This window comes from Falco peregrinus, chromosome 11 (assembly GCF_023634155.1).
Source record: "Falco peregrinus isolate bFalPer1 chromosome 11, bFalPer1.pri, whole genome shotgun sequence".
NCBI lineage: Eukaryota > Metazoa > Chordata > Aves > Falconiformes > Falconidae > Falco > Falco peregrinus.
The window spans coordinates 29790579-29934757 of NC_073731.1; the positions used below are offsets into that span (position 1 = coordinate 29790579).

The 144179-nt window shown below is 41.7% G+C and overlaps 2 protein-coding genes across 4 annotated transcripts; one reads left to right on the forward strand and one right to left on the reverse strand.

Annotated features, from left to right (window-relative positions):
• The first annotated feature begins 12973 nt into the window (after positions 1–12973).
• Positions 12974–27829, forward strand: MSH6 (mutS homolog 6). 2 transcript variants are annotated; one of them, XM_055816625.1, is made up of 10 exons: positions 12974–13226; positions 14336–14538; positions 17250–17425; positions 18918–21462; positions 22722–22987; positions 23609–23726; positions 25963–26052; positions 26686–26840; positions 27031–27230; positions 27660–27829. In XM_055816625.1, the coding sequence occupies exons 1-10, from the start codon at positions 13018–13020 to the stop codon at positions 27739–27741; spliced, it is 4044 nt and encodes a 1347-aa protein (XP_055672600.1). In that variant the 5' UTR covers positions 12974–13017; the 3' UTR covers positions 27742–27829. The 2 variants fall into 2 exon arrangements, with proteins under 2 accessions (XP_055672600.1, XP_055672602.1); XM_055816627.1 differs by having other exon boundaries at positions 18921–21462.
• FBXO11 (F-box protein 11) lies at positions 27796–106660 on the reverse strand. Of its 2 annotated transcripts, none has more exons than XM_055816629.1 (23): positions 106192–106660; positions 67683–67810; positions 67486–67567; positions 60700–60841; positions 59235–59364; positions 58076–58159; positions 57863–57995; positions 52730–52836; positions 52520–52631; positions 47369–47475; positions 47145–47282; positions 36133–36350; positions 35739–35824; positions 35563–35657; positions 34374–34496; positions 34189–34274; positions 33756–33832; positions 33501–33644; positions 32450–32560; positions 31183–31290; positions 29696–29804; positions 29234–29332; positions 27796–29154 (listed from the first exon to the last, which is right to left on the reverse strand). In XM_055816629.1, the coding sequence occupies exons 1-23, from the start codon at positions 106298–106300 to the stop codon at positions 29025–29027; spliced, it is 2658 nt and encodes an 885-aa protein (XP_055672604.1). In that variant the 5' UTR covers positions 106301–106660; the 3' UTR covers positions 27796–29024. The 2 variants fall into 2 exon arrangements, with proteins under 2 accessions (XP_055672604.1, XP_055672603.1); XM_055816628.1 differs by having other exon boundaries at positions 60700–60844.
• Between the last annotated feature and the right edge of the window lie 37519 nt (positions 106661–144179).

Sequence of the window (144179 nt, forward strand, 5' to 3'; positions counted from 1 at the left end):
CAGAGCTTGCAGCAGACAAGCTTATTTAGGTAAACACAACATTGCCTGAAACTAGTTGAAAACTGTATCTAACCTGTTAGCTGAGGCAATCACCTAACAGAATAAACTCTTTTTGGGTGAGGATCTGTGCACTGACTTTCCTCTTTGATTATGTTTCTGACTGGGAGAGCTCTGATTTTGTATTGGTTAAATAAATAGGTCCTTTGTAGTGATGGAGGAGGGCTGAGCATTCAGCACACATTTCATTTCTTTCTCTAGATGATCTTTTACCCAAACAAATGAGAGTTCACTTGGCTGACAAACATTCACCGAGAGAGGTAAGTGGAATGTACTTACATTATCGATTATGGATGGTGATGATGTGGCTCCATCTACTGCAGCATCATAGATGGTGTTGCTGGTCCCTGTCAGGGTTCTCTGGCTTAGCTATGAGAAAAAAAACAACCAACCAACCAGTCCTTTTAAATAAAAACAAACCAATCAACCCCAAAGACTACACGAATAAATTTGGCCCAGTAAGAAATAGTTCTGCAGAGTAAGTCATGAAGATATATTTCCTTTCAGATAGTAGAGCTGGCAGAAAGACACAGCACTCCACCAAAAGGCATTCAGGGGCAGCTGGAGCCTTGTAGCTCCTTTTAAAGCAGGGAGGTGCCTTAAGGTGGTGGGATGTTCTTCCAGAAGGGCTCCAGATACAGTCCCATATCTCTTAAGCTTCCTTTGCCCCCTGCTTCTATGGATTGCTAGTCTCCTTTTCCAGCTATGTCTCTTTTTCTCTCCTATGCACTGATCCTTGTTACCTCCTTTTGGTTTTTTCTCCCCTTATTGTTTTGGGCTTATTTTCCCTTTTTGAACTTTGTCTCACCACTTCTGTATAAGGCAAAATGCTTGAAAAGGAGTTGGTTTTTCTGACAATAGCATCAACCATGGTCACAAAATCCTTAAAGTGGAGAAAAATGCACTGGCAGCCCCAAAAGAAACTGGTTCAGTGTCCTGATGTTACAGCTATTACAGTGCACCAATACCGTGAAAACTAAGTGTTAACCACCTTCTGCCGCCCCCCCACCCATGAGAGGCAGTATGTTGGGGACCACGGGGCAGGTCTGTGCATCTGCGTGTGCCCCATCTCAGCGTGGTATGACATCAGTTTGTCCTGTCATCCCTGTGCTAGCTGGTCTACTCTCAGTTAATCAAGTAGAAACAAATTACTGAGGGCTGCATTTCGAACTGATGTGGAAAATGGTCGAATGGCAGTTTGCGCTTATTCTAAGTAGACCTATTTGAAATCAAGACGTATATTTACATCTACTTTGCAGACACCTGGAATGACAGTGGTGCTTGTGCAGGAGGGCACTACCTGGTCTCTCAGCAGCAAAGTAATACTGTGTGTTACTCCTGTCTATCCGTGCAGTATCAGTGAACATCTGTGATATGAGCTCATGTCTACCTTTGTAATTCTCAACACATGATACTGTTGTGAAAACCCAGTTTCCAAATCCCCAGGGCTGCATGAGAATTTAAGTTTTTATTTGAAAGGAAGGCAGGTTCTTACCTGTCATCCTTCCAGAGAAATATTTGAAAATTAGACCACTTGGAGCTTGAAAAATGACAAGGCAAATTTAAAAGTTCATTACATTTTAAAAACTTGTTATTTTTTAATGCCTGAAGCTGGCAATATAGCATAAGTCTGCTGTCAGCTCACAGATTTTACTTAAATTAGACACTAAAGGAGTTCAGCAGTCCTCACCAAAAAAATACGGGGCCATCTGTTTCCAAGAGTTTCTTCTAAAATTATGAATCCCTGTTGTGAGTGCTGCCCAGCTGTAATGGGCTGAGAGGTAAGTCAGCCACCACCGGAGGGGAGAGAAAAAGACAGTGGACAGAAACTTTATTCAGAAAATTAACAAACTATCCTTCAGCTATTTAGTCATTTTTCCAATACAAAAGTGTTTCAAACTAATGAAGTGCATTCTCCACTCACAGAAAAATAAATGTGTTTAAAAAGTACACCAATTCAATGAGCTAATTTATCTATAAGCAGGGTTTTCTTTAAGAGACCCTGTGTTAAGATTTAAGGAAGAATGTGGGAGGAGATAGCAGATGCTCTGAGACAAGTGAAAATTATTTAGGTATACTTCAATTAGTACAAAAGCTGCACTGTATTATTACCATAAACAGGATATTTCAGACACACGGTAATAGACAAGTCAAGCAATGAAGTGGAAGTCTTCTTGCTGAAGACACCTTCCTGAAACCATGAAGAAAAGAGCATGTGTCAAACAGAAGACCATTAAATGTGAAACAAAAAACCCAGTAAAATGTGTAAAATGAGATCTTGTCTCCCGGTAACCCTGTGGAAAAGTCAAATTTAGTGATAGAGATTATACCTTAAATTATGCGTGAATGAATGTCATTCAAGCTTTGACTTCTGAAGTTCAGGCAGCACCGATAGCAGACTTGCCACACAACTAGTCTAACCTCTCAACTGCTCAGTGTCAAATTTGTGAAAATGCCAGTGCAGAATGAGCAATATAGATATTTTCTGTCTGGTACAGGCACATGAACTCACATTTCTGATGAAAATTGCAGTACACGGGTTATAGAGTCACAAAGGTGAGATACTTATCATTCATGGCTACAGCAGTTCTGTTCAAAGACAGGTAATTATCCCACTACAGTCTGGCAAAAACCTCTGAAACCATGCACTTTTCCAGTGTCCTTTTAAAGTCAGAACTATTTACTTTATATGTTTTTGACACTTGTTTCCCATAAAATGAATATAGGTGGTGCCCATCATTTTTTCACACCCTTCCATGTTCCAGCATAAGGGGGAGTTGGACTTGGCTCTGCAGAGCAATGTAGGAAGCCTGTAGGCAATTTAGGAAGCCCTTGGATAAGGAAGAGTACCACTGGGATCATCCAGTATTTGAGGAGGGGGACCAGCTACTGCCAGCCCGCATGTTCTTTGGATCACACAAAGAGGGTAACAGAATGTCAGTCTCATGACGAGCACGCGAGGGCTGGCTGCGCATCCTTTCCATAACTCCATGTAGTTACTACCTGCTCTGTCCTGGCAAAAAGCCTTATGCAAGTCTCTTCCAAATTCTTCACAGGAAATCGGAAGAAAATACTGCAGTGATCCTAAAATTGAAGCTTCAAATAACATTCTTGCTCAGTGCAGACCACCAGGATTGCATTAAGTCCCACTGCGATCAGCAGTGCAGGGCTGCGTGGTTCCATGGCATGCAGCTGTCACCGGATCATGACTGAATTGTTGGCTTTAGCAGGCAATTAAAGGAAGGGGTGGAGAAGGACATCTTTATATAGTAGCCTATTTTAGATAGCAATAAATCTTAGGGGTTTAAAATTAAAATAGAAACTTGCTTGAGAAAGGAAATAATTTTCAGAGCCTGATCCAGGGAAAGAATTAGTGTATTTGGCACTGTCTGTAATTTCTGAAGATATACCTTTGTCCTTACCTGAAATGCATTTCATTTTAAATCCCTTGCCTCTCCAAGGCGCAGATGCCAGCTGCAGAAATATATCTAATAATTCTGTACTGTAGGCAAATTGCCCCTGTATCACTCCTTGCCTCACTGGTTCCCCAGCCTGCTTAACTGCCATATCGTGTCATGAAATAGCATGCCATCCAGATACATTTAATACATTTTTATTTTCTTTTAACAACTGCAATAGGGGATTACTAAACTGATTGCAGGTTACAATATAACTTACCAGCAAATAAACTGTCTACCAAAACAATTACACTAGCAAATGATTTCAGTGATAACTATTAGGTGCCCATTAGAAGACCAGTACTGGTTGTACTATTTGATGATTTGATAATATTTTACCCTAAATTCAAAGTAGTATCAAAAAATAATGAACTGGACTTTATAACCAAATGCAGTGGTATGTCTGCAGGGTTTTCTGCTGTTTCTGTTCAGTTATGGTGGTCAAAACTTTGTAAAAACTAGGAGGGGAATGAGGACAGATTGATAACCGCCTACAGATTGACACCTTACAGCATAGCATTGCCCTTATGTATGTCAGTTTTGAACAGCAGCTTGGTGGAGCATATAATATTAGCACTCTGCATGGCTTCCTTCTCAAAGAGAAAGAAAAGAAAAACAGCACCAAGTGGAGCTCTTGGCAGGGACTGGAGATGCCTGTAGAGAAAAGAAAGGCTTACAGAAAAATAAGGAAGAAAGGGAAACCTTGTTTCCCCAGCATGTGAAGAGAGATACGGTGTACGCAGCAAAAAAAGGAGGTACCCACAGAGAGGGACCCGAGCTTGTGAGGGATGGCAAAAATGGTATGGAGAGGAGCACAATGGGAACCCTGGTAACTGCTCTATTGTGAGCTTTCAACTTCCATGTTTCCCCATGTTTGTATTCTACTGCCCATACCAGGGACTGATCCCTGCACTGCCTTGGGCCAAGCATGAGTTGTTTCTCTGAGCTGAAGCAGAGCTCGTTACTGCCATCTCAGAGATCTCAAACCCTGTCTCCCTGGAAGCTTCATGTTATGAGGCTCCCAAGTCTGGCTGCTGAAATATAAAGTGATAGTGGAAAACCAAGCTACTTTAAAAAAGCAGTGATCTAAAACTGAAGCATCTCACAGCATCAACTACTAGGTTAGAGAAACGTATATTGAACCAGCTCTCTAGTGCAGCCACAAGCATACAGGCATACAAGTGATTTTCGTGGAAATAAACTCCTGTTAAACATTTGAATTCATGTTCTGAGTGCCTCAGACCTTTTGCCCTGTGTGCTTCTTTACAAGCACTAACCTGGCAGTTACGGGGAAAATAAATTTCTAGACTTGCTTCAATCAATGAACTGTTGACTGTCACAAACTCAGTGTATGCACACTTTAAAAATAAATCCATTAAATATAAAGCTGCTAACAAAACAGAAACTCCATGGAAGAGACCTCGCAGAGCATCTGCATGAAGAAGTCTGCAAAAATGGGCTCAGAGCACTAGTTCCAATAAGCTATTAATTCCCATTAAGCTTAGTGGTTATTTCCTAATAAAAGCATACTCATTCAGCAAACGTTCATAGTTAAACTACATCTCTCTTGCTAGGAAAACCAGTTGTCAGCTAAGGTCCAAGGCGAGGGATGGATCCAGCATGGGCAGGGCTCGGTGGGCACAACAGTCCTCCAAGCATGAAACTCAGAGAATCGTGTCATAGCAGAACAGACCACCTCAGCCATGGCATCTCATCCTTGTCTCCATCCCCACCTTCATCAGCAACACAACTTTTGGAAGACATTTCCCAGATTTAGTGCCAAAGTCACTTAGCTGTAGATTAGCTCTCCATAAGGAACAAAGTTATAGATTTAAGCAGGAAATCAAGAAGCCTTTTCTTTTTTCCCCTCACATTTTAATTAGTAGGAACCAATCTTCCTTTGGCTCTCCAAGCAGTATCTGGCAGGGATACAGAACCAAAACACTGGAGAATTCTCCAGGCAGTGACTGTACTTGTTCTTCGGCACCAGGCTGCTTTCCCTTTGCCTCTCTCACCCATCATCAATGCTGACAGGTGACATCTCTGAAGTAAGAGAACATCAGTCATACAAAATACAAATACTTCCTTTTTGCAACACTGATTTGCTAATTCAGTGCTGGGGGGAAAAAAAGAACTTGTTTAACCCTATCCATCCAGCTCAAATTTATGTTCCCTGCCTTGACAGCTGCAAATATCTCAGGGTACTTAATTAACAGGCCATTGTCATGATCTGTCTTTGCAAACCTTTAAATCAAAACTGTTTGATTTCCACAAGAGATTATCTGATTTTAATAGGGATTGATTCAAGGACATCCAATGCCCTGTGCTATGCAGGTCAGACTGTTTGATTACCGTTGTTTTTTTCTGGATTTATGAGTTATTTTTTCTTTGCAAATTGAAATTATTAAACTGTATCATTGAAAAAGCCACAGGGGTTCATACTATTAATAGAAGCACAATAAAACAGAAGGCAGGAAGCAGGGTAACTGTGGGTGGCTACTACACTTTCAAAAAGCAGGAGCATCTTGAACCCAACAAAACCAGCAGATGAATGTTCCTGCTCTGTGGGAGCAGGATGGAACCATGGAGAAGAGCTTGATCATCTTCAGCCCCGACCCATTTTTCTGTTATTTCCTGCTTTTTTTTTTTCCTATTTTTTAGGACATTCTATTACTATGCATGGATCTACACTGTATCACATGAGAAACACCTGAATTGGAGATGTAGTCTGTCTGCAGTTTCGGTTGTGAATCACTTTCATGGGTTATGTTTAGACTTTTGTTGATTTTTGAACTCTCTGTTTCTGTTAGGTCTGCTACATGCCATTCCAGCAGCTCTCATCTTGCTTCACACCTGTATCTAAAAAAAGGCATACTGTAAATGAAACATTCTCAAATATTATTTATTCAGAAATCTTACAGTTTAATCTCTTCCTTTTGCTGCCTTGTCATGTAAGAAAAAAACGTAAAATAAATATGCATTTCTTGCTGCTATACAAGCTTCTCTAAAAGTGGTACAAGGAAGCTGCACGTCTGCAGACATGCAAAAAGCAAACTGTTACTAAAATAAAGGTGGTTTCTCAACCCAATTACAGAACAATAAGCTACTGAATAAACAGTCTCTGACTTATTTTCATGCTCATGCTTAGCCCTTTAAGTATGCCGCATGCTGAGGAAGAAACCGAGTAGTAGTAAACTTAGCATTTACATTATAATAAATATAATTTGTTAGCATTTAAAGGGGGAAAATGCCCTTTAAACATATTTTTACAACATCTTTACATATTCATTTTTCCAAGCCTGCATAAAACTAGTATATCAAGGATATTTGATTCTTACCAGCCTAGCAGATCAATTATATTTAGGTCAGAATGACATCAGAACACACTAAAATTTTGTCATGGTCATATTTTTCTTAAAACTTCACTTTTCACTGGTTACCTTATTTACAGTGTACATCTCATGCTTAAACTCTCCTTTGGGGCAATTTCTGTGAAAGGTCAACATTGTCTTCAGTCCTGTCTATATGAGCATGATGTAAATATTTCTGTAAATTGTTCCACCTCACAATCTAAGATCAGTCTGGCACCCTTTGCCACCAAGGTAAGGCCCATAAAGCATTTAGCAGTGCTTTAAGGTTGCTTCTGATTATCTCACATCTATGGGTATAAAAGCAGCTCAAGTCAACCTCAGAGAAAAGACACATATTAATCAAATGAAGCAGTGGAATCTTCCTTCCACTCCCCATTAAGCTATTTGCATCCCAGAGTTATTTCATTTGGTTTTGATAGAGTTACTGGGTATTTGCGGCAGCCCTATAAAAAAACAGTTAAGACTCACAATCTTCCTCCATCATCCTGTCTTGTGCCAAAAAATGAAAATAAAAGATATGACAATTTTTCAGAAAATGTGTTTATACTAAAGGGGAAAAGTGAAAAGTGTTACATTTGTCCCGGTGGGATAACTGTAGAATATTGGAATACGAAAAACTTACCGTTTTGTTCAAAATGAAAAAATCCTATCTATAATAGCCAGGGTTCTTTTTTCTCACTTTAAGAGCTTTCTGTTAGCTCTGGAAGACAAATTTGTTACTTTGCTCAGCAGATACATAAAGAGAGGCAGTGCACATATCTTGTACTTCAAACCAAAGTGAAATTTCCTAGACCACTCTTGACGTTAACTATCATAGATATAGCTCTTTTGTTAATGGTTTAGCAATTTTTGCCTGAAGAGCTTTCAAAAGTTTATCAACAATTTGTTTGCCCTGGGCGTCCAGCCCCTGCTTGAGCGATGCTCGCTGCAGTTGTGCTTGCCCGCAGCCCTGCCTCCTGGATGGACCCTGGATCTGATCCATCCCTTCGCCTGTCTGGGGATGTTGTGGTTATCGGTACCCTGCTCTGCCCACAAGACTCAACGTCCAAGTGGAAACCAGCAATGAGCAGTATCCTGCAAGAGTTTGAACTGGGACCAATAGTATTTAATATCTTAATGACGTGGGATGGATTGCACCCTCAGCAAACTGGCAGGCAACACCAAGCAGAGTGGTGCTGTTGACATGCCTGAAGTATGCGATGCCACCTGGAGAGACCTTGACAGGCTTGGGGAGTGGGTCCATGTGAACTTTAGGAAGTTCAACAATGCCAAGTGCAAGGTCCAGCACCTGGGTTGGGGCAACCCCCAGTATCAATACAGGCTGGAGGATGCAGGGATTGAGAGCAGCCCTGAGGAGAAAGGACACTGGTGGACAAAAAAGGGGACGTGAACCAGCGATGTGCATTTGCAGCCCAGAAAGCCCGTTGTATCCTGGGCTGCAGAAAAAGAAGCATGGCCAGCAGGTCGAGGTGATTTTCCCCCTCTACGCTGCTCTGGTGAGACCCCCCCCTGCAGTGCTGCATCCAGCTCTGGGGCCCTCAGCACAGGAAAGACACGGACCTGTTGGAGCGGGTCCAGAGGAGAGCCATGAAAATGGTCAGAGGGCTGGAACCCTCTCCTCTGAAGAAAGGCTGAGAGAGCTGGGGTTGTGCAGCTTGGAGAAGGCTCCAGGGAGAATTTACTGTGGCCTTTCAATATATAAAGGGGGCTTATAATATGGAGAGAGACTTTTTACCAGGGCCTGTAGTGACAGGACAAGAGGCAAAAATTTTAAAGTGAAAGAGGGCACGTTTAGATTGGATATAAGGAAGAAACTTTTTACTGTGATGGTGGTGAGACACTGGAACAGATTGCCCTGAGAAGTTGAAGATGCTCCATCATTAGAAGCGTGCAAGGTTAAGACAAGGCTTTAAGCAACCTGATCTAGTTGAAGATGGGGTTGGACTGCATGATTTTTAAAGGTCCCTTCCAATGCAAAGCATTCTGTGATTCTAGGATTCTATGATTCAGATGCTGTGGGTCTGCATCATGGTCAGTGCGGGCACTGCCTGTGCCATGAGAACCATTGCTCCTGCTGTTCCCTAAGCCTCACCAGTTTGCTCTTGGCTGTACCTGGCAATTTCAAGAACAAGATCCCTTACCTGAGGAATGACTCTTCCTTCCTGTCTTAGGTTTCTGCCAAAGAATATCAGAGATAGCAAACACTACAGAAGATAAACAACCAGGCACCTGGCCTCAAATGTACTTTGCTTTTCTGTTGTGGTTATTGTTCTAGGCATCCTTCTTGATTTACATTATTTCATTTTTCCAGAAAGACCTCAAAATTACCTGGCTAGCATTTTCCTTATTCCAGTATCCAACAAGATAGAAATGATTAATTCCAAACTCCAGAGAAAAGTCTAGGTATAGCAGAAAGTCACTGCATTGCAAGCTAGCTCTTGGATCCTGCTCCACCGTTAACGAGCTCTTCATCCTTTTCTGTTATCAGCTGTAGAGAGATACTGTATGGTCTAGTAAAACAAGGTATTTCCGAAGTTGTTTCAGCTTCAAAAATTTTGAGATATTACCTTGAAAAAAGACAAATCCTTGCCATTTCCAATGTTCCTAGAATAGAAATTGTTCAGAACCACTTAGGGAGCTAAAAAGCACAGTTGAAGGCTGTGTGGGAGTATTTGCGTATGCATTGGCAGGGGGAGAGAGAGGAAAAGAACTGAGATGAATACAGCACTTTTCGGTGTTCAGCGGAGCTTTGTGTATAATCTGCACTACAGCAACTTAACAATTCCCTATGGTTTTCTCTTCAAAAGAGGATATTAAAAAGAAGGGGAAGGACAGAGTTGTTTAAAATGTTTTCAGTAATGTCACCTTTCATAGCCTCCTATCAAACAACTTCAAAGACTTTCATGTTTTAATTATTCCATAACCTACCCTGCTGAGACTGGTAGAAAATCAAGTCAAATTCTATATTTTACTAGAGATAAATGGAAGACTGTGCCATAAAAGCCCCCTCTGCGTGAGTTTGCGTAAATGGCTCTACAGGCATGTGTGTGCATGGAGAAACAGGTACGAGAAAACAGCAGGATGAAGAGAGGGGAAACACGTGCCAAGCGGTAGCATGCGAAAGTCTGCCAAGAACTGATAAGCTCTAGAGACTAGCATTGACGCTGAATTCACAAAAAACTCTGATAAACTCTGAACACTGAGACTGTGCTGAATCTGTCCAAATCCACTAGCATCGATCATGGGCCATACAACCCAGGCTATATCCAAGGCAGCTGCTATATGCAAAACTACAAAATTATCCATCCATCTATGCATATAAATATGTAAAATACACATGGAGATATACATATATAAGATGAAACAATTTATCTGGAGGGGCTTCCTGAACACCCACCTTAAAGCCTCTGGTACATCAATACATGCCTCTGCTTTCAAGTAAAAAGCTGGGGTTGGTATCCCAACCCTTGCCCCACCTGGGTACCTGTTAGTGCGCATGTTTATGAACTATATATATATATATATCTGAATATGAGGGAGTAAGTGAATGCAGTGTGCGATGAGTCCCTTGCTATTAATATCAGAATAATAGAAGGTTATCTAACAAATACTGGTGTGATCTGTGTTTCCCCCAGCCTGATCCCACAAGAGAAAAGGGGATGTACAATGATAAAGTATCATAAAGTTTAACTCCTACATTTTTGTGGATATGAATGTGCGGTGCTACCCCACCTTGGGGAGGGCACCTGACACTGGATCCAGACTTTCTAAAATACAGACTTAGGTATGTTTCCAGTGTGGCATTTCTTAAGTGGCTGCCACCATAAATCGAGGAATGCCCAGAATCAGACAGGGGGACACCACAGACCTGGAGAACTGGTATCATTGGATGGGACAAATTAAAAAGCCGCAAAACAAAGTATTAATCTTCTCAAAAGTGCATACTCCAGGTCCATCACTCAAGCTTCTGGACCATGTGGTCGATCAATTCTAAAGACCACAGACTCTTCTCAAGACTTCCACAGCTGTGCCAAATCAGTAATGTGGCCTTCTTCCAGCAGACTGACTCTCATGCTCCTGTCAGCCCTGGAGGAATCCCAGGGCTCCCAAAACCAACTCCAACACCGGTGACTTCTGTGGTTCTTATACCATGTTGGCTCAGGACACCACCAAATTCAGATCACCCTTCGTGTTTTTCTATCATCTCCATTCCTTATAAAAGGGGCCTACAAGAAAACTGGAGAGGGACTTTTTACAAAGGCATGTAGTGATAGGACAAGGGGGAAAAATAAACCGAAAGAGGGGAGATTTAGATTAGTTACAAGGAAGAAATTCTTCCCTATGAGGGCGGTGAGACACCAGCCCAGGCTGCCCAGAGCAGCTGTGGATGCCCCATCCCTGGCAGTGCCCAAGGCCAGGCTGGACGGGGCTTTGGGCAACCTGGGCTGGTGGGAGGGGTCCCTGCCCATGGCAGGGCGTTGGAACTAGGTGACCTTTAAGGCCCCTTCCAACCCAAACCATTCTATGATTCTGTATGAACTGACAATAGTCTTCTCCAGAGAGAAGAGACCAGGATCTATCAGGAGTCTGCTCAAAACGGGCATCATCTTTAAAGACTGGGCCTGCTTTCAGCATTCTCCTAGGTTTTTCCCCTCCCTGCCACAGCCCATCTCCCTGCTTCTACCTGCCAGACGGATGATCAGGGTGTAGTTTTCCAGACAGTTACAAATTTAAATAGGGTTGCCTATTTCCTGCAAACAATCGACAAAAAACGTGCTACCCAAACATTTGTACAGGTATCATTCCTGGTGAGTGTTTTTGATAGGAACAGCGATACCTGCCGAGGTGGTTATGGAGCAGCTCATCGCACTTTCAAGCACTTTACACAGTCCAGGTGCTTTGAAATCCCCATGGACTAAAAAATGCAGCTATTTTGCTAGTTCACTTTGAGGTGTGTGTAGCTGAGGACACATCAGATTGTTTCTGAAAGCAACAGATGACAGGTTAAACGGAAATTACACTTTGAAATTAAACTGAAATAACTTTTAGGAGGAGCACGCTTTTAAAATCCTTCAGTATCGTTTGGGTTTGCGTGACCTCTTGCGGTCACATCCCTGCCTTGCAGTTCCACTTAGCTGGGGTGACAAAAACGTCTGTGACATTTTTGGCTACAGTTTGTGCTGAACGGTGGGAGAGGTTTTAGCTTGTGATATGAAACGGCCATTTTAGTGGACGAAAAAGCTCTGCTATCAGATAGCTAGTGATTGTAAATAATTTTTCTCCGAATTTATGCTGATAAAAGTAAGTTCTTGTTCTTGCTTTGTAATGGTGTTGCTGAAGCGCAACAGAGCCGTGAAATGGATTGTATTATGATGCGTCAGAAAATGGCTTTGAAAGGACATAGCCTCACCTACGAATATGAAAAAAAAACCCCACATGTAGGAAGGGGAAATTTATTTTAGCTGCCATTTCTTAGCTTTACTGTGCACTTGCCAGTAAGGCTGGCTGAGAAGTACCATCTTTGCAGGCCGGCAGCAGGGCCAGCAGCTGCCCAAGCTGCTTCTCGGCCCAGCACACCGCTGCCCTCGCCCCCGGCTGCAGGGGCGGAAAGCAGGTGCCACAGCTTCTGCTGCCCTGGGGGTGACCCCGTGGGAAGGCCCCAGCCTACCCCACCTCAGCAGCACCCACCACCGCCGCGGCGGCCTCGCAGCGGCCAAGCAGCAGGGCTGGCAGGGCAGTAGTTCGTAAGGGCAGACCTTGCCGGGAGCTGCCGGACCCGGGGAACGGCCGCCCGGGCCACCGCCGCGCGGCAGGCCGGGACGCTGCCACACGGTAGGCCCGGGGGCGCTCCGGGCCCGCCTGCCGCCACACACGGGAGGGCAAACGCGGGGGTCGCGTCTGGGAGGGCCTGAGGAGCCCCCCGGGGCCGGCGGGGCGGGGGGGGGGGGGCGGGGCGGGGGGGGGGGGCGGGGCGGGGGGGGGGGGCGGGGCGGACCCTGCCTCACGGCCCCACAGCGCTTCCCGCCAGCGGCGGGGGGGGGGGGGGGGGGGGGGAGCGGGAGCGGCCACGCCCCGGGGCGGGGCGTGCGGGGCGGTTTTGGCGCGCTGGGCGGTGGGCCGCGCTTCCCGCCATGGCCATGTCTCGCCAGAGCACCCTGCTCCGCTTCTTCCCCAAGGCCTCCCCGGCGCCTCCTCCGCAGCCCGGCCCGGGGACCCGCTGCCGCGCTCCGGGGGAGCGGAATGGCCGTGAGGCCGCTACCAGCCCCGCCGGCGCGGCGAGCAATGGGGCCCGGCGCAAGGAGGCGGGGGAGAAGAACGGCGCGGCCGCCAAGGCGCCCAGGTGAGCGGCGCGGCGAGAGGCGGCGGCAGCGCCACCTGCCTGAGGGGGGGCGGGAGCCGGCGGCGGCCGGAGCGGGACCCTCGGGGCGCGGGGGCACCGCGTGCGTGTCCGTGCCCCCGTTCGCGGTCGGTTCCCCCGCTGCCTGGGCCCGCCGGGGCCTTCCCGGCGCGGGGGGCGGCGTGCAGCGAGCCCCGCGCCTCAGGCGCCTCAGCCGCGGCCGGGGCGGGACTCGGGCCCTGCGGGGGGGGCGGGGGCGCCGCGCGTGCGGTCACCCCCGCCCGGAGGCCCGCGGGGCGTGTGGCGGGGCCGGTGGCGGCCTTCCCGGCGGGCCGGGGCCGGGGCTGCCGGCGGGGCGGTGTTTGGGGTGGCTCCTGGGTTGAGATGCGTGTTTCCTGCCGTGCCCCGTGTCCCTCCCGCGCCGTGCGGTGTCTCGGTGCCGGCTGCCTCCAGGCCGCAGCTCCCGCGGCCGGCAGGAGTGCCCCGCCATAGCGCTGCGGCGCCTGGGCCGGAATCTCGGGGAGAGAGAGCGAGCAGATAAAGCTGCGTCAGGTGCTTTGCAATGGAGACAAGAGCTTTTATGTATTCATTGCTTTTTTTAGCTGGAGGGTGTTTTGAAACCTTACTCACTTCCTTGAGGTGCCCTGTTGAGAATTGCTCTCTACAGGAGAACTCGCCTTAGTTATGTAGGTTGGCAATTCACAACGCGTAGTCTGCAGTCTTTTCCTTTTAGTTAATCTCTGGTTGGACCCAGTTTCTCTTCCTCCACAAGTCCGCTGGGACTCTGGGTGGCCCTGCTTGAGCAGGGGGGGTGGACAAGATGACCTCCAGAGGTCCCTTCCCATCTCAGCCCGTCTTCTGTGACTATAAAGCTCTATCTCAGTGAGGATCCACTAGAACTTCGAGGAGCAAATGCAAAAAAATCATTTAAGAAGCATATTGGTGGTGATACAGGACTGTATAATCCAGGCTGCACCACCGAGACCTTCAGAGGGCAGCCTTCCGAGACCTTCAGAGGGCAGGCTGCTCAGCAGCAGTGTGCAGTTACGTTTATGAAGAGAGCTGCTTTGAATGTTTATGTTTCTTAAATTACACAGCTGTTGTCTTTGCAGTGTCTCCTGTGAGTATTCACCTGGTGACTTGGTCTGGGCCAAGATGGAAGGTTATCCTTGGTGGCCCTGTCTCATATACAACCATCCGACTGAAAGAACAATAGTCAGAGGAAAAGGGAAATCCACTCGTGTCCACGTACAGTTTTTTGATGACAGCCCTACAAGGGGCTGGGTCAGCATTAAATATCTGAGGCCATATAAAGGTAAGAGATATAAATAAAACTTTTTAAAATGGAAACATGCCACTTTTTTTTGAAAAACAGAAGTGGAGTATAGCATAAAATGCTCTTCAGAGAGAGAGAGAGCAGCAAAACCAAGATTAGTATCGAGTGGGAAAGCGTGTTTTGTACTTTCTAAGTTAGAGAAAGCAAGTTTTTGAGGGTTACAGGTGTGTTTATGGTTATACTTCTGTATATTCTTTAAACATAAAACACTGAAGTACTTTTATTTATTAGATTGGGACACAAACTTAAAGCTTACTTGTGTTTTAAAGTAGGTGGGTTTTTTTTCCTTTATTTCTCCCATCAATATAAAAAAATCTGTAAGATGAATCCACTATTTCAGTTTTTAGCCCTGAAATCCTTAATATCAAACCCAGTTTTTAAACAGGTGTTTGGGAACTGCAGCTTGTCCAGAATCATAAGACTAGACACCAGGATGTCGGGTAACTAAAATTAATTCTACCATTGTATTATTTCTTTTAAGCAGCGCAGTACAGTTTTGTTCATAAAATACATTGCTTGAGGCTTCAGAGCATTTGCTAGGGTACTGCTTGTTGTTACAGAGCAGAGTTGGTTTGTCATATTGAAGAAATGACTTAGCTAACTAATGAAAATCAAATGTAATCAAGAATTAAAACTTTGCAGAATAAATCTCACTTTATCACTAATCATGATTTGTTTTCCCCTTGTTTTATAATTTCACCATTGCTGAAAACTAAATTATTGGCTGCAAACTGTCGTGTAAATCATGTCGGTGTAAACTCTTGTTAGTCAAACAAGCACTTTCGGTGCAAAGTATGTTAGGTGTGCGGTAGGATTTGCTTATGGTGTCAGTGAAACAACTGAATTTAAACAGTTTTTTCCTTTTTACAAGTCAGAGTTCTGTCTGGGGATCATGTAGTCATTTTTTTTGGCTTGTTTATACTTAAATGTACTGCACTCCAGCTGTAGTTAGTTTTAAATTAAAATGGTAACATCATTACTGTGTTAGCATAATTTAATGCAAGTCCATAGTTTATGTGTGTCTTTCCAGAAGGTATTTTAAAAGAATGAAATATATTTTAATAGCTTGCAGTCGCACTTAGAAGCGAATACGGGTAAGGGCACTTGATCTGTTTACCAAAAGAAGATTGCAGAAAAGTAGGTGCTAAAAAAGTTTAAGCACAGAAACACTGGTCTATTCACAAGAAAAGTGGTTAATGCAGAACAGAATAAAAATACTTAAAATACAAGCTTTGCTTTTAATTTTGGACAAAAAGCTTCTTTGTATGTAGAGTGTTAGAGGCCTTTGGGTAAGAAAACGGGGAAATTTCTTGTGGTGTTGATAACTGAATAAATACAGACAGCACAGGGCTAGACTTCTGACAGTTGGGCATGCAAGACGTGGAGTTACATATGAGTTGATTAAGTGAATATGCAGGTGTTGCACACTTGAGTGTGCAGTTAAATGATGGGATTTTCTTGCTGCCATTGTTAAAATGTCAATGTTAAAATATTTTTGGATTGTCTCACTGCATTTGCAAAACTGAAAGGAGATCTGGTTTGTTATCGTGTTGCATTTGTGCTGTAGAAGCAGCTACTTGTAACTCCATGATTTGCTACTGTGAGCTCAAAGCAATGTGTGTGAGAGAATTCTTTTGAGCTTATTTCTGAGATGGTTTGCCCTCCTACATACAAGTCAGCTGCCTGTTGTCTAACACTGACAAGCTGGAGTTTCAGTTAGTAGCGGCGTATGAAGGGATTAACAAGAGCAGGTGTAAGGACCTGGTCAAGCAGATCCTGCTGTTGTGTACAGCCAGCTAAACTCGGAAGAGCAAAAAAGGCATCACCCTTCCCCATCTATAGTGTGCTCTTATGTCCCCCTTCTTTCTTTCCCCAAGTTGAATATATAATATGTTATATATACCATCCATTTCTTGAGCATGGCATTAAGATGAATCTCAGTGTCTTTGGGGACCCTTTCTAGAAATCGGTCTGTGAGTTGTTTGGCTTTATGTTTGTGTTTATTTACAGGTAGTGGAAGGAGGAACTATGGTGCTCAAGGGATAAGAAAGAGGGCGAGGGAATGGTGCGGTTACTAATAGTAGGCTTTGCTTGATACCTTGCAGTGTCAGGGTGAATTGCCAGTGTGATTGATGATCAGCTAATCTGGTTAACAGGTTGGTGTTGGGTCTGGATGCCTTGCTGCACTTACAGTAGCAGTTTGAATGGCCAGCAGAGCTTTAGCCAGGAGATCTAGGTCATAGATGATCAATGCCCGTAACTTGAAGATAACTTTACGATTGAACTTATCTGTCATTGCTAAAATAGCCATGAGGTTTCAGTCAGGTCTGCTAGTATAAAGTGTTACTTTTCAGTAGCAACCCTAGTTAGAGGGTGTTCAGAGCTGAGCTTAGCTTAGAAGTATTGGGATGTGGTAATGAGTTACAGAAATAGCAGTTCGTTAAGTGTTCACGTATTAGGTAGGCATTCCATTTGCGAGTATTTATACTTTCTCTAGAGGTGGTTTATCAGGCTGAATGAGTGGTGGGTTGCTATGTTTAAGAAGTGGTGAGAATGACTGGTAACAACACAGAACCTTTGATAATTATACTAGTTGTCTGAATACATTTAAAAGCGAAGTCTGAACGCTAAAGGACTGGCTAAATGCTAGACTAGCTTCAGTTTCTGACAAATTATTTGTGGCTTTACAGGTTCATCAGATGGCGAGACGCTGAAGGGAGGAATGTTTTATAGTGCAAAGCCCGAAGTTAAAAGAGCAATGGTGCTAGCGGATGATGCAATGAGTAAAGATAAAACTAAGCGACTTGAACTGGCAGTATGCAGTGAACCTTCAGACACAGAGGAGGAGGAAGAGGAGGAAATGGAGGTAAAATCTTTCTTGCTTGCAGTCACTTTCAGAAATAGTGTTAGAACTTAGAAGCTGTCTTTTGGAACCAAGTGTTGGAATATCCTCAGTTCCCTGGTACAGTAATCATAGCTTCTCTTTAATCATGCATCCGTATGTATCTATATGTCTTTTCTTTTTTTGTACTGTTTCTGTGTTGTCAGGTCATATGCTGGCCTCTTGCCTTTTCTAGTTGGAAAGACAAGTCTAACATCTCTTTGGTGTTCTGTATGGTAGGGACTGGCCTCAGAAGTTACTTAACTTCTCTAACTCTCTGAAAGAGTGATCTTCCGTTGATCACTCCCTGGGTAAGCCAGGTGACCCACTTTCTCACTCAGAAAGTACTTTTTTTCCTGGTGCATCTTTTAATCTTCTCTATATGCTATTAATATTCCAAATTCCCCTGAGTTCGATCTGAAGTTTTAATTTGTCATAATACAGAAATTTCTAACTTTTTGAGTATTCATCTTCAGGTGTTAAATTGGATTTTTGGAGGCTGCCCTCATTTTATAGAGTAGCACTAAAATACAAATTCTTGTACTGTTAACACCAGTCTGTTGGTGGTGGGGTAACTAAAAAGTTGTTTGGTTTTTTTTTTTAAATTGTATTGTGTTCACATTGTAATGCGAATGATTCAAATGTTATTTCAGTACCACCGTATGCGTTGGAATAGAGTTCTTTGGAAAAGAATGGTATGAGAAAACTGCCAGTGGGATGGTGGTTTTCCTTACCTCCTCTGTCAGCGTGGCCCATCAACTCTTTCTCCAGTGTGACATTGCCCTGAGGGACAGGTGCCGCTCCAGGCATTGTGTTATGTTCGTGACAACAGTGCAGTGGGCACTGGCACACTTAGTATTTGTAACAGCCCCTCTTCTGCTGTTTTTCTCTAGCACCGGCGCTGGCGTTCTTAAAGCTTCAGGCTGAAAAGGCAAATAATGGCGTTTCTTCTCTTTCTCCTAGATGTGCATGATCTTCTTGAAGGTCACTGTGAGGTAGTATGCTTGTAGGTGGAAATAGGTAGTTAACTCAAACCCCCCACAAATCACGAGTACTCACACAGGCTGGCACTGAGAGGCTGCAAAACCCAGTCACATATCTGATGTAGGTTGGTAGGAAAAAATCGCAGCACAGTTAGCTTATGGAGGCATTTCTCTTTTATGCTGAATTTCATATACCATATGTCTTTTGTCCAGTTTGTTTTGTTCATCAGCATCACTTCTGCAAGGTAATGAATGAGACTGTAAAGAATACAAAGAGGAGTAATTATGCCACTGGCCGGCAGCAGTTTGTTACCCAGAAAAAAAGTTAATTATGTGAAGGCAAATGGAATTGGCTGTGGCTCTGCTGTCTCTTGCTTGGAGTATCATAGCTTACTGCATTACTGCACGTTTTTGTGCTTCTTTCTGCTTTTGCAGCAGTGATGCTTTACTTTGTAGCCAGAATTTTCTGTAGGTAAAATAATTTATTTTCCCAGCAGATGAGTGAAAGCGCATCAGGCAATAGTGATGACGGCAATAGTGAGGAGGACGTGAAGAGTAATAAGCGAGTAATGAGCAGGGAAAGTGCCGTAAAAACCAAAAGAAGAAGAGTGTTGGATTCCGACAGTGATCACGATGGCTCCGATGCAGAGTTCAAGCCTGATGTGAAAGAAGTGGCGAGCAGCGAGGAAGCTAGTAGTGGGGTGGATGAAAATGAATCTGACACAGAGACAGACTCGGAGAGTGTTGCAGAAAGTCCCATAAAAGTCCCTTCTAAACGAAAGAAAAGAGAGATAAACAAGCCTGCTAAAAGGAGTAGCTTAGAAAATGAACGTTCTGAAACGCCCAAAAGAGCAGCAACAGTTTCTTTAGAAGCCAAGTCTAAGCTGACATCATTTGCAGCACCTGAAAGCTTTGAATCTCAAGCAAATGCTTGCAGCGGAGGAGGCATCGGTGGCTTTGCAGCGTGGGAACATGAAAAGCTGGATTGGCTGCAGGAAGGGAAAAAGAAAGATGCGCATAGGAGACGGCAGAGTGACCCTGATTATGACCCATGTACTCTGTATGTACCTGAGGATTATCTCAACAAGTGCACGCCAGGAATGCGGAGGTGGTGGCAGCTGAAAAGTCAAAACTTTGATGCTGTGATTTTCTACAAAGTTGGTAAATTCTATGAGTTGTATCATATGGATGCAGTCACTGGCGTAAACGAGTTGGGCCTCATCTTTATGAAGGGTACTTGGGCCCATTCGGGTTTCCCCGAAACTGTGTTTGGCAGATTCTCAGATGTTCTTGTGCAGAAAGGCTACAAGGTAGCCCGTGTTGAGCAGACAGAAACTCCCGAAATGATGGAAATGCGCTACAAGTCAATGGCCCACCCAACAAAATTTGACAAGGTTGTACGCAGAGAAATATGCAGAATCATCACCAAGGGAACTCAGACTTACAGTGTGCTGGATTGTGATCCCTCTGAGAACCACAGCAAATACCTTCTGTGCGTTAAGGAAAAAGAAGAGTCCTCTGGACAACGTGTTTATGGGGTCTGCTTTGTTGACACATCGGTGGGGAAGTTTTACATAGGTCAGTTCTCAGATGACCGGCACTGTTCGAGGTTTAGGACTTTAGTAGCGCATTACACTCCTGTGCAGGTGCTGTATGAGAAGGGGAACCTGTCAGTGGACACACAGAAGATACTGAAGGGCTCTCTTGTTTCTTGCATTCAGGAAGGGCTGATCGCTGGTTCCCAGTTCTGGAATGCGTCTAAAACACTAAAAGTCCTTCTTGAAGAAGGCTATTTCAAGGAGAAACAGAACTCTGAAAATGGATGTTCTCTGCCCTCTGTAATCAAATCTCTGACTTCAGAGAGTGACTCGCTGGGATTGACTCCTGGTGAAAACAGTGAGTTAGCTTTGTCAGCTCTTGGGGGATGTGTCTTCTATCTCAAAAAATGTCTGATTGATCAGGAGCTGTTATCGCTGGCGAACTTTGAGGAGTACATCCCCGTGGATATTGATACTGCAAAAACTACAAGTTCAAGCAGTTTCTTTGCCAAAACTGACCAGCGGATGGTGCTGGATGGAGTCACCCTGATGAACTTGGAAGTCCTGCAGAATGGAACCAACGGAACCACAGAAGGTACTTTGTTGGAAAGGATTGATACTTGTTGTACCCCATTTGGGAAGCGACTCCTAAAACAGTGGCTCTGCGCTCCACTTTGTAATCCTAAATCCATCAATGATCGTTTAGACGCTGTGGAGGACCTGCTGGCGGTGCCAGATAAAATGTCTGAAGTTAGTGAGCACCTGAAGAAACTTCCTGACCTTGAAAGGCTGCTCAGCAAAATTCACAGTATTGGATCACCACTTAAAAGTCAGAACCATCCCGACAGCAGGGCCATCTTTTATGAAGAAATCAAATACAGCAAAAAAAAAATTGCTGACTTCTTGTCTGCGCTGGAGGGGTTTAAAGTAATGAATGAAATTGTTGATGTCATGGAAGACGTTGCCAGCAACTTCAAATCTAGAGTCCTTAAGCAGCTAGTCACCCGCAAAGCCAAAAATCCAGGTGGCCGCTTCCCAGACTTGAGTGCAGAGCTTAGAAGGTGGGATACCGCTTTTGATCATAACCAGGCTCGAAAGACGGGAGTGATTACCCCAAAGGCAGGTTTTGACCCCGATTACGACAAAGCGCTACAGGATATTAAAGCTGTTGAGGAAGATCTTCACAATTACCTGGATAAGCAACGCAAACTGCTTGGATTCAAATCCATGCTGTACTGGGGGGCAGGCAAAAACCGATACCAAATGGAAATACCCGAAAGCGTTGTATCACGTAATTTGCCTGAGGAGTATGAGTTGAAGTCAACCAGGAAGGGATATAAACGTTACTGGACCAAGGAGATTGAGAAGATGCTGGCTGCGATGGTTAATGCTGAAGAGCGCAGAGATGCAGCACTAAAAGACTGTATGAGGCGTTTATTTTACAACTTTGATAAAAATAGCAAAGACTGGCAGACAGCTGTGGAATGCATTGCTGTGTTAGGTAAGAGGTTTTCTTCATTTTGACATACAGTAAAAAAGTCTTGCACAGTGTAGTATGAAATCTGAGCTGGATAAGCAAAAAAGGCTTGTTGCAGACTCTCGATTTGTAGTCTAAAACCCGACTGTGGTAACAGCAATAACAGGGATCACCTGTTTGCATCCTGTCGGTAAATGGCAGAACAATTGCTGGCTCTTGATGTTTGCAGGCTCTTCTTTTATTCCCGTTGTGTGATTGCAGGTATGCAGCTGAGGATTTCTCACAGTTCAGCGTAGCCCGGGGGGTCTCGCACTGCCTCTAGGATTCTTGTGTATGAATTAGTATCTGCTTAGTAAATGAAGGCGGTGATGCAGATGGAGGTATAAAAAAAATATCTAAGAGTCTCTTGTATTCTCTTCTCAGGACTGGCATACTCTCGTACTGTGATTTTTCTGCTAGCATGAGGCTCTCTGGGATGTCTTTATTCCAGGGAAAAATTAAAGCACCCTCTGAATGCCACTGGGGGAGAAAAGGCGGGGGGGGGGGGGGGGGTGGCAGGCGGGCAGCGAGTCTTGTCTGGGAACGGATCCTCTGAATGGGCTGGGAGAGCTGGGAGGCAGCCACGTTAGGTACACCACAGTACCAGGGCAAGTACAGAGATGATTTTCAGTGGGGAGGGAGACAGCTTTCAGGCTCAGCTGTAATATGTGTACAAAAAGTCTAAAAAAAAAAATAATCACGTAATGTGGTCTCATTTTGTAAGCAAGCAGCTTTTAGAACCTTAGAGCTAGTCTGGTTGAGGGGGGTTGTGCTGCTGCTTTCTGTGAGGCCGACAGAATTTTGATATTCATATAAATTTATTCTGGTAACTTTCAAGTAGTGATTCTTAACTAAGTAATTCATCGTTGCAGAAGCTGATTTCCTCTTTACTTCTCTTGTTCCAAAATAAAAACCAATGCAAGAAAATAGTATTTTATATGTGTACATTAAAAAAAAAAAAATGGCTTTGGAAGTGAAATGATGTGGATTTTAAAGGCCTTTAAACTGAAAACTGGAGGGGAGGATTTTTAATCTGACACCACTAGAAATCTGGAAGGAATGAGAAAGAAATTGTGAATATCCCCACCTTTTACTTGTTCTTTTGGAGTACTTCTTGGATTTTTTTCCTTAACAGGAAAATGGAATCTTGTGTTTACAAAAATGCTATTCCGTAAGTGCATTCCAGTGGATGAATAGAGAAAGGTGAAAGTGTGACTTAACTGGAATTTCTCTTTATCTTATAGATGTCTTGATGTCCCTTGCTAACTACAGTCAAGATGGTGATGGACCACTGTGCCGACCTGTAATTCTACTGCCTGTAGACAGTGCTCCTCCCTTCCTGGAACTTAAAAATTCACGCCATCCATGCATTACAAAAACTTTCTTTGGGGATGATTTTATTCCTAATGACATTGTGATAGGCAGCAGAGATGAAGATGGCAGTAGTGCAGCTTCCTGTGTGTTAGTAACTGGCCCGAATATGGGTGGCAAATCTACGCTCATGAGACAGGTGATTGACTATCTACATAAGATTGAATGTTCCAGAATACCTCTGTGTTTTGCATAAAGGAATTACAAGACTTGACTGTTTAAAATGCGAAAGGAGGTCCCAGCAGTGATTTTTCAGGGCGTACAGTACAGCAATTACACAGTAAAGACAAAGCATAATCTGGTAGAAGATGCCCATGTTAAGATAAGTAGATTTTCTACTTTCACTGCTTTAGTGAGGAGTAAGTTTCACTTCTGTTATGAGAGATGGTTGGGAAAAAGCGGTGAGAGTCTCTTACCTTTTTCAAGTGGCCTTATCCAGGACTTTGCATCATCTGGCAAGAGATGCTTCTGCAGGTCGAACGAGATGAGAATAGAGAACAGCAGCAACTGGGCAAGCAGCGGGGAGTTTGCTGTATAAACAGTGCTTGCTGTGATAACTCGTGTTTTGAAGGCTTTCGGAGTGGTTCAGTCCTGCTTGAGATAATGATGTTGCAGCCTGGAGCTGTTAAAACAGTGGGATGCTTTATGTACTCTAGTCTTTGTTTTAGGGGAAATACAGTTTTATTCCCTCGTTCTCTGTGTGGAACTGAAGCTCCGAGCAGGTAGTAAAAATGTAAATGTTTTATTGTTTGTTCTGCAGGCTGGTCTCCTGGTTGTAATGGCTCAGCTGGGATGCTACGTACCTGCTGAAGTCTGCAGGCTTACACCGATTGACAGAGTATTTACAAGGCTTGGTGCCTCAGACAGAATTATGTCAGGTGAGTTTTGAAACCCAGCTGTCCAGAGTGCTTTTGCCACCCAGTGAGTTCCTTTTCTTGCTTTGAGTGGCGGGTTGGGAAGGGATAGTCTGATTTTTACTTTTTTTATTATTATTATTATTTTTTAGGGAGAGCTGGACAACTAATTTGTTGTGTCTCATTGTTCAGAGTAGAAATAGGGTTGTAGTTATGCTTGATTTGTTCAATATGTCTGTCCTCCATTATTTTTGACTGACACATGGGATTACTTCTTAATGAATTCTAATATTAAAAGCCTGCCTTCCAGCTGGATGCATGTCTGAGGAATATAATTTTGGATATTGTACAGTTGACTGTGTTCTACTTTATATAGGTAGAAAGATACCTGCGTAAGTAGAAAACAATCAACTGTACAATATCATCTCTTTCTGAGTGTTCTGGAGTAGAACAATGATGCTTAGGTAGCTGGTGTAGAGTTGGTTTTGTACCTTCCTGCAGGGACTAGAGGCCCCGTGTTTCAGTCAGGGTGCCTGCCCTGTGTCTGAAATCTGTTTTCTTCAGGAGGTGAGAGGAGGCAGGCTTCCTTCTTGGAAGTGTTAGTTGACAATTCTTGGAGTATTTTGTTTCTTCCACGGAGAAGAAGACAGAAGTGGAGGAGGACACAACGGATGGAGTGGGAAAGTCTGCCTGCGGTGGTAGGCAAAGTGTCATGGGGCTAGAAAAAGTGTTTTTTGTGGTAAGAAGAGTAGTGAATATCACAATTCATTTAAGGAGGGTGCGGATTTTCTGTGATCTTTCTGCTGAAAAATGTGGGTCAGCGAATGTGAAAGGAGTTAAGCCTACTGAACTGGTTGCACATAAGGAATTTGGAAACGAATCGTTCAGAGTTCTTCATTAAAAAAAAATACTTACACTTCCCCAAATCAAGCTTTTCTTTGCCCAGCTATTTTCCATTTTATTTAATTTTAGTATAAAAGGAAATCTTAAGAACGGAAGAGTACTTAAGCACTTACGGTAGAAATAAAAACTGCCTGTTCTGCAAGAGAGGTGGTTTAGAAGAATGTAGCATTTTCAGCTTTTTTTTTCTGTCAATGGGGAGCTACTCTTTTCCAAAGATGTGCACAAACGTATTAACACCTCCTATCATGAGGCTGAACGCTGCACAGCAGAGCTAGCTTTGAAATCTGTTCCTGATGCATTGGTTTCCACACCGTAGAAATGAAAGCGCAGCCGAAGTTGTTCCATGGCAGTCATGTTGTAATGCAGGTCAACAGGACTTCTATGAAGTAAACTTTAAGTAATATAATTTTAAAATTGACTATGTGATTTTAGGGGTTTATTTTCTACAGTGAACAAATAGTTATTCCTAAGCATTGTTAAAAAGTAAGTCCTGAAAACTTCTTTTAAGTAAATACAGGAAATCAGGATCGCTGGACACTGCTTAATAATTCATGTCGAAAACCTTATGTTAGAGCACGGCAGTGCTCATGCAGTGCGAGTACGGGAAGTAAATACTTGCCTGCTCTGAAATTACATTCATTGCTGCTGCATGTGATTATTTGGCATGAACCCTACAAAGAACAAGTAAATCTGGACTTCAGACATGTGGATTTATCGTGTGCAAGGGTCTGATTAATTGTGTACTTCTGCAAAAACATTTTCGGGCCTCCTATTACCTGGTCCTGGAAGATGTTCAGTCCTTGGCAGCAGTGTACTACTTTTGTTGTACTTAAGTGGAGTACATATGAGTACAGCCTTAATTATTTGAATAATTAATTACCTTATAACATCAACAACCAAATTAGTAAGTCTAGGCTCGTGGTGTATTTCAAGGTTTTCTGCTTGCTTTTTCACACGGAGAAGCAGCACACCTTGGCCTGCCTCATGCATTTAAGGGCAAGAAGGAGCAAAAGGTTCTCCCAGTCTTGTATCCTTTGCACCCCTCCTCTTGTCCAGCTGGTAGATCTGACCAGGGCTATTAAAAGTAGACAGATAAGGTGGCCTAGAGCTTAATTACTTGTACTTGTGCCTATGCCTGTACTCTTTAGGAACCAAAACCTGCTTTCTCCGGCAAATGCAGATCTGCCACTTTCACCCGGGAAAAGCAGTTGTCTGTGTGTGTTCATCTGCAGCTTGCTGTCATGTTTCATTTTAGCCTGACCAGGACTCCAGTGCAGGGTAAATAGGGGTTTAGTCGTGGCTGTCAGATCTTTGACTACTTAATGGCTTTTTTTTTTTTTGGTCATTTCTTTTAAAGGTGAAAGTACCTTCTTTGTTGAACTGAGTGAGACTTCCAGCATTCTCCAGCATGCAACAGAGCACTCCCTTGTTCTCGTGGACGAACTGGGTAATTAGTACATTTTGTAACAGATGGAAACTAAATCTAAGATTAAAGACTAGATGAAGGTTGTTGGGCTGTTTAAATAGAAACCAAGTTGACAGGGGCTGTTCTGTCATAATGCTCCCAGTGTTTCACTGGTCAGTGTCCGTAATTCTCTCTGAAACATGTTTGCAGGGTACCCAAGAAGCACTAATACACCCCCTCCCACCCCCCAGTCATTACTAGCCTATTTCTAGCTGAGTTTTTCTGCTTGCCTTTGCATAATTACTTGCAGTAAACCTTGAGCAAGCCAGTAGCAAGTCTCAAGAGAGCAGAAATGCCGCCTCCTGCAGTGCTGAAGAGTGTGATTGTTACAGGGCAAATACTGGGGTCACTTCCCACTGATACTGGTGGCTCTTATCCTGCTCCCTGCTGTTTGCCAGTCTTCCCCACAAGCCACCAGGGTGAATAACCCAACAATACAAACTGATACAAGGCAAACAAGGCACTGTGTGTGTCTTTGAACAGAAGCGAAGATGTTTTTCTGTTAATCTTAACAATTAAAGGTGTGTGTCTTGAGGAGCAAGCAAACCGTGGGTGGAATTTACTTGGCTGCTTTTGTTCCTGAGTATGCCAAAGCTTTTCTGCTTTTTTCTGCAGGCAGAGGCACAGCTACTTTTGACGGAACAGCTATAGCGAGTGCAGTCGTGAAGGAACTCGTGGAGAGAATCAAGTGTCGGACGCTGTTCTCCACACACTACCACTCGCTGGTGGAGGATTATTCACACAGTGTGGCTGTGCAGCTCGGTCACATGGTATGTGTAAGTTTAGTGTAACACATGAGTTGCGAGTGCTGAAGTACAGGATTTTTCCTTGCAGCTGGCAGATCTTGTGCTGTGTGCGCTGTTGTGTGTTCTGCCTGTCCTGAGAAAAGGGATGTTTCATGCATTTATTGGTCTGTAGGTAAGCATTACACACGCTGATTTGTAACTTAACTCTTTCTAGGCATGTATGGTTGAAAATGAGAGTGAAGATCCAAGCCAGGAGACAATTACGTTCCTGTACAAGTTCATTGAAGGGGCATGTCCAAAGAGCTATGGCTTCAATGCAGCGAGACTTGCTGATATTCCAGAGGAAATTATTCAGAAGGGGCACAGAAAAGCAAAAGAGTTTGAGAAAGCGACCATTTCGCTGAGAGTATTTAGGTAAGGCCTTGGTTTTCCCTTCTTAGGTTGCGTATTGCTTAGTAGGCCTCCGTCTTAAAGTCTGGGCAGTGGCTTTGGCTTACAGCCTCACAGCACAGGGGGCGGTTCAACAGATTTTTGCAAATACCAAATGTACTTCCCAAGCAGTGAGGGAGGGAAGGACTAAAACCTGACGGCAGGAGGGCAGCAATCCCGCGAGTAACAGGGCATTGTTTGAGGCATTGAGGCAGCATTTGAAGCCTGGAGTCACTGCTGGTCTCCAAGAGCTCCGAGGGGCAGAGGGGCTGGGCTGGCTGCGAGCCGAGCCCACCTGAGGGGATGCCCGAGCTGCCGCGCCAGGCACAAAGTGGCATCTCTGGCCTCTGAGGCCGTGCAGGCTGCAGGCAGCTGCTGTCCGTGCGGGTGAGGCTGACGCGTTACTTCCCGTAGGTATCTCTGCCTGGTGGTGGATGGCGCAACAAGTGATGCAAACGCTGTGCAGAAACTTACCGCTATGATCAATCATCTTTAAGGACGTGGATGGTTTCGTACTGGCGGTTTCTCAAAAAGGTGGTATCAGACAACATTATGATCTAATAAACTTTATTTTTTAAAAATGACCATTTTTCCATTGTCTTTCCTAGGAAATTAAACCCTTTAATTCTTACCTACCCTCTACATAATGGTTATTGAGTACTCCACAATATATTAAGTCTAGATGTTATGGTACATGCATACACTTTCAGGCTGTTGATTACCCACTGTCACCAATACACATAAATGGAAAAAAGCTATGAAACTGTATAGGGCTGTATATATACTTGTCTCAGCTTCTTTAGAGCAGGAAATTGCTGTGATTTCCAGCAGGTTATGTAAGTAATGTCCGAACTGTTCAAAAAAAACTATGAACAGAGTAAAGTACAAGACTGTTTTGAGGAGACTTTCTACTGTGTACTTTAAAACATAGTAAAATTTCTTTCACAAAACTTAGTTACATGGGTACTTTGTTTTATAGTGCATTATAGTCTAGGAAGTCTCATTAAAACACTCGCTGCTTTTTTTTTTGCTTTTTTTTTTTTGTTAGGGTGGTTTGAGTACAGACTATTGCTGGGGCAGGGAAGGAGATTATTCTAACTTCAGAGGACACCAGAAAAATTGCTGGATATAATTTAAGATTAGTGTTTTCTCTTTCATAGAAAGAACGTACATACTGGGACATGAGTACAGTTACAGCAAGTCTAGGTGTGCTAACAAAACAGGACACATTCAAGTACAATAAGATTTTTTTTTGCTTGAAATTAGAAACAAACTACATGAGATTAAAGCATTAAAATCATATTTCTCAATCTGAATAAATGTTAAAAAAAAATCAAAAGAAATGCAGAAGTGCTAGCTCACATTTTTTTACCATGTTACAAAAGCAATTGGTACCCATGTCCATAAAGGCAGCAACAAAGAATGCTGCTTGTCTACAGAATAGTACTACTGCAAATTGGACTGTGTTTCAATGCTACTTGTAAAAACACCAGCTTTCAGAAGTTGGTATCTGTACAAAATTGCAGCTTATTTTTCTTCACTTCTGTCCCTTCAAAGTCTTTGTTTACACAGTAATGCTAAAACGCCCAGTTCTGTTATCCTGAGTCAACATATTGCCACTTTCTTTTTTGGTAGGTTGAGCTCCATAGTGTCAACACCTCAACACATCCGCTTTAATACAGTCTCTTTCTGCAGAAATGGGCAAGTGTAACTTCCTCCAAAAAAAAAGTTTTAATAGTTATGATATTAGAATGGCAGGACTTTCTTTCTGAAAGGAATTCAGTTGTGCTGCAATGTATTAGATTCTATAGGTGGAGCAGAGTCATATAGTGTATCTGTATCATGTGTAGGCTCTCCAGCAAGCGTACAGGGATTAGACAGTGTTCCAGCACCACAGTCGCAGAAGAACCTACAAAGAGAGAGAGCTCTTTAGCTTCCAGCTCTACTGGTGCCCTCGAAACCACTCAACGGGCTCGTTTGAAACATACCTATCGTGTCTAATGAATTCTACATCATGTCCTTGATGGCACTTCTTAATGCAGTTCACGCATATGGCATTGCGGTCAGTGGTGTTGCAGGTGTGACATCTGCAGGAAAACGGCACCGCGTTAGGCATGAGCCACAAACCCAGGCGCTGGGGGAGGGGGCAGGGGCAGGACAGCACCAAGGCGAGGATGGACGTGGGACTGAAAAACTTGGGAACCGGTGGTGAAGCTGGATTTCACGGCATGCTGGCGGTTCCGCATTCCGAAATAGTTTGGCGGTACAAGCCCGCCGGCTCGGGTACGTTCTCTGCAACCCCCAGTAAATTCGAGACAACGGGAACTTGTTCAGTCCCCTCCTGCTGCAGCGGGGGAAGGGCCCCGCGGCACTCCCGGGCAGCCAGCAGCTGTTCAGGGCCGCGCCAGCAGAGAAACCCTTGACCCAAACCCAGGGAAAGAACCTGTTACCTGTAGAAGTCGTGCATCGGGTAGCTGGTGTAACTCGAGATCTTGTATAAACACTGGCCCCTACTGACAGCTTTTTCTATGGCATCTTGATTGTTCATTATTTTGTTATCTGTTGTGAAAAAAACCACAAAAAACAAACAGGCAAGAAGTAATAAAAAACCAAACCCAAGAACTAATCACATCTGGATCAATGACTTTTTTTTTTTTTTTCCCCTTGGTACGTTACAGCAGAGCCCCCCACCCCACCCCACCCCACCCCTTTAAGAGCTAAAGGCACCCGGACAGTTCATTCTACGCCTGCGTTTCAGTTCTGGCCTTTAAGCCCATCAAATCCTCCATGCCAGATTACAAGGCAGATGGCCGGGCAGCGCAGCGCGCGCCTCAGACCAGAGCGAGCCCTCCTCCTTGCACGCACCGCGTGGAACACCTGATGAGCCTGCCTTTAAATACTCGCTTGTAAATAAACGATTAGAGGGACAAGCCTTCCTATCGGGCTGAAGTTCGCTGTTGAGCAGTCTGAAACCCAAATGTCTGGAAACCTCTCGTCTGCTGTTAGTTTTTACACAGAAAAGTGCGGCTTTTCCCCAGCCCAGGGGAGGTTAAGAACAAGGCACTTTCCAGCACAGCAGAAGTGGGAATTAGGTCTGACCAGCACCTGAAAGCTGTGTCCAAGGCACACCGAATTCGAGAATCCTCTCTTACTCAGCTGCCAGATCTTCTGCCAAGGCCCTCAGCGCACCTCAAACTAGCCCTGCCTGCTCCCCACCGCGTCACTGCGCTGACTGAGGCACTCGGTGAGCAGGAGCCGCGAAGCGGGAGCCAGACCTGCTGTTGTGAGCGGTGTAAAGAACACACAGGAAAGGGCTTAACAAGTACAACCAAGCAGGTAAAAATTCTGCAAACTGAACTCCGTTCTTCTAGAGTAACACCCTGGGGCTCTGGCATTCACACCATTGCTCCCACCTCCCCCCAAAGGACCCTGTCCCATGCACGCTTCCCCACTATACGTGGGAATTTTATGTATGCAAACTGTTCCTCTCTTCTGTAAAGAAGTGATTTGGGATTGTGAATATTCATGGGCTTAGATCCTGAAAGCCCAGGGAGGTGTATTTCTTTACTGGACACTTGCCGTCAGACATGTGGCAAAAGCCCTTCCATTACACTAACTGGAAACTGGAATGTGAGATGGGCCACAGACCAGTAACCAGTTCAGAAACAATTCTGAGACAGAAGAGCTAATAACAGTGTTTTAATACGGCAGGAAAACCTTAAGTTATCTTTGAAAGTGGCTGTCTAAAAATCTTAAGATTGTTTAGCTTGGCTTACTACCTTCAGCTGCAACTCTGAATTTACAAATCAGCTTAAGGTGGTACCAAATCTGAGCCAAAACTGGAAAAAGCAGCATGATAAACCCCAAACCCAGCACAAAAACACAACAACAAAAAAAGTACAAAGCAAACACATGACAAACCAGGGCTCAGACTCACCTTTCATGGTGACATTGACACCAGATGCTAGAAATAAACCTCCAAAGCGGTTGTTGAAAATCTGATTGCCTTCTAATGTTGCAGTTGCGTGATTTGTTATTTCAATACCTTTATTGGGTTCAGGAGAACAAAGAAGAGAAAAGAAAGTGGGGAAAGTTAAATCCCGATTGTGCATTTGTACCCCTCTCATGATCTAGTTTGTTCATTTTTTTTAAACAGTCATAAACTCGGGGGCGGGGGGGGGGGGGAAGGAAAATGCTGTAGCAAATGGCAGTGCAATTTCTAGCTATAAAACTGAGGTTCAAACGTTTCTGTCGAATCCTTTCAAAGAGCTACAGCTGGCATGCATGGTTTCTGTTAGAAACAACACACTACTAGTTTATCCGATACTAAAATGGTACTATGATCATGTATTTTCAAGGGGGATATAACTTAAAGCTGTCATCTTCACGTAGAATTGAAAGTTCTTGTGCACATACCTTACCCTTTTTAAAATAGCTTTTTAAAAAAGTTCTCAAGATGGGCACCTAAAATTCATTTCTTTAAATCTTAGCTTTTATCAGTAACCCGTGTCTTCCAAGTCATTTGTCCAGGACTGCTCTTGACAGCAACCTATCCTTCCCCCCCACCACACTGAAACAACACCTTTAGAGGCTCTTCTCAGAAAACTTGCTTCTTCTGAAAGAAAGATGGGAGAAAACTCAAGAATGCAATTTTAGTTGAAATGGAATGGAATGCAAGATGTACGGAACTGTGCTCATTAAACAGTAATTGTACTAAAATCACTATTAAACATTCTTCACCTCTTTTGGAGTAAGAAATGCTCATTTTAGTAATTTTTCAAGTTTGTGGAGTGAGAAAGTTGAGCTCGAGATGCAATTCAAATCTCTTTAAAGTCTATTTGCTCCGTTTCCTAGTTTTTTAAGCAGTGATAAAATATTCAAACCAGCATCCAGCAGATTAACTATAAATATGACCTAGCCAACTTTATCGATTGCTTCTAAAATAAAATAATCAAAAAGTATTTCACAGAAAAATGCTAAGACAGATTATGTGTTGTTACTCAACATGCTATTAATCCCAGAGACCGCTGTAAAGATACTCCGGCTACAATTCTGAATTCTCAAGTGATTTCTAGAATACACCGAAGGACATCCCAATCTCTGTTCAAATGTCTAAGGACTGTGGGGCAAAGACACTCAGAGTTAGCTTTGTGAAGAGCTTACTCTAAGCTCTAATGCTTCAAAATCTGATTTAAAACACAAACCTGCAGCAAATCCATCAAATATCCGATTCTTCCTTAGCACAGGGTGGCTGTTGGTGCTAATAAGAACACCGGCTTGAGCATTCCTGAAGATATCGTTCTCCTCCAGGAGACCTATGACAGACCAACAGACACACCGCCCGAGCTCGTTAACAGCTCCTTACCTGCAACCCTTCTGTGAAGCATTTTCCTATGATCTCATGTGTTATCATCATCACCCCGCTAACTCCTTTCATGTGGGGGATACCCACCAAGAGCACTGAAGTTAGTGAGACCAGTTTAATTTTCAGCGTACAATCATCTAAGTGTATTTCTTCCACTGCACGGAACAGAATTTGGGATTGTGTGCACCCTTACAGAAACCTCCGCTTTATTTTTGAGGAACCACCGAGTCTTTTCACTTCCCAAATTTTCCTTCAGTTTTCCCAACATCTTTCTGTTCTGGCCCTCTAAAATGAGCAGCCTGCCAAAGCAAAGCTTAACTTGCGTTTTCATTATTGCAGGACAGGATTACTTTAAAATGCTTAACTTAAAATTAAATCTCATTCACAGCAAGCAATTAGCTACAAAATATCAGAAGCTGGTACCAGGACACACAACAGCCAGGGGATTTCAGAGGAGGACCACTTCCAAATTTGCAAGCATATAAAAGACGCCTTAAAGACCTTCCCCCCACCCCCCGCCCCTACATCTTTGACACCGGCAGAACCTGAACCGTCCAGATGCACGATTTTGGCGACACGACTTGCATTCAACACTGTCTTTCAGTCAAATGGCAAAGCTTACAAAAGCAGATGGGATAAAAAGACTGTCCTAAGCAGCAATCTAACAGTCTTCTCGGATGAGATTAATTACCTCTCTGCCTCCCACAGATTTCAGTATTACTGATGTAATTAAGGCTAAAAAGCATCAGTGTATGTTCATTATAATTATTTTATTACTTCAGAAGACAAGAGCTAGGTTTCTAAAGAGCACTTTAAAAAGGACACTGCTTAATCTGAAATTAAACTCTGATCCAGAATATTCAGTATATGCCAGTAAGGGAAAAAACTACCTCTTCCTCCATTAAATATACAGATGCCTCCATCTCTTCCATCATGGATTTTATTTCTTCTTAGTGTAGGATTACTGTCTGTTTTAATCCATACACCAGCCATTGCATTATCAAAAATTTCATTGTCTTCTATAAATCCGAGACCTAAAATTGAAGGAAGGGTAGAAAAAAATAAAATTGAAAAGGATAATAAATGGGAAGAGATAATATTGCAGAACATAAACAATTCTGGATAAACGTGACAAACAAACCTACCAGAATTGTAGACAAGAATCCCACCATTCTGACCACCCCAGATCTTGTTGCGCCTGATTTTGGGGTTGCTTCCAGTTCTAGAGGGGAATGTAAGCAAAGAAATAATTTAAAACTGTTCACTATCTCCTAAGGCCGAACGTTTAAAACTCCTCTAGAGAAATGCCCCATAAATCTCACTGCTTAAAAATGTTACTAAAATACCATTATTTCCAAACATATTTCAGCTTTACAGACTTCAAGGGACACACGTCCTAGGCAACATCCAGGCTGCATCAGCACTAAGTTTCTTATAAGTTGAAGCAGAGGCTATTCAGACATACTGGTTTTGAAAAAAATGTGTTTCTAAAAATAACTGACAAGAACAGTTAAAAAGACACAAAAGAGCATAAAACAAGCGACATCTGTTTTGACACAAAACCAGAATGTGTTTTACCTTATCTGAACCCCTGAGTACATGTGATTATAGATGTCATTGTCTTCTAACACGCCGTGTCCATTGTCATAAAAATAAACTCCAACCTAACACATTGAGAATTACGTTATTAGTTCCAAAGTAATGAAGTATAAAGAATAGCTTTCTGCTCTACGGCCCCCTTGTAACCACGGAGCAAAACTCACTTGTTTCCCACTGTGTATTCTGTTTCTCCTCAAGACTGGAGTGCTCCCTGTTGTCACCCAGACTCCAGCCAAAGTATTGCTGTAAACTTCGTTTTCCTCAATCACACCTTGTCCTTTTTCATGCTAAATTGAAGACAATTTAAGAGTTGAGAAAACCTGCTAACTGCCAATACTATTTTCCTGGCTGTACCCATATCTCCCCACTATGGCTTCCTTACTGTGGCGACGTAATTTTTCTTCCATTTGAGTACATATTTTCTTTGTTAAATAACAGTGCATCATGATTTTGAAAGTTTTCCATGAAACGAAGAACACTTCGCATGTAGACCACTGCATTTCAAGGCTCTGCAGTAGTATTTGCAAACCTGCTAGCTGTTGGAAGAGGGGTACCTCTCCCCAGCCACACAATCGGTTGAAAGTTCTGGCACCCGGCACTTTAAACCTAAACTCAGCCCTGTCCACCAGACTGACAAAAAATTGGCATGTCTCTGAAGGTTAATTATCATTAGTGTCTGTGCTTCAAAGTAAAGCAACAGTATTCTTGGTCGGGGTAAGCTGTTCTGGTTAGATTTTCAGAACGAGTAGATGCAGCTGCACACTTGCAGTGTTAGCTGAACCTTAGGTAACTTTTGGCAGAAAGATACACAAATATTTCTCAAAATCTGATATTGCTTAAGGGAGCCTGACAGCTCTTTCAGTTCAACTAGCAGAGCCCTTGCACATGCTGGAAATTGCGCTTTATTCCTCACTTTTACAGTACATGGACCGTGCAGCAATTGCAGTGTATAGCATCCTGAAGGCAAAAGAAAAATGATTTTCTGAAGTTACTGGTAAACATATTACACTCCAAAAAAAGTCAAGCAGGTTGCCTTTTTTTTTTTTTTTTTAATAATGAAAAACTACTATGAAAACTAAACCTTTAAAAAGCTTTTAACCAAGAAATGGTGAAATTCTGTCATTTATCCCACTGTAAATTTTTTACTCTAACAGAAATAATTTAGTGACATTCGTAAGAGCCTTCATCTTTTAAATATCAGCACCAGCTTCAGTCTATTACAATTAACCTAGTTTCTAATGTAAGAAATTCAGTCACTGCAAGTACAATCAAATATTTTACGTAGAATACCCTTTCCCAACGCTTATTTGAACAGAAAACAAGTTTGCATGCCTGTCTGTAGGTAATACTTACTACATAAATTCCCCCATGTTGACCGTCATGAATCTTGTTGTGTCGAACTATGGGACAGCTGTTTGTTCGAATCTGTATTCCTGCTAATGCATTACCTGTGTTAAATAACATTTTTGTTAACCACTTACATACTCATTTTTCTCAAAATTCAAGATGCAATAAGCAAGTGAGCTCACCATAAATGTCATTTCCTTCAATAAGGCCTCTTCCATCACCAAAGATATAAACACCACCTTGATTCCCATTAAAAATTGCATTTCCCCTAAGAAACAGAAGTATCCAAGTTATGAAATTATTATTATATGCTGTACAACACTACATGTGTATGTAATGTCTAGGACTGTACAGTATCCAAAGTAGAGAATCTATGCTCTGTCAACTTGAGAAATACACACTTCCAAGTATACACACAAATTAAAAATTCAGTTCAACTGAATACAGACAACAATTTTGTTTTTACATATGCAGGAGTATTTACAGTTCCTTCTAAAGAAATGAAACAAAAGTGCACTTTTCCCATCCCTATCAAATCTCTTCTTCTAAGCAGTAAAATACCAATGAGAACGATACCTTATTGTTGGGTCGCTGTTTGAGGTAATCCAAACACCTGCAAAATTGTTTGCATAGATTTTGTTCTCTATGAATTGTCCTCTTCCTTTTTCGTGAACATAGATTCCTCCGGTCTGGCCGTGATGGATTTCACACCGAACTACTGTAGGATTGGCGTATGCTTTCACTTCAAAACCTGCTATCCTGTTTCTATGTATGTTGCAGCTTTCAAAATAACCCTTCAACAAAAAAAAACATAGTTTCCTGTAAAAGTCCTTTTTAAATTTTTTTTTTTTTAAACTTTTTTTAAAAGTTTTTTTTAAGGCTATTCCCCACCCTCCCTCCCCTCTAAATCCAGTCCTCATTGAAAAGCAAACAGTACCAAATTTGACAACACCGAAGTACTTGCATAGCTAATTAAGAATAGCTACTGCTACTCTATCTCCCTGCTCCCCCCCGTCCCACCTCTCAATAAAACAGCGTTCCGAAGACACTGTTCATGTTGCTGTTTCTTACTACCCATGGAATACTGAGAAAAACTCTGGATCTAGCACCTCGCAGAGGACCGAATACCACGTTTCCTTACCAGCATCTAGGCATCAGACTCCTTCCAAAGGCCACGAAGCCACAGGTCCAATGTAAAAAGGACAGTGCTACGGAGAAGACTACCTATGTATTTTCAGGCTCAGAACCCTATGTATTTGGTAAGAATATGATTTATTTAGGAAGAAGTATCTTTCCTTGAAATAACTGGTCAGAATAAATACATATGGATGTGGGAGATCAGTCATTCTTCCAGGGTTGGAAACTGGCAAACTCCCCCCTTACCCCATTCCCCTACTCTCCACCTCCTTTTTTTTTTTTTTAAAAGGGTATACACTTTTGTTTAGACACTGAAGTAGTAGTAGGCCTACAACAAAACTATCTAAACAAATGCTTTATAAATAGCATAGTTATGGGGGAAAGAAAAAAAAAACCAACCCCACAACAAAACCCCCCAGTGCACAAAGCCCTCCCAGGCATGATCCCCTCACTGTGCCAACAAACTCTCATGTTAGCAGCATGACGAACTGGTCCATCTGAAAATTCATCCGGCAAAATGGTCGTTTTCTGTCCAATGCTTTCTCCAATTCTAGTTCATTCCAGGGCCAAAGTAATGGTGTCAGTCCTTCCACAGCATTTTCCTGACATGGCTTGAGAACATCTTGACACTAAAATTCAACCTGTTCTTTTGAGGTCGATCTGAATGGTATTATATGCCCATTTTGACCAACTAAAAGAACAGAAACTGAACAACTGAAGGAGAGGAAGCATCTCTTACTAGAGATGGCAGACAAGCACCAGGTGATGTGTTTTGATCCGTGGATGGCTTGGATGCAAGCTCTTGAAAGCTCTCACCCTGGCTATCTCCAGCAGGCAGCTGGGGCCAGCAAGACTAACACCAGAGCACGTGGCGTTTGGAGCGGTACTCTGCTGCTGACAGGCAACCAAAACTGCACTCAAAAATACACACCAAGAACACATGGCTGAAAGATAACGCAAACCAACCTTAGCTCTTTCTTCTCTCCTAGATCTATGTGGCTCTGTGCTCCACAAAGCCACCTACAGTATAAAACAATCTATACGATTCCAGTTACAGTTTTAGCAGTATCAGCCCTCATCACGCAGAAGATTACCTGTTTAATGAAACGGCAACACGTATATAGGTAAACCATCTGACCCATATGGAAAGGGGCCCGACTTTCACTGATCTTTGTCACCCTCATAGGCACCTTGTCCAAACACCGCAGCCACTTTAGTTCGTTACTTAGTCTTGCTAATCGCAGGGCTTGTTTTACTTGCGAACTACAAAATAAGCACAACTCCTGCTGCTCAGTGTAACTGGATTCCAGTGTTCCGTACTCACATGACCTACTACCATGAGCACTTAATCCCAGAGTTTCTACCACCTACCACATGGAAATTACTCAAGTTATTGCCAACCTAAGTAGAAAACACTGTTTCACTGTTGTACTAATGTGCTGTGAATTGCTAAGGGGCTTCATCAAACACATTTTGATTACAAAGAAGCAGAAATACACGTTCAGTGAGGAAACCAAGACAGCACGCACTTCTCCCTACTTTGAGGATTGCAGCCAGGAAAGGCATTGCATTGATTAAACATTCTCCAAAGTAGTACTATCAGTGCACACAGCCTGGCTCCGCAGGCCCCTCTGGTGACAAAGAAAGAAGTCAAACTGAAAAAGCTTACTTTCTGTAAATATTCAGAATATATTGTTTTCAAGGATTTAGGATCAGATTTCTTCAGAATGAGTCAAGATGTTTTGAGGGTTCTCAAGGAAGCTACACACCAACAGACAGGGGAATCTAAAGATCTCAGAAATACACCTTCATGCCAACAGGCAGCCTCTGGGACAAGAGGAACCACTTTTTTTTTTCCCCTCATTTTCACTTAAAATGAAGCCCCCAGAGAACCTGAAGGTGACAATTTGGTATACGGTAAAGCTTAATCCTTTTAATGCAATACATAAATTCAAGTAAAATATTACTATACATGGTCTGCTATCTTTTAAATTACTTCACAGATTATCTTCAACTTTGAGTGCCGTATGTTGTAACTAGGGCAACACGATGAGGAAGAGGTATTTCATTACAGCCTTTTTGGACGCCACGTAGAAGTTACAACCAAGCAGAGCCTTTATCATGTGCTCAGCAACACCTCTGTGAGCTTCAGCAAGCACTGTTATTTAATAGGAAGGAAATTTCGGTACAAATACTTCTAGTTCTTGCAAACAATACCATATACTGCACAACTTTTAAATTTGCTTGGAAATGAAGTGAAAGAGAAGGCTCCTTCACTTCTGCTTGTGTCCCAGTGTATCTACATAATATACAACTTCAGAGAGGAGCAGAACAGGTACCTGTAGATTAATTGTACTCTGCCCACTACGCCCTAGAATACTGTAATATCGCTGGACAACAGAGTACAAATGTCAGCTCTTCAAAAAGTAGGAAATGGAGCCTTCAAAATGATGGCTCTTCTACCTGCTCAAAAAAGTAGGCCTGCTGACTTGGCTGAGACTGAGAATCTGCTGTAAGCCTCTGAAGGAGCTGCTCCTCAAAAGAGGGAGAAGAAAGAAAAAAAAAAAAGTAAATCTGTACCTCAGATTTCTTTATAAGAGTGACTGCTGGGTCAGAAAGTCAAAGCTGTCTGCTAGGTAGGAGCCTATAGCATTCAACGTTCATAAACAGAAACTGCGTTAAGAAGTCCAGCCCACCTCAAGCAGCGTCAGCTGAAGCTGAACTGCTTACTTTGAACTGATGCAGTTAAACCCAGCCTATTTCTGCACTTGAGACCATGCCTGACCACCACCCGTGTGCATAATTATTAAACGGAAACCAACAGAATCACTGTTTGTCAGAAACACATGGTCTTCTACAGCCCTGAGCGACCACCTTGCTCCCAGCCTGCCTATTCCCTATGCCATCCTCTGCTGAAACCAACAGCCGCTCTGGCCCACGTTCACCCCCTAGGGAGAAGGGCTAAACTTATCTAGGCCTCAAAATGTCCCCAAGCAATCCCTGGTATCTTCTCCAGCCACCACAGCCTCCAAAAGGCATTGCTATGCCTTTGAACTATATCCTCTCCAAGATGTCTTCCCTTTAACGTTCTGGAGTGTTTTTCTGACATGATGAAGTTCTGGATCCCAGGAAGTCACATGTGGGTTCAGGTGACCTTTTCCTCTTGGGAAGTTAACTACTTTGTGAACAAGGAACTAACAAGGAAATTTGGTTTCTAAGGACAGGGTTAAATGATCTATTATCTCCAAGGCCCACGAACGCTGTCTGCGGACCCAAAGCTTACTGCCAAGCTCCAGCTACAACCAGTAACACCATCAGGAGCAGCCTGCTCCTTTCTCACCGCTTCTGTCTAAGAGCATGCAGGGGCTCCTGACCCGCCGCGCTTAAGCTCCGTCCAGCTGTCGGGCAGCTCGAGCCCAGATCCCTTACAGAGACCCTGCCAGGCGGCTATTAAGGTCAGCACTCCTCCTCTGGATAAAAGGATTGCAAGCGTTACATTGCCTCCACCTCCTTCTAAGAATGACTTTCAAATGTGACGGGTATTTTACTTGTGTTTTGTGATGGCTTGGGGTTACAGTTCATCAACTAGCGGTAGAAGAAGCTGGAGGATGCAGCAGCTGGCAGTGCCAGGATTGCTTAGTAAGAAAAAAAGGCCCCTGTGATTAAGGAAGAAGGGATGCATGCAGAAAAATTACATAAATTACATTAAAAAAATACAATGTTAATGACACAAAAGTACCAGGTATAAGGACACTCAAAATATCTTGGCAGTAGCTTTCTGCTTGAAAAATCCTAAATACTAAAAAGCAGCTCTGTACGCCAAATTTATTTAAAATACCAGGCACAGCATTAGCTGTGGGCACAAGACAATAACTACAGTGACAGAAAGTGTGGGCAAGAACACACCGCTGCAGCCTGCTAAGGTCTCAGCAAAGTAATCCCCAACAGACACCACAGCAATGGTAATGCTGATGCTTCCACACACTATGTAAGTGTACAGAAAAAGCTGATGTGATGACAAAGGAGGGCTCCTGCACAGCTGGATGAGCTCAGTAGACTTTTAACATTAAGACTAATACAGTAATTTAATTTGCTTTTTTTTTTTTTCTTTTTGTTAGGCTACATAAAAATGCAGAAAGCAAATACTGCCTTGAAATGCATTAGGGTTAAAACTTGGAACTGATGGGACTTTGTTCACTGCTGTTCTTCTCAGAGGAGTTTTTTCCCCACATATTTCTAAAAGGGCTTTATTTCTTACTCTGTCTCAAAGATCACAGCATTACAGAAACACGGGTGTTTCATGTTATTGTTTGAACAACACAGGTGTTTAAAGAAGAAGAAGAAGAAGAAGAAGACAACCACCGTGCAAGCTTCAACACTTCCTAAATATTTACTGACACTTGTAGTCCCAACAGGGTAATAAAAAAAACAAACCACAAACCAACCCAGGAGACCAAGATAGAAATAAAAAAAAAACTGTTAAAAGAGTATCTGACTCCGTATCAACTTAATTAAATAGCAATACTAAGTGTGACTGACGGCATAAAAAAATCTGTTTATAAGAATTCGCTTCCCAAAGCCTGGAATGGTCTTTATTTGAGAACTGGTGGATTTTATAAAAATCCAAATGCAGCATAAAGAAAACCACATTCAAGACACAAAACAAACACTTTATTTTTAGGGCACAGGAAAAACTTGCTATTGCAGCAAAAGGCCAATTGAGTTTTTATGTAGTTTGTATAGAAACTGGCATAAGCTTCAAATAGGTTTTTTTGGAGTTTATATACATGCTTCTTCAAAATTACCTGATCTGTAGTATTTGAGACTGAGCTGCCAATTAGGCACCATCATCTTTAACACATGCTACTATACTTTTCTTTCATCAAAAATAAAGAAAACAAGCACTAATGGTACATTTCTCTTTTGAGAGCAACAAAAATGAACGGTTATGCCTAGATCTCTGCTTTAAGCTACAAAATCATGCTTATTCTTACAGTAAATCAGAGCTACTCTGTTGTCTGCATACAACTACTAAATACAATTTATGACAAATGTCTGGTAACTTGTCTCAGGCAACTGGCAAGAGAGGTCAGCATAAGGCACCGAGCGCTGCCAATGCCATGCTGCATTTTTAATGCCTGCTTGTTAAACGTTTGGCATCAGCACTAAAGCAAACGTCAGAATATTGCCAGTTTAGAAATAAGAGGTTAAGTTTCTACAAGTATCAAAACACAAAGAACAGTCTGAGAGCATGAAACTGAAAAACAAAGCACTCTTGAACCTTTCAGAGCCAGCACTCCAGCACAGAAACCCACGGGAAAAGAATGTGTAGGGTAGGAATTCAACACTGGAATGTACTTACCCCACTTCACAGTCACAAGCAATGGAAAAAAATATAATATGCACCCAAAAATAACAGAAGGGAAGCAAAAGAAGCGAGCATAGAAAATCCATTAATTTGTTTAGCTATGCAGGATTTGTATCTGAAAGATACGACGTCTCTTAAAGAGTACGTAAATATTGCCAATTATGTCATTTCAACAACTCTATCACTAGCATGATACAGAACAGAGGATGCTGCCAACAGCTGACTGATGGGGGGAATCTTTCAAAGGAGTTTATGACTAAGAAAGATTTCAATAATATTTGCAGCCGAGATAAATATTAATCACATGTTCTCTTTAATGTGCTAGTGTTTCCTTTAAACAAAAAGAAAAATTTATTTCTATTCTGTTTTGCTTGTGATATCACACTGATCAGAGCACTGGAACAGGCATTCCACTGGTAACAAAATAGACCAAATACACTTTTATTTAAAACGAATCAAGGGAATTCAGTCTGGCTTTAAATTTTTTTAAATATTTCAGTACTTATATATTTAATATTTATACTTCAGTACTTAAACAGGCAGCAGCTCCCAGCCAGACTTTCCAATTAACCCTCAAGCCTACATACGGGCATCTCCCCCTGCCAGCAGTTACTGAAGCACTTTACCAGCTTTTCTATAGCAGAAATCACTCCATTACATGTTTCTGAGCCTGTTCAAGTCTTGGAGGGATGTATGCATATATGTACACACTGAAGCAGATTAGGAGTGCTTATATAATATGCTAATACAGCTTAAACGAAGCAGCGCCAGTGTCCAAACAATGAGATAATACAAAACAAAGACACAACATTAGTTTGGCCATTTTGCAGAGAGGGGTGGCAAACAACTACATCTCTTAGAGAATATAAAACGATACAAAGAAATCTGTCAGAAAGCTGCTAGAAGGGCATTATTCTGGGCTGCTATAATCTTGCCCAACACAGAACAAACATGCTTCTTAGGACGTAACTAAGAGTGGAGAAGAGGGACTAAACAGAGGAGAATCCCACTATGTTTGACTTCCACTAGCAAGATTTTATGCCAGCAGCAAAACCAGCAGCACTCTGTGACCTGTTTACCTTCCACTGAGACCAGGCAACCGCAAATCAAAGAGCTACAACTAGTACTGCACTGCTCCTTCATCCCACGTCCCCAGCAACCCGGCTGGAAAGGAGAAAAGCCTCACCACTTTCTATCCACGGTGGACTTTCCGTTAATACTGTTCCCAGGCTGCCAATGCTCATCAAGAACCCAACCAGATCTGGGTTAGAACTAAAGCCATAGGAAAAATACTTACATAGGAAGATACCCTAACAAAGGGGGAAAAAAATCTAGGGAGCCAAAACCCACCCAGTCAGGGATCAAAGTAATTGATCTTCAAAACTATCTGCTGTTCTTCCTCTTACCCATGATAAAACTACATTTTTTTCCCCTCTGAAAGGTTGCTATGTTATGTATTAGCTATAATTGCATTAATCATTCATCAAAATTATGGAAATTTATTTCCCCAAAGAAATGTCATCTTACAAGAGATTATTATTTTATTCAATAGCCATGTGAGACCTAGCTAGCAACAGTCACCCCACACATAACACACTGCAGAAAATCCTCGTACAGACATTCAGTAAGAAAGCTAAAGCAATTTCGTACCTGAATTAATGAAGATTTTATTTAGGTATAAGGTTAAAGTGGTGGACTATAGCTTCCTTGGAGCAAGAATTGGAAAGTCTAAGTTAAAAATCCCTGTCTACTGTAGCTAGATCTCTGACCACACCAAACTGGGGGAGGGGAGGGGGGTGGTGACAGCAAGCTGAAATACCCATGAGGGGGTATGGAAGGAACAGTGGACCCAAAGGTCAGCAGATAACGTAAAAAATTTAAACAAGAAAACAGAGGTCCAGTTTACACTCAGGCTAGACCTGCAGAAGTGTGACTTGGGACTCGTCTGTCTCAGCTGGTCAAAGCCATCAGTGTCTAACGCTTGCAATTTGATGAGTATTTTGTACAAGTATTATTTATCTTTCTCAGGAACTAAAGATCTACCAGAAAAACTACTACTTAGGTGATAAAAGGCATTTACTTAAAACAACATCCATGGATATAACATACCAGGTCTAATTATGGTCTTCTTGCCAGAGAACAGGCCGAGCATGTACTTAGCCATCGCCAGGCCAGGAGCGCGGTGGGTAGCAAGGCTAGGAACGAACCCAGGGAGGGCACTGGGCACCACTGTCCCGGAGGACGTGGGACAGGGGCTGGTTTGGCTGACCTCATTCTTCAGCAACGCTCCGAAATCCGGGCTGTTACAGCGAGGTTTTCATTACAGCAGCGACACAGCACCAGGGAAGAGGGTCCTATTTATCTACAGCATCTTTAAAAGTGCAACCCCCCAAGCAACTGACTATTATTCAACGAAGTTACAGGCAGTCCATGGCCTGCACTATCCAGCGCCTACAGCGGGATGATGAAATTCTGCAGTATGCTTGTGAAGGCAAGAGGGAATACTGAAATCACATCGATTTTGAACATAACACTTAATCTGACAGTGGGCAGTATTAACTTCAGCGTTCCTTATTTAGTTGGACATTGAGTTCACCATACTCTGATCGCATTTTGTACTTTTTATGTGTGTGATTTTCATAGAACCACAGAATAGTTTGGGTTAGAAGGTACCTTTAAAGGTCATATCTAGTCCAACCTCCCTGCCATGAGCAGGGACAGTTTCAACCAGATCAAGTTCCTCAGAGCCCCATCCAACCTGACCTTGAATGTTTCCAGGGATGAAGCATCTGCCACCTCTCTGGGCAACCTGCTGCCTCATCATAAAAGATTTCTTCCTTCTCCCTAGCCTGAATCTACCCTCTCTTGGTTGAAAACCATACCCCTTGCCCTACTGCAACCGGCCCTGCTAAAAAGTCTGTCCCCATCTTTCATATAAGCCTTTTAAAAACTGAAAGGCCACCATATGGTGTCCCTGGACCTTCTCCAAGCTGAACAACCCCAGCTCTCTCAGCCTTTCTTCAGAGGAGAGGGTTCCAGCCTCTCCTCTGGACCTGCTCCAACAGGTCCGTGTCTTTCCTGTGCTGAGGACCCCAGAGCTGGATGCAGCACTGCAGGGGGGGGTCTCACCAGAGCAGAATCACCTCCCTCGACCTGCTTGCCACGCTTCTTTTGATGTGGCCCAGGATATAGTTGGGCTTCTGGGCTGTGAGTGCACGCTACAGGCTCATGGCCAGCTCTTCATTCACCAGCACCACCAGTCCTCCTGAGGGTTGCTCTCCATCCCTGCATCCTCCAACCAGTACTGCTGCTGGGGTTGCCCTGACCTAGGTGCAGGACATTGCACTTAGCATTGTTGAGGTTCACATGGGCTCACTTCTCAAGCCTGTCCAGGTCTCTGGATGGCATCCCTTCCCTCAGGTGTGTCAGCTCACCACTCAGCTTGGGGTTGTCTGCAGACTTGCTGAGGGTGCACACAGACACTGTGTCATTGATGAAGATATTAAACAGTACTGGTCCCAATACCGATGCCCGAGGGACACCAATCTGCATCCAGACATTGAACCGTGGACCACTGCCCTCTGGATACAACCACCCAACCAATTCCTCATCCACCAAACAGTCCACCCATCAAATCCATCTCTCTTCAATTTACAGAGAAGGATGTTTTAAGGGATTGTGTGAAAGGCCTTACAGAAGTCTACATAGATAACAACCATAGCTCTTCCCTTCTCCACTGATGCAGTCGCTCCATCATAGAAGGCCACTAGGTTGGCCAGGCAGGACTTGCCCTCGGTGAAGCCATGCTGGCTGTGTCCCATCACCTCCCTGTCCTCCATGTGCCTTAGCAGGGCTTCTAGGAGGATCTATTCCATAATCTTCCCAGACACAGAGGTGAGGCTGACGGGTTGGTAGTTCTGAGGGTCCTCCCTTTCTACCCTGAGCCTTCTCCTCATCTGTTGCTACCGGTTTGCCAGTCTTGCTCATCAGGGGGTACACTTTCTTTGACCTTCCTTTCCTGGCTAACATACCTGTAGAAGCTCTTACCATTCTTTTCATGCCTTGCCAAGTTCAGCTCCATCTGTGCCTTGGCCTTCCTGACCCCATCCCTACACAACTGGGCAGCATCCCTATACTCCTCCCAGGATACCTCTCCCTGCTTCCATTGCCTGTGCACCTCCTTCCTGCCCTTCAGTCTCACTGGCAGTTCTCAGCTCATCCATGCTAGTCCCTTGCCTTCCCTTCCTGATTTCTTACACCTGGGGACTGAGAGCTCTTCCAATTTATGGAAAGCATCCTTAAAGTCTGCCATTTGAAGAGAGACTAGAAGAAAACTGCTCATTTTGCCGTGTGTGTGGGGAATTGGGACTTGGTCATTCAAGCAGGAAAAACATCAATTTGGCACTGTTTGGAAGACGTGCAGGATATTTTACTAAAACAAATCAGCAAATAAAAATCTATTATTTCAGTGGCAAAAATCTGTTCTGTTTATTATAAGGGCTATGCAAATTTATTACTCACTGCTTTACACGTACGTGGAAGTTACCACCTTCATCCCAGAGAAACAAACACTTTTATGAAAGAAGGTCTGAATTCTCAAATGAAATTTTGTGTTGAAATTCCACAACTAACTCCATGCTAGAAAAGTCCTCTTCCCAAAGAAGTTGAACATGCCCTGTTTCCAAGATCTAACATTAAAATAAGACTGATTTGAGTCTCCACAGAGCATTTTATTTCACTTTTAAATCTTTCAGCACCTTATTTTTTTCCCGTTTCAAAGGAAAAAGAACGAAGTGATACTGTAAATGTAAGCCTACCATTTACATCCTATTTCAAGAGGTATTTTGTCACTGCAACATAATTCGATGTAGCAGGCTGCCAATCAACTGCAAAAAGCTTGCTTAAACCTCTTTCAGTTAAAATTGTCATTAGAGTTGCTCACTGAAGGGCAAGAGTTTAAAATACCTATTCACATGTAAAAGCGTGGGCTTTTTTTAGCATTTCTTCAATGATGGGCAAAATTTGAAGACTTCAGCTATGCAACATCTCTATTTCTTTCTTCAGAAGAAAACATATACGTTACCATGCCATGGTCAAAAGTGAAAACGCCAACATCACGTCCATGGTGAATGTGATTCCGTCTGATAATGGGATTTCCATGGTTTTTAACCCAAATCCCTGCTAACGCATTATTGGAGATCTCATTGTCCTCATATATTCCCTGGGAAATAAAAATATAAATCAAGATGGGAATCAAGAACAGTAAACAATTTTATCAAAGTAAAGAAACTGATATAAAAAAAATACCTGTGCATGGTCTGTAATATAAAGTCCAACATTTTCACAGTCGCTGATGTTACAGTGTTTAATAGTAGGACAAGCTCCCTGGCCACTAACACATACTGCAGAGCCAACTGGAAGAAAACAGTACAGTTACCATAGCTTCAAAGCATAGCGTATTTATAAATAGTCTGGCAGTGCTTTTGCAAGAAAAGTTAGCGTGAACTGGTATTCTAAAAAGATTCGGCGTGCACAGTGCCAAAGCATTGCAAGCCACAGGCAGAAAAACACTAATGTCATCATTTTGCAGATGCAAAAAACCTGAGGTAGAAGTTGCTTTAAGACTCACTCTGCCAAGGATACACAGCTGCATATGATTGCCAGAATAGACAATAGCTTATATAATAATTCATTCTTATGAAAGTTCTCACTCATTTATTTCCCTGCATTAGGCTGACTGTACACTGACTGTTCACAACAAAGGACAACAAAAATATAATAAAATTCTATGCTAATTACCGCCTTATTTTACTTCCCTTTAAACTTTCATAACCCAGTACTTCAAAGAGCCCAAAGAAATAATAGTTTTGTGGCACACAAAGACACACTGTCTAACTAAAGATGAGCAGGAGACAAACAGCACAATCTCAAGTACTAAACCAACAGGTCTCTTCCCAGCTAAATGACAAAGCTCCTCGGATGATTCCAGCTACCATACCATTACTCAGAAAACAAACTCTTTTCAGGCAACTAGACCTCAGACTGCTCAGGACTCCATCAGAGCAGCTCCATCCCCTGAACTTCACAAAGTGTGAAAACATGAACTTCTGCAGCCACTGAAAATCAACAGCAGGTTCACAGTGATTTCAGAAAGGCAAGTCATCTCAGTGTAATAAGTAGCTGGCCAGCGTAGCGCACGCCTTCCCCACAATTAAACATCACTAAATAACCAAGCCAGTACACGCTCTATTAGTAAGTTTTCATATTACCTTTCTAGCATAGTACCACAAAGACTATAGTTTAATAATTCATAGACTCATTTACAGAGCTTTTTTTTTTTTTTCAAATCCTAAAGAAGTTATTTTGATTGTCTAGTCTGACCTTATGAATAATACAGGCTATAATAATTCCCCGAATTAATTCTTGCTTCAGTTCTAGTAGCAGGAACTTCAGCACATATCTTTTAGAAACACATTTAATTTTGATTTGAGTATTTCCAGCAACTGAGAAAGCACCATAAAACTTGTTAACTGGTTACAGAGTTGTTACCCTGTTAATTTACACTTTAATTGCTCATCTGAATTCCTCCAGCTTTAACACGCAGATACTGGTTCTCTTTATACCAATGTATGCCATACACAATGCACACACGTATTTAGCGCAAGCAATTTACTCCTTTAGCCTTCTTGATAAAGTAACAAATGTCAGTATGTTTTTTATTATAACTGACTTTTCCCGCTTTATTTTGTAGGCCTTTTCACAGAACTGTTTCTGAGTTTTCAACATGTTGCTATGGTCGCCAGGAAAGAGGACTTTATTCTGAAGCAGGACTAAGCAAAGGTGTAAGAGTCTCTTTCTTCTGCTCAGTATTTCCACAGGTGTAACTAAGGATCACATCGGTTCTTTCGGCCACTCGACTACACAGAGGCTCATATGTAGCTGTTTACCCACTTTCACCCTCTAAGCTTTTCCCAGGAATCCAGCTTCTCGGGACAGAGATTGATCACTTAAAACTGGGAACAAAAGCAAGTTGTGCGTATAACCTTCACACTTGTCCACAGTAATACGAATGTTGTTTGAGAGCCCACCTGCCAGAAAGGGCATAGCAACCCATCCTCCTGGTTATTTATAACACCTTAAGTCTTCATCATCTACAAATCTCATCAGCATGCATTTTATTTCTTCTCTGTAAGTCACTGATAAAGTGGCTTAAAGTCAAGAAGTCGTCTTTATAAATGGCTTTTTCGTGGCTCTTTCAAATTACCCTGAAAGTTATTTTTCATCTATTTAATGTGTGCTCTGGTAATTCTGTAAAATTCTAATGTTTTAAGGCATCACATGTTGAAGTCAAATATTTTTCAAGGACCTATGTAATTCTACTGGGACTGCTACCTTTGTTTAGTCAAAGAAAGTAATCAAAAATGTTAAACAGTGTGATGCAACCATTATAACTTTCTGTAAATATGCATTAGTTTGCTTCAGACATATGTTTCAAATTCTTGATTGACCAACCCCCCACATTTACTCTCTCGTTATTCTGCCCAGGATCAACAGGCAGCACTACCTGCCGTACTTCATTCTGGTTAGTCTCCCCCCTGCCCCAGGGACATACACCTCTCACCCAGGTTTCAAGTTACTGATGATACATAATAGGAGCCCAGAAGATTTCTTGGCCGGTTCTTTTTAAACTCCTGCACGATTTTAGAACGTCTATTTTTACAGCTGTTTAACCTCATCCACGGTTACTGTCAAGAATGGAACGTATTTCATTATCCCTCTAGGGTACGAGCACATTTATCATTCCTGCCTATTCTCATTAAATATGGAACAAAAATTACACAACACTTTGCCATTCGAATTCTTCCATTCTATGATTGATCAGCATCACTGCTAAAACCACCTTCGTTCCCAAAGAAGAGACACAAGGACTGTCTCTTCTAGACAGATCTTACATCTTGTCTTGTTTATCAGTTTCCTTCTGGGGGTCAGGAATATTTTGTTGGGGTGTCTGGGTGAGGTGGGGTGTGTGTCTCGGTTTCTTGCAATTCCCAGTTTCCTACTTATATTAATTGCTAATAACTTCTCCTTTCTTGTATTTCATAATTGCTTTCACCCTCTTTCCTCTACCTCTTTTGGTGATACCAAGGAGACGTGGATTTTTTGGGAACCCACTGTGATGTTTTAAAAGCATACCTCTATCACATTTTGCTTATTTAAGTGAAAGCAATCTTTATATTCTGATTCACGTCACTGGACTTCATTATTGTTTGTGTGAAATTGGTCCTTTTCCAGTATCAAGCACATGTACTACTGGTTTAGGTTTTATTTTGTTTACCCAGAATGTAACGATTGCACACACTTAAGCAATACTTCAAAAAGGCACGTTGCCATCCACTACTACTTTTATCTATCAAGGTGAAAACTAATACAGATTTCCTCTACAATGGATGCAATACAACCCTCTGGGCTCAGGATCTTGCCGTTTAAACTTCATTTTAAAATAATTCAAAGAGGCTTTGGATTGGCAGCAGTAGACCTCCAGCTTAAATCACTAGCACTTACATAGCTCACACCTTTACATATTACATACATTAAGAGCTTTACACATGACATAATGTAGAAATATGCTTTAATGCAATTAGGAGATCCACAGAAAGGGTATCAAGCATGTGCTAGGAAAGATTTTGAATGCTTATGGATCAATATTTCAGAGATGTCATTGACTTGGAAACAGTAAATGCCTTTTCTGGCAGACTGCCATTCTTCCTGCCTTTTTACATGCACTCAGTACTTCCTGAGTAGGTTATAGCAAGGCTGGGCAGGACTTGAAGTCAATAAAAATTAATAATCAATAAGTGATGATGATAGGACAGCCTACACAGCCCCCCAGACTGACAAGAAATTTTAACTGTGGGGAAAAGAAGCAACAATTCAATGCAGCAAACATTCAGAAATCCAGAATAGTGGAGAGGGCAAAAGTTCAGAATTCTTAGGAACAGCCTTCCATAATGAAAAGTGGTCATCACAAAAACTACCAAAGCTTACTTTTAACAAAAAATTTTCAAAGACATCAAGATCTACTAGCTTACCTATGAGCACGTTTCAACATGAAGCCATGCAGCTCTTCAACCTATTTTTATAACCAAACTGAACGTGATCCAAGAAACAACTCTGATTTGTTATCAGGGTCCCCAATATTGGTACATAGGAACTTCCAGAACAAATTTTCTTTGTATACTTCAGTTTCCCAGTATTTAGCATTAAACAAAGAAATCTAGATACTGAGAGCAGCTAGCTGTCCTTTGTTCCTCTTTTTTCCATTTTTAACACTTCCACATATTAGCTGATAGGTCTCCAATAAAAGAGGTGGTGATGTGAAGCACAGAGGTGCCTTGACCAGAACTGTACAGCTTTATAGCCTGAAACCCCCAAGAGCAAGCGTCTCTTCCTCTACAAGACACAGACAAGGAATCCTTCCACTGTTCTTATTATGGTTCCCTGCAGAATTCCCTCCTCCATAGTTTGTACCAGAAAAGTGCAGGTTTTATATCTAGTTTAAGATCTCCTTGTCTCCTTGCCTTCACGTTGAGCTGAGCAACCTTTATGCACATTCTGCTGTGTAGATCCATCCCATTTCACTAGCTGAACTTAGGTATATAAAATTCACGTTGCCATTTCCATGCAAAGACAGTATCTTAATTGTCTTGTCCCTCTTCTGACAACTCCGTTTCACCTGGTTGTGTTCAAACACGTTAAGCTTGCCACGTCTTGAGTCTAGTGACTGCAGACTGCCATGTCTTCCTGCCAACAACTGTGAACTGCCATCCAGCCTCTCACCTCCACTGCCTCTGACCCTTTCTTTCCTTAATCTAGACTACCAATGTTTCCCCACAGCAGGATTCCTTATTATCTCTGATGGTGAAATGAGTCTAACTTTCCACACTATGCATTTCTTCTGTCTGTATTGCTAGGAACTCATACTTGGAGTATGTAAAGTCATTCTGCTCTTGACAGGAAAGTGAACTTCGCTTAGCATTTACAGCTCATGACTGTTTTAATACCATCAATCCCAATATGGCATATTGCAATGAACCTAACGTACAAGTGCCACGTGTGTCCCCTTCAAAAGCCCTCTCCTGCCAGCTAGAATTATATATATACCAAAACCAGGTAAGTTTGTATACAATTTTAAGTGTCACTTTTCAGGTTTTAAACTCTTTGCCCTGAGTCTCCAAACCGATTCCAATAGAAGACCAAGTAGACAAGATCACAAAGTCTTGGATAGAAAGACGTCACTGTAATAATGCCACTTCAAGGCTTGCAAACCTGCATTAAACACCTGCATCAAAAATTGAAATATGTCAATAGTGATCATAATTCGTGTGCTGCTTCCATGTGTCCTGGTTAGTTTAGTACCTTTCAACAGTGTTACTTTCAAACAATAAAAAGCCTACTAACCCGTACAAGTACTTCGAATAATACAGTGATCTATAATTGGACTGCAGTTCACTGTAATCTCTAAGCAGTGGTGTGCATTGTGGTGCTGAGCAGATTTGTCATCAGGGTTGAACTGCAAAAGACAGACAATACAGAAGCGTAGTGTTTATTTAATTGCTTAGGCATTAAAATGAAATGATTAAAAGCTCTGCTAAAGTTTGAGAATCTTACCCTGATTGTCATATATCCAACATAGGCATCTTCAGAACCCTCCATAAAAACGAAGGTGGAATCTCTAGTGTTTTCTATTATAACTTTATCTGCTACTTTTCCAGGTGCTGTAAAGAAGACATTAATTGAGTCTTAGTTTATGCCACCGAAAAAAAAAATCCTCAAAAGATTTACAGAATTCTCTTCAAAGCAACGAAGGAAAATGAATACTACTCTTGGCACATACATTCTTTACATCAGAAGAATCTTAAAACACAAGGTTTCAAAGACAATGAAGAAACCAGTCTTTAACTAAGACAATCTTGCACCAATTTAGTATCTAGTACCACGAGAAAAATCTTCTCTTGTACAGAGCTAGTTTTTGACTACTACTTATTATGAACCGAATTAACAGTTTAAACATGGGTACCAGTCCAGAAGCACTATAATTCTGTTACTAAGTACAATTTATTTTGGTACTCTAAACCCTTTTATTCAAGCTAAACACATACATTCCATCACTAATTTGAACCAAATTAAACAACTACTTAGTAATCTGCTCACGACCTATGAGTGACCTCCTCACACTTCTCAAATGGAAGATTCAGAGTTTTGAATTTATATCCTCATTACGCTTTAGAAGAACACCTAAAATTAGACTAAACTATACTTCTGAAAGCATGTACAGAAGGTTTGAAAGCGGTTTGTCTGCAAGCTCCCATAACCTGCAGGTTGATTTCCTGCGTGAGCAGCAAGGCTCTGCTCTGTTCTTCACCCTTAATGCAGAGGAAGGAAATGTTTACATTGGTGTGGTAACAGCCAGCAGAGGGGGTACAAGGTAACGCCAGCCCTACGTTGGTACAAATTCAATGATGCATATACAAGGAAGACAGTTTTGTTAGATTCAAAACTGCGCATTAAATATGCGAGCCAGAAGAAGCCTTCTCAATAGACAAAATGTAAATATGGAAGTTTCACATATTATAGCAGGTAAGTTATCTGATAGGAATTTCAAACCATTCCCAACTCAAGACACACAAACGTGACCAGACATCTGCCTTAAACTCTATTTTATTGAAGAGCCTACTCACAGGATTTCTTATGAGCAGATCTTTCTGTTGTCTGTTGACACTAGTACAGACAAGTGGTATGTCCTGTTCTTTATCACTTCTGCAGAGAGGTGCCAGTCAGAATGAAGCAACATTTACATCATTATCCAGCCTGTTCTCACTATCTAAAAGCCAGATCTCTGCTTTCATTGCTGCAGAGCTGCAAATATTTTAAGGTAGTCTAGCTCTTCTTCGTACCACTATTCACTTAGTACTAGATAACAACTAAAAGAGGCTTTGATGAGGATTTGTGTCATCATACAAAATCGTTTTCTGTGGTCTAGTAACATTTATATATAATATATAGAAATAAAAATATATAGATTTGCCAGTGCAAATGCGCTGGCATACACACATCTGTATACCTCACCCCCTGAGAAAGAATGACACTGTATTGCAGGTGAACCAAAACCAGAAAATAAATGGAACCCTTAACAGGAAATAAGAGCCATAAATTAATATCAGAACTGCGTTCCCTTTGGGGAAGGGGCAGGGGGGGAATTGCTCTTCACAATGGATGCTCTGAAACTGTCAAACAAAGCAGAGATTCGTGGAATCGTGCTTGGAGGCATTCGCCGTGCACTTGGATGATGTTCTCTACAGACATCTCTTTCCTCTCAGCACATGAGTTACTTTACAGGTCTCTGAGTTTGGGAGGTCCCAGGATGCCCGTTATGGAACATGCCAATTACTAACACCACTGCGTTTAGATCCACCCCCAGGAAAAGGCTGAGGAGGGAAGGGGACTAGCTCAAGCATTGGCTTCTTATGAAATTCATCAGAGAAACCCTGTGACACATCCTATTAAGTCTTCGCAAAAGAATTACTCAGAGAAATACCTGTATTTCAGCTTTTGGCTTAGACCACTTTAGAAGAGAGAAACCAGCATAAGAAAGGGGAAGAAAAGAAAACGGCCCCTAATTTTGTAATCAAGCAAAACATAGTTCTCAAGAAGTCTGTTTGCTGAAGTCTAAGGGAGCTGTGTTCCATGGGATCAGAATTCACACTCAGTTTAAGGACCAAGATGAGACCATTTAGAAAAAAATTAACAGAAAGCCTACAATAATGGAGTGCCTAAAGAATTAAAAATTAACTGGATGTTGCCTCGGAATTATTTTAGTCCTCAAAAGGAATAAAACAATTTCACTTTTCAGGGCATTAACAGAAGAATAACCAGATTTTTCAGGAAATAGTTGCGACCTTGTTCCATTGTACCAGTCAAAAAATGCTGAGGCCCTTTCAGATCTTGCAGTCTGTAAAATCTACAGTAAAGAACACAGCTCTAAACTGGTCTAAACCACAATTTTCAATTCAAAGATGCAGAATGGGTACTTAAAGAAGAGTACAGGCATATGGAAGTTCTCCTGCACTTAAAAGTTAAAAAACACCTAATTAGGACCATCTTTATCATTTTAGATTTTTCTACTCTTAAAATCACAATAATTCTTATTGGCTTTACTAATTTTTTTCTTGACTGGAAAATCCTTCGATAATCTCTTTTGCACTTACTGGCACATTGTTTATGTCAAATGGAAAATAAAGTGAAAGAATGAAAGCTGTATCTCCTAAAATACAGAACACGCACATATTCAGTGAAGATTCTCAGATCAGGACATATGTCTGTATGCTGAAACCCAGCTACTAAGATGAGAGACTTCACATCTTGAGTGAGATGGGCACTCCACGGAGGGCTTGTATTCATGCAGTGATCTGGCCCCCCCTCCCCAAGCATGCAAAGTAGAATTCCTTTAAGAAATTCACAGCTATTTGTTCACTGAACCAGATGCATCAATTTTCTTACAGGACCTCTACCCTAGCTTCTTACTTGACAGTTCAGATAAGCCACAGTACTAGTAACACATCCAGAGGCTTTCTTCTGAACCCGACTCCTTCCCCTAGATTTAAGGAAAGAAAGAAATAACCCCAAAATTAAACAGAACAACAAACCTAGAATACCAGGTGCTATTTTCTAAGAACATGTTGCTTATATGAGAAAGCAGAAGCTTCTTAAAAGCTTGAGGTATGTAAAGCTGCCTTTCTAATAATGCTGTCCTGAAGAAGAAGTCAGCAGAAGAAACTATTAAAGAAATTTGAGTAGAACTGCGGTGAGATTTGGTACTGCCTTAATCCTACCATTCCGAAAAGCATGCCAGACTGAACAGAGAAGAGGTAGTTCTCCAAGGCTTAGTGGTTCACTTTAATTTGTTTTCTTTTCCAGACAAATGAAAATTGACTCCCTCTGCAATGTCACTCACCATTCAGTGGAGAAAGTCTGAGGAAGCAAAAAAGTCAGCAGTGCCAGAAACGAAAATGTAAATACATCTAGCATTTCTGGATTCCTCCTGGAGATTTTGTTCCCCAAGACAGCTATTGTGTTACAAAAATACACAATGCAGATCCCTTGCTTTTAAAGAACTGTAGTTAAGATAACTGTTTTTCTGAATAACTTAATTCCAGTGCAAGGGAAAGCATAGGGCCTTTCAAAATCTAAAAGGAACCAGAGAACATGCAGAAGTTTAACCAGACATCAAAGATGTCGTTTCAAGTTTCATGAAGTAATTAAGAAATTATCTTAGGACAGGGCTGATCCAGTTTCTTCTGGATTTTAAACACTCCATGAATATGACTTGCCCTATTTGTACTGGCATCTATTACTGCCATCCTCTATCCAAAACAGAAGCCAGGGGTATTTTGTCATTTGTCTAAGGCCACGTCTGCATTAGCAAGCACTGCGGTGCAACATGAGTGGTACTACAGAGCCAAATAGTGCTGAGGATCAGACATCCATGCTGCATCTGTTGTGGGGCAGCAAGGGTAGAAGATGCTGTGACTTTGGACTAGTCCTAACCTGGTCCCTCTGACTGAACATACACCAACCACTGGAGTGCAGTAAGAATATTCTAGGAACACATCTCTTAAATTAGTCTCATCCAAAAAGAATCCAGCTTGTGCTCCACAACACAAACCAAAACACTGTAAGTAGGGATGTTCAAGACGTTAGCTTCAGAAACGTAGTAATGAACTGACAAACCAACATACTAAGGCAGCTGCATCTTGCAGCTCTGCAGGGACAAGTTTTAAGACTAACGCTGGAAACACTCTGACTGCATTGCTCAAAGCTATTCTCGCTGCCAAGGCTGCAAAACCCAGGCAAGAAGTGCCAGAACAGGCTCACTCAACAACAAAACAGTTGTTATGCAGAACAGATAGATAACTGAAAAGGACTTTTTAAAAAACAAACAAAAAAAACCACAAAAAAACAAAGCCCCCCAAAAACCATAAAAAACTCCCACGACAAACAACTCACCACCCAAAAAACCCCACCAACCACCCAAAAAAACCCAACACAGACAATATCTCAGAAAAAGCAGGCAGCAGGCAATTCACTTCTGGGTCACCACAGACCGTAAGACAGTCTTACTATGCCATGTGCTACCAGGGATCAGCATATTCACAGTAGGTCAAGAAAAGCAAATAGCTTCACAAGCACCACAATTTGCAGCCAGGTGTACTCTATCAACTTCCTAAAACATTCCTATTCTGAAAGTCGTATTTCCTTCTCCATTAAGGTTCTCCTTTAGAGGGGCTAGTTGGGAGACAAGCCGAGAAAGAACCTCCAGTCTCAGAATCTTTCTGCTGGATGCTCTCATTTCCTTCCTCGAGACGGAATTATGATGCTGAAAAAAATGGGACAGATACTAATTTGGGCTTGCTCTCACTGCTGGATTCTACTCTGGAGATAGGTTATATATACACAAGTTTCCTAAGAACCACCTCAAAATTTCAACTGCACTCATGTAACTGTGTATACTTTCTGACAAATTCAGGTTTTTTTCTCCTAATGAAATGAAGAGATAAATAAATTATTCCAAGAACTAACACGCAGACAATGGTACTTCAGTCTGAAGCATCAGTTACTTTGGCGACACTTGTACAGAAAGACTGGCATTTGTACTGGGTATTTAATGCACCATAATATCTTTGTAATTAAGGTGTAATTAACACAAATCATATTTGGAGACAAATCGGATCTCTGTTTAAATACCTGCACCGATCATGGTGATTGGAGATTCTATATATATCCATTCATCAGTATATATACCAGAGTGAACAAAGATAAGTCCATCAAAATGAGCTTCCTGAACTCCACCAAGAGCATCCTCAATGGTATCGTAATACTAGAAGAAAAGGGACAAGTTTAGAGAAATATCCACGCAAAGATACATAGATATTCTTAAGAACAGCTTTAGAAACATACCAACATATTTTCTCTTCCTTTGTATCTTGCAGGATTACTGTAGAAGTGTTCAGCAAAACCTGGCTTTACATGCGCTCCTTTGTACTGAAACAAGGAAAGTTATTTTATGATAAGCTTGCAGATAGGTGGATCTGAATGCACAGATGAGACCTACTAAACCCCTAATTAATAAGCCATTTGCTGATACCCATTTGTTCCAGGAACTAAGGATCATATTTGACCTCCCAAATTAGGCAACCAATTTGAAATGGCAACATCAAGACTAGTCTGAGCCTAAGAGCGATCAACTAAACCAAGAGGTTAACCTACTTCCACAGCCAGAAGCCTCTGAAGTGACTGAAAATGTTCATACACCTTATCCACTCCACAGCATTCTAATTTCTACCTTTTTATTTTCTAGCCGCTTGCCACAAAACAAACTGCATTTATACAGCAAGGAAAAAAGAAACCTGTGCCTTCACTTTTGAGTGAGTACTGAACAAAGACACCAAGTCAAAGATTTGTCCTCAACAAGCTTCAGAATTTCATGAACCAATTACACACAGCACTGTACAATACACTCACCTCAGTATCTGTTTCCCTTACTTACGTTCTTCAAATATCATGCCCAGCCATCCTTACAACACCTTTGACACTTTGGATTAGAGGTTCAATCATGCACCTTAAAGCTAACTTGTTTAGCTCCAGTCATGTCAGCTGCAAATCGCTAAGCTTAAGTGATATTATCAATATATTGTTTGGTTTACTAGAGGAAGATGCATATGAATCTGATAAGTAGCATGCACACTGGTTTAGTAAGATATGACGACAACAATATATTTGAAGTTTATTTGTGTGCCACAGATCATGACAATCTCTTCCACGGGATTTCAGTGATGCAAAACACCAGGCAAACCCAAGACAGGAGAGCTGGATGCTCAAGCATTCCACTTTACCATGATGTGTCTCTCTAAAGTGTGCCTCAAAACAGGAAATAAATTCAGATACTCCCCTACTGCATAACACAACAGGAATATCTCTTCCCACCTCCTCAGTCCCATCATCTTATTTAAAGTTTAAAACCAAAATAATTACTATTGTCAGCCACATTTCAGAAGTTGAGGTTTTTGCTTTTATAAAATCACCTTTAAATTGGAATATAAATGAATATTATCGTTACCAGTTGCTGAAAGCTTTCTTTCCAGGGATTTGGATGTTCATATTCTTCTGGATTAATCTGATAAAATTTACCAGGTTCAGGATGCATCATTGGACGAGTGTACTCAAATACTTCCATATACAATCTTTTCCTGAGCAGAAATGTCAAGCAGAAAAGAAAATTAATGTATTTCTGATTACTCTTTCATTTGAATGTAACGCCAAATGTTAGAAACTGGGTTTTTTCCAAAAGCATTTGCCAGTCTGTGACAGTGATTTTGACCAAGATCAGTAACAACCACTTAAAAACATTTCCACAACAATTTTTCTGTTGGACTGACTGCTGTTTTTCTAAGAAAAAAATTTGACATGCGTTTCACGATCCAAGCAAAGAGTTCTCAACATGTAATTTTCATGAAGAAATTTAAGCAGTTAGTTACACTGTGTGTGGAATCAGAGTCTAATTGCACATCAGCTACGGCACTGCCTTAACACTTACAAAAGCTAGTACCATAAGAAAATTTAAGACAAAGCGTGCTACCACTTCTTCCTCACCTTGGCAAAAAAAAAAAAGGCTGAAAAAATGCATTCACGGAGAACAAACGATGCACTGTATTTCAAAAAGAGTTAATCAGTGGACAGATTACAGTGGCTTAAAAAGAACGAAACAGCACACAACTGGATTTTTTTATTAGTGCCAGAATACAAAAAATTGCACTGTCTGAGTGTGCTGATATTAAGCCCAGACTTACAGGATGCCACTGAATCTCAGAAGGTGTACTTCATCTGACAAGATATCCCCAGAACTGTCTTTAGGACAGTAAGGAAAAAAAGAAGGGGGTCGGATTTTAATGATGTTATATTCAATTTTTTTTCTTTTAGTCTTAAATTTTTCTTTTTTAAAAAAACAGCCTAAGAAATGTGATTTTTTTCTCTTATAAAAATTACAGATAATTTAGATCCCATTTATCCAAGCTCTCAAAAACCCAGAGGTAGGGTGGATTCATGAGGGAAAACAGCCTGACTATCCAACCATTAAACAAAACAAACAAAAAATCAAATGAAATAAACATACACACAAAAATCTAATTAACACTAGACAAAACTTGCATCTAATATTAAAAAACGCGTTGTTTCTTCTGCATCAAGTAACACAATCCCCACAGTAGCCTGAAAAACTTTGAAGAGGGGAAGAAGGAAAGGAGTAGCTACTGAAGGTATATTTAAAAAAAGATTTAAAAATCTTTTTTAAAAGAGCTGTTATTTAACTAGTATCTACACTACTAGAGAATCAGAAGTTTCACTGTTTAACACATAACCAGCTATTCCCAAGTAACAAATAATGCTTAAGTAAACCAGACATACTAAAACACAACTGGTTTTAATCTAACTAATTGTAACCAACATTTCAATTTTTCTATTGTACTGGCATCTCCTGCTGCACATCCAGCATTTCTCAAGATAATAAGGAATAGCTTTTCACTTACCACAAAATTGGATCATTAGCCAGCTCACTGAAGCGTTTACACACACAAGCTGCTCTACAGAGATCCTGCTCCAGCAGGTAGGAGAAGATCTTTAGAACCACTTCATCCGGCAACTTCTCCTGAAGATACTGTTCTGCAGGTGCTGCTATTAAACAGTAATCTATGTGAGATTATCGACATATTTAACCAGCCCAAATCCTGACCAAAACAGATCACCAACTTGCCATTTGAATGAGTCCCATTTAAAATGTCAATGATCTCAAAGGAACTTTTTTTTTTTAAAAAAAAAATTTCCTTTCATCTAAATCTAAAGGCAAAAAAAAGAGCTAAATAGTTGACTCTGGAGTCAGGTAGGAGTTACAGGCTTCAAGTCCTCTTTCAAAACTTTTTAGTTCACCTTTTGTACTGGAGGAATCAGTCTGCATACAACTGCAGACATTAAGTAGGCTACTGTGCACGTTCCAGATATACTGGCTCCTCACTGCTATTAGCTTCACTGTGGTTCAATTAACCCACATTATCCATAGGATAATAATAATAATAATAATACAGCCCCAAAGTCAGAATCTCTGCAAATGTTTTCAAACACAAAAGAATTTACTCAGAAATAATCACTGTCTGGAAGAGCTACTAGCAAAACTCCCTTGTTCTCCCACAATGAACACACTGGGAGAAGGGATGTCTGGGATGCAGGAAACCAGTAGCCAGCAACAATTCCAAAGTCTCCTCCCTTCCACTAACTCCCATTCATGCTCTTTCTTTTAAAATGAAAAATCTAAGCCAGAGGAAGCGTTACCCTTGCCAGATGTATTTCTTGAGAGAGGTCTGAGAAAGCGGCATTCCCGTACCATTGTGTGGAGATGCCGAGTGCACTTCGTTAACCCCCCGCTCCTGGGCACACGTGCACTACATACAACAGATCGTATAGGAAACCCCCAGCTGTCGCTCGTGTTCTCACCAGACCCTTCTGTGGCAGGTAACCTCACAGCAGAGATCTGTCTGCACAGGTCACTTGTTTGGTTATTGTCTTTGGGATCCTTCCTCAGGCAGAACTGTACAGAACAGCTTCCAAAGTTCAGAGGATTTGTACGCAAGGCATTAAAAACTCCTGCTACATTCATAATACAATTACATCCATGTAATGCCTCTTGCATTATTCATTTTTTCCTAGAACATCTGAACCTAGGGAGCAATAGGATCATGATTTTGGCTACTACAGGAAGACTACTAAAGTGACCCTCAGAAAGATGATCTGCTAAATTTGAGGGAATAATATTCTGAAAAATAGTGTCCACGTGAGATTATACAAACACACAGACACACACACACACACAAGAGAAAAAGAAAAAGAGGTAAGCCCCAAGTCCTCCCTGGGCCAAGCTGCACAAAAAACTACATTAGCTCTAGCTAGAAGAGAAAGAAGATATGAATTGCAAGGACCAGAACTGTGGCTTTTATGAAGATGCTAAACTGTGGTCTACAGACCATATCACCAGAACCAGTGTACTATGAGAGAACCAATTACAGCTTTTTTCCCAGGATGTCAAGCTTACATCTGTGGTCAGATCAGTTAGCAGAAATTCTGAAATATTACTGACTTTCCCTGAACCTGTTCCCTGTTTCCCCATTGTATGAATGTCACCCTGGTTATTCACAAATACTGATTTCCACTAAGATGCTAGGCAGGCATTTACCCAACTGACTGATGGCTACTCTCAACAGTAACACAGCTTACAGTCACAAGGTATAGGTACATGCCACTTTAATCAACAAAAATCTATGCTGTACAAAAAGGATGAGTGTCGCCGCTTCACATGCCCATAGCTATTTGCTCCCTAAGTATCCTTTGGGTTGCTAGTACTGATCGTGGACAGAATAAACCAGAACTTTTTTCCTCTTCATCCTTACCCATCCTTCTCCAAACTGATTTTTTTATGGATCAGCTCCTTGTTGCAGTTCACAGCAAGCTACAGAAGTGCTAGCATAAGCACAAGGAAGGAGACAGGAAAGAATGTCCGGAAGCTGGCCAAGATACTCTCTTCAGCAGCAGTATTATTAAGGCCAGATTAAAAAATGTATTAAAAAACCCAAACACCCAGCCACCCACAAACAAAAAACCAAACTCACCCCCACCCCCCACTTCAGCAGCCAGTAAGTTAGCAAAACTAAGAAAAAGCCAAGTAGTCTGGAAAGGTCTTATGTTCAAGACACTTGGGGAACCCTAAGTCTGGGGACCATATACCAGCAGTCTATAAGGTGAGCATGGCTGGGCATCACTAAAAAAAAGTTACGTACATGATCAATGCTGGTTTTTAAAAAGATCCTTTTCCACTGGAAATAGAAAGGTTCTTTCCTGCGTCTAACAGGCAGCAGCAATTCATTCTACAGTCCTAATTACCCTTGAAATGCATCACAGGATAATTGGACACTGCTTCTGAATTCATCTTTTTCTGGTAGCTTTCCAGTTAGATATGGAGGTTCACTCTTCTGCTGGCTTACAAGCTGAAATGTGATGTTCAGAATGCAAGGCAGTACATCCTCACAAGCCCCCCACAACCTGTCTTCTGCTTTTAACACAGAAATCCCCAAGGTATGCAATTTGATCTTCTTCCCAAGACAATCAGTTACTTTCCTAAACAACGTGCAGAATTTTTTCTGCCTTCACGTTTGTATATACTAGGACCTTAATTAATTTTTTACCGAAGAGGGAAGTTCATGGTATAGTGCCTCCCATTGCTTAACAGTTCATATTCCCATTTTTCTCCCTAGGCCTTATCTCAAAATGGAAGTTGAAATCCAGATGTGTTCCCTCACTGCATGGGGCAGGGACCAACTTAGAAATTGTCAAAAAAAAATATCTTCCAATTAAAGAAAAAATAAGGGAAAAAAAAGCCACAATAAACCCTACATCCCCGTCAGTTTTTCAGGATATATTTACTTGGAAACTTAAGTGCTGCTTAAAAATGAATATGATAATTTTACAGGTGGTTTGACTATCCTTACCCAAACCTTTTTCCAAAATCCTGCAGAAGTGAGAGATTTAATTTATGTTGCCCTTCTGCTCAATTAAGAAGAAGGGGTTGATTTAAGATTTTTTTTCTCCACTCAAATCACTGATACAGCGATTACTAGGTGGAATTCTTCAGTAAAATTTGAAAAACCTAATTTGCTTCTTAATGTGAAGACTTAAACATCCTCTGGGTTCAAGAAAGAACTCCATGTTTTTGTTTCGTAAAATCACACTTCATATTTAGGGTATCTTTCAGTAATCTGTCAAAGCAAGAATGCATTCAATATGTTCTTCCTCCCAGTTTACAAAAATAAGCCAGAACAGAAGAACAGTTTTAAAGGTTTGTCTGGCCACCAAATCAGAAAGGCTGGTGTGCTGCTGCTCCTGACGGTTCTGTGCCTATTGACAAAGTGAAGGTTAAGCACCAAATGCACGCTCTTAAGAAACTGTCAGTTTTCCAAGTAAGTGTTAAAAAGAGACAAAAATAAGAAGTGCAAGAGGTCATCACCAATCTTTATGTTTGCCCTAACATAAGCTGTCAGTTGAACTATTTATGATTTTAATAAAGTGTTAATATATTAGACAACTGAAAATTAGAAACACATCTCGTTATGTCATTCTGTTTCCACAGGAGATACATGAAGCTAATTCAGTTTCAATTTTGATCATTTAATAGACAGAAACTAGTACAGTAATACCAAGACAAAGGGCAGGGAAATCTGCCTGAAAGCGAATTACCTTCTTCGTACAGACACCAAGAACGCTATCTCATGAATCTTGAGTTGTAAATTATATCTTGTACAGACAGATATACAGATATTTCTGTCCATTTTAGTGGAGAAACATAGCTTTTGTTCCTTAAGGAGGCCTTTAGTAAAAATATTTTCTTGTTAAGAAGCTGAAATATGTCAGAAAACATATTATGTTGTGTTCTTGGAAAAATATCCTTTAAATCAACAGGAAAAGTCAAGAGTAAATTTAAATAGGCATTAAGTTCTGTGAACTACAAGCTGTGCATGTACCTAATGTATGGAACCACCAACAAGCAATGCAGTAGCCTAGAGTCTCCATATCTACTGCAACTCTGGAGTTCAGTGAAAAGACAGACATTACTTGTCCCTGAACTGGTCTTCCAGAGTATTAAAAGTCAGCAACACTAGCCAGTAATAGCTATGCAAATATAGTGATCTTAAAGCAAGAAAGGAAAAAAACCTACGCAGTAATAAACAAAAAGGAAGAGTATGTCAAATAATTAAAACCCTGGATTAAAATGACATGAGGAGACAAGTATAACTGAAGACTGAAATATCCCAGTAAACAGTAGCGTACATTTACAGTTCAGGTAATGTAAAAGCAACAGTCAGAATATGCTGAATTTAAACCTTTCTGTAAATCAGTAATTATTATATTAGCATATGATACAAATATTTATATCAGTAAGATCTAAAAGCTGTAAATATTTTCCACAGATGTCAATCAAACGCACCAGTCAATTGTGATGCAAGCAGCACAGCCCCATCATAACTATAACTTTTTCCTTATCTAAATTTTTTGTTTCTTCATGTTTTGGTTTTCTACTTACAAGAGTTTAAGTGAAAAAATATTTACATATTTTCTATTATGTGTAGCTTTCTCATCAAAATTTTTGTATATTCACTAATCTTTCCACCTCAGGATTGAAGAACTCATTGTCCACCGGAGGACAGATTTACAAATAACAGAAAAAGAACCATGTCAATATTTCAAAAGTCTAATGTGTTCTTCTTGACAGTATCTAAGCCCAATTTTCTTTTCTTTCTTACAATTTGAAATAGCAGCCTTCTCTCGGCACCACTAATTCTGAAATCGGTATTAAAATAAGGAATAGTCTTCTGTTTTTCACACTAATGGCTCCACTCCAGTTGTAAGGAGAAATGCCAGTCAATTAAAGTTTCCATCTCTGGCAGATTTCCCTCAGGTCCATACAAGAAGGAATGGTTCTCCACCAAGACATCTTCCTATGTTTCTAGTCCCATGCCTTCATTTCATCTACATTTCTAAAACAAACAACTATATGTTCCAGAAGACAATATACAATCTTCACTGATGACAATCCAGAAAGTCTCATGGTTACAACTCAGTCACAACAGCTATCGTTACCTAGGCTAACAAAAACCAGGGGAAAAAACCCTAAAGAAATCTCACCGCAATCAATGCTTGTACATATCTGGAGGAATATTTCAAAAACTCAATGGGGAAAATAAAAACTAACCATTATCCATACCGGGAAAGAGGTAAATACAAAATGGATAGAGAAGGACACTCCCTTGTTAGATTGCAACTGGTTTGAATACATTATTAAAAGTACAATTATAAAATCATTGTTTACAATTCCTCTGTTAATTCCATGCTGGAGAAGCCTCCACAATCCCCATACTTTCCCCACATGAACTCAAGAATGTAACAAAAGGAACGCGCAGTGAAAGTGTGGAGAATTCCTTTGGAAATTAGCAACATTCATGCTGCAATCTGTACCACAGGACTTGACTAAAGTTACATACCTTCACTAAAGCAAGGAGGCAAGTAAAAGTGTAATGAGGAACGTGTCAAAAGTGAATGACCTTGAAGGAGAAATTACGAACTGGCAAGAGAAGCTGAGATTATAACAAGACGACTTTGCACAAGGCTTCAGATATCAAATCAGGAAATGAAACTGGAAGTAGATGACACAGGCTGACGTTCAGTTTGTTCTGGCTATTTCAAGTGTATAAATCTGAGGTTAAATGATTCTTAAACAGTTGCTGAAATTAAAAGTTAATCAGAGGAGGATGAGAATAAAACAGGGAGAAAGAAAAGAGACAGAGGACTTGAAAGATGAAATATACACTGTGGAGAAGGTGAGAAGCCAGATAGAGCAGACTTCAACAGAAACAATGAAAATGGACCAAAGCCTTGTGCCAGCCAGCTGCTCAGTTTTAATTCACTATGTTAAGGGAGACATGGACTAAAAAAAAACCCCAAGAAAAGCAACAGAAACCACATCAAGGAGAGTTGGCAAGCACTGGTGTTGATTTTCCAGGGAAAAGTGACAGCAGATCCCCTGGAACTAAAAAGCGTGTCAGGAGACAAAAAGGGGTAGAAAGAGAGACACTGAAAAATGACTTAGAAAAAAGAACAAGTAGGATATGTGTGCCAAATAGAACACACACACATAAACATACAATATAGTTACACACAGATGTATTGCATGAATGTGTTATACAACATACATATACTGTAGATGTGTATGAAATACATACAAGCAGGTATATGTGTATTTTTTATAAACACACCCTCTCTCCCTCTCTCCACAATGAAGTGCTATAATGACATACCAACACTACCTCTAAACAATATAGTGGAACAATACATCGATATGAGAAATGGTAAATAAGCCTCGACAGAGCACTGCACTATCACAGCATTACTGCTTCTAACAGTAGCTTGGATACAACTATGCAGTGCTCTGAGGAGAATAAAAAACGCCACAAAACAGAAAAAACCAAAAACAACCCCCAAACCAACATGCCTGCAGTGAAGCAGGAAGACTGAAGGACCAGACTCTAAAAAAAAAAATCAGATTAAAATCATGCTTCCAAATTTGAAGTTCAGAACAAGTTTGCAGTTGTGTTTTCACTACTGTTCCTTAGTTGGAAAACAAGACAGGAAAAATAAGCTTGGGGGTGGCGTGTGTGTGTGTGAACTCAAAATGATTCCACCGATCCCACTACCACCTATTCTGCACAAAAAGTTATTACCTGATAAATCCTGGGATTTTCCAGATACTCTAGCACGTTTGGCTCTGTGACCGAAGTTTTCAGTAGCTGAAGTGGAGGCACCCTTTAATGAAATTAATAAGAATTAGTTGAGTCATTAGGCAATTTATGAAAACGATCAGTTAACTCTGTATTCTTAAAACAGTAATCTTTACTTTACAATTGAAAACAGAAGTTACCTCCATACTGCTCTTTGTAGGGCAAGCTGTTCTTTTAGGTAGAAGAGTTTTTCTGCGAAGTTGGTATGGACTATTTTGTGCACCAGGACCTGATTCTTCTGCAACCATATCTGCAGGTACATCATCATCTGTCAACACACACACAAAAAAAGGCAATTTGCTTATTGGAACTGTAGTTTTGTTTTATGCCAGAAAAATGCTGCAGAAATTTTCACAGTACATCCAGTCAGGAGGCTGGGGATGAAGTGCTAGAGCACAGAGAACTTCAGAATACACATGGCATAAAGTTACATGAGAACATACACATGAAGTAACTTATGTTTTCCATATGTAAACACCAGCTATACCAAAAACTGCTTAAAAGCAACCAACAAAACCACAAAACCCTAGGCTTTCTGTTTCTCTGCAAGCATATAATTCACTGTGCTAATTCTATCACCTCATTACCTCAAATGTTTCACCTAACACTATCAGCATAACGAGGAACAGTGAAATTTCAATTATTAACCAGATGTTATCAAGAAATCCTTTGGTAAACATGGCATTTAGTACAAAACTCAAGGCAGATTTTTCTTAAACATTTCAGCAATAGCCCAGGCCAGAATACAAATCCTTCAGTAAAAAAGAGGTAGTTTTAAACACATACATTCTGTTTGCCTAAATTATACTTAGAAAAGTAAGAGTATATTTTCTCCCTGCCACTTAAAAAAAAAAAAACAACCAAACAAAAAAACACAGAAAGCTTGATGAGCATAATTTTAAGGGTTATTAATTCATGAGTTTCAGTCTTCTGTGTTCATACATTTATTGAACATCCTTGAAACAAGCAAGGAAACTTTGCACACCCTACAACTAGCATCACATTATAAAGTTAGAAGAATTTAAGAAAGGCCAGAACAAAAGCCATCTTTAGAAAATAAGCTGCAGCCCAGCTCCACTTAAGAGGTATACTTTCTGCAGATTCTTAACTGTGAGAAAATAATTTTGGACTTCTTTTTAACTGCTTTCTCATTTTTAAACTGGGTAAAACATGATGTAGAAGTGATAGCCAGAAAAGAAATACGGTAAAGTAAGCACTTTTCCTGAGTATATTAGCATGAAGATAGACTGATGTAAAACACAAAAACCCACGACACAAAACCCCAAAACAGCCCACCATGGAACACCCTACCCTTCAAATATTAAACCACTCTCTTTAAAAAACAAAGAAAAGCAATTTAAAAAGGTCTAAAGATTCCCTTACACTTCAAGATTTTAATCTGATGATTTTCCTAAGGGTTTTGTGTTTGGTGGGTTTTTGTTGGTGGTGGTGTTTTTTGTTGTTGGTTTTTTGTTTGGTGGTTGGTTGGTTTTTTTTAACATAAATTACAAAACACTGCATTTATATAGGATTACACATGCCATCATAGCCCTATTTGCCACATCAGTGACAGCAAACCAACAAAATTCTGAAGAAAAAGCTATTTCAGTGTCCTCCTGCTCCCTTCTTGTCCCAGTTTTTCTTCTACTTTAGCAGGTATCTATAAATTGCCAACTTTGCCACATATCATGAACAGATCACAACACTACCAGGACATCTAAATAGAGGACAGAAGCTGGTAAAAACAAAATTAGCTGGTGGTATGTGTTCAGCTTCAAACAGTCAGCTCAGGGCAATCTAAGAGAGTGTCGTCAGCTCATTAATCCACCTGGAAACTAACCCTGTGAGTACCACCTCCACAGTTAGCCTTTCGCCAGCGCAGCAGCTGGTCCAGCTCTGCACAGCCATGAGGAAGGGACGAGACCACATGACTGGGAAGAGCCACCACCCCCTTCTGCAGCAACAGCGCAGGTTTCTAAGGACAGAAGTGAACTGTGAAACGACTATCAAAAAAACCCACCGCTTTTTAAAACAGAGCGACCTCCGTATTTCAGCTCACTCTCCCTGTCTGCTACTTACACAACACACCTCGTAAGCATCTGAATACTCCTCTACCTGTGAAGGCTAAGTATTTATGTATTATGGCTAAGTATTTATGCATTATGCAAAAAACCTAAAGGATATTGATAAACGACCTGCAGAGCATTTTCCAGTGGAGGAGCATCTGGCCCAACATTGCCATCATGCACCTGCAAGAGGTTTCTGACCCCAGAGCAGACCCACTGCATACTCACGATTCAGTTGCCTAGTTTTACCTGTTTCTTTTCATCTCTGATTGCAAATACCCTGGCAATTTAACAAGATATCGGCAGGTGGGAGAGAGCTGCTACAGGAGTGTTCCCAGCCTTCCCTTGCACACCAGAGCCGCAAAGGAGCTGCAGGTCTGCAGTGGGCTCTGCCAGGAGGAATTCAGCAGCCACCACGAGCAGCAAGGCACTCATAGCAAAACACCAAAGCGTACTCAAACATACCTTGTGCTCCCCATTTCTACTTAAGATCAGATACAGTAATTGTGATTTCTGTTGCTAATATCCCCCAGATGCATGCTCCTCAGGGATCTAGAGTATCTTGCCTTGAACCTGTTCCCCTATTTTGCACTGAAGATAAAACGTGACTGTCAGAATGGCTGGAGTTTTCCCCCTGTTCCAGACAGTCCGTACTATAGCTCAAAATTGCCACATAAAACACAGCAACAGCATAATGAGCAAAGAAGACAGAGGAAGAAAAAAAGCCCCTCAAAGCACCGAATTTTGATCCCTTGGTAGGCGATGAAAAGGGCAGAGACAACCCCCAGGTCAGGTCCTTAGAAGTAAACCAGTGGATGCCACTAAGGACAAAACATATTACTGCTGGAAAGAGAAGGCAGAAGCCTGTGGGGGAAAAGGAAAGTAAAGGTCAGTTTGACTGGAACACTGAAAGACAGCAGCAATGTATTCATTTTCTTGCTGTGGATTTAGGAGGATGGCAGGAGTCCCGCTCAAAGATCACTTTTCTGGCACAGATGACATCAAGAGACATGCATACATTCACTCAGATTCACAGCAGGTATCAAAAGAATTAAAAACTTCCCTTCTTCCATCCGAATGGTGAGGAAGATGAGGAAAGGGCAGGAGGGGAGCACGAATCCACAGAGCGCTCGGGAAGCAGAAGGGTGCCCAGGAACCCATCACTGCTGAGCAGCACTGGCCTGCAGGCACGTGCCCAGGTGGTGGTGTGCTCACGGAACACACCGGATGGCGGCGGACATCACACCCAGCGACGGTGCTCACGGAACACACGGGACGGCGGCAGACATCACACCCAGCGACAGTGCTCACGGAACACAGGGGATGGCGGCACTCACTGGGAAAGAGGAGTGCTTCGGGAACCAAGAGCCTCTGGCCTGACCCTGCTGCAAACCTGCTAATTGCGCACAGGTAATTTGCTGGCTATAGAAGGATAACGAGAGCCGGGTGAGTTAATGACTTCTTTCTCTACTAGCAGGTTTTGTCACACTTCTGAGGGGCTGACCGGCCTCCACATAGATTTCTAACATTTCAGAAAGAACGACGATTGGTAATATTTTTCTAAATGCGGCCTGTGTAGTGTTTCACTTGACAGTAACTACCAGGAAACCTGAAAGTCTTAAGCAATCTGTAACAGAATAGCCTCGGTGCTTGCTTTTAGCCTTCCAGATGCTCCACTGTAAGCTCCGAACAGAGCAACCCAGCTACAGGCCTAGCTTTCACATCAATACTCCTCAAAGGAGTGCAGTCTTCAGGAAATGCATTACCCTTCCCTGAGCAAGCAAGGCACTCGTAACGCAGAAGAACTTCAAGAGCTGAATTTTGAAAATCCTCCCCTAAAAAAAACCACACTGGCATGACAGATATATGCCTGCTTATAAGTGGAAAAATCAATTCTACAATACAGAACCTCACTGCCTCCAAAATATTTTGAAAAACCCCCACTATTTTAAAGGGTAACAGTATCAGCTACTGCATCTAGTAACATCAATAGAAGCATTATAATTGCATTTGTTGACAGTAAAAGTATAAAAGTCAATAAACATATTTGGAGGAATGTGTGTGTAGTGTTAATAACCTCATACAAACACCTGCTGAAATGACTGCCAGATGCTGTCAGTTTTAACCATCAATACATATGCAGTTTGTAAGAGATTCAATTAAGCTGTCTACTCTGAAATAAATATTTACCTGAATATTTTACACCAATTATATTGTACAGTAAGATAGTACAGTTTCGAAAAAAAATTATGCTTATTGAAAATTAAAAACTTAAGTGCAAGTTGTGACCTGTCAGTGTCACTAAGTAGTATCTTATCTGATAGTTCAAAACAGTTCATGAAACCTGACCCGTAACACTGCAAGCTTTAACACCCACAAAAGACCAGTAAGCACAAATACTTCCAGGAGGGAAAGAAAAAATTAATCTGCCACTCTGCCAACTACTAAAATCAATCAAGACTGTCTTATATTTCCACAAATGCTATGGAATTGCATACTTTTAAGTGTACACGTCAAGAGTACACAATTAACTTTGTTTAATGAACACACTAAGTTACCAAAAAAGTGACAAAGGCTATCAAAATAGTTTATTAAAAAATATATAATTAACTTCTAAAGAAGGTTCATCATGTTTGCACCATCTTCAAAGAAAGATGCACATGTGGTTTCACTTCTACCTTACATGTGTTCAGATAATATTTCCAGAAGTCATCTTGAACGTTAACAACAACTGTTGCAAAGAAAGCAAGGCTGATAAATACTTTTCTGTTTTTTTTAAAAAAAAGTATTTAAAACCCCTAAAATACATTCTTACCAGAAAAAAAGAGAAAGGGGGGCAGGGTGTTCAAGGGAGGAAGCTCATACACTAAGCTGTAGTGTTTAACCACTTAGTTCCAACACTGCAATTTCACTTTTTTTTTTGTGCTGTTTTTCCATATCTTCCTAAAATGGTGGGGGGGACTGACACGTGGATGGACACAGACGACAAAACAAAAAAGAATTTGTAGTCAAGAGAGGCAAAATGCTGGGGGCAGCAGGTATTCCCAAACAGACAGAGCACTGAAACTTTTCCTGCAGACTGGGGGGTGTGGGGGAATGGTGAAAAACAACCAACCAGTTTTAGAATAGAGCAATCCATATCAACCTGGGAGTAGGTCCTAGAAGAGCACCACTGAAAAACTGACCCATACTGAACCTATTTGAATGAAGTCATAATTCACCTTGCCTATCAAACAAATTCCAACAGTAGCAAGCGTTCATCGTACAGTCTTCAGTAGAACTGGTGCAATTTTGGAATGAAATAATAAACTGCTAAGGCAAAAAAGTCCCAATGCTGTCCATCTTCATAATTAAAAGAAAATCTGATAAATGCATCTAAAAATGTGATCTGATAGAGTTCAGTTGCTTTGGGTAGAGCAAATCTTGCCATATATTTGGCGAAACATGGATAAGGCATACTGCCAACCTGTGAGATGACAGCTCCAACTACCTCGCTGCTGGATTAGCTTAAAATTACAACGGAGAAGACGACACAAGAGGAAAGTACACACAAAACTAATAGCAACAAAGGCAAAATAACTTAAAGAAGAGAAATACAAGGTGTTCTTTATTTGCACATAGAACAATTGCAGAAACATGAACATCTCTGCTACAAACTGTCAACCCAAAAAAACCCATGGAAAACACTTTCCATAAAAAATTAACTTTGATCTGTCTTTTATGCTCTCACCATCTAATCTATGCACAGGAACAAATAGCAGTTCACTCTTCCCAGGACCACAGTCAGTGAGAGACAGCTCAGCCACCAGGTAAGAAATTCAGCAGCGGGCACAGACATCAACTAGATGAATCTTTAAACTGTGACTATGGAGCGTCAGACTGTCCTTGGGTCTTCCCACGTCTTCACCATTTTTCTTTAGGCAGGAAAAGCTCTGGGAGCGAGCTGTTAAATAAATCTATGTCTCACCAGTGTGACTGACACTCATCCTATGTCCTTGCAAACACTCCCAACAAGTTGCTGACACTTAAAAGCAGATATAGTACCAAAACCTGAAAGATACCGAGTATAGAAATGGTACATTCTACTCTGTATCTCAAAGCAAAAGTTTCTCACACCAGTAGAAGCTTTCCCATTGATCCAGGGCAACATTTAAGGGTTAGTTTAAATTGGGTATGGCAGGTTGCTTTTGAAGTAAGACCATTTTCCTTTTGAGAGTTATCTGAGCATCTCTCCAAAGAGAAAGCCACTAGCTAGGAATACTACCACACACACACAACCAAAAACCCAAAGGCAACAAACCCAAACTCCAAAACAGAGAAAGATCACATGCAAAGTTCACTGAGCCTGTATCCAACATGTCCTAAAGGCAAGACCATTTTGGTGGTCTTTCACTGTCAAGTTCCACTTCTCCAAAGCGGACTTCAAAAAAACCAAAATAACAAAAGAAACCAACAAAACCCAACCACAAAAGAAACAGAAGGCATGTATACAGCAACTCCATTTTATGTTTAATGTTTTAAAAAATTGGTATTAAAATAAGAGTAGTAGATGAGTTTGCAGCTACTTAAACACAAGAGAGACTTTAATACTATAATATATTTTAATTATCATTAGGGAAAGAAACCCTGCAGTATTTTCCAAGCAATATCCAAAGCAGCTTGACTCACATAAAGATAAAAATCTAAGAGTTGCTCTTCTTGTTAGGTTCTGATGGCACAGGTCAATGAGAAGGATTAATCCCCGACAGGAGTCAAGGCTGTTTGGAACTGGAAGAGAACCAGCAAGGAAAAGACTGTATCAGATCTCTACTCAGAGTAGCAGGCTTTCAGTTTGGGAAGGGGACAGACCTAGCATTAAAAATATATGCTTTCTTAAAGACTGCGGGAAGATCCAACTTGCTGAACACCATATGGAATAAGGAGATTCTGCCTTCTGGGAAGCAACAACTAGACACAATAACCATTACTGACTAGCAGAATATTTTAAATAGACATACAATTTCTTACTGATAATAAACCAAAGATATATGATATAACAATATGCCAGCTTATTGTGATTTTTAACAGTTCATTTGATAAACAAAAATTATGTGGAATCCATATAGGAAAAATTCTAGATAAGATTCTTAAATTCAGAGTGGAAAGAAAGTAATTTATGCTTTAAGCTAAAAGACTGGGTACTTCTATAGAACAAAACAAAAACACAGCCACTCCCACCCCAAAAATCAAACAGTACCTTCTGAAATTTACATTTTAAGCTTTTAAACATCGATACCCAAATGAGTCAGCTTATTACTCTTTGGAAATAGGTCGTGCAGTCATGATGGCCTAAAAAGAGTAAGAATAGATCAGGTGCTCAACTCTGTATTTGCTCAAAAGCGCATGTTAAGTTTTGCAACACATTTAAACGTGTTTTCAACAAAGAAAACTACTACTTCTATCTAGGTAGAGGGTTTCTTAAGGCTCAGATTATTTTTTCTGTTATTCTTAGGATCCAAGGGAAATTTTATCTAAGAATTTAATCTTTTCTCCTTCTCAGTGTATTGTGAAACCCACTACAGCATTTTTTACATAGGTCACTAATCAAATGGGAGAGAAAACCCTCCCTCAAAGGTCTGTTAGGTCAACTAGCACCCTCAACATGCTGCATACTAAAATACAGCTCATATACACAAGGCAAAAACTTAAGCTCTTAGAGCTGGCACAAAGCAGATAGGAAGTAAAAAGAGACAACTGGGAAAGATAAACTGGCTGCAAGCCCAAAATTTGTCCCCAACTATATTTCTTTAAAAATTGTCAGCTGTCAAACAGCTACTCACACCTCTGAACCTTGTTCACTAGGGAGTTCACAGTCTACAACAATGTAGCACAAAAACTATTTGTGAACACCAGTTAAAAACCACTCTAGGTACTATGAAGACTACTTTCCTTTTCAGAAACCAAGAGCAAAAAATTATAATTAGGATTTCATGAAAAATTCAAGTTTCTTTCCATCCCACCCCTCTCCCCCAAAAAAGATCTTTAATACCAGGTTAAAGACTGAATTTCTAACCACCCAAAAAAAAAAATAAAATCAAACATTAACATGCATTTTTTATTAGACATAAAGAATAATTGTGCAAGTACCTGCATACTTGAGCTATTTGTTAGATAACTCAATTTAAAGAGTGAAGAAAAAAAATAAATCTTAATTTTTAGAACAAGCAGCATTAGCGCATTTCAAACAATAGCACCAACAAACCAGAATAAGGAGATAGATTTTTCCTTTGGTATTTTTTAAAATTACACTGCTTTCCCAAACTGATGATAACTTTATTACAGCACCGTCTATAACATTTAACAAACTAATAAACAAATCTCCAGGTGGTTGCTTTGCAAGTATTTTATCATGAGAACTTCCCTTCCTGCTTAACAGGCAGCTTGACTCCTGCTCTGACAAGCTCTCATTGAGAAGGGACAAGGATCCCTTTTTGGGTGCATTCCTCATTAATAAAGCAATACTTTCAAATCTGTGGCCTTGCTGCATGGTTCCTTGATATTCCAGTGAAAAAGCTGACCAAGTAGATTTTAAAGGTTCAGGAATATATCGTGTTTAAGAGCCTTTCCTCATTATGCTTCTGAGTGATACTAAAGAAAATAAGACTTCATTGCTACAAGCTGATTATTTCTTTCCTGTCTATTCTCAGTCTATACTGACTCGAGTTTGCATCTAGGACCAATTTAAATAAAATTTCTACCTGGTCATATTGCTTAGTTTGCTGGAGCAGTCAAGTTACCAGTCTCCAACATCATCCCCCTCTTTGGCTGAAATACAGCAACTTCCATCTCATTAAATAAGCACAGCCAGTGACAACAATAAAACAACTGAAAAAGGTTCAGCTATTCCCATTTTATTCTGCATCACAATTGACCAGAAGGACAGTTTCTTATCAGCTGCCATACTTTAACTTCAGGTAGTACTTCAAGGTGCCTGAACAGAGGTGAGAATACAACCCTGTGACCAACACCCTTGGCGCTACCGTGATAGAAACCAACCCCCAAAGAAAAATCCAAACACAATCCTCTTCTTCCTCATTACAAAAATCCCACTTTACCAGGAGGTGGCATCTCAGACAGCAAGAAGTAATAGATTCTCCAGGAGCAACACCGAAGTGACCAGAAGAACACATGCCCTTTGGTACCAGAAAGGAATTACTGAACCAAGCAGTCAACCAGCACTTCAAAAAACAAGCAAACAAAAAAACCCCCCACAAACCAGAGAACTTGCTTTCCTGAATTATACTGTTAGCAAAATGGCTAAATACTGATGGGGTGAAAACCTGCCTCCAGAACATATGTATTGGGAAGAGGGCAGACTCTGGCTGGGGTCAGCTGGGACAATTAAGTAAATGAGTTTTATGGAATGGCCATTAAGACAAATCATTATTTCTACCCTGTCTGACAGCCTGGCTCAGACTAGATAACATTTTTCCAAGAAAAATGACATAGCCAGCATATGTGAAATAAATATGAGATATTTGTGAGGATAGATTATTTCTAATAAGTAGAGAATAGCTGAGCTACGAAGCAGAAAGCTTACGTTCTTTAATTAGAATAAGTCTGGATATTCTTGATACCCATAAACTCTGAAGAGAATGAATTAGAAGTTTGTAAATTCCTGGGTTTATTAACTTCCGGTGGCAATTATTTCCAGCCTAATCTCATCCTGCATGAGTAACTGCCTTTAGCACTGCTGGAACCAAAGAATGAACATGACTGCATTAATTTTTTCTGTTTGAGTTTCTGGTATCTTTGGAAAAAAACAAACAAAACACAGGGGGAAACCCGCAGTACAGGAACAAGTAAATTCAGCGAGAATGTAGAGATTTCACTTAATGCATCTACTATTCACACTTCAAGTTTTCTATGGCCTGTTACTGATCCACTTGCAGAGATTTTCTGTGATTCACAGGAAGCGAAGAGAAACCTTGCTCAGAGAAACATGGCTCCCCTTGGAAGCACAGGAAAGTTCATGTGTACATCCACATAGCTATGAGCCTCATTATGACTGAACGTTATTGCAACGATTCAAGCATAGCTCCTGTAAAACAATCTCAGGGCACAATTATTTCACCAAATTTTCAGGAAATGAAAGACTCCCACAGATTTCTCTGCCGTAAGCCACATCTGCAGAGCACTACTGTAACACAAACAGGAAAAAAATAACACATGTATCTCCTGCTACTAAGAGTAGTAGCAGATTGGGGATACTTGCCATGCAAAGCCATCTGCCTTTTACGGACTCTGTATCAGAAGTGACTGACATCTATCAATACATTGGCCCGGCTGGAAGCTAGTTATGTCGAGGAGCAGTTTTGATATACTAAACTAGGAATTTCCTAAGGTTCTTCAGAATTAAGAGTTTCTGAAATGCCCATCATGACAAGGAAAGGCAATCACGGATCTGTCTTGCAGGGGCAAAAAACCTAAGGAAAAAAAGGCAACTAAGGTGGAAGGCCAGACAGTTCTTTCTGTGTGCTGGGGGGCAAGGGGGGTACAGACAGTATTATTTCCTCCAAGAAAGAAGAAAGGGGAGGAAAGAATACATTTACAGTACTTTAAAGCTTACTGGGTTTGGCTGTCATTCTTCCCTTTCTGTATCCTACTATTATGTTACGCCAGAGGAAGAAAAGGAAAATAATCATGAAGAACCAGGAACCATCAACTTAAGCATTTTATACAATTTAACGTAACTAGGAAAAGAGATGGTCACCAAGAAAATCTTCCTATCATTCTTGACTTTTTTTATAGATCCCAGGTAACACTTTGTCATAGCCTTCAGAAACAATACAATCGAACAGACTATGAAGCATGGTTTTCTGGAAAAATCCCTGCTGGTACAGATGGGCAAATACACATTGTACCAAGCAAAGTTTCCAAGCCATGTTCAGCTGCAGTGGCAATTTACAGCAACCGTGAGTCTAGGAAGAAGCAGAGGAACACCAAACAGTTCAGAGGCAAAAAGCTAGACCTTGCAACTTTGACAGCTGGGAGGAAACACACCTTGAGCTAATAATACTCACAGTTTTGGATATCCAAGAGTGTGTCGCTAGAAAAAGATAACTGAATTGCAAAAAGTCAAATATAAGTTCTGCTACCTGTTTCAGCTATTTCCCCCTAACTCACTAACTTTCCCTAACGACATTGCTAATCAACACACAAACTACTTTCTCCTCCTGCCCAAGCACTACAACCAACACTTATGCAGTATTTCAGATGTTGCAGCTGAAACGAAAAAAAACCAAACCAACCTCAAAAAACCTCCATGAAATACCACCATGTTAACAACATGACTAGCAACAGTATACTGAAAACTTAAACACACTACAGACTGGGGAGGAAAACCCATGACCTTAGATCCCCCCAAACTAGTGTTCTTTTACACACCAAAAAGACAGACCCTCTATTACAGTACATAGTTATTTTTAACTTGACTTTCAGCAAGGCTATTCAATGATAATTAAGGCAGAAACATGCTCGCACAAAAAAGAAAGCGAACATTTATTATCCCTGGATCAATCAAAAGTATGTTGCATCTAGTGTACTTTGTAATAAGGCTGAATTGTACAAGGCTAACTCTGGCAAGGTTTGCATGCACCGAGTCAGACTTATCTGATCACTACTTTGCAAACTTTTCTAAATGACTGCTCCTATTATTCTATTACTTGAATTATGAACTCCAAAGTGCCTGACAAGAGCAGGAAAGCATGGCTCTGTTTAACTTCAGGGAAATGACTAAGAAAACAGCGTTTGGAACTATAGTAAAAGCGAGCATCATCAAGATGCGGGAAGAAAATGCTTTGTTACTCGTTACTTATTTGCCAGCATATATGTCATTAAGATGGGTTAAGAAAACTGTCATCGAACTATGTAACACCAGTGTAGTAGGCAACTTCTGATTCAAATCTAAATCTGTTCAGAGCTACAGTAAAAATAAAAAAAAATGCTATCAACACCAAACACTGTAGTACTAAGAACAGCCTACCTAAACCCAAGCTGTTTTGAGAAAGGAAACCCTGTACAGGGAACAACCATATTCAAACCTTCTACTCTGGGAGGGAAGCCTAAATTGTTATTCTACCAAGTTTTACAATATTAATACAGTATATAAATACAAAATTGAAGAACGCTACTATCTGTTTTCCATAGCCAACGTGTGTTGCAAAACAAACATCAGGAAAGCTGGAAACAAGGTTTTGTATTATGTGTTCAAGGAAATTGCAGCACAGGGAGGAGACACTGTTCTTCCTTGCCCTGTAGAGTAAGGATCGCCTAAGCACCCCAACCCAGCAGTTAATGCTCTTGGACATCTGGAGGGGGGGAAATAATTACATCCTGATTTTTTATTAGAAAACCAAATGGTACAGTTTTGCTATATTAATCCAAGTTTCTACCTATGATGTTTATTTTCTTTCCTTCTAAACAGAACTTTTTTTTCAGCCATGTTTATTTGTAAAGACACTTTTTTAAAATGTAAATACACTGTGTTAATTCTATAGACATTAGTTACGCAGCTAATTCCACAGCATTTCACAGCCACTCTACAACACTCACCTAGTTTTAACTTCCCGTTTTCAGCTGCAATGGAAACATGTTGTCAGATGCAGCCTGATCATGTTATTTTTACCATTAAAAGCAGTATCATGCATGAAATGCTGCATCAATGACCTTCTAAAAGCTTTTTCTAAGCAGCTATTAAATTTCTATTAGTATTTTCTATTAGCACTGTCATCTCACATTGTGAGTAGCTCTTCACATGGGTTTATGTATATATTTGAGTGTATTCAAGCTTCAGGAAAAAAATACATTTTTAACACATAGTACAACTGATTTTGACAGAGGAACTCAGTTTTCAGTAAAACATCGGAGACTAAAACACCTGCAGCTGCTAAGGTGTGTAGGGGTGGAGGGCAAGAAAATCAGTCTATTTGGCTGTCTATTATGTCTTTTGGCAACTAATTACACCAACGCAGATACATTTTTTTTCTCTCTGAGAAATTCTGAAATAAAATGTAATGGCAGCTTAATTCAAGAGTTTCCAAATTGAGACCTGTTTGCAGTGACTGCTCTCAAGTCTAAAACTTGGTGGATTATGCCCTGTATCTTGAACTATTTTCAACTGCTGACATTTTCATTTAAAAAAATAAATAAAATATAGCTTCTTTTCTTGGCATTTCTCAACTGTTTTTTCTCATGGTCCCGATTTGGCTAAAGCTCTGTTATACTAGACAATATGGAAACATCATCTTAAAAAATATAAAAGCCTTTTAGAGTCCCCTCTCCCAGCGTAAGCTTGGTTACCCAAGAGTAAGCTTAATGCAGAAAACAGAGAAGAACAACTACTTCTTCATATTGTCTACGATATCCAGAAATAAGTGTGGAAAGTTTTCAAAAGGGATGTTCTTCCTCTCTCCACTACCTTTTATGTCCTGTCTTTCTGTCTATCTACAGCAGAATCCCCAACTTGTCCTTTTCTTAAACAGGTCCTCCTCCTCGTGCACCTAAACTTCCATTTTGTTTAGTTCCACAGTTGTGGATATTCACCCATTTTGAGAGCAGACAGAATCGCTCTCTCATTTACTCCATATCCATTTTGAAGCCCTGACCTACCACGCTTCCTACAAGCTCCCTATGATTTGTCATGCCTGAGGATGGTAAGTTTCTATTTTAAAAACTATTCCAAAATAACGTGCATAGACTGCAAAAGCTGTTTGAATACATGCAACAAAAAGCAGTGGGGAAATAGAACGGTTGGAAAAAGAATCAAGTAACACAAAGCCCCCTCCAGGCTCTCAAAGCCCTTCACTACACACAGTAATCCTGTGTCGTGAGCCACTAAAATACAAATTGAAACAGCTATCATAACTCTTATGCTAGAAGGCCACAAGGACCTAAACAGGCTTAAGAGGAAGAAGGGTTCTTTATCACCATGCCAAAAAATTAAAGATGATCTAGAAGACTGACCATCTTAATATGCAACTTCTCCTTTCATGTCTGGATAGTTCTATCAGTATTCATCTGCCTCATGTACTTTTTCTCAGGCATATACACAAAGCAGGGTATTTAGAGACCAAGACACTTTGGAAAGTCAGCGGACAAAACACATGCAGAAAAAAACAAAATCATTAAAACTCCTTTTCTGATTATTTCATCTACATTTCCCAGTTATGGGTTGTTGGTGGTTTTGGTGGTATTCCCCGCCCCCCCGAGAAAGAATAGGGAAAAAAATGGAAAAAGACTATGTAGTGTTAAAAGATGTCAAAAGATGGCAGCTACCCCATAGGGAGATTCCCCTCCCCCCCACGACTAGTGCTGACTCTCCCTCTACCCCCATTACTCCCAACAAGCCTGCACAATTTGATCCTGTCCCTTTTAGTACTTCTTAGTGTTGATGGAAAGTTAAACAAATACATACAGAAAAGAAATGTAGCTGTTTGCTGTCAAGGCATTCTTCTGTAGACAATTTTAAGATATATATATATATTAAAATTTATCTTAAGAGAAGAGTCACAGGTGTACAGCCCTGGAACAGCTCCAGACATGCTGATCCAACAGAAAAGATAAACACCACTCATTTAGCCAAACTAATTTTCCTTAGTACATCAACAGACCAGGTCAGTTGCAGTACCTCAGTTCAGGAGAGCTGCCACTTCATAGTATTAATTTATTGTAGTTTTTAGGTCATCTGACTATATCCTTAAAAGGCTGCAGGCATAAAGAGTATTAACATGAAGAAGAACATCATATTACAAACAAGACAGATGGCTAACAAACCTTCAGATAAGTTATGTATGACAAATAATCTTACAGATAATTATCTCTTCTGGAGAACAAACTGCTCAAATATTATTTAAAGTAAAACCAAAGACGACTTTGGCTCAAAGCACTGCAAAAGTTCACCTAGCTTAGAGCTCTACACAAATAAGGTAAGAAAGCATTTAAGCACTGGAAGGACATTATAAGAAAATTTTCCAACTGAACATAAAAAGCTCCCCACCCCCACTGCGAGGGTGACTGAGCACTGGCACAGGCTGCCTGGAGAGTGTGTGGAGTCTCCAGACCGTGAGCTCTTTCCAAGGGTGCCATGGTTTTGCCAATATGGCTTGAGCTCGAACAAGACAATAAGCAAAAGATCAGCAACAGATATTCCATCCATTTTTGAAGGATCACCAGAGCTAGGAGCCCAGACCCCCTAAACAGTCAGCAAAGGGAGAAGGTACCACCAGAGAATGATTCATTCCTTGCTTGACTCCAATATTCCCATGAGGCAGGCAACAGCTCTCCCACTCCTGCTGAACATATCAAGACTTTTAAGTAATTTTACCCTCTAGATTTCCAATTACATGGCCTCACTAGTACACTGAAGCTCCAAACCACCTGCTTTTACCCAAAGAACGCTTTGTTATAAAACCTCAGCCCATTTTCACCCTGCTGAGTACTCCACACATCCAAAAATCCCAGATATTGTGACATCAGGACAGGAATGCAGACCCACAGTATTTTCAATGATACGCCCGTAAAACTACACAGCTTTACACAGCTAAATAAACATGGATGTCTTCTACACTGGCAAGTGTTACTATGTGAAGCAGTTGAAGAATCTGTACCAAAATGTATTTTGTCAGCAAGAAACCTATTATGAAGGGGTAAGAAGAATATTTTAGGTTAAGTCAAAACGTCCTCAGCACAGTGATTTAAAGGTCTGATTATAATTAAAAGTACTAAAATATATCTTGTTAAAGTGTTCTGCAATTATAGAAACTCCCTTCTTCTGGTAGATATCCTTATTCATTCCCAACTGTTAGCCTGTTTCATTTCATCATCTTCCTGGTCCAGTGGTATGAGGGGGAAAAACACTACTACCAAGTATTTTGACCAGGAGTTAGGTTGCAAAATGTCACAGGGTACTTCTACACACTTGACCAGATGAGTGAAATATCACCAAGCCTTTACAACACACTATGTTCAATCACAAAACAGCTACAGGGCTAGCAACTGATGAGGTATTTGTAAAGAAAAAACCCAACTATTTTAGGAGTAGTAGCAACCTGTTTACAAAATTGAATGCTGGTTAGTAACTGATCAAAACATCACTTTGATCTTTTCTGTGGGTTTTTTTTTTCCTGTGTTTTTTTTTTTTTTCCTGTAGATATAGTTAAACAATCTCAAAGGTAATCTGCAGAAGTTTTAAACGGGAGGACTCAAGCTGCTTCCCTCCTCACCCTTCCACATTATTTTCCAAAAGGTAAAGAGATATTTGTGATTACCCTGGAAGGTGGGCATGAAGACAGCCACCCAGAAATAAAGAAACTGCTGCCTGACCATGTGATCTCATTTACACTGCTCAAACCTGGTTATAAGAAAAATAAAAGCTTTGATTACAGAGCTATAGGGAAAGTTTTACCACTTACCACTGGAGTTGAGAAAAAAAGTGAGACAAACATACAAGACATACAACAGATCTTCCTTAAGAGAATTTCAAGATCAGGTGCTAGGGTGGGAACAAAGCAGTGATAACCTCCCACCTTTGCTCAGAAGTAAAGCCCTCTTGGGCATGGCGACCCAAGCAGAGGCTCACAGTCCTGCCAGGCATGTACCCCTGTGCTGTGCACACTGAGCTCACCCATGGCTCGGAAAAAATGAGCGTCCAGCAGAGATAACTGCAGCAAGCTAAGCTCCCTTAGCTCTCTTCCTATCCCCATCTCTTGCTCTTCCAGTCATTTCTGTTTGTGCCAGGATGGATGACGTACTTGACTTACAAGTACCACCTACTTAAGGGTGGATATTCAAAATATTATGTCCCCCTGCCGTGTCTTTCATCTGAAATGAAATACTTACACTACTACTGTACACCATCTTTGTACAAATCTGCAAGTATCCTCCTGGTACAAACAAACACAAAAAAAAAAAAAAAAAAAAAGAGGCATTTCATTTTTCCCCCCCATAGTACTGTTTTAGGACATCAGTGTTTAAAGAAAAATAAAAATCAGGAAGTGCTACTGTGCCAGTTCATGGTTTCAAGGATCTTTGCAACTGTATATTGAAGTATGCTAGAACACATGCTGGCTGAACACACTGAAAGACTCACCTGCTAGACAAGATCACACCAGCTAGAAAACCAGAGTAATAATACATTCAACCTCCTACACCTTCACTCTAAATTACAGTCAATTTGCTAAAAGTGAAGCCACACGCAATCACTCTACCTTACAAAGTATGTTCTCAAACTAATGAATCTACAGACTGCACTAAGATGGTTATATAACATCCACAAATTGAATTTATTTTCCTGGCCCTATTTTCTGTCAATCCTTGTAATCACTGTCTTAGTTTCAGTTTCCTTCAAGTCATCCTGTCACAGTTTCACCCGTTCTGAACTTGCCAATCTGACACACCTGTAAACTACTCAATTGTTCCACTGTTATTAATTTGATTAATTTGCAGTAGCACCTGGAGACACAGCCAAGTTAGTCACTTAGAACACTTAAAGGAGAGGGGGAAAACCCACACTATTTCTGAAGAGCTCACAGACACAGTTGCGAGCAAGACAGAGAACCAGAGAAAGCTAAGACACAAAAAGCAATCATGTTGAGTTTGTTTTCACAGAGGCTTATACCTCCATACTGACTGTACAATGTTTTGGGGTTATAGGAACAACACTCACATCTCTGTCCCTGCTGGCTTGCTTACAGTCATCTCTTCTCCAAGTTGATCATCTAGGAAGATGGCCACGTCTGTTTAAGACCTCTGCCTTCAAAGACATGCTTGAAACTGTTGGAGCCAATCCAGAACTGGCTGCTGCCATCTCAACATACTCTACCTGATTCATGACCACATAAATGATTAATGTCTTCCAAAAGTAGGTGGGGAGGCTTTAAAACATATAGCTGCTTATATTCTTTCAGACATCACTGCTATACAGCAGGGGTATTTTCTATGAACCCCGTTGAATTTAAATACTACTGAAAACTGCTAGTGACTATAAAGGAGCACCTAGTGAACTACAGTTTCCAATTTTCAACCTGAATTACTTTACCTCATGCTAATGCTTAGGAGATCAATTCAGTACCACAAGCCCTTAATTTCATTAACCTCACTAACCCCACATTTTCCTTTACTGAACTTGCAAACTACACAGTCCTGCTCATTACTGTGCAACTGAAATTTTGATAGAATGGCCACCTTTTCCCTTCACCCCCCAAAGATAATGAAAGCATGTTGATGCCACGCAAGCATGCATGTGTTTCAGGAACATATCACGCCCAGAAGGTCTTTGGGCAGCAGTTATGCTTGTGAAGAACATCCACACAGCCCATGGTTTCTCTATGTTACAAAGTAAGGGCTGGACAAGCAGGCATTAGTCAAACCCTGAGAAACCTAAGGCTTCCAGCCAGCGAGGCTAGAAGGGAGGCTACTTTGAAACACAGATTACACCTTGAAGAACCCTGTCAGTGTACAGTAGCTGGCTGACAATATTGCACCTCCCCCCCCCCCCCCCCCCCCCCCCCCGATGTCAGAGCATATGCCACCATTGATGACTAAGTGACTAAGAAGTAAGGAGCACAAAGAAGTTTTGGTGCATCAGTCAAACCGTGACTGAAAAACTATGAAGCCTGACGTCAAATCAGGCTGCTATTTTTGAAGTGTAATACTTAACAGCCAGTGAATTGTATCATGTCAGTGCTGTGTGGATTTCTGATACTGGTACAAGATGAGAAACAGGCCAGAGCCTGAACTATGATGGAATTAATCTTTTATTTCCAGTCGATGGGCACAATGGACACTAGTAGCAGACAGATGCACTGAGCTATCTACCAGTTATATTCTGGGAAAATGTTATGGTAGCTGGAAGTGTCCAGTTATAACCAGAAATAAACACGTAAGCAAAACAGACATCACCATAAAAATTTATTTCCATTAACAGACACCTCTCAAAGATGTTTATAAAGTATAAAAACAAAATTCCAGAAAAAAAATATTTCACTTTATATCTCAGACTCTCAAAGGACTTACAGGAAGTTCTGTCTTTGGTGGAGGAAAGTTCAAGACCTCTGTCACAAAATAAGAGCTACGCATGCATGCATACAGATTCTAGATAATAAAAAAGAACCTTAAAAACTAAGACGTGCCAGAGCCTGCTTCATTCTGCTCCTGTCCTTTCACCTTTCCTGCATGATTTGATCCTGAAGAACTCCAATGCTTCAGCAAACGCTGGTCAATGCCAACAATTCAGCACCAATCCAGTACTAACCATCACTTCTAAAGGCAAGTGGTTTTTATTGACCATCCAGCATCTTTACCTTGATGAGATCCTCTCTAGAGCTCCTAAGTCTCCCTAGAAGAAGACCTGGCATGCAAAGCACCTACAAACTGATGATACTACCTTTTACACAGCCATTCCATATGCCCCATCCACTTTCCCAGCAGACCAATACCTATCATAGGATAGTGAGAGTATAGAGTGCAACCCCAGTACAACCTATCACAGTAAGTTTCAAATCTTGTGCGTGCAGAACGTATAGGACACCGTTCATTTGGAAGCATAAAAAGCCCCCGTTACATAACTACACTCATCCAATCTGTTGTATCTGAAGTGCAAGCGTAGCCACAAGCAGATTCAGTATCGCTGAACACTCAAGCATCCTTCACGAGCTGTTCTTAAACCACAAGCGTTCAAAACGTTTTTAGCAAGTAAAATGTATTTTGTGCACTTAAAAATATTATGCCACATGGGTCATGAACACAGTTAAATCCAGCCTACTAAGTACATGGATATTTTCCTCCACTGAACTAAGATATGCGGTACTTGTCAACCATTAATTATGCTCCATCCAGAACAGCATCCTTAGGTCTCCATTCACTGTTTGTTTTTCCACTAGCAAAACTGGGATATTTTAAGTGTTCTAATATGCATCAAGAATATTTTACAAGTAGTGCACTGAGCTTTGCCACACTCCCCCCGTACTTGGATTGAGCACATGGAGTATTAGCCATCTTTGTTATATTCATGCTCAACATAGCCACAAAAATTGTCTTAAGATGTATTCTAAACAACTGTCAGATTGAATTCCTGAAATGTTTATTCTCAAACTATGGCTAATTTAAAAACAAACTGTTCATATTCTATAGCTTGAATAAACATTTTCTATGTAAATACAGTATATTTATTGAAGCATTTTGTTGACAATTTTATGACTATTTTATACAGAATACAGATTTTAAAAGTAATTATTTAATAGTATTTATTTCCAGCAAAGATCATGTCTCACCATTCTGAAGTTAATTCAGAAGTTTTCTACAACGAACTTTACCCTTTTTCCTCCACATACATCATCTGGGTATAGCAGAGATACCGATCCAAGTATGCCATTTGGGTTAGCTTTCTGGGGGTTAGTAGATTACTGGGGATTTTTATTCCCAACTTCAAAGACTAGTATATTGGTAGGAATGAGTATTCCTTCCAAGAACTTTCTACCTCTGTTAAGGAGCAATGGCTAGTTTAATTTGCCGAGAACCATAAATCCCTTTGCAGAAGACTCCCTTTTTTTTGCAACATGAAAACCGAAAAATTCTACTACCATCTTGCCTCTTCCACATTTTCTTCATCTTTTGCTTACCTTTTCCTCATGTACCCTAACAGAAAGCTGTGAGAAGCTATTTGCCCTTTGGTTTAGGCATCTAAAATATTTTTCCATCTGTTCTTTAAATAACCAGTACCAGTACAAACTTTTTAATACAGATAATCTTATCTAATGCAAAGCTTCTGTAAAATCTGAGGGTTTAGTGTTTTGGACTACAAAATTCACTTGCAGAAAAAGCCACAGAAGGCAGCAAAGGAGGATTCCAGACCTATGGATCTGTACACAAAGTGACCGCCACAGCGGCTGTGGCTGGCTCCCAAACATTTCAAAAAGTTTAAGGCATAAAGCACAAATAAGAGGATGAAGCCTTCGCAGCACAATTCTCCAGTATACACTACCTCTTTAAGATTCACTTTTATAATCATTTAGGCAAAGAAATAAACATACTCCAGAATACATCTACCCATTTCTAAAATTCTCTCCCTTCATTTCCTTCTCATTGAAACTTAACAATTTAGCCTTCACCCACCTATCAGTAACAATATAAAACACCGCTAAGATCTTCTCTGCCTTTTCCTCCTCATCAAATTGCATTTGCATCTCTGTCCACACCTAGGATGCACCCAACCACTGAGTTACTTCCAGTTTTTGACCACAAAACAGACTTCTCCAAGTGAGGTTGAGATGCCTACATTTGGTCATTCGGTTTTAAGGGCTAAAAGAGGCTGCAGGACAAGACACCTGCCCTGAGTCAGGACACTTACCTGCAGTTGATTCTCCTCTGCTCCTACCATCCTTAATTGCAAAATTATAAACCTCTCCCTCCTCAGCTGTCAACTGGTCTCCACAGACACAGCTGGGAATAGATAACCTGAAGTCTTTTTCAGTAGAAAAATAATCTGCTTCACTTGCATGGTATAGTCAAAGTTTTGAGTTTCCAGATATCCACATCCACCTACTTTTAGTTATCCAAGTGTGCACATACAGTACATGCGAATAAGGCAGCTATCACAATAAAGACAACAAACCCAAATACAATGGCATGGGCAGGAATACGAAACAGGAGACACCAGCCAAATAAGCAACCCAACACAGTCAAGGGAATCCATCATCAATGCAAGTGCTGTGACATGTCCTCTCCTACTGAAGGAGCATTCAAGTTCTTCAAGACTAATAGCAGACATAAGTTGGAAATGGAAAAAAAAAAAACCCCACACCCAAAACCGAAACATTAACCACTCGGAGTTTAGGTTATAATTTTAAAAAAAATATATTGACCTCTATACTTATTGCAATTAAAAATAAAGTTCTGTAAGGAAGAAAAAAAAAAACCTACCGCTTTTTTGTTCTACACCCTCCAATTCTCCTGAATGGGGGCTGGAAGGAGAGGAATTACTCAAAACAAACTTCTAAATTCTTATTTTCTAGTAATTTCTCCTGTAGTTTCAGCAGAAGGAACTGTTATTCCTACCTTCTTCCCATCACCAACCCTCTCACCCACAAATAAAGAGCTCTGCTGGTGCTAGGTAACAGCTGTATGTCACACTGATATCTTAACTGAGACGAGGACGATACAGCAGTCTGTGCTACTCAAAGCACATACACAGACACCATGTATGAGAAACAGTCCACAGGCAGCTCTAGGCCTTGCATACAGGCAAGAAGCTGACAACTCCTTTAAGCAATATGCACCTATTACTTTTAACAAACATACAGAAAAGCAATTCACATATATCATGGGCTCCCATCTGGTACTAAGTAAATCATATAGCAGTAACATACTAGATACTTTCTAGATCAAGTGCACTAGTCAAATGCAGTTATCAGAATTAAAAAAAAAATAACATTAAACATTTATAACCACCTAGACTGGAAGAGTAAAAGTCATATGTAGAGACTAGATGTACTGCCAGGCAGTAAGATGTGGAATACATATAATTAAAGCATACACAAAACAGTATTATGCTAACAAGACTTTACGAGCAGCAGCCAGGTAAAAAACTAAATCCATCTTTCATTGCAGCAGACTCTTCTATGTTCCAAGGGCAAGAATAATTCATGCTACATGTGGTGTCACCTATTAGCCAGAAAATGTCAGAATTCCTGCAACATGAACAGCTGTGAGAAAACATAACAGATTTTTAAAAATTTTTTTAATCACATTTGACACTTGAGAGCTAGTGCCCTCAAACCTAAAAAGTAAAATAAAAGAAGTCACATGCATTTCAAAAACAAAATCCAGTTTGGCTACTTTGGCTTAGATTTTCAGGCAGAAGAAAAAAGCCTTTTTAAAGTATTTGTGATGGTGTTCAGAAAATGTGGCTATGAAGAGCAGCTTTCCTTTAATGAAAACTAATGAATTGTGGCTAATATCTGCAAACTTTCAGCTATGACAGTGTTGGGAATGGAAGAAAATCATACAAAGGGAAAATGTCTACAACCAACACAGCAACAAAATTGCTAATGACAGAAGTGCCAAAAGAGACCTGGTTTGGTGCCTTTAGTGGATAAACACAGAGCTGTAGACATCTTGAGTAAAGAGCAGTTCAAAATGAATTTTCATCTTCTATGAAGCCAAATCTTACTGTGAACTAGTTGCTCCCTGTAAATACAGGAAAGCTCTGGATTCCCAAAGAAGAGACTTGAGACAGAAGAGGGGGGGAAAAAGTTGTACCACCACCACATTCTCCCCACTTATCACTACAAATGACACTGGAAACAAGAGACCAATGTGTATTAAAACACAAGCTAAAAAACCATTAAAAAAATAAATAATAATACCAGGACTCCACAGCTTCTGCCCCATGCAATGGGACAGCCTCAGACAAGACAGCATGGTTGCCAACACAGAGCTGGCTCTAACTGTACCATGCCTCCTAACAGAATAAAGATCAAAATCAAGGCAACTAAGTCAAGGGCTTGAACATTTCAAAATACAGACAGTATCAGGCAAATCCCTCATCAGAAATAATTACACTGGAAGTAATTTTGAAAGTGCCACTGAACTTCGTTCTCCAGTATAAACGAGAATAATAGTTTGCCATTGCCCCTTCTGGTACTTAAAATTGTAACTTTTCATTCCTAGTCTTCCCCCACTGCCCAAATCAACCATGTTTTTCAGACTGAAATGTACAGAGAGCTAAATATAATTTCCTGGAAATCTGAAGCAATTAAAGACTTCCACCACATCTGAGAGCAAAAAAAAGTTTCCCATCAAAAATTTGCTTTCACCTAGCAAGTGTCATAATTTAGTAGGACAGCTCTACAGAAAATTTTAATTCCAGACTCTTCTCTGAGCCACACGTAACAATGAGGGGATGCTTCAGACATGCCCTACTGCATGTTCATAAGACTCAAACCATAACAGCCTGGTGGCCCTACCAATTATTTCTAAACACTGGAAAGGCACAACGAGCCCTGAGACAGATTCTGAGACCAAACCAGTGTATCCTACCAGCACAAAGTCAGTAAATGCATGTTGCACATATTCCCTTTAATGGTCTCTGGTCTACTGGGCATGCTAGAAAACTGGAAGAAGTGGACGGAGCACATGGATGCCACCTACCATCACCTTTATAAAGGTCCTTTTAGAGCAGCCAGCAGCTGGTTTAAGTTAGAGCAGAGTATCACCTGTACCAGTCCAGACTGACTGAGGACTAAGAATCCATTATTAAAGTTATGCTGTTTCCTGCCCTCTACCCCCAGCATATCAGGTGGCTGCATGGGATGAAGAAGTAGTAACAGTTAGACTTATGCAAGAGCCAAGTGTAAAATGCTATCCTGGGCTCCCAGAGAATTCCCAAATTCAGTAAACCATCAACTTCTTCCGGGTCTTGAAAAAACAAGAGCAAAAAATCCAATCAGCCAAAACCAAAGGGATCAGCACCCCAGTTTCTGATAAAAATATTCACAGCATTTAAAATTAAAAGCTATATATTGTTTGACTGCCAACTGCAGTGTACTCTCCCACTACTTATTTTCTCAGCAGTCACCTTTCATAAACCCACATAGTCTCCCTCAGATAAAACGATGTTATAAGTGTTTTTTCTCTCTCTCTGCTCACAGCAATGTGTCCATATGATCAGTACCATTAAGAGTTACCGCATCCTTACTCAGGAGCCTCTAAGATACAGTTTCTAAAGAGCTACTACAAAATATAAATGTTTGAATCTTCCACAGGATCCTTTCTGTAGGCTGTCTCTGAAATATATTTCCTTCAGTATTTGTGCTTTTACAATGTAACACTGCATTTTAGCAAGAAGGTACCATTTTCTTATGCCCTATCTATGGTTCAACACACCCACAGGCACACCTATGGCTACACAACTGTCACATATTGGATCTCCAACCCGCAAGAAAAAGGCTATAGGAACACAGAATGCAGGTTATACAAACTTAATTTATTCTCACAGAAATGCCCACTGTTCCTCTTGGGATTTTTTAAGTTAATTGCACAAACAATTAAGGCAACCCCTACTCTCTTCCTTACCCACAAATAAGAGCTCTGACTGACATGCAGTGGCAAATTAAAAAAAATCTGCCAGCTGAAGCAAGCCTCAACCCTGCCAGCTGCCCCTTAGAATACAAGTTGTTGCCCCAATGACAGATGGCCATACAGCTCACGTGGCAATTCAAGAGCAGTTCCAGTTTTCAGCCTAGCATAATTAAGCTGGCCAACTGCAATTCCCGTTTACCTTAATTTGCTGCCCTGAAAGATTAAAGCACCACCGCAACCTTATTTTGAGCTGTTCAGTGATCTTTGTCTTGAAGAGGGATCAGCTGGGAACACAGGACAAATGACAACTGAGAGAAACAACTCCCAGTTCAAGTATCTGTTTTTACCCTGGGAGAAGCTGAGCACTGAAATAAGGTCCAGAAGGAAGACAGGTATTGTATCAAGAGAGACTGTATGGTTCAGAACTAGACTACCAACCCCCGGAACCCAAGAGCATCATGTTCAATTCTGTGCCTTGCCGCAGATGTGGTTTCATGATAAACCAATTTAGGAGTAGAACACTACCAGGAAGGAGAGCACAGACCTTTTCCCACCACCTCCCTCACGCAACATTCTGTGATTATACAGGTGCACTGTCACCAAAACCTACAGAGGAAGCAGCAAAGCCCCACCAAGAACATCCCTTCTGGTGTCCATCTGCAATTACACTGCTTAAACCAACGGTGAAACTGTGCTTACAGACCTCCCTGGTGACTCTGGGCAAGTTATGTCATTTCTTTACGCTTTCATTTCCCACTGCTGAAGTCAGAATGATGGTACTTTGCTACATCCCAGGTGTGCAATGAGGACAGCTACAGGCAGGAGTGAAAGCTTACAAGACACAAGAGTACTGCAAGACAAACATCCAAATCAGTAAAACAAAGGGGACCCTTCACCAGTACCTGAAAGTACTCCAGGCCATCACCAGAATCACTGTTAAGAAATGGTGGGATAAAAGACATTTCCCCACATTTACTGCAACCCCCAACATAAGACCTTCAGGCAGAAGGGAAAGATTAAAACTGAGTGCCACTGATTAGTATCTTTTTACACCACTGAATGCTTGAGCAGCTTTTTCCCCTAAGTAAACTCTTTCATATACAAAAATAAGGATTTCTGTAAAGAAATCAGCAAGTCAGGAACCTACTGGACTAGAAACTGCTCCTTAGCCTCACTCCACCCACTGCGTTACTGTTATTAGAATTACTGAAAGAGGAAACAAAGAACCACCAAATTAGTCCTCTCACTTTAAAGAAAAAAAATTACATATGCACACATACATATGAGCCTATTCTTAAAAGAAAAGTCACTAGAAAAAGTAATTTCTTATTTCATTTAAATCCCCAAGATCATTAAGTCTTTTACAGAGACTTTCACTAACAGGAATTTTATCTAGGTAGGGATACTTTGCCAGTTAGGTTTGGAGAAAGGGATACTTAAGAATTTTGTTCCACATATGTGAAAAATATCTGATTGGGGCAAGGGAGAGGAGGAATGCCTTGGGAGGAAATATATTTCTTATCTGTATTAACACAAAAGGAGCAGGTCGATTTGATTTTTATTTTTTTAACTAGTCTACAAAACCAACACAAGCAGGATTTGTGGACACCAAGCTCTCAAATCTTGCTATTCTTATCTATCCCTGTTTGCCCCTTTCTCAAACCATATTTTGATTTCACAAACTAGAGGAATTAAAATTCATTTTCTGTAATATATTTGGCCACTTCTGCAGTACTAGAAGAATTTGTTGGGAAGAGAGAAAATATTTATTCCAGAAATCTTACAAAAGAACACCCAGGCTCATGGTAGCTGGAGGAACTGCTTAACAGACACACAGCATTTATATTACTAAAACACATAACCTGCCTGCTAACAGGACCCTACAAACATTAAAAAAAAAATATCATGGTGAATGTTTAACACAGTATATAAACAATTTTAGTGACTACACCTAAATAAAAACATCACGAAGATACTGAAACAGACCACTTATTCAGCTTTTCTTACTATTTATAACTTGCTCATTATGGAAGTGGTAATTATTTCCACCACTCAAGTGACAGAAACAGTTGAAAATTTCTGCCATCTCCGGCCATTACAGTACTGCTTCAGCAGGCTATCTGTTAGCAGCGGCAGGCAGAGGAATGCTGGACGTCCAACCTTGCTGCTCAGGAAGAAACACTGGGGTGGCACCCAAAGTATATCCAGCCTGGCACTGTGTTCAACTCAGATTTCAGCATGCTCAGTGTTTCAGCTACTGTTCTTGATTTTGCATCATTGTATAATATTTCTAAATCTTACACACACACAAAAAAACCCAACGCTGACAGCTCATAGTGCTCTTTGTGGTTCTGGTTATCAAGATGACTGAAATAAATTAAAAACTACACAGTCAGTCTGTTGGGATTTACCCAAGAACATGGTAATGAATCCACTCTTACAGCATCAGTAGATGGCAGGTATTGCTTGGCAGGCCTTTCAAATACAGAAGTTAAAAATCATGATTTTTCCACACGCTACCTATTTTTAACTTCCACTGTATTAATCAGCATAGGAGCAACGCACAGCAGAATGCACTCTCAAATCTTCAGTTTCTTGAAAACACAGGCTGAAAAAAATCATGGTGCGAAAGTGAAAACTGATCTTAAACTGGACTATCACATAGTATCAATATTGAAAATTTCAAATAGAATTTTGTTTAAAATTCATCTTCCATTATTTTCCCTCCACATTTTTACAAATAAATTAACACTTCCTTTATACTCACTTTGTGTTTTCAGCCCATTTACAGAAACTATAGCTCATAGCTATACTAAAGCAAGAAGCCCCTAAAAGATAAAGATTTCATCTTTAGCCTGGCCAATGTATTATTTCCCTTTAAAATTACATATTAAAGCTATTTTGTCTATAACTGAAAATCAGAATAATTTCACCTCTTACTCTTCTCTGGCATTTAAAAAATAGGTTTAGATGAGACAGAGCTGGCAGTAAACATGATTCCCTGTTAACGCAATGTTAACAAGCTCAGATGTTCAAACGTTACTTGGACAAAATGGGAAATCCAACAGCACATTGACGTATACTACGGCAACTTCTGAACAGAGCTTCATTAGACACCCACTGAACCTACTCTGGTATGCCTTTTTCAGTTACTTAAACCTTTTAAATTAAGGTAAAACTTGACAAAGGCAAGCATCCATACTGATACAGTCAAGTGTGTCAGCAGGTTATTGATCACAAACTGCTGATCAATGAGCAGCTGCCGGTAAGAAATTTGACAAGATATGAAAGGTCTGAACTCATTACCAAAGGCCACCTGAAGTCATTCAGATATTACCTATTATCACAATCACACCCATTCTTATTCTAATCATCCAGATAGCAACAGCAGCCCAAAGCATTTATCTCCTGCCCTCCTGCTAGTGCTTAGCTAGCCGAATGACTGCACAGCTCATGGTGAAGGAGGTTCTCTCGACAACAATCTCAAGCATATCCCTCAGAAGCTCAGTTACTATATGGGCTTTGCAGAAGCTCCAAATGGATACGAATAAAATGGTTCTGTGACAGAACCCCCACTACTCATTTTCATAAGCTGCAGCCACCCTACACCTTCAGTCTTGCAACTTCCAAGGTCATAACGGATGGTGCTCAGCTACCTCCTGTCCCTATCCACGACCTTGACTTGGGCAGCTGCAGTCAATACAAGTCAAAACAGAGCAAGTGAAGTTCCAGAGTAAATTCTGGTTTATTTTTAATAACTGATCACGAATGACTGTTGAAGAAGGTGAAGCCTTCTGCCAAAAAAGATGGCCACAGATCCTACCACCTTCCTTCAAAGAAAGGCCATGTCACATCTTACCAAAGACTAATGTAACAGCCATCTAAACAAAGTTGCTGCCCTTCCTCCTTCAAGACAGCAACAGCTTAAGGAAATAGCAAACATCAATTTGAACAGCTACTATACACAACTTAAGTTGATGACCAAACAGCATTTGGGTCATCTTTCTGGTCTCTTGCTTTCCTAATAGTCAGGAAAGGCTTATTTTGCTGAAAAGCATCCATTTTCACCTCAGCTATTAGAAAAATTATTAAAATTTTACATTTTTTCCCTATGCTTCTGGCAGCAAAAAGTCTTCTCTAAATGTATGTTGACAAACTTTCACAACTATTTATTTCTCAGAGGACTACAGCAAGTCTGCACCAAGGCCTATGTCTTCAGAAGACTGAATTAAAAAAAAAAAAAAAGTCACACTTTTCCACTCACTTTCCCAAGCACAAGAAGCCTGGGAACTGTAAGTTTCACCCAATACCTCCTAAAAAAACCCTCTCATTGGCCACATAAGAATGAAACACGGGCAAGAAGCTTTTATTTATTTGTCATATACACACAGGATCAGTAGTGCAGTCACCTGTGGGAGAAGTGGAAACAAGGTAGGGTCAAAACGCAGTTTTGAGTTTCTCTTTGGGAGTCTTAGAAATTCAGTAAGGCAGCAAGCCAGCATGGCAGTACCCGACTACCAAAAAGTACTTTCCTGTATGCATTGAAGTAACATTTTAGATTTTCAATGATGAACCAGACAGGATAGCTATGTATTTACTGTTGCAAAATAAAATTTCAATTAAGAACTAAGCCCTAAGAAAACAACCGTTTTACCTTTCACATCACTTCAGATCAAATTTAAGTGCCATTTGTGGTCAATGGGAATCTTTCAGCTAGCCAGGATTTCAGTGGCCTTTGAATCAGAACATCCAAAAGCATTATTGCAGTGCTAGAATTATTTCAGTTACCAAGCACCTTCTGAAAGAACCCGAAGTAAAACCTACTTCTTTAAAAACAAGAAAGAAGTATACCAAGATACTGTGAAATAAATTACTTATTTGTGGTGTCTTACAATGCACTAATAAAGCTTTCACAGGTTTTGCTAAAGAATAACGCACCTGGTAATTATAACATCTGACTGATTTTTCAGGGCAGCATCTTCATAGTATTCACTCCTTCAGCAAGGTATGGTCTCAAAACAGCAACAATACAGGAAACTGTGGTGAAGTCCTCATCTTACTCTTGTACAGATACACCCAAACTAGCTCGGGGACAGAAACTGCCTTATTGTTTTAGCCAAGGCACTCCAGCAGGTCTAACAATCCATGTGGAGAAGGGAGTGCCTTGAAAAAGCGTAATGAAAGAGGGTCAAGCTAACTCAAATTACCTTCCATTTGCCACAGGCTAAGAGCATACACATGAACAATTACTGTGAATCAGATACCACAGATCAGCTGACATATGGTAACCTGTCATCCTACAATAACCTGTCCAAATACAAAGGTAGCTTGAAATTCAGACTGGCTGGAGAGCTAAAACTCACCTCTATTTAGAAACCAAAAGGCTAAACCCTTGAACCTTTGCTTCTAGATGTGTAAGCTGAAAACAAGCAACAGAAGACAACCCACGAATCGGAGCCCTTAAGGTAAACAGGCTGTTTCCAAATACTACAAATTGGGATTACCGAAAGGAAATAGTAACATGACCTAGTCATGCTAACCAGTCCTTTGGTATAGAAGCAGGCACATAGCATGATGACCATGAGACTGCAAATTCAGCTCTCCTGCCGGTCTGAACAGGGGTTATTTAAAGCAAGTGTAATGATTCCAAGTATGGTTGTTGATTTTGTCTTTTAATGGCAATTCATAGTAGAACAAAACCCAACCTTTTGCTTCCCAACCTCATTCCCAGGAATGCTTGTTTCTCTGGGAGCTAGGAACTAAAGAGTTCTCTGGAACGTAAGGAGGACAATCCTTCCAGTGGCTTCCAGCTAGAATAACCCACATGTACTCTTACTGTTCACCCCCAGTATTTTCCCAGCCCAGGAGCACTATCTGATAAGAGGTTTAGATAATTTTCAAATTCAGTTTTCACTAATAGTTGCAAAAGTCATCATCAACCAACCAACCCACCTTAACCCAAATACCTACCAAGCTCAATAAAGTCAAGCAGGAGAGAAAAACCGAAGAAAAACTTTATACACTCTATCAACATTAGACTGGCACTCAAATGGTAGAGCTATACAGCTGAATCAGTTTTTTGGAACACAAAACCAGTTGCGCAAGAAGATAAACACTACTATTGCTTTGATATCAGAATACCAGTAATGTCCGGTATGTATTGGAATGGTATCTCTATACAGTTTTGCAGAATAAACACAGTAGAATCAATAAAACATAGCTGCTTAACAGAAACAAACCCAGGAGCCTCAGCAACGATGTTTCTAGGCAGAAAACAACTATGCCGCAGTTTGAGCTCCCAGAACAAAGCAGTGCCTGAACTCACATTTAAGACATCAGGAGGGACCTGACAAACCTGGCAATGGAGTGGAAACTGCAGGTTTCTGTTACAACGAACAGTAGGTTTCATTGTACGTATCACAGCACGAATCATAGAACAGAGCCACAGCAGCATTTTGACAGCTCCTCTCAAAGGGACAGGACCATTGCCAGTCACCATGCAAGGCTCCCGTCTCCCATGACGGATAAACCGAGCTGACGGTTCGCTGTGAGGACGAGGGGCAGTCCCGCTTCCCTCCCCCCCCCCCAACCGCGTACATGACGACCACTATTCTTTACTCACTCACTAAATTCTGCAGTTAAGATAGTTTGAAGTGCTAAACCAGCGGATAACTGTTCAGGGTGTTTTGGAGGCATAATTTCTGGGGTGATGTGGTTCAGGGAGCTGCAAGTGCTGACACAAAGCAGAGGATCAGAACACAGGGCTAGAAGCAGGAATAATGGGACAACCCCCTTTCCTCTAGCCAAACAGGCTCTGAAATTACTTAGTTATCTTGTCAAAATGCAACTAAATGAAGTATCTCAGAGGAGAGCATAAGAGATAGTCCCTAAACACCTGCTGAAAGAACTGTACATTTTACAACTGTTTATTTGTTGCCTGTCGGTGTCCTCCCAGCTTCTATGTATGGATGAGCAACAACATTTTAAGAACAGGCAGTAAGCAGCAAAACTCAGCTATCAAGAACTACAATAACTGCTATGAAAGTCAGCTTTTAAGAAGTATTCCAGATTCAGAGATTTTAATCAGCTCAAAAAAGTTCACTAAACTTTCTAATAGGAAGCACAATTTAAATGATAGAGGATTCCTCTAGAGTGTTGTCTCTACTTTAGAATCTACACCTAGATCCCACTCTCCTCTTTTACAAGAATTTAAGTCTTTTTTAAAAGTACCAATATATTACAAAAGCAGATTCTGTAACTCACTGCATGTTTTAGTGCGTTCCTCCCCCCCACTCCCTGCTCATTTAATCATGAACTGAAGGACTCGGGCTAAAATCCTCAGCTATATTCAGATACTACAGTTTAGTACCATGAACAACAGAAATCACCAAGTATGCTTCCCCTCCTATTCAAGTGCTGAACAGAGAAACACCACATAAACAAGAAACAGAAGTACTTAACAACCAGAAAACATGAGAAGATTAGCTAATGACAAAGTAACTGAAAAAAACCTTCCATTTTCCCAACTCCTGTTAGTTCAGTTATGCTTTCCTCTCTCCTTTGCTTTTATCATCCATGCATTGCACAGTTCTGATTTACTTTTTCTGCATTGTCTCTTACAATACATAAGACTATACAGATGTAATCAGCCCAGTTTAGAAATCTTAGAGAAACACACTACCTCATCTTCTCAACAGACCACACAATTTACAGCCACAAGCTGTAACAGGAACTTTTCAAGTGCTGCCACAGGTGACCCATATTACCATACACCTGGTGCATACTCACTCCCTTTACAGAAGTGACCCCGACCAGAGAGTGGGCAAAACCACTAGTCCTCCCTCTGGTTAGCACCTGGCCTCCCCTGTGATACCACTGTGCATGGGCAGAGTAAGTGTGCCTAATGTGCCAGATAAACACATGTAGGCAGCAGCCACTCTGCACAAGCACTGCAAATTCAGCACTTGCTAGGCACACCAGATTTACCACGCTGGTGAGGAAACTGCCGCGGTAAAGCAAGCTGCAAGCCTGACGTTCCCAGGCAGCTGCTGGGCTGACAAAGCATTCACAGTGCTCCAATTGTATGCATATACATTAAATCCTCCATATCCAGTGCGCTTAGTGCCCAGCACACCTGCAGTAAAGGCCTGACACATTGGACAGCTTTGGTCTACTCCATAGCTGTGATTCTCCCAGGAAGCACCAGAGCAGGAGAGGGGCACAGAGCATTACCTTCCCCCAAAGCAGAAAGGTATCAAATGTTCCCTCTTAAACTGTTGGGCTGAGTTTTTGTAACACAGAAACTAAACTGAAAAAGATTTCCTATTTCTGGTAATAGTCTTATGAATGACAAAAATATGACAAAAATCATGGGCAATGAACATTACTGTGTGTAGCAAGAACAAAACCACTTGATTTTCATCTTTCCACATAGAAAGCTTTAGCATAAACTTAGGTACTTGTCCTACCTGAAGGACAACAGGGGTATGCAGACACTCTTTTGTACTCATGATGCAGAATCTGGCTTTGGAAAACAGAAGTTGTACTTTAAGTACCAAGTTTATAGATTCAAAACTTTTATCTGTAAGGTAGACTTTGGTAACTTTTCATTGCAGAAACATGGATTACATATCCATACGTAAATATATCTTTTCCCAGTCTAGGACTTTCTTTCAAGGAATATGGAAAAGTCTGAATTAGATTTCTTTCCACCTGGAGCGACTGATGCCTGACTTCTTGACTTCTTGCCATAAGAGATGATCCTACAAAAAACTGAAACCAATTTAGTTATTTTGATGCAAGTCTGGGCATTTGCTTCGGAATAAGAGTCATTTAATCGCAGCCCAGCACACACCACCATAAGCCTTTTGGTACATATATTAAAAAAAAATATATCAAAAATATAGTCACGCATATGCTTACACACACACACTTCTAACAGGGCCAAATAAAGACTCCTTAACTTTCCTGAGATATTTATCTCAGCATTACAAAATTCAAGCTTTGTGAGCAAGCTATCTTCTGGAGCTTAGTTGCTACATGTTTGCATCTTACACAGCCTAACCTACTCTTTTTCCCAGTACCTCAAGCCCTCATGTCCCCTATACAGACAAATGACTAATTCAATTACCTTGTGTGCCGACAGGCCAGCTGGTTGCTGCTTCTTGGCATGGGTAGAGAGGGTAAGTTATAAATGTCTTTCCCTCATTGTCTTCTTTCTCTACCCAGCCAATCATTTCCACAAAACTTAAGAACTTCACACTCCTTTGTCAAATCTGGTTGAAATGAGCTAACAAGTTCAGAAGTCGCGGAGTGAGAGACAGACAGACTGTATGGGTGTAGAAGTCTTGTTTTCTTTGGAAAATAGATTGGGGGGAAGGAGGGGAAGCAAACTTGAAAGGTAGGTTTACAGGCTGTATATATTAAATATGCCCCAACTCCAGAAGTATTGACCCAGCTCAACCCAACCTAAAACGGAGCTGCGACAGCTCTGCCACACCCACAGGCTTTCAGTGTTATCCCTTCCCTTGTACCAGCATTTGTGCCAAAAATCAACTTGGGGAATAATAAAAAAAAAACACAACCAAAAACCCCCCAAAAAAGGCCAAAAAAAAAGCAGCAGTTAGCATTTGGCGCAGGCAGCTCCAGAGCCAGCTCACTGCCTTGTCACATGGACACTGCTACCACCTAAAAGGAACACACAGGATTGTGGCAGACGCAGCTGCCACGGTGCTACACATTTGGTACTTAACAGTATACAGGATCCAATCCTAAAAGCACCTAATACTGGACATAAAGCTCAGAACCTCATTAGTACCATATCCAGTAATGTGCTATGTTATAAAGGAGCACATATGCACTAATGTAGTTATTATTCTGAAAAGAACAGAAACAATAAAACAAAAATCATGTCATAGCTCTGAGATTGGCAGTTTTAGCTGCACTCCGGACAAGATTTTTTTTGTTGTTGTAAATAACTGTCTAACTGTCTTCTTCCTAAAACTGTAGCTAAACCTATACGCTCAAGGGAAAAAGAAAAACCAAACAGGCACTATAAGCAAACACAGGAATATTTAAACACAGACATCACCCAGTCCAGATTTCCTTTTGGGTAGACCATTGTCCTAAAGAAAATGAAAAGACCATTCTATTTCTGCATCTTCTGTGCAGAATTCCAAAACCACAGAATAAACCACTGGCAACCCCACTGGTGACTGAGGAGAGATCAGGAGGGAGGTGAAACAGTAGCACAGTGTAGCCAGAGTGGCTAATATAGATGGAGGCAGGCATGAACAGCAGAACATAAGGCAAAACATCTTGGGAAGTATATCCTGATGACATCTTATCTTGGCTGTACAATACAGTGAGTTTGGGGAAGAAAAATTTTTTATCTGTGATCATTTATGATCTCCCTTCCCCAACAGTCAGAATACAGGTATACAGTCACTGTGTATCAATGTATAATATAGATAGCATGGTTAAGCATTTATTAGATCTATTCACACTACATATATAAAAAACATAAAAATAAGAATTGCTTCACAGTATAAAACACAGTGCTCTTATGATTTTTAAGCCCTTACAAGGAACTTTTGATGAAGGACTTTCATAAAACCATTTCTGTCCTAGTGATCTATTTATTAACAACAGGAGTCATAACTCGATTATTACCCAGTGGTGAAAATGTAACAGCTGTTACACAGTTGCAAAACACTGTCTACTTATGCAGCATTAAATAATAAATAAAGCTCAAGACCTGGTACATGTTTTACTAAGCAATCTAATGATATGAAACAAGAAGTTCCAAAGATTAACTACATGCTACATTATCAACTCTGCTCCATGATATTTGTACTTATAAAGTGCTGTGCTGTAATATGAGAAGAAATTAATAATCAAGAATAATTTTAATCACAGCTGTACTCACATTATCTAATAATTTTAAAAAAAAAAAACCACAAATTTAAATCTGAGGTTAATATAAACCCTTTCCTAATAACTTATACTGATTCTTTTGTAGAGCCTTTTTTAAGATGACCTACATTGCCTGGGAATAAAGGTGAAAAAAGTCACCACTGACTTGTGTGGTATAATCTAACCCTACTGTATTGGCTTATAATTTAGCAGCATTATTCATCATCCTTTACAGTAACAGCCCTGTACAACATGATCAAAGTCACAGGTAAAATTGCCATTATAAATGGAAAACTTCCAGATACAGTGGATCAGACTTTGTAAGTTCTGAGATAGGAACAGGAGCTGCACTAGACACCCCAAATGTAGATATAACAGTAATAACAGAAGACCCTAATACTGTGGATAGGTTTTTGGGCAAGCCAGACCTAATGCAACTGACCTTCAAAAATGCAAAGAAAAAGCCAGCAGTGATCGATATGGAACAGTAATTTCAGAAAACTGTGGAACTTGATTTTGTTACAATTTTATCACCACTGAATGGCAAACAGCAATGAACAATGTAACAATGTAAAAAAAATTAAAATTAGGTGACTGCAGAATTCCACAAAACATCAGAGTAATACAAATAAATTGCAGCCTCATATTTTAACAGAAAAAGTTTCTGCCTGTATCTTTAGCAGATTAATAACATATGAACAGTTCGAGTCAGGCAGTCTAGTGCAAAACTGGATAATCACAGCATTTAATCCATAAGCACACCTTTCCGGATGCCTTTTAGAAATCCTACTTTTATCTGTTAAACGAAAAAGTAAACTGTGGGGTAGAAAAAATTCTATATTCTGCATATGGACCATCAATGATGAAAATCCTCAGTGCATATCATTGAGAGGAGGAAGTTCTTTTTGTTGTTTTTCAGGTGTTTGGTTGTGTTGTTTTTTTTAAATGTCAGTATACCCGAGAAGTCATTTTAATTATATAATTACTGAAGATTTTGGAAGGTTTACACAAGACCCATAATTGGGCATAAGACATCACATCCTCTGGTTATATACACAGCAATCTGGTCTGGGTAACATTCTTTGCTCTGACCAATGTGTGCGAGGGGGGGCGGGGGAAGGAAGGGGAGGAGGGGAAGGGGGGAGGAATGGAGAATTAAAAATACTTCCTCAGATTAAATTTTCTTTACTTCATTTGCTTAAAATGTTTTGATTGCGTAAAACGCACTGAAATATTTATCACGATGCATCTCTGTAGTTAAAATACCTTGTTCTCGACGCGATATCCTAGATACTCAAACAAAAGACATTCAGATGACAATGAAGGCGCTTTTTTATTTTAAAAAGACATTTGTACATCTAAAACTGCACCACAGATCAGTCTCCTTTATCATGCCAGAGTTGTGACAGCCAATGCATAAAAAATTAAAATCCAATCCACCAGATAAGACATGCAAAATGTCTCCTCCAATCCCACCCCCATCTCGCCTTCAAAAAAAAAAAAAAAACCACCACCCCCCCCAGCACTGCACACAGGGAGCACACGCACACTCGCACCCCCAGGAGCCATCACCGGGGCGACAGTGCCAGGGCTGAGCCCCCCCCTCCCCCCCTACCCTAGCACTAGCGACCCCGCTCCGGGCTCCATTAGGGGAGGAATCCCACCTCGCCGCTTCCTCATCCCCTCAGACAATGGTGCTTCCCCCCATTAGCTCCAAATTATCACTATTTTTACGCTAGGCCCCGGCCCCACCGGCGCGGGCGGACCCGCCGGGCAGGGCTGAGGCGCGGGGGGCCGGAGCCCCCGTTCCGTTCCGGCCGGCTCGGGACCGCCGGCTGCCGCGGCGGGGGCGGGCGGGGGGGGGAAGGGGGGCGGTGTGGCTGAGGTAAATAAATGGCCGATCGGCCGCGGCCCGTGCCCCCCCGCCGGGCGCTGTAACCGAAGCCTGGGCGCCGAACTGCGCAGCAAACACTGCGCGGCGCGGCGGGCCGCGGAGGCTCGGCCAGACCCGGGCCGCCGCCCCCGAGCACCATTTCGCTCAGCGGTGGCGGGGAAGGTGTCGGCGCAAGTTGGCCGGCACCGACCCCCCTCCCGCTGCCGCCGCCTCCCCGCAGTCCCCGCTCTCCCCCCGCGTCACCTCTCCCTCCGCCGGCCCAGGGGGCCCAGCCCGCCGCTCCCCGCGGGGAGGGACCGGCTCTCCCGGGCGAAGGCGGCTCGTCTCCCCACAGCCCCCGGGGACGGGGCGGGGGGCTCGGGGTGGCGTCGAACCCGCTTCGTCCCGAGGGGCCGGCGGCGATCGCTTGCCCCCTCCCCAGCGGGCACGGGAGCGCGGCCGGGGAAGGGGCCGAGCCCCCGCCTCTCCCCCGCTCGGCGGCAGGGCCCGGCGGCCCCGAGTCGGGGCAGAGCCCAAGCCAAACAAAGCGCGGCCTGAGCGGGAGCCAAGGGTGAAGCAGCCTGGGCTTTTCCTGCCGGTGCCCGGCCGGGCGCGGCGCGGCCCTGGGCCGCCGCTGAGCCCCGCGCAGGCCCCCGCTCGGCGCGGCGGCGCCTGGCTTACCCCGATCCCCGGCGGCGGCGGCGGCGTTGTTCCTCTCCTGCTGCTGCTGCACCGGGCGCGGCCTGGACACTCGCCTGGGTCTCCTGTTGGCGGCTCGGACCGAGTTCATTTGCCGACTCGTGTGGGTGGCGGGAGGGGAGGGGGGGAATCCTCCGGCAACCGGTGCCTCGTCGGGGAGGGGAGGGAAGGAGGGAGCCCCGGGGCGGCCGCCTCGCAGCAGCGGGCAGCAGGGAAGGCGGGGGGGGGGGGGTCTCCAGGCGTGGGTCCCGCCGCCGCTGCCGCCTCCTCGCCGGCTCGCTCGAGAGGCAGAGGAGCCGCCGGCCGCTGGCTCTCCCGAGCGCTGGCTGTGGGGGACGTTCGCGCCGCGGCCCCCCTCCCCGGCCCCCCCCGAAAATCCCTCTCTTAAAGGAGCCCCGCGGTCCTGCCCGTCTCAAGCCCGTCGCTGCTCCGTGGCAGGAGGAGCCATTGACACTGCCAGAGACACACATTCGCAAGGAGGCAACTGCTGGCGGCCGCGCTCCGCCAATCACCGCCTCCCACACAAACGACCGGCGGCGGCTTGGCCAATCCCCGAGCCGCTTCTATGGGGCGCGGGGTGGGGAGGGGCGGGCGCGCGGCGCGGCGCGGGGTGGGGTGGCGGAGCACTATATAAGAGCCGGGGCGGCGGGTGTGGGGAGTGGGGCGGCTGCGCGGGGGCCGGCAGCGGCGTGAGCGGCAATGGCGGGGCCCAGGCCCGGCGGCGAGCGTCAGGCGAGGGCGCGGGAGCCGGGCCTGGTAGGGAGGGCCGCGCCGCCCCGTCCCGTCCCACCGGATCCGCTTGAGGGGGGCGGGCCGGGCCGGCGGGAGCGGGCTCTGTGAGGGCAGCCCGGGTGCCTGTCAGCGGCCCGTACCGCCGGGGCCGCCGCAGAGGGAGTGCGAAGGGCCCGAGCGCCCGCAGGCCTCCGCTGGGGGAAGGGAGGCTGGTGGCGACTGCCGAAAATGCCTTGTTGTGTGTACTGCGTGCCTTGGTAACCCTGCCTTGGGTGTGGGCTCGGCCGTGGTGCGGCCGGGGCTGGGGGTGCCCTCGCGTTTCGGTCTCTACGGGCTGGCTGCGGATCTCCTGGCTGGTTGTTAACAACTCTTGGCTGAGGGCATGTCTGTGTGCCCTGGTCACTCGCGTTTGGTTACCTTTTGCTAATACGGTGCCGTTTGTCTTGGGCTGGCAGTTCAGCCAATGTACCAGGCTCCCTCTGCATGGCTGTATTGGTCATGTTGGTGCTCAGCTGGTGGCCTGAGATCGGGGCGGGGGGGAGGAAATGATTGAAGTTAGTTGTGCTCTTTTTTCCTTTTCAGAAATCACTTAATAAAATGGATGTCAAAATCCAAGCACTAAGGAAGATACCTGCTCTTTGCAGGGTTGCTCAGGAGCCTCCTATGCTGCAAAGGTGGGTTTGTGTGTAGTCCTACTTAAATTAAGCACTTGGAGGCTGTGGAACTGGGGCCTGTGTGTGTGCCTGAAAAGCAAAAGTGTGTTATCTTAAGTTAAATAAATGATTGTAATTAAAAACACATGAGGCAGGAGCTTGTTCAAAGCTGACAAATGAAGATACAATGTAACTATAGGAAATGACAGCTCTAAAAAAAAAAAAGCCTTAGAAACATTTTTACTTGTGCTTTTAAAGTAAGGGACAGTGAATGGTGCTTTTAAGTTCCTACCAGACCAGAAATAAACATATGAGAAATTTTACAGTACATGGCATTTTGTTGCCTTGAGGAATGACTGAAGAAACAGCGGAGGATTGTTTTCCATGCCTGACAAAAGTAATTCTTCCCACCTTCTCTAATAGTAGGGGAAGAACTAATAAAGTTAAGCATTTGTGAAAAGACCTTCATATGGAAAGAGAATAAATGTCACTCCATTTGGGGCCAGCTTCTGTCATAAACAATTGCCAGGCTAGTGTAGTAAACATTCCATAGAGCTGCACAATTACATGTATGTATTACAAAAATATTTTTCCTTCTTGAATTGGAAGAATGACCATACTGAAGAACTGTGTGAACTTACTGTGTCATGGTTAAGGATATTCACATAATTAAAAAACTATAATCCCTGAAACATGGTCTTTTAATAGTTTAACTGCGTTTCTGTTCGACCATTCTACTTGTGCTCTCTTCACTGAGATCTAACAAATGAATTCTTAGTGTCGCAAGGTTACCTGAAACTGCTCAGTATCAGTGTACTCCGAGCTTTTAGTACTCTGTCTAAATCTTTGAAAACCTATTCAAGGGTCAAGATGGATGACAAAGTAATTTTCACTTAAAGCATGGAAGAATTTAAAGCTTCTGGTATTAGAATAAAACTTCATTGAAAACTTGAATCAGAGTGGGCTTTAGATTTTAAAGTCTTGAACTAGCTTGAAACCAAATGATCTCTTGGCCTAAGAAAAACTTTCTGTAGTTGGCTTTTTAAGGTGGTAACTCGTGTTAGGGATATGATGGTTGGAGTCTGGCAAATTTCCCTCTAAATAGGGAAAAATGTGAGTCTATGTATAAGCAGGTCCAATATGTAGGCTCACTGACTTTAGCCAAAATGCATTGAGGGCAATCTCTGCAAGGTAATGCAGAAGTTTGTGAAACATGCTCTGAGGGGATACAGTGAGAAACTCATATGTTGAGTAAGACAAACTTGATGAAATTACTAAATAAATTACTGATTTTAGAGGAAAAAAAAGTGATAGCATTCATTGGTAGCTTACAAGGCATGGACTAGAGAAATAGTTACAGTGCAGATGTCTAATATTCTTGGCTGTGCTTTAGAAGGCCAGACATTAGAAAGCCTGAAAAAATCATCAAAAGTTTTGACTAGAACTCTGTATCTCTTCTCATAACAAAATTAAACCTGTCCTATCTGATTTCGGATGACTGGGACTTGATCATTGTAACTTCAGGGTTTTTTAAGACGGTCTTTAAAACCTTGGCTCTCCTGTGCCTCCATTGCTGCTGTATAGCCTCTGAGAGGAAAAACACTAGTCTATCATGAAAATGACACTGAAAGTCCAAACTAATATTCAGGCTTCATTGTATTGACCACTGTGGAGATTCTTTAAGCCATGCTGTGTGATGTGCTAATAAACCATTCCTGAATGCAGGTGAGATTTACACTGGCAGGATAATTTTGGCTTTGTCAGGACAGCTTTTTATTTAAATTGGGAAGACAGGGAATGGAAAGTGGAACTAGACTATAATGTGATGTTTTTGCATAATTGTCCACAAAAATACTTGCTGGGCTGGTTGTGTTGACCACAAATCACCTTTTGATGACCCATGAACAGAAAGGCCTAAGACCTGGGTGAAGAGTTTATGTGGAACATTTACAGGATAAGCAGTTTGGGCAGAGTTGTCAAGTGCTAGCTCATCATGAGAGACTATCTTCTAAGCTACGCTGAATTTCAAAATGAAGATGTATTTAAATGTTAATTATATTTGGTTTTCTGAATGTACATGAAGAGTTGGCTGCTGCTTTGAAGAGATGCCTTTCTGCATGGAGGAAGGGATGCCACAGAGAGCTTAGTGGTAATAACAGTAACTTGTTAATTATGTGCTAACATAGAATAGTTAAACCTTTGTAGCTAAGCTAATGAGGCAGTTTCATAGAGAGAAGTAGTGCAAGTTGTAGTGAAGGAAATACTGATACAGGGCTTCCTATTTGTGAGGGTGATATGCAGAGACAGAAGAGCGACTGATTCAGCTGAATTGCTCTAAAGTGAAGAGGACAGCTAAAACAACTTGAAGATCTGATCAAGGTAATGGAACAGCTAGGTACTCCTTTTCTGGAATCTCAGCAGAGAATAGATGAGAGACTAGAGATGGTGTGGCCACAGAATGAGCAGGATTGGGAAATGGGTGTGGGGCAGTGTGAAATGTGAAGTCAGCAAGGCTGATTCAGGCCAGGGTGATCTGCAAGAATCACTGCTATTTTATTCCCTTTAAAGTACACATCTAGTAGCAAAGTAGACTGAAAAGCCTTGCTTTAGAGACCATTAGAAATGCTTTGAATGTGGGACAGATTCATGTAAGTTAGGATCATTACTTGCCCTGAGGATGTGAGTATTGCTTTAACAGTTGATCAAAACAAGTCTAGGATAATGGGTTTCAGTGAATGGTGATCTGTGAATTATTTCTGAGGTGTTCACAAAAGATAAGAACAGACTTCAACTTGTATATGATGGCCTAAAGCTCCATTTAAAAATTGTTCAGAAACTGCAAATTGAAAAAAAAAAAAGAAACCAAAACAAAACACCAACCACCACTGAATTGCTGGCTTGCGATTAAGTGGAAAATACACAGTATTCTCACTGGCTTTTGCTTCCTAATATTTGTGAGAACAAGAAATATTTTGAGAGCACTGTTGCAGTTTGTTACACAAAGCTCGCTGCAGAGCCTTTAGCTACAGCTCGTGGATTTGAGCAAGTAATATAAGTCAGTTTTGATCGTGCTTTTTAATCTGTTCAAGTGGCTTTGCAAAGGAGCCCCATGTCTCCTGCTCCTTACAGATGAAAGTGAAGCAAAAAGGGCTGAGATGACTTGCCCAAGAGCATTTACAGGCTATTAGTGGGGCCAGGGATAGAACGCAGGGTACAGGAGTCCTTATCTCAGGCTTTCTCTGCAGTGTCACATTGCTGCTTTCAGAAGCACAAGACTTTTACCTATTATTTCTAACCATCTCATAAGCTGCTAATATATCCCTGGACTAAAAATACTGCATTGATGATTTGGGCCTGACCCAGTGTGGACTACTGACTTTAAATTCTTTAAACCTAGAGGGTTGTTTCTCATAAGCTTGGAAGAAATGAGCCTTTCAGAAATAGTGATACCTAGAACTGGTTGAACCTGCTTGCTGTGCTGCTGAAATTTTAATGCCGTTTAGCTGCGATTTTTCTGACACTCTGTTCATCTTGGTTGTGTTTTATATCCCATCTAATGCAGCTAAACCTTCCCACTCTTACAGGAAAAGACTCTTTAAATGTCCCCTCCATTTACCTGGACCCATGTCTCCTGAAGTCTAGCTTGATGTTGGGTGACCTTAGTGGGTTGCCTTCTGGGTGAATGTCTGTGGCTGGGATGTTTTCTCTTGCTGTACCAACCTGATTTCTGCAGAAAGAATAAAGACCTTAGGGTGGGGAAATGTGTGTTGTTTCCTGCAAGCTCACGTGACTGTTGCAACATGTTTATCTAACATGTTAATTTGATTCTGCCCTAACAAAAGCTCTCTGGAAGCCTGAATGGTACTTCAGTTCTCATTAATATTTTAAATAAAAGTAACTGCTGAAAAAAGTTCTGGAGGGATGGTGTCTGAGTTTTAAAACTGTCTACCAGGCTGGTTGTCCTGGTAGAAATTTTGTTAGCAGATAGATATATATATATATATGCATCACCCATCTTCTGTTTTTTTGGGGAGTATTTTCAGGGGAGGGGGAATGGCTATGAAGCTCTTTCTATGTGAGGGATGTCAGCTGATGGGGGAAAAGCACCCAGTTAATATATTTATTGGGTCACTAGCAAGGAGGGAGGGGTGGGGTGGTGGTCCTGTGGGCCACTGTCACAGCTGTGAGTGCTGGCCTCTGGCAGGGCTGTCACACTGGGACTAATGCATTGGCCCTTGAGAGTCAGAAGCAGGCTTGCAGCGGGGCTCAGTGCCATGCTCGCTTGTGCAGCTTGATCTGTGTATGGGGGCATGTAGGAAACTGGACCAATAGCTACTTTTCACGTTAATGAAATTTTGAGAAAATTGTATGTTCAGTCTCGCTATAAATCAGGATTGTAAGAGGTCTGGAGTTCGGAGTGAAAGGAGCAACAGCTAATACTAGAGATGAAGCCTGAATGACAATTTTAAGGTAGCATTAGGGCAGAGATGTCACTGTGCAGATGAGCCTACAGTCGATGACGGGAATTGATGTTGAGGTAGAGTGGATGGCATCTGTTGCATGTAGAGGTGGAACGGTCTCAAGCATCCATCTTATCTTTTCAGCCTTGTTTTCCCAGTGACGCCTGCTGCCCTCCACTGAAGTCTCCAAGCTTGGTTGCCTGGATTGTACTGAATTTGGATGTTTCAGATAGTCTGAACTCATACAAAGCAACATTGCTAAAATTAATTGAAATATATTGGGTAGAAATCATATAATTTTATGGGTCACCTGCAAAATAGCGTGATTCTCCCTGAATATTCTGTATAGATGCAATAGAATACTGAGATATATTTTGATTTGATGGTTGTCATTTGTTCAAGGTTTACTTCTCACTACTACTTTTCAAATGTGTGTACAGAGATGAAGAAGCATGGGATATACCTTGTATTTGTAGTGCCTCTCAAGTCTGAGGGGCCCAAAACTGAACACAGTGTTCGAGGTGTGGCCTTGTGAGTGCAGAGTACAGGGGGACAATCACTGCCCTGGTCCTGCTGGCCACGCTGTCCCAGATACTACTTTCAGTCCTGGAGACAAGAAACCAAAAGTGTCTGTAGTCTCACCATCAGCATGTGAATACGTGGTGGTTATGCATTTTGCTTCACTTTCAGCTGAAGTACATTTGGTACATTTTTGCCTTTACTTCAGATCTTGAGAGCAGGTGGCTGTGGATGCTATTGGTATTATCTGACAATTGTACCCTACCAACAACTGATTTTGTTTACTGGTGGGAACAAGTTCTTCATGCTAAAAGGGAAGAATGTGAGCGATATTACAGTTTTTCACTTTGCTGCCTGGTAGGCTAATGCCATTTTATCCTGTACCCTTTTCTACAGAGGAGTTCTTTAAATATAGAAAGGGTGTGAAATAAATTCTCATGAACACACCCAGGAAGGAAAAAAAAAAAAAAAAAAAAGAAAAAGATGTAGCACATCGTATATGTATGTCTTGCCACTTTGCTCCTTCTCCAGGTTGGGCAGCTAGAAGAGAGGAATGAAAGTCTTTTCCTCCATCTTCCAGTGTCAGTTGGATCTCTCAGTCATGGCTTATCTGAGACAAGGGGAGCAAAAAGGTCTAGTTAGCCTTGTTATTGAAAGATATTTCCCCAGAAAGGGTTTTTGAATATCCTGAAGAGCGTTTTGCAGTTAGGTTTTAAACTGTCATTTCCATTAAGAAGCAATCCTGCTCTTTGCAGGCATCTTTTTACTCCCCTCTGCTGTCCCCTGTTCTGTCAACTAGCATTTATGCAGCAGCACAGTTAGGCAGATCAAGGAGGTAATCCGACTGAAAACTAATGCAGATGAAAGCACAGCTATTTTTCAGGCACATGGGCAAGTGTTAGCACAGAGAAGTGGTGGGAAAGGATGGCCCCTGTGTGGTGAAGGAAGCTTGCACAGATACTGGCTTAATATGTTCTTGGGAGCACGCCTTTAGCATTTCCCTTTGGGTGAAAGTCATCTTTAATTAGATAAGTTTTACTGGAATGCTTCGCTGTAGGATCTGTTTGGACTGCTGCTGAAACGCCACATTGTGTTTCTTGACTGAGCTATCCGTTTAAGCAGGTGGTGGCATGTCCACAAGAGATGACCAACATGGGATCCCACAACGAGAATAGACTTCAAGCTGTATAATGACTTTAAGCAGTTCGTTTCTTTTCATTGCCACATGGTGGTGATGTTGGTTGTTGCCTTCAAGGAGCTTTGGATTTCCACTGCTGAGGGCAAGTGGCAGACAAGTTGGCAAGGAATGTCTTACAGGTCAATGTCTACGGATGAATTGCTCTGGTGCTGCATGGTTTTTCCAGTTATCCACACGGTGGGGACATTTTTGTACCTATTTGTACTGCATTTTACACGTAAATATTCTTACACCTCAGCAGGGTGAGCTAATCAGCAACAGAAAGTATTTTGCGAAGGATAACTGACAAAGTATAAGAGATTTTTGAGGTAGCACGCTGAAGGTATCTCCTTTTGAATGTTTGCTTGGCTGTCATCCTAGGTTATTCTAGATCTAGAAGGTTTTCCTATCCCGTCTTTATCACATCAGTCAAAGGCTTGGGTACGATCTTTTTGTCTCCCCAGTGACCCTGTCTCTCTGGTGAGATCTGAACTCTTGTCTTCAGTAGGTCAGCGCTTGCCTTCTCCAGACACCATTCTCGCTGCCTTTTGCTCTGGCGTTGCTGGTTGAAGCAAAGTCTTTTTATCTCTGTCCATCTTGAGACTCCAGGACTTTGAATAAAGGCTGGTTTGTGTGGAATATTGATTTGTTTCAGGCTGAAAATCTTTGTAATGAGTCTTGAATGTTTGTTTGCCACTAAGTAGCTAATCTGGAGATGGTGGATGTTTATGCTTGCCAAGGTGGTGGAGTGGTAGCTTGCATCCCTGGAAGACCCAAGGATTTTGCAGTTGAAGGGAACAGAGTGCTTGCATTGCTTCCTTAGCAGAGTGTGTAGTATATGCCCTATAGGTGTGTATTCTCTAGTCTTAACTATATGTCACCCAGCATGTGAACATAAATACCAAAAGATATGTGCCCTTTTCATTATGCAGAGGACATAAAAACAGGAATTCACCCAAATTAACTGATAAAGAATAACTGTGCTGTATATGGAAAATGCTCTCCTCTCTTTCAGTTGCCTATAACTAATGTCTTGGGATCTCATCAGTTTTATGCTGACAAGCAGAGATGGAGAAGAGATCATCCATTCAGAAGAATGTGCATGTAAATGAGATCAATAGCAGTGTAAAATCCTCTCCACTAATGATTGCTGATGAGCATCAGTGTGATCTAGGCCTTGAAGAAATGTATATAGTATAGGTAAACGCATACTCACTGTAAAGACAGCTTACGAAACAATTGGTGTAAATATGTTAAACAAAGTCTGGTTTTCCTCGCTTTGTGGAGTACTGCAAACTCAGGTTTACTAAGTCACTGAAAGTCTTCCCATTGCTCAGGTTAAGGTTTTATTGTTTTCTTCATAGCAAAGCAGAAGAGGAAAATGGAAAATCAAGATTATCATGTATTTTCAAGTCTCAGTTAGCTAAGATGAGAAGGAAAACTTGAGTAAGACTAGTCTAATATTTTTAAAGAATTTTCCTATTAGGAATGGGTTTCAGGGAAGGGATTTGTCTGTGCTGTTTTGTGTACACAGATTATTGGCAGTCACTGCAAGTGCATGTTTGAGATGGGTAGACTAGCTGTCCCTCTAGAAGTTTATAAGTGTTCAACCTTTATTGTTTGTTTTGTAATCTTCATTTCTTAACAGCTGATCTTTGTCTTCCTTTTTTATCACACTGGTGATCTTATTATTGTGTGTGATTAAATGGATGACTTTGTCTTGTAATGTTGCTTGGCAAAACCAGGCACATTTCGATGCAAGTTGGGTTTTTTAGATTTATATCTGTGTAAATAGCATTACTTCTGTGAACCGCTTTCAGTATGAACTAGCATAATGTTTGTTCACAACAAAAAACAGAGCTGGGCAGTTTACTTCATTTTTGTCAGTGGTATGTGATGCAGAAAACAACTGAAAAGAAGAAAAAGCGTCAAATCAAATTTTCCTTATGTAAACTCTGTTCCAACGTGACGTTGTTGCAGTAGTCAATGCTGGGCAGTGCTGGGATTTTGCACAGTTCTGAACATGTTTGGGTGATAGGGGAGGTCCAGCTGTCACAATCATAGAGTTTCCACAGCCTGCGTGAGTGTCTTGACAGCTAACTGTGTTCTGTTGCAAGACACTGTCTTAGACTATGTATAGGTAGTATTTCTGTACTCGGCCTATGAGGTGTGGGGAAAAAAGAAGGTACCAGTCCAATTTATGAGTCAAATTTTTTGGAGGTGTGGAAGGAAGTCAGTGAAGGAACATAAAAAGATGAAGATTGGGGAATGGAATGTTTGGCGTTGGTTTTAATTAGAATCATCCTGTTCATCACTCATATCGTGAGACAAAAGGAAAAATACCCATTACTATAGGACACTCAAGGAGGAAATATTTGTATTACAGTTAGTGAGCAATTCTAATTGACCTGCCAAATATAATTGAATTGAAATACAGACCTTATTCCAACAGTATTTCCCTTATTGTGGTGTATGAGAGATATGCAACTGGCATTGTATTTATCCCTAATTTGTCTGCAATCTAATGACTTTTGTCTAAAATTAATACTACTATTAATTTAGTATTAACTTAGCATTTATCTCTGTCAGCCAAAAAATGAATAAAGCCCAATCAGTAAACCTTTCTCTCATGAACACAAGCCTTCTTGTGCTTCTTCCCTTAAAATCATAAAAAGATGGCACTTGTATTGTGGCCTGGAAGAGCAACTGCTGTAAACCAGAGGAGGCTGATCAATGGCTTTGAGAACTCAGGAGCTGAAGGGTCTTCTGGGTTTTGGGGGGCTTTGTTGTTTTTTTTTCCAAGGAGGAGCCACCCATTGAACTTCTCTGTCTTCTCGTAGGTAGGTGTGGTGCTGTGACATGGTGAGAGGTACGTGCTACCCGTGACTGCAGCTGGTCATGTAGAGTAGCTTGTATTCTAACCCCCTTCCAGCCCTGCAAACCAACTGAAGTGACTGATGCTGTTACTTCACACGTTACTGTAAGTTAGATTAAAATCTGCTGCTCCTGGACTTCTTTAATTAGCTGGCAGTGTCTTTAAAATACTTTGTAGAGCATTTGGACTGTGGTGTGAAACATGCATCATCTTTAAAGCTTAAACCTTCCTAAATGATGCAAAGTGATCTTAGATCCTTCCATGTGTCAAGGAGAAAAGTTTGAGGTTTGAATTCAGATCATTCTACACTTTAAAACCTAGTAAATATCAGGATAAGTGGGTGCAAGTAACCCTTTCACCCCCCAATTGATACAAAAGACATTTCTCACTTTACATAAATGTCCCTATGTAGACTGTAGCTTCCTCTGAACACTTTTTTTGGCTCCTGACTAAAATGCATGCAAAGAGATGTTCCAGGGTAAGTATTTGAATTACTATCAAGCTGCCAGATGTCTTAACTAAAAATAGTGGTAGAGCAAAGAAAACTCTTAATTGATTGCTTTCCTTTTCTAAAATACACAGTAAGGCAGTTTTGACATTATTCCATTCAGGTCATCAAATTCATATAAGCTATTGTACTACAATGTAAGACATAAATTTTAGAAGAATGAAAAGTACAGGAAGTTTGGATGATGTGTGAACATAAATTTACTCATCTTTTATATAATGCCTTCCTGAGGTGCTGACATTTTCAGTACATTAATTGTTCATAATGAATACTCTTGCATAAAACATTTCAAAGGTAATTTTCTGAGGCCAAAGAATGACTAAAAAGTTATTCACTAAAGAGCAGTCAATAATCTGTATCCAAAAGGAGACTTAAGGGGTGTGAAGTAACTGATGTTAACAGGCAAGAAGTTTGCTTATACGAAAGAACCTGCCCTTTTACAGGTTTGATGCCCTAAAACAGAAGCCACAGAAGTGGTGTTGGCTGGTGCAGAGGCAAAATAATTTTCTAATCATGTGCCATTGAAGGAAGGGAAAAAACCCACTTCTGGGCAAAATATCCTTACCTCTTGTAGCTGAAGTCCAAGAGGTAGTCATCTCTGCAGCAGGTAATAGGCGATCACTTTTGTGCTGTGTACTTCAGGTTGGATAATACTAGTCAGCGAAGGTAAGGTATGTTTAAAGAATATACTTAAAAATAAGGAAAATAGATTAACTAATTTATCAGACTGCTTCCAGGCAGTAGATTTTAAACAACTTGTCAAATATTTCTTGGCTGTTACAGCCTCGCATAAGAGCTTTTCCTGGTTCATAAAGAAAATTAATGTGAAATCAATAATGGTATTTAAAAATTCACCAAACATTTCCCATCCAGAGAAAGTCTCACTTTCAGAGTGCCACTAATGCAACAGGCAGAGTGGGGAGAAACACACAGACTTGACCTCAGTGGTAAACAAAAGAGAGTGCAGATGGAAAATGCAGTGAAGAAAGATGCTTTCAGAAGCAACCAGGAGGAAGTTCTCCCTACTCCCTGACAAGAGCAAACCTCTAAACCGAGCCACTGTGGGCATCAGCTTGCACAAGGCCTTTGCTTGAAGAAGTCTAGATGCTACACTGACTTCCAGCTGAAGGATGCAAACTGGTGTGAAAAGCAACAAAAAATTCACATAATGGTAAAAACACCAACAGAAACACAGTAAAATAAGTTTCCTGTAGTATCTTACAACCACATGATCTGCCAGAGTTCAGAAAATGAAGAGGAAACGTTTGCTACTACAGGTTGGTTCATTCTGCTATCCCAGAAAACCTGGGATCATTGTGGAAATGGGAAGAAACAAGCCATATAATTAGATTTGTTTGTTAGTTTATTTGTTTAATAGAAGCACAAAGAGGAGTAATTGTGCTCTTGCAGCTGTATGCATTTAGGCTACTTCTCTGCTGGGGAAGATGCGTTGTAGTTACAAGTTGTACAAGTTAACATGACTATAATTATCTGCAGTTGCCACATTTGATCTGTGAAAATAAATAGGATTTGTTAGTATCCCTTCTCCTCCCCCTTCGTCCCCAAAGCAACGCAGAACGGTTTTCCAGCCTCCTGCGCGGGGTTGTTTGGGAAGAGCAGACGGCAGCAGCAGCAGATCCAGCCTGTGGAGCCTGGCTGTGGTGGGCTGTCTTGGAAGGCCGATTGCCTGAGCCACCGTGCTCAAGAGCCAGGTTCAGGGTTTGCTCGGTCTTGTCAGCTCCAGACGCCCATGCCCACGCTCTCCCGGTGGCATTCAAACAGATTTTTAAGTGATGCTACTTTATTACTCATGGTGGTTTCTGGTTTTGGGGGTTCATGTGTCTCACACTTCCCCAAGCTTTTTCTCTGAACTTCAGTCAGAAATTAATTTTTCTTTTTAGATTCAGATTCACATGGAAGCACTTGACTCCAGAAGCTGCAGCTTCAACCAGCAGATAGGAGATTCGTGATAAAATTGGCAGAATCGTACTGCTCTAAGCACTTTCAGAGACATATGCTGCTTTTCCTACTCCTGGAAGTAGTCCCACAGATGTCTCATGATTATTCACTTGAGTCATGGTTGCAGAATTGAATTTTTGGTGTTTTGGATTCCCAGATTCCTACACTGCGTATTTACGGTGTTTTAAAGTGCAAATTCTAATAGAAGACCTGCCTGTTTTAAAACATAGAGGATATGTTTTACCAAAACCCAGTGTTTTGAACTTAAACTAAACTGCCTCTTGACTTACAACAATAATTAGCCACAGTGAGACCTCTCCAAGGACAAAGAGGCAAAAAATATAGAAATAAACTGGACGTAGCACGAGTGCTCGTCGAAGTTTTGCGTTTCCCTTCCTCTTGTGGTTCTCGCACTGGTATGATTGAGGCATTAGTCGCTAGGTGGCGCTCTCCTACATGGTCTTCTGCGTTCCTGTCCCCAGCCGTGGTGGCCTGGGCTGGGAGTTTCCAGCTGGAGTTTATTTTGGAAGGAAAATATGGGAGTTAGAGCGCTAGACAGCAACGTCCCTCACCCCTTTGGACTGGAGGGGTTGTTCAGAGCAAGCTTACTCTAGGGAGACCGGGTCTTGTTTTTCTGGCAGAGATTCCTGTAAATGGGAGGTTGCCGGTGTGCCATTTATGACCATCTCTACTCCCAAGTTAATGTACTGTGTAAGGAACGTAGTAGTGCTTTAAGCCTGTACTTACAAGCAGTTTAACTCTGTGCTGCAAGGCTTTGATACCTAATGTATCAACAGAATAATAACCTTTTTTCCCAGGTGTGCTTTTACTGTTAAATAACTGAATTATTATATTAATTTTTGTGTGTGGTACCATGAACAGATGTTAGGCAACCTGAGAAAACTTAAGAGGTTTTTTGGTTTTTTAATTTGCTTTGTCTTTTTAAAATTGCACTTCAGATTCATTCAATCAGTGTGGGTTTTTTAATAGAAAAGGAAAACTAATTCTGTCTGCAACAGTCCTTTACAGAGTTTAGAATCCTAGATACATCCTGATAAGAGAGATTTAAAGATTCATTGAATACTAGAGACGATCTGAAAATGCTAAACATTTCTCGGTGCTTTCTCTAAATTTTCCATGAAGCTTCTGGAACATTTGAATTAACTGACCTGAAGTCAGTTCAGTTTTAAGGCAAGGAAAGTTGTTTTCTTTTTCCTCATGTGTAGTATTTTTGCGAAAAGTGAGGACAGGATCAGGCAGATGAAAGGGAAAAAAAGCATGAAGGAATTGCGACATCAAAATCCTTTAAAACTATGTTATTGGTTTGAAAAATGAAAACATTAATTGTGTAGCTTCTGCATCTAAATTTCAGGAGTTCTAAAAATGCCAGTTTTTAAAAATGCTGCATTTATTCAAAGAGGGCTGAGAATGAAAAATATTGATAAGCTCTGCTAAGCGTTTTCATATGGAATCTATTTTCAGCCACATACCAGAAAAAGTCTTTGTTATTTTTTTGAATGAGACGCTAATCTTGGAATGACTTTTCATTTATCAGAGCCTTTTAAGTCTGCTATTGTGTTTCCAGTCAGATCCTTTCCACTCACTTCTTTTTTCCTGTGTCAGCCTCTTGCAAACTTACCACAGGGCAAAGTTCACAGTGATTTTCCACAGGCACAAGGATTTCCCCTCTCAGGGGTGCACTTGGGCTTTGTGCAGTGGAAGCTGAGCGCAAATTAATGCCAGCTCTAATCGTTTGTGATAAAATTTCCTGTGGTATTTATATTTAATAGCAAAACCTACAATTTGCAATTTAACTTGTTGGCAATTCAAAGGCCTTTGTTTCTTATGCTGTTTAGTCAGATGAAATGACTTAATGGTTTTTCGCATCACCAGCATTGGCATTTGTCTGAGTGTTGGTGTTTTTATTAAACGTTGTGTTGGTGTTTTTACTAAGCTTCCCGTTTCAACAATAATTTAATAATGTTAAAATACTGATTTCTAGAAAAAAAAAAAGTTCTGGTATCTGCAGTTAAGAAGTTGGAAAACATGAGTTTGGTGTGCCAAAAAACCCCCAAAGAAAAATAATTGAGTCCTCTTAAAATTTCTTGATATTTCTGGGTTTGAGGATTAACAATATTATATATTTCAGAGAATCTAAATGCTACGTATTTTAACTTGTTCCAGGGTGTTCCATCTATTTTATAGGCAAGAAACAGCTGAAGTTCTCTGAAAGGATTAAAAAAAGCACAAAACCTGTTTGGTCTCCACTGATTCAGTGTTACAGATTTTATAGCTCTTGGTAGCAACAAGGATTTGTGTTCATATCCTTGATCGAAATTTCCACCTCCCCATCTTCCTGCAGCGAGGATGCGCTAGTTGCCAGCCTGGCTGCCACCTCCCAGCCCCCTGCAGCTGGGGGCAGCTTTTAATCAGTCTTGGAAACTGCTTTGTGATCCCTTCAGATGAGAGGCTGGTGTTCAGACTGTAGTTCTTCCATCAAACACGTTTTTGGCTTTTCCACTGGACATTCGTTGCCTTCAGCTGGAGCTGGGGAGACCAACAGTTGTTTGCCTGTCTCAAATAACTAGCTATAACAGAAGGGAGCCGAGGATGCCTGGATCAAAAAAGAGACAAGGTTATTCTGGTTAACCGTACCATGGGCTCAAATTGCTCGTTTTACCAGGTACCAGTGTAAAAATGTAATGAGTCGGGTTGTTTAAGTAGCCTACACTACCTACTACAGGCCGACAAACACCTGCATCACAAAATTAAAGTGTAGGCAAGTAATCTGGGGATTTTGTGCAAGTTCTGTTTTGAAAGAGCCATCCTCATCAGCGTCAGGTCTCTGGAAACCCGTCACCAAGGTACCAGTGCAATCAGCCGGGGCTCAAGAGGCTGCTGCTGGCACGGGCTGGTGCTCATCCAGCCCAGCACCTCATTTTGCTTTTCCTTCTGATATTGGGATGTGTCCTCCAGCCGAATCCCTTCCTGTCTCTCATGCTCGGATCTCCTCCTACCGTTCGGTTGCTGTGTCTTGTTAGAGGTGAGGTGCTGGGCAGGGTGAGGCAAACTCTGGCTCGCTCGGGTTTGCAAAGCACGTAGCACGGTGGGGCTGGTCTTGACTGGGATCTCTGGGCGCTACTGCACCACCAGTAATTGTTACTATTAATAACAAAAACAACTAGTTGTTATAAGAGTGTGGGAAGGGGAATAGCCTGGCATTATTAATGTCAAGTTTAAAGAGTAAAAGCTGCCTTTGTGTTATTACCTGTCGTCCTCTGGAGAGCTGTAAGCATCTCCCTGAATAGGGATCCGGTTCCTGCCCTTGCCCTGTATAACCTCATTGGTTTCAAAACAAGATTTAATGTCATTAGAGCAAGTTGGCATGAAGTCAAGGGATTTTGTCCAAGGAATTCAAGTTGTCTTTACTTATTTTCGTAAGCACACGACATCAGAAGGATCATCGAGAAACTTACCCATACCAGCCTTTTTTCCCAGCTGTCTCAGGTCCTGTTTGTATTGCCAGTCCTTTGCCTATGCAGCTTTCCATTCTGCTAAGCAGCAAACATCCTTCGAACATCTTGGCAACCTTCAGGATCTTTTATGCTCCTCTTACTCTCTCTCATCCAGATGCAAGGGATACTTGTGTGGCCTGATTGTTGTCTGGGAACTTGGTCGGCTCTCCTCATGTTCTCAAGATTGGTTATAGATTAATAATCCTCTCTGTTGTTGCTGGGGGATAATTATCCTAACTCATTAATGGACCAGTGTATATGACTAGCATTTAGTTTTATGCATTCCTGTTCCTTTTCTGCAACATATTTCTTTCCTGCTGTTTTGTATGAGAGTACCTACTTCCATGATGGATTGTGTCTGGAAATCCTGCACTAGTGATTTAGGCTATCCTACTTTTGTTGTCTTTCCTTGCGCTTTAGAAATCCCTTTGTGGTTTGAAATTTCTGCATTTCAAGAAAAGGAAGAAATTTCCCTCCAATATGCAGCTGCTTAGATTTCTTTGATAGTCTTTTAGAGTACTGGTCAGTGCTTTGTTTCCTGGTAAGTACAACTGCTCCATAAATGTCTCTCTAAAATCCTTCAGGGTACCCCCTCAAAGAACGTGGGGTCGATACGGCTTGCAAATTGTTTTAACTGATTTGTTTATTGGGTAGCCTGTGTGTAGTACATTCTCCTCGAAAAAATGCAATCAGTTGCTTTGCACCATTCCTCATAAGCTACAGTTAAAACCTTCTTTTGTTTTTCCAGAGAAGGGTCTGAACCCTGACCCCACCACGGCTTCAAAAGTCTTCCCTGATAGACAAAGATGAAGCTGGAGGTTTCAAAATGTCCTGGGAGGGATGTGACCTGGAAGTGAACAAGGACTTGATGGGGTGGGCTTGTTGTATGGGGCTAGAGATGGGAAAGAGCGTGACTGCATGGAAGTGTGGCTGCTCTGGAGCCCCTGTAATGGCAAAATGTAACTGAAAGCTGAAGAGAAGCCAGGAGGCTGAGCTGGGCAGCGTATGATTTCCCAGCATCATTGCCAGAAACATGCTTTGATGGGGAAAGGAGGTTGTATCTTTGGAAATTGATGCCTACATAGGTCTTGGATCTAAAAGAGAATGAGTTGGAGATTTCCACGATGGTATTTTGATTCCAAGAGAGACAACGGCCATGAAAAGCAGTAAAGACACAAGACTTGCTGTGATTCTCAAGGAAACTCTTTCAACAGAAGAAAGTATGGAAAGTCAAATTAGAGGATGTGGTATAAGAAAGGATTCATTCAGGTCACATAGCAGATAAGGGTGTTCCCAAAGTACAAGATACTCCTTTAGGAATGTCCCCACATGAAAAGGAAGTGTCAGATGCCTTAACCAAACTACATCAGTTCTTACGACATGACATGTCTGTGGGCATTTAACCTCCTTGCTGTAGCACTTCTGTAAATGCATTCTCATGTCGTATAGATGTGTTCCAGGCATAAAAGTTGAAGACATAAACATTTCATCTTTATTGAAGTGTAGGCTTTATGAAAGATGTTGAAAACAACCCTAGGTTTTTTTTCAGAGGGCCAGAATGAGTGAGATAATGTCAGGTGTAAAAAGATATTCTGAAATTTGCGATGAGAATATTTCAAATGAAATGTTTATCTCTGAATATGAGAGAAAGACAGAGGAGTGCTAACAGCTGACTTTGTGTCATAGATCAGCTGTCAGAATGATCAGATAATACTTAATGACATCCAAAATAGAGCTCCTCCAGATCAATCTGCCACAGCCCCTGTGAAAATAACAACAAATTTGGAGTAATTAAGTATTTGAGAGGTATACAGTGACAAAATGCAAAATAAAAGAAAACTCTTGGAGATTAACTAGTACAGAACAGTTATTTTGCCTTTTTTTCTGATCATTTCCCTTCCACTCCTGCTTCTTCCTTTCATTTTTTTCCTTGTATGTATGCCAAGAACTATGTTTCCCGTGAGCCAATTTGGACAGGTTGAGCAGATACCTAAGGGAGCAGCCTTTGGTAAATCAAGTAGGATCGTATAGGTGGAACTAGAAATTAGTGGCGCAGGCTGAACATCCCTTTGTAACCGCAAAGCTTTAGTTACTCAGTCCTGCAGATGCAGCATGGTGACAGGGGGGTGATGTACAGCTTATGTAAGGGGATGTGCCAGAAATGGTGAAACACAGATCAAGTCTTGTGAAAGAAAATTGGACCAACTGAAATCTTGTCTAATGTTGTTAATTATCTTAAAACTCAACCTCTTATTTCTAGAAAGGAGTGCTTGAGGGAATGGAGGCACTCGGATACAAAACCATCTTCCAAACCATTTGGAATTCACTCTGATAAGAGTGAATTTTGACTGAGCTTTATTTCCAGCTAAATTTTAAAGCGAGGTGCCAGGTAATACAAACTGTGTGAACTGAAAAGAAAAAGGAAAATCATACTGGTTTCTGATAGCTGTATATTGTTCATACCAGTCAGTCCAGTTAGTATAATATCTGAGCGTCTCAGTCTTTAATGTGTGTAGCTTCAAAACCTCTATACAACTGACGTTGGTTTTAAAGGTCAAAATGTACTTCTTAAAAACCACTCAGAAAGTGAAAACCCATTCCTAAGAAGAATTTGCCTGCATATAACAGGTGAAGACATGCTGCAATATGCTGGGGGTTTTTTGGTTTGTGCTGGGTTTTTCTGGTTTTGTTTTGTTTTTTTTTTTTTAATTTATAAAATATATCTTTCCCAGGCATACAACCAGCACAAAACCAAATACAAAATTCACATAATAAGCTGATAAAAAGCAGAACACGTTCCATGACCCTTCAATCTGCCTGTTCTTATATTTTTCACCCACTTACACTGTTCTTAATACATTTTTTTGCCGAAGGAAAAATGCAGGATTTATAATGTAGCAAGAGAGCAAAAAAATCTCAATCCTTGCCATGCTTAAGGTGAAAGTTTCAAGTAAAAGGATCATCTCCCAACACATCCTCGTCTGTGTTTATTTTAGTCTAATCCACTCAGATTTTATATATTTTTAGATTATCTTCATCATCATAGTATTTGAGCATTACCTCCTACAGCCCCACGTATGGAAAGAAATACTCTTGCGTATGGCTGATGGATATTCAGGAACAAACGGGAGTCCAGGAGGAATAAGCCTGAATGGCTAATGACATCTTTAGCACTTGCAAGCATTTTCTTAAGATGCTTCGAGTTCTGATCTTGCATCAGTAAGGTCCACACCTTGTGTCGGAATGCTGCTGAATGATAAATGAGGAGCAGAACGTACACACGTTTTCAGTTCCCCTAAAGCTATAGTGGAAACTTCTAGCTGATCTTACATGCTATCATGGGATGACTGGGGGGAAGGTCAGGGAGGAGGAAGGGCGGATTATGTGATGCAAACCCTATTCACTTATGTATTTAATAAAATAAGCACAAGGAGTATCTGTGCCTTGGCTGCAGAGATGCCGGTGAAGCAGCTACGAGGATGCACAGCAGCGGGGGTGGGACTCTGCTCAGACCCACTCACAGATCAGGCTACCTGGGAAAGTGATGGGCGGTTAGGATGAGGAGGAGAGATGTAAAATACAAATCCGTAGGAACTTCCATCGTTCATGGAAGAATTTTTCAGGCCTTGTGTGTTGTTGGCATGCAAATACCGGAGTGAGTGTATCCCACCCTTTTAATAGGCTGCACAGGTCTGTGAGGGAAGTGGCCCTATCCAGTCATTTGCTTAACAAAACCTGAAAAAAAATGAAGCTGGGCTCTATAATGCCATGCTGACAAGTGCTATAATATTCTTATTCGTCTTCTAATCCTCTTCTTTCAGGTGTCTTAATTTGGTGCTTCCCCTATTAACTTTCTCATTTCTTTCTATGCAGTACATCAGAGGACACTGTACCTCTTGTCAAAATATTTCCAGTTCATAAGAGGGCAGAGGGAGCAGAAAGTAGCTACCAGAGGGTTCTGAATCTTTCATCTTCATTTCTAAATCCTGTAATTTCTTTAAAGTACACGCTCTCTTTCTTGCCACCAGAAACAAGAACTTATTTGAATGTCAAACAGGGCCTTAACGAATCCCACAAGATAATCAGAGCAGCAGCTGTCCAAGTTAGTTTCTCTCAATAATGCTGTATGATCTTTACCTAAGTTTTTAAGTGCTAGCTGGAGAGTCTGCCTTTTTTTTTCCTTCTCACACACCCGTTTGAAAACGGGGATGTTAATTTACTGGTTAAGGGCTTTTTAAATGCTTCACCTCAGGCTTAGATTGCGGTGCTGAACGCTGAGCTCCCCAAATGTGCCAGCTGCAATGAAGCACATAACCTTAAGTCAGGCACTCCTGAGTAGCCAATATTGTAATCATGATATTGTTGATATAAATATTTAGAAATGTCTTGAAATAACGTTACTTAACGTTCAGCAAAGGTTGGCGCCTCTAGAATGGTGGTTACAAAATTTACTAACTTGGTTCGCCAGTGTTTGTGCCTGAAGTGTTTATTACCTTCCTCTAAGGAAGCACTGAGCACATCTAGTGTTTTCCCTGTATTCTACCCCTTAAAAGTCTGTCAAAAGGAGGGCAAGTGACAGTAAATTGAAGTTTTGTTGACTCGCCTTCTAACATCTGTGTGCTCTGTGCATCACTAGCAGATGCTCATGCCTTCCTTCTGGGCGTAAAAGAAGTCTGAGGGTATTCTAAATTTGAATCGCTTTATTCGCACATATATGCCAGTCCCAAATTGAGGATGTGCAGACAACATGCAAGGCAGTTCCTTCATGTTGGAATCCTAGCCCAGTATCTCTGTCTGGTTCCCAAGAGACAGCTCTTAACAGCAGAATTGATTTAACAAGAGGGAAGGCAGACAGCCAATTTTCAGGCTGTTCACATTGCCTCCTCTTCTTCTGAGTCTGCCAAGGTACAAAGTCCTTGCATAACCCGGAGACTAAACAGCAAGATAGCAGGGCTCTCTGAGACGTGAAAACCTGCTTGCCCACTGTAAAGGTAACATTAGAAGATTTTGTAGTTATGCTACACGGTGATGCTTCCCCTAACAATGTGCCTGCTTATCTGTTGACAGAAAGGGTAACTGCAAAGCTGAAGAGCTTCACTTTTGACCAGAATTTCTGCAATTGGGTTCATACCCAAATTATTTGTGACTGCAAGACAAGGATAGGAATCAGCTTTCTCATAGTACAGTGATACTGTTTCTATTTATCTTTAAAAAGTGTTCAGTGTGTTTAGTGACAGGCTTGTTCTCAACGATTTTCATTCCCAGCCTGATCAGTTACACAAACGGGGACATTTTTACTTTGTGAACCTCATTTTTCTTCCATCAATTACTGTAGCTTCATGCTGACATCTTGTAGGGCATCCCTCAAGAGTGCTGCGTTTTGCACATGCTTTTCCCAGAAGAAAAGAGGGATTTATTTTTTTTAGTAGCTCAGAGCTGGCTCTTTCTAGTTCTACTGCCCCTTTTCACTTCGATTGTTTCAGATTTGCAAGTAAGATATTACTAGTAGCACAGGCAAGCTGCAGACACTTCAGCCTGCTCTCAGCACTGCCTGCAGACTGCTGCAGATTGGCACATTTAAAGCCCAGGCAGACAGCAGCTGTGTAATCCAGTGGCATTTTTTCCTAAAATTCTCTGCGCAGAAGAGGAGCTTGAAAGGAACGTGAAATGAAGTAACAGTTTGGGGAGAAATCCAATTCCAGCCCCAGAGGCAATACTACGCTCAGCAATAAATCTTCTTGTCTGTATCTACAGGAAGAGTGAGACACCCCCGAGCCGCCGACTCCATCCCTGCAGCTGGGCAGGTGCCTGCAGACCTGCTGCCCCCTCGTCCGTGGCAGGGACCTCTGTGACCGCGCTGCAATTCCCTTTCGGCATATGCCCCAGGTTTTCTTTTCCATGGAAACCAGAACACTGTTGAAGGAGGATGGGAGGGATGCTGTGTACCTTATTTCAACCTGAGATGGCTTTAGGACATGAGCAAAAAACCACCACCAGAGCCAGACACAGCTCTGGGTTTGTTTTTTTTTAGCTTGCTAAGTATCCAATAGTTTCAGGCAGTCAGACAGTGTCTGATGTGAAAAACAAGCTCAAAAAGTCTGGAAGCATCTAATTCATACAGAAGAGTACCTACTAAACTGAGGGGAAATAGAGACTTACAACTAGTTGTTGCAAAGTCACAGACAGTTACATGGCTTCAAGGGAGCGATGCCTCCCATCTTGTTCCAGCACAATCTGTCACTCAGCTTTGGGAAAGGCAGAGCGAACAGGAGTCATTCAGTAACAGAAAACATTGGTGTCTGTTGTGCCGGCACATCAGTGTTGGAAGGATGATTTCTGCGTGATTTTGTTCCTGAGATCCCAGTGGGTTTTGGGGGGACTATTCCTTTCCTGTAAGAACAGGCCTGCTTCTAAATTTCCCCTTAAAACAATGGTTTTGATTTAAAAAAAAAAAAAAAGCCATTTCTGCCACATGGACAACTTGTAACAACTCTTTCATCAGGAGACATAAAAAAAATGGCTTGCTTTTAGGGTTGCTTAGCCAGAGTGTGCTGTCCCTCAGTGCGCTGGGCTAACCCAAAAGGTGGAAGGTTGAGCTGCTTCCCTGCAAGGCTGGGGGGAGCTGCCCCCCTGCCCCCCAGCTTCCCCGTCCCGCCTGCTAAAATGTGCTTTTCTGCCTCGACTGAGGCAAGGAGATCATTGTAGGCAGAACGTGGCAGTGACATTTTAGGAGAAGGAGTCCAGTATAGGAGACCAGACCAGAAAGGAGACACCGACACCCAAGCTGCAGCTCTCGGGGGTCACGGTGTCCCCGTGCAGTGAGATGTAATTTAACTTTGAGCTTTCTCAAAAGAAAAGGCTGAAGGATTCTTCTTTCCTGCCTCCTTTTTACATCACATGGCTATTCTTCTCTCTACCAGTATCTTTGGGCTTTCGGTTCCTCTACTCAACTATGGTCTGTTCTGCTTCTGGGAAAATTTGGGGAAAGGAACTGCAAATGGAAAATACGTCGCCTTGTTTCTATCCACCTCTTCCCCCACGCACTCTGGTAAAAAAAGATAATGTGCAGATCTTATATCTCCTTTTCTTTAAGCGCAGATTGCTTCCCTTAATGCTTTCTCTAGTGAGTTCAGCTACACTTTCTTCTTGAAGAAGAAATAAACCACTTCACATTCAAAAGCCGCAAATCGTTGCTTCCATTTTGTCGAAAAGGCTGGGATCCTTCCAGCTTTAGAAATACACTCAAATCTGCCAAGTTTTGTCAAACATTACCTTCCTTTAACAAGAAATATTCATACTTTTTGGATTAAAGAGAAAAAGGAACAATTCAAATGCCTTCTATAAGAGGGAAGAGTCTGCATTTTCTTGGGTGCAGACATGGGGGAGGAGGAACATGGAAAGAAAAGAAAAAATTAAAAAGCTGACAGAAATACCCATCTGAGGGCCAATCTGAGTTTGTAATTGGTATCAGATCCTGCCAGTCTTCCTTGTGTAGCGCAATCCCTATTGATTTCTGGAGGTTCCTCACAGAGTAAGCTAATGTTTTACATAAATAGGGGTTACCGAATCTTGTCCTTGAGAAGTAGGGGTCAGGAAGCTGATTTCCATTCAACTGCTATGTTACTGACTAGCAAGCCAGCTTGATTCAGGGTTAATTAACTGATTCTTTAGAGTGGAAGTGTTGTGGAGGAGCATGATCATTACCATTTATATTCATTCTAATATGATGTATTCCAACTCCCCCTCCATCATCTCCACCAGAGAGCAATCTGGTGAAGGAGGATGACAAGTCTTTGCGAAATATCTCGAATTCTGCCAGATACTCATAGTTTAGGTTGTGTAGCAGTGCAAGATCAGATACAGTGTGAAAGGCAGTAATGCACACATTTTTTATTCCAGACTGTTTTCTAAGCTTGCGTGATCCAAACCCCCATCATTACTGGGCAGCTCACTCGCTTTTCATGTCCACCTTTGCTACCTATCCCACACCAACGTGTGGGAAAGAACTGTTGATTGGAATTCTAATACTCTGGAGCGATTGGCACAGAGTCTAGATTCTGGGGCTGAATCCTGTCTTGGTGCCAGGAGGCAGAGCAGGACTACAGCTGTGGTCTCTGAAGGGACCTGGCTACTCTCCCTGTGTAGTCTTTCCCTCTGTCTTGCAGTGCCTGAAGTTGCTAATTTGCTCCCATTTTCCTCTGTTCGTTAATGTATTCTGTCCTTAAAAAATTGGCTTTTTTAAAATAGTAATGTGTATTGTCTATCTGAAAGGTTAATCACAAGGAGGTGCTTGAGGTGGGAAGGCTTTTCCGGAGAGGTTTCACGTGTTATCAGCTAGTCACTCTGAATGGCAGCTTCCAGTTAGGTCCCTTAGCTTTTGGAAGTGACATTTAGTCTGACATGTGCCAGCCACGCAATCTACCTACCGCTGCAAAGTGAAGATATTAACATAAATGCATATTAAGATACTGTGTGTCAGCTCTTTAACTGAAGTAAAGAGTGGGTGTTCTAGCAGAGGAAAGCAAGTAGCATTGATGTACGTTGGCTTGAGGATCTGGCCCATTTATCACTTCTTTATACCCTTTTCAGGGGAGCTGCAAACTAGAGAAAGGCTTTTCCTAGAAGATGGCAAATAATTGTGTATTTAGGCTGGCTAGTAGTTGTGTTGTGGAATCTTTCTCATAAGTTGTTCTGCTGGATAGCTGATTCCTCAGGGAAGAGCTGCTTTTTTACTTCAACCCTCTGTCCTGCGCCTGCCCCTCAGGTACGTCTTCCTTCCCAGCTGTCTCATCTGAGTGGATTTTGAAGAACAGCTCTGGTGACCCAGGATATTTGTGTGTCTGACCAGCCTGTCTTTCAAAGGAGGTGCTGGACCAGCTGCATCCATCCTGTGCCAAGCAGAGCCCCTGGCAACATCCCTGCGCCTCGCTACTGCGCCTGTATGGAAAAGCTACGAAACTTGCTGCAATACTTTCTGAAAAGCTCTGGTGTTACTGCACAAGTGCGAGGCAATGGCAGTGCACGTGGAATAACACCGATGCTTCCAGAAAATGTCAAACTTCCTGCCCGAAGGTGACCTGCCTGCCTTGCACCCGCAGCGCGCTGGGGCAGGGGCCACATGCTGAGCACCCTGTGTGCTGTGGGTGCCCCTGCAGCTCCCAAGCGGCATCTGCAGCGCTGCTGATGGTATCATTCTGGTGGCTGTATTTGCTTAAAAAGCTGATTTTGTTTATAGCATAATTTGATTGCCGTTTTCTGGTGCGTGTTTGCCTCTCTAATAAGTATGCTGTGAGCACATCTGCAAGCATTCATATGTTGAGATAAAATTACTGGTGGTGCTCATCTCCCCCTACGCTACTGCTGCTACCTCCAGTAAATGCTTGTGTGCCTGCACGCCCTGTACAGACACAGATGCATGCACGCAGCACCTGATCCTGCTTCTTAATTATTTTTAGCCCAATTCCCTGAGTTGTTCTGCTTCCTGCTGATGAATGGAAAACTGTAGTAGTGCTGTTTCATTTCACCAGCCTCTCAGTGTAGAAATTATGGTAAATCTGAGAACAAGTGAGATTAGATTGGTAGTTACACCTCCTTCTTTAATTAGCCAACCGCAGGATCTGTGGAGGCAAGGGAGGGGAATAAGATTTTACCATGGCGAGCGTGCTGGCGGTTCTTTCTTGTCTGTTCTTTCTTGTCTGTCTGTTCTCACTGAGAGTGAACCCTTTCGTGATGTGTGTTTTATTTACAGCTGCCCTGACTGTGCTACATCAATGGTTTCCCTGACCTTGGTTCAATGATTATGCAACAGAGCGTTGTAAATTATCTTGTCACCAGAATCTCCATTTAGGCAAGCATAATCACTTCCTTGTAAGAACCCAGGCCTGGTGTACAGAAACAAAAAATCTACTGCATAATAATGAGTGCAGTGCACTGTTAGGGATGAAAAAGACCCTCTGCTGTATGGAAAACTGCCGCGTACTGGTGCTTGGAGCCTGAGCGTCATTAATTTGTGCAAAGCGCTTAGCAATTTTTGGCAAAAAGGTGATAAGGTATAAAATATTATTTTTAGCTGCATTGGGAAATGCAGCATTCCCCCTCCTTTATTTAATGCAGCACTGAGTCTCTCTGTGCCTGGCTGCAGTGACACTTGGCAGTGCTGCAGGCGCTACTTGGCGGTGCTTCTGCAGGCTCCATATCGCAGGAGGCGTTCTTCGCCTTACCGGCTCCCTGATCAATGTGACGCGCAGTCAAGTTTTTCTACACCCATGGCAATAAAACATGTAATGCTAGTTCTTGCCGATGCATCAGAGGGGTGGAGAGGAGCGATTGCATTCCGCTTGCTGCAAGCAAATCATGTGATGGAGTCGGGGAACCAAATGGCCGTGTGTCTGCAGGTGTGTGTGTGCACACGTGTGCATGCTGACTCCTTCAAGGGTACGTATCCTCGCTTGGCTTCGCTAGCTGGGCTGCAGGAGATGTGAAAGGGTTTGGCTATGATATTGCTGTTTGTGTCCAGCAAGCCAGAATCAAATTAAGACATAGCATATTTGCTAATGCCAAATCTGTTCCCGTGTTTATTTCACCTCAGCTGAGAATTACACTTTCCCTTCTTGTATCTCAGAATGATGGAAAATGTCCCTCCCGTAAACCAGCCCTTCAGTATGTCTGTAGACCAACTCATCAGCAATTTTCCATTTCTCTCTCCAAAACCTTAAATGTAAAACCTTGGGCAGCTAAATTATTACTGTATAAGAGGGAATCACGCTATCTTGTTCTTACTCCAAAGATTTTACAATTAGTCCTCAAGCGCAGTACTTTCTTCTCTCCCTCTCCATAGTAACAGGGGAACTGTTATTTTGGTATATTTGTTAGGAATGTAGTTAGTATTCACTGAATAAATTCAGAAAGCAATATTTCACATAGTATAATTATGAATATGTATTTACTTGAATAAGCTGTTGATTTTGCATGAATTCTGCACACTGTTTCTTAGGCAAATATGCTAATGATTGATGTGTGAAAATTTACTTTATTTTGGGCTTGTCAGACTAACTAACATAGTGATCCAAATCCAGAAAATTATTTCCTTATGCCTAAAGAACCATAACAATTATACAAATATTCCGAGGAAGTTGATTACTAATACATCAAGCCCTTCTCTATGGATATGATGACTTTGCTGCAATATTTTCAAACAAAATTTATTTTGGCATTGGTATTCAATCAAGTCCTCATAGCTATATTAGCTGTACCAGGAAACCAATTTCATTAGGACCCTTTCACGTGGTCTCTGTGACAAACGCTGTGGACAGCACTACGGGCAGCGGTGCCAATGGGCAATGGCTCTCTCAGCGGGCAGTGGGGAGCAGTGGGGGTCCTTTACCTGAACTTTATCAGCGGTTTTGATCATCTCCAGTAGTATCCTGAGTGCTGGGCTGGAGGCGTGAGGACTGAGCAGGAGAATGACAAGATGAATGGAGAATTGGCTGGACCACAGGGCTCAAGGAATAGCATGCAGTAGGTCAAAGTTGAACTGGTGAGTGTTACTAGTGGTGTTCCTCAGGGGTCACTGCTGGGTCTGATACTATTTAATGTCTTATTAAACCTGGACAATGGCATAGGATGGACCTCCACCAAGTTCACTGATGACCCAAAATTGAGGGAGCAGTCAATACACTGAAGGGCAGGGTACTGAAGAGGGAACTCAACAGGATGCAGAAATGGGTTGACAGAAACTTCATGAGGTTCAACAAAGGCAAGTGGAAGGTCGTGCACCTACTAAGGAATAACGCCCTGCAGTGGCACAGGCTGGGGTCCAGCTGGATGGAAAGCAACTTTGAAGGGAAGACCCAGGGGTCCTGGTAGGCAACAAGTTGAACAGGACTCAGCAGTGTGGCCCTATGGCCCAGAAGGCCAGCGGCATACAGGCTGTAATGGCAGGAGTGCAGCCAGCAGCTCAGTGGGGGTGATTACTCCCACCTACTCAGCACAGACATGGTAAGACCGTGTCTGCAGGGCTGTGGGCAGTTTTAGGCTCCCTACTACAAGGAAGACATGGACATTTTCACTGTGAGGGTGGTGAGACACCAGCACAGGCTGCCCAGAGCAGCTGTGGGTGCCCCATCCCTGGCAGTGCTCAGGGCCAGGTTGGACAGGGCTTGGAGCAACCTGCGCTGGTGGCAGGAGTCCCTGCCCATGGTGGGGGGGTTGGAAACTGGATGGTCTTTAAGGTCCCTTCCAACCCAAACTGCTCTATGATTCTATACTGGAGCAAGTTCAGCAACAGCCATGAGGATGCTCAGGGAGCAAGAGCATATGGTGTACAAGGAGAGGTGGAGGAAGCTGCTTGTTCATCCTGGAGAAGAGATGGCTAAGGGGACACCTTACTGCCCTCTGTAACTACCTGATGAGCGGTTATAGAGAAGATGAAGCCAGACTTTTTGTGGGGATGCACAGCAAATGGGCAAGGGACAGTGAATACTAGCTGCAGCAAGATAAATCCCGATTCGATATAAGGAGAAGAGCTTCACGGTGAAGATGATCAAGCACTAGAACAGGTGCTCAGAGAGGTTGTAGACTCCCCATGCTTGAATATATTCAAAACCTACCTGGCTAAGGCCCTGAGTAACCTCATCTCACTTCAAAGCTGACCCTATTTTGAGCAAGAGTATGGACCAGAGACATGAAAGCTCCTTTCCAGCTTATTTTATGGTGAGCTTACAGTGAACACTTGTAGGGAATTTGCATTTGGAAAAGTACTCCTTCTGTCTGTATTTTGGATATCTTTCATGTCACAGTAAATTCCACCAGAAAGGCATCCAAAGAATGGGAGTTTTGCCAAAGAAATGAGTACTGAAACTAATTTGTATCATGGCAGTCTGGCTAGGAATTTATAATTGTATCACTCTAAAACTGACTGGTTCCATACCTACGGATCTCTGTAGCTGAATATTAATCACCTGCTTCTCCGGATGAAAACCTTCTGGTGCTTTAATCTACAAATTGTGGTGGCTGCAACCTCTGCCCTTCACCGGCCAGCCACGCGTACCGGCTCTGTGTTGCAGCCTGCCTGGCTGCACTGAGCAGGCTGTGCGACCCCATGTATGGGTGAAGACATATGCCCGCTCTTCGGTGCTCCAGTCAAAGAGCCAAATGTACAGCCGAGGTGTCCTCCACATCACTTGCATGCAGAGAAGTTCCAAGCTGACCCGAGTCTGAGTCAGTGGGAATTGTGCCACTGACAGCAATGACAGCATACCTTCTCTTAAACGTGTGCATACAAATCCTAGGGGCGATGTTTGGTGCGAAAATAAACTAGGTAATTTAGTAATAAATTCAGATTTACATGAAAATGCTGATTGTTTTTTATGGCTTTCTTTTTAATGTTTGAAATATGAATTGGACTTTGCTTGCAAACTGAATTGAATAGCTCATTCCTGATGGTGAACCAGAACCAACCGTTTTGATGTGAGTTTGCGTATGGAGGAGTATGCTTCGCACTTTGCTTGGGCATTTCAGTGGCAGAGCATCTATTCTAAGTCTCTTGCTGATGTGCTCAATGAAGCATGCATTAAAAAGTCCTCCAAACCCTTTAAAAGGCTTTCTTTAAGCCCCCAAAGGGTATTTTAATTTCTGCATGTCTGGAAAATAAATGTATGAGAATTAAACTTGGGGGTAGCTACATGGTATGAGATTTTTCAGCATTGCTCTGCTAATGTAACTGATTGAGTACAAGATGTGTTGCTTGCCATTTCCTGGAATAAAAAAATGAGCTGTTGAGTCCTAATGCGCTATTCCAATTATGGTTATAAAATACTGAATCAAGTCTTTCTTTAAAAAAAAAAAAAACAACACACTTGGAATTAAACAGTTCAACAGAATTAATAATGATTCCAGATGGGCCTGTATTTGGCACTAAGAAGTGTGTGAAAAGGAAACATTTTCAACCAGAAGTTTGAATGATTTATAAAAGTTCTTGAGAGATTTTTCACTAGTAAAGATGCCCTTTCAACCTCTGCACATTTGGAGCTAACAAAGGAAGTGACACTCACTGAGTGAAAATCTTGGCATTGGTGAAAAACACAACATATGTTCACAAGCAGAAGTGCCTGAAATAGTACAATTAAAAGCCCTAGCCAAGCCAGGTTCTCCACACGCTTTCTGTGCCTTATTTCCCTCCTAGTAAAAGAGGAAGGGTAGCAGTTCCTCACCTTGAAAAGGTACTGAAAATAGGAAATTTTTTGTGATTGTGGGTAGATATCATGGTACTGATCCCTATAGCAATATGTTGAGAATAAAAGCAGCTTTTATTTGCAAGTTAAACGTTTCCTTAGGTGTGGGAGAGACCAGACACTGGGCCAAGAAGAGAGAGGTCTGTGTTTAGCAGCAATTACTTTAGTATCCAATGCTGGGCAGATTTGGGACTACTGAAACAGCAGAAGGCAGAGTTATAAGCTCTTATCCAAAAGCGGACATTGTCTTACTCCACTGACTAATTGTCTCCCTTTTCCACAGCATCCCTGTTACAACCACAAAGTATTTAGCAGACATTTAGCTTCCTTAAAAGCAAGTCAGCAGCTGGAGTTAGGAAAAAAGTTAGCATCATGTAGTCAATCAGCCTCTTTACTGGTGACCATGATTCATGGATTATATTAAATGGAAGAACAAGGAAACAGATTACACACACTTCATGCGTTACATTAAATCAATTATTAATAGGCAGCTGGGTATCTTACTGCCTTGTACTCTGTTATGAACTTGTGAGAATGATGAACAGCAAAACAGAAGCTAATAGACTGCCCCAAACCACTTTTTTTTACCAATTACGGTTTTAGCCTAGTGTCAGTTAATGGAATTTACTGAATTTCACATCCTGCCTCTTCTGTGATTTACAACCTATTCCTCGATCAAGACTTTAGGGAGGATGTCTTTCGCAGGGGGAATGGAAGCAACAACATATGGCTTCTGTCTCATGTTACATCCATTTGTAACCTGCAGATTTAGCTTCCCCCCCACCCCAAAGCCCGAGAGACCCCCCGTGCAGCTAGCTCCCAATGCCACAGAACCTTTCTCCTTGCCAAATTCCCTTTTATTCTGGCGTCCCTTTCCTTTATTCTGCCACCTTGACGCTTTCTGTCTGCTAATGCCACAGTCTTTCTTTGCACATAAGACTGCCCAATTATTCATAATTTCTGGGCTCAGGTTCAACAAGTCTGTTTGGAGACGATAGTTGCTCTGCAGACACAACTTCCTTTCACGTCGGTGGTCCTGAGGCTTATACCAGGCTCCTGAGAGCTCATCGTTTTTAATGAATAAATGGCATTCTTATTTACCTGTTTTAGAATGTTAACAAATGGTTCCATAGGCAAATAATTCCAATACTTCTTAGAGCAGTCACATGTTGGGAATCGAATGGTTTTATCCTGTAAGTGTCATGATCCTTGTTATAGTTTAAATGCAGATGCAGCGTGATTGGGAATTTCATTCATTTATTGTAATTATTGAAAATAACCAAGAGTGAGCCTTTAATGTTTCAGTTTCAATTCCATCTTTGTGTATAAGCAGTGTATCATCTCTACTTTCTATTAATTGTAATTTTAAGAAACATCAAAACTGGTTCCTTTCACTAATTTTTCCAGGCCTTCAGTCATTTCCCCTTTACTGCTGCATGGCCTTGGGGGAAAAAATAAACAACCCCTTGCAGCCTGGATGTTGGATCTATGAGGGTTTCGGTTTTGTCCATGCACACCGAGGCTCTGACACCCCACATGCCCCACAGCACAATGCTTTTCAGGTTGTGCTGGCTGCTCTCTTCTGCCTTGGGAGCTGTGGCCACAGCCACCGCTTCCCCTCTGCCCTCACCGTGACTTTATGCCCTTTAAAAGGGTTTACAAGGTTGCTCAGCTCCTTCTTCTTCTTCTTGCTTGGTGCTCTTTTGTGAGAGAGGTTGGTAGTGAATCTGATAATGCGCTTTTTCTTCTCTCTGCCTTCTTCAGGAGCCTCCATGAAGTGTATCGTGTTGTCCATAGCTTTGCAGTTTTTTTCGTTCTTTCAGCTTGTTCAGAGGAATCTGACTTTCAAGTGCTTAAACCAAAACTCATCCCAGTGGATGGAAAAATTCCTAATTCCCTCAGTTTCTGGGCCTCATAAACTTGGCTTGTTATTCCAAAGCTTCGCGACTTTGGTATAATTATTTATAACTTTGCAAAGTCGGTGGGAAGTTCTTATAAATGTTGCCCAAATGGAATATCAGGGTTTCGCACTCCCTCTGCATAGCTGTAAATGAGCTAGAAAACCCAGAAAATCTGTTGCGCTGAATAAAATAATACTAATGATTTGGAGTTCATGTTGGGCTTGGGCAGGCAGAGCAAAGCACCAGCAACTCTGCCTAGGAAATGTAGGGAGAAAAGCCAAACCTCATAAACATTTCCTTTCAAGGAAAATAGGGTTTGAAACAATGTAAATAAAGACATTACCAAAAACATGTTTTTCTTCTAGGAAAGGACCATCCAGGATGGAGGGTTTTTTCCATTTAGGAAATAAAGAAGCCTGCGAAAAGCTATCATAGTCTATCAGAAGCAAAGCAATCTGGATAAGCATAGGAACAATCAAATGAAAAGTAGCCTTTTTTTTTTTTTTTTTAGGATAATAGGAGCTGTCTGTGAATTATTTTGTGTTTTAAAGGTCTGATTTTCTGACAAAAGAACGGTTTCAACAGAATTTTAAACCTATGGTTTTTCACATGCTTCTGCAAAATAGCAGATGCTAATGCTAACATTTATTTATAAAACTAACCCTGGGTTGGAATGAACCACTTGGAAAAATAGAACCTTGCTGTTCTCCCTGGCTAAGAGACACAGCCCTCCTGGCTCCTCCTGCCCGAGCCCATGGTGCAGGTACGGGTTGGGACCTGAATCCCGCAGCACCCTATGGCAGGCTGGATTGCTTTGCGCTTACTGCAGCTCTGTTGCAGGGTTACAACACGAGCCTCAGGTCTGTGTATGTGGTGGTGTTTCATTTTCAGCATACAGCCTTTGCAACACCTTCCAGTCTCGGGCGGGAGGCTTTTAGCTGTTCCCTACTGCCTGGGAAGGGAAAAGGGCAGTTCCCAGCCCGTTCCTTGGCTGTGGTCTCTATCAAATCCTTGCTGCCATAATGGCAGGATTCTAGGGAGGAGAAATGAAAATGAGGAGAGAGGCTCTACTGCTAACGCAGATCCTAGGCCATTAAATAACTACCTGGGCACGCAGGCGCTCGATGCCTGGGTGAATGGAAAAGCTACAAGCCCAAACTAATTGTTTATTGCTTCAATTTTTCTCCTTAAAAATGCAGATTTGCAGCAGAACCGTATGTATTTCTGATGTGCCGGAAAAGGGTGTTTGAATGAACTGGCAGGTTATAAAACCCACTAGAAAGTGACACTCACTTCTGCTTTCCCAGTTGCCTAGGTGATTAACATGAGATAAATACAGTTGTTCTTCCCATGCCTAGTTTTAAATCTTCAAGACAAAGAGTTTTTTGACTTCGTGTTGCAAGACGTGAAGGTGTTTCAACAGCCAGATTTCACAAGAGCTGGGCCCTCCTCCTTTCCCTCTGCTTGTATCGCCTTTGTGCTGTGAAGGTCACCGTACAGCCCCTGGCTGAGCACCCTCCAAACCGTGTAAGGGCTGGGAGGGGGGGGCCGCCCCTGAGGGCGACTGAGTTCAGCGGCGGGGTGTGTGTGTGTGCAACTATATGTAAAGCTCCCACTAGTTAAAAATACCAAGTCATATGTAATTATCTTTAGTGCTGTTAACACCCCATGTAAGCATTAAAATAGCAAAAGGTGGTTGCCCGTGAGAAAGAGCAGATTGCTGGGCTAGAAATGGGAGTACCAGGCTTCTGCCTCTGGCGTCATCACCAAACTGCAACCCTGAGCTAGTCAACTCATTTCTAATCCTCCCCCTATTCTTCCTCTGTCGTCTCTATTTGGAGAGTCAGTCCTTTGTGGCAGGGATGGTGTCTCGCTGTGTGTTTGTACAGTGCACGACACAATAGGCTGTGATCTCTGTTGATGGCTCCCAAATACAGAACCTTCAGACAAAACTTCTGATTCAGAAACGGTCCTGTGCGATGGCTTCAGAAAACCCGCTTCTGCTGCATGTTTTTCCTTCTCCTTTCTGAGGATCCCAGGCTGTTTGTAAGCAAGCATCAACACAAGACAGGGAAATGCCGTTGCCCTTCTTCAACAGATCAGGAAAGAAAAGTACAAAAATGTGGAATGAGTTTCTCCAGCAAACAGGCTGCTTTTTTTTTTTTTTCCTCTCACCCAATTCAGTAATACAAAGAGACAAAACATTTTTAAAAACAAAAAATTCCCAGCCTATCTTCAAGTTTTTACCTTCTGCTTCCCCTCCCTCTTCCTGGGCTGGCAGAAGCTGGCACATTTGCAAGTACGTGCTTCCTCTAATGTCTTCACTTTCCTCTGTGATTCTCTGTTGACCTCTGGAAACTCTCCAGGGATTACTGGAGCAAATCTTAGCCAGGCAAAAAAGGTCTCTTCTTTACAGAGGCAACCACTGAACATGTGTGTTCTGCCTAATCCATGCTGAGGTTATAAACACCTGTATCTACCTAGCCCTGTTTACCCACAAATGAGGCATTTTTTAGTGAGACTTGAAAATCCATGCATTGATAGTAATCTCATTTTTGCCTGTTTTTACCTGGGGAGCAAAAGGAACACCATCACCCTTCGTTTAACCTCGCAGCTCCATGGTGGAGGAAACAAATTAGAATAGCACCTATATTAAAGACGAGCAAATCGAGGTAAGGGATTACGGTACAATTTGTCTGGCTCCTACAGAATTCAGAGGTGAGGTTGGAGGGATGGAGCTGGCAGTGCTTGAGCCAGAGCAGCCCATCACTGGAGCGCTACCCAGGGCGGGGGGAACCATTGTCCTTTGGGCCAAAACCTTCCGATTACCCCACATGGCAAAACAGAGAGCCGTCTTTTCCATTTTGTGCATGGGGCATGAATTTGGAGCTGCTTCAGAAAGGAAGTTTTTTTAAAAAAGAAGTTATTTCAAACATGTTTCCTGGGTTTGTTTGTTTTTGATGTTTTTAGCTGAAGGCAAATGGCACGAAGCAGATGCAGCCCTGGCTGCGGCGTGCTGTTTCCCTGGCTGGCAGGGACACCTAGTGGGTAGGACAATGTGTGCTGGTGAAGGCAGGGAAAACCACGCTCTCTTGACTTCCCACCAAGGGCAATATTTCATCTTCTGAGTCATGCTACTGCCTAATTGACGCTCATGTTATCCTTAGGAATTAACACGGAGTTGGGAGGAGTTTACAGCCAAACCTCCTTCAAGGAACAGTGATTGTAACTTGAGAAGGTGATCTGTGCAGCCTTACCTAAACTGCTGCTAATGGGAAATGCTGCCAGCCTGGCTTTTGTGCAATTTATTCTTTTGAAGCCTGTTACAGTCATAATAACACCTACACTGGCTATGTGCGAGAGCTGACTCGGTGGTGGCATGATTCATCTCTGTCTGCAGTTACGTGTTTCATGGGATATTGCAGTGGGGCCACTTTTATTGTATTGCAGACACCTACAAAATGACATTTACTCCTGCTCTAAGTGGGATGGCTTTGGCAGAAAAAGCAGTAGGAGGCTTAAAAAGAAGAGGAAGGCACTGTGACCATCCACCCTCCCAAAACCAGCTGGGCTGGTATCCGAGCCGGACCCAAATCCCCCTGCCTCCACACTGCTTACAGCAGAAACCGGGCTTTGCTGGCCCTGTCCCTCAAGCTGTTTCCCAGATTGACTCCTTGATTGCATTCCCTTAACACAGGTTTTTATGGGAAGAGGTTGTTGGCTAATTTCTTTGTTTCCATCATGGGGCTATGGACAACTTTTTTCCTGGCCTCTTCCCAAGCACCTGTCTGAGAGGGCTGGCATGTGGACGCTAACATTCCAGATTGATGGTATCCCTAAAATCCTCCAGCCCATGCCAGAAACAAATGTTACGTGCGAGAGATCTCATGCAGGGAAAAAACAAGCCCTTTTATAGGCATGGGGTTTTTGTTTGTTTGTTTTGGGGTTTTTTGTTTGTTTGGGTTTTTTGTTTTGTGGTTTTTTGTTTGTTTGTTTGTTTGTTTTTTGTTATTTGTTATTTGTTTTTTGTTTAGGATACTTCTCGTCTGCAAACTACAAAATCCAGAGGCTGGGAAGGAGCATCCTCCTGCTACTCTGGGGATGAAGGCCCTGAAGAGGTTCTTACACTTTAAAATATACGATGAACTGCAGCTCCTGAATCCAGAAACAGATCACCTAAATAGCAGGAAGCAGTTATGCTCTGGACCTTTTGAAATTATCTTCTTCTGATCTAATTACGTGCTAGCAGTAAAACTGACACAGTTATGGTTATTAAGTCCTTTTCTTTCTTCCACTTTTTATCAGGGTTCTATCTTAGGATTACTAGGCGGTTGCATCATTTCTGTCCCATGTGCTACATTAAGGAGCATCTACATCATCAGCAAATGTATTTGTTGTGCTGATACTGCATACAAAGTCAAATGCAAAGGTACAGAGCTTTTCTTTTTTTTTTCTCCCACTGGACTCTCAACATAAATTGAGTGGCTTATTCCTCATCAGTTCCTTCATTAAAGAAGGAGACTTAATTCTCATTTAATGATAATACTTTTGAAAGAAGGGTAAAAATTGCTTGTTTCTGACAGCTGCATTGATACAGTTTTGTAGCAGGACATAAATATCTGTATTCTAAATAGTGATGACAGGAAGAAACAATAGACAATACATTTAAGAAGACTTTTGGCACTGGTAACCTGAATTCTTACATATAAGCTAGCAAAATGCAGTTTATGCAAAATTATGATTATCAGTGTGTATACAAATAGATTAAAAAACTCTCGAAGTATTATTGCCAATGACTCAATGTCAAACTGGAAGTAAATTTCAAGAGATTATTCCAAGCAGATGTGTGAAGATCTTCAGGACTGATTTTAGTCAATATTTTTATTAGTGATTTGGAGGATAAATACAGAGTACACTTATAAAATTTGCTCAGTCTGGCAGGCAGGATCAGAATGCAAAATGATAAATTGAAGAGATGGTCTCAGATCAACAAGATGAAGTTCACTAATGACAAGTATGAAGCGCTACACTGCAGAGGGAGATATCAAATACATAAATACAAAATGGGAAATAATCAGCTCAGCGTCAATATGAGAAAATGATCTTGTGTGTATAGTGGTTCATAAATTAAATATGACTCAACAATATGATTATGCTGCAAAAATTGCTAATCCCACCTGGAGTTCCGTTAATAGAAGCAGTATGTGTGGAAGAGGAGGGATTGTACACGCATCAGGCTGGACACCTGCAGCTCCTTAATTACAATCTGGGCACCCAAGTAGATCATGTTGCCCATCACCTCCCTTTTCCCCCCCTCCAGACCCTTTCCTCAGCCACAGCCATGCTTTGCTGGGTTCCTCCGTGAAGAATCCTTGACTTCTTCTTCCCTTTGGAAAACACTGCCCATACTCCTGCTGCTTCATGTCATTTCCTCTTATGG

Excerpts from the sequence above, each read along its gene's own strand:
- MSH6 (XM_055816625.1), top strand. The coding sequence starts at position 13,018 with ATGGCCATGTCTCGCCAGAGCACCCTGCTCCGCTTCTTCCCCAAGGCC. Across the intron at positions 21,463-22,721 it reads GGAATGCATTGCTGTGTTAG|ATGTCTTGATGTCCCTTGCT; the intron begins GTAAGAGGTTTT and ends TTTATCTTATAG. Across the intron at positions 22,988-23,608 it reads AATCTACGCTCATGAGACAG|GCTGGTCTCCTGGTTGTAAT; the intron begins GTGATTGACTAT and ends TTTGTTCTGCAG.
- FBXO11 (XM_055816628.1), bottom strand. The coding sequence starts at position 106,300 with ATGAACTCGGTCCGAGCCGCCAACAGGAGACCCAGGCGAGTGTCCAGG. Across the intron at positions 59,365-60,699 it reads GCTAATGATCCAATTTTGTG|GAAAAGATTGTATATGGAAG; the intron begins GTAAGTGAAAAG and ends ATTTCTGCTCAG. Across the intron at positions 35,825-36,132 it reads AACAGCGACCCAACAATAAG|GGGAAATGCAATTTTTAATG; the intron begins GTATCGTTCTCA and ends TCTGTTTCTTAG.